Source organism: Marmota monax, unplaced genomic scaffold, assembly GCF_021218885.2.
Source record: "Marmota monax isolate L192 unplaced genomic scaffold, Marmota_monax_Labrador192_F-V1.1 WCK01_AAM20220418_F8-fsc00141, whole genome shotgun sequence".
NCBI lineage: Eukaryota > Metazoa > Chordata > Mammalia > Rodentia > Sciuridae > Marmota > Marmota monax.
Genome location: NW_026692981.1, coordinates 627914 through 772092, shown reverse-complemented (window position 1 = coordinate 772092; position 144179 = coordinate 627914). Strand labels below are relative to the sequence as shown.

The 144179-nt window shown below is 43.1% G+C and overlaps 4 protein-coding genes, 1 long non-coding RNA gene, 9 other non-coding genes and 1 pseudogene across 20 annotated transcripts; 8 read left to right on the top strand and 7 right to left on the bottom strand.

The window, feature by feature from the left end:
• Positions 1 to 188: 188 nt before the first annotated feature.
• Positions 189 to 262, top strand: Trnai-aau (transfer RNA isoleucine (anticodon AAU)). Its single transcript has one exon. It is a non-coding gene; the product is annotated as a tRNA-Ile (tRNA).
• Positions 263 to 1229: 967 nt separating this feature from the next.
• Positions 1230 to 1301, top strand: Trnap-agg (transfer RNA proline (anticodon AGG)). Its single transcript has one exon. It is a non-coding gene; the product is annotated as a tRNA-Pro (tRNA).
• Positions 1302 to 2520: 1219 nt separating this feature from the next.
• On the bottom strand, positions 2521 to 2593 carry Trnak-cuu (transfer RNA lysine (anticodon CUU)). The gene has a single exon. It is a non-coding gene; the product is annotated as a tRNA-Lys (tRNA).
• A 4272-nt stretch (positions 2594 to 6865) lies between these two features.
• On the top strand, positions 6866 to 6954 carry Trnay-gua (transfer RNA tyrosine (anticodon GUA)). The gene is given in 2 exon segments: positions 6866 to 6902; positions 6919 to 6954. It is a non-coding gene; the product is annotated as a tRNA-Tyr (tRNA).
• A 3431-nt stretch (positions 6955 to 10385) lies between these two features.
• Trnay-gua (transfer RNA tyrosine (anticodon GUA)) lies at positions 10386 to 10475 on the top strand. The gene is given in 2 exon segments: positions 10386 to 10422; positions 10440 to 10475. It is a non-coding gene; the product is annotated as a tRNA-Tyr (tRNA).
• Positions 10476 to 14280: 3805 nt separating this feature from the next.
• Trnay-gua (transfer RNA tyrosine (anticodon GUA)) lies at positions 14281 to 14369 on the top strand. The gene is given in 2 exon segments: positions 14281 to 14317; positions 14334 to 14369. It is a non-coding gene; the product is annotated as a tRNA-Tyr (tRNA).
• Positions 14370 to 15149: 780 nt separating this feature from the next.
• Positions 15150 to 17715, top strand: Abt1 (activator of basal transcription 1). The gene is made up of 3 exons (XM_046452430.2): positions 15150 to 15429; positions 15706 to 15905; positions 15990 to 17715. Exons 1-3 carry the CDS (start codon positions 15195 to 15197, stop codon positions 16368 to 16370), a joined length of 816 nt encoding a protein of 271 aa, XP_046308386.1. The 5' UTR covers positions 15150 to 15194; the 3' UTR covers positions 16371 to 17715.
• Positions 17716 to 24660: 6945 nt separating this feature from the next.
• On the bottom strand, positions 24661 to 24734 carry Trnan-guu (transfer RNA asparagine (anticodon GUU)). Its single transcript has one exon. It is a non-coding gene; the product is annotated as a tRNA-Asn (tRNA).
• A 16918-nt stretch (positions 24735 to 41652) lies between these two features.
• Positions 41653 to 69451, bottom strand: Znf322 (zinc finger protein 322). 6 transcript variants are annotated; one of them, XM_058581985.1, is made up of 6 exons: positions 69230 to 69451; positions 68320 to 68486; positions 68134 to 68219; positions 65405 to 65452; positions 58186 to 58259; positions 41653 to 45921 (listed from the first exon to the last, which is right to left on the bottom strand). In XM_058581985.1, the coding sequence occupies exon 6, from the start codon at positions 45737 to 45739 to the stop codon at positions 44540 to 44542; it is 1200 nt and encodes a 399-aa protein (XP_058437968.1). In that variant the 5' UTR covers positions 45740 to 45921; positions 58186 to 58259; positions 65405 to 65452; positions 68134 to 68219; positions 68320 to 68486; positions 69230 to 69451; the 3' UTR covers positions 41653 to 44539. The 6 variants fall into 6 exon arrangements, with proteins under 6 accessions (XP_058437968.1, XP_046308369.1, XP_046308370.1 ...); XM_046452413.2 differs by lacking the exon at positions 65405 to 65452; XM_046452414.2 differs by lacking the exons at positions 65405 to 65452; positions 69230 to 69451 and adding an exon at positions 68950 to 69139.
• A 27-nt stretch (positions 69452 to 69478) lies between these two features.
• LOC124097902 (uncharacterized) lies at positions 69479 to 80126 on the top strand. Of its 2 annotated transcripts, none has more exons than XR_006853393.2 (2): positions 69479 to 69991; positions 78436 to 80126. It is a non-coding gene; the product is annotated as an uncharacterized LOC124097902 (long non-coding RNA). The 2 variants fall into 2 exon arrangements; XR_006853394.2 differs by lacking the exon at positions 78436 to 80126 and adding an exon at positions 72127 to 73506.
• A 6362-nt stretch (positions 80127 to 86488) lies between these two features.
• Trnaa-agc (transfer RNA alanine (anticodon AGC)) lies at positions 86489 to 86561 on the bottom strand. Its single transcript has one exon. It is a non-coding gene; the product is annotated as a tRNA-Ala (tRNA).
• Positions 86562 to 97456: 10895 nt separating this feature from the next.
• Trnaa-agc (transfer RNA alanine (anticodon AGC)) lies at positions 97457 to 97529 on the bottom strand. Its single transcript has one exon. It is a non-coding gene; the product is annotated as a tRNA-Ala (tRNA).
• Positions 97530 to 108796: 11267 nt separating this feature from the next.
• On the bottom strand, positions 108797 to 109696 carry LOC124097894 (vomeronasal type-1 receptor 3-like). The gene has a single exon (XM_046452473.1). It carries the CDS (start codon positions 109688 to 109690, stop codon positions 108797 to 108799), a length of 894 nt encoding a protein of 297 aa, XP_046308429.1. The 5' UTR covers positions 109691 to 109696.
• Positions 109697 to 120269: 10573 nt separating this feature from the next.
• Positions 120270 to 123897, top strand: LOC124097827 (putative vomeronasal receptor-like protein 4; annotated as a pseudogene).
• Positions 123898 to 137548: 13651 nt separating this feature from the next.
• On the bottom strand, positions 137549 to 138460 carry LOC124097826 (putative vomeronasal receptor-like protein 4). The gene has a single exon (XM_046452393.1). The coding sequence runs from the start codon at positions 138458 to 138460 to the stop codon at positions 137549 to 137551; it is 912 nt and encodes a 303-aa protein (XP_046308349.1).
• Between the last annotated feature and the right edge of the window lie 5719 nt (positions 138461 to 144179).

The following is a 144179-nucleotide window of genomic DNA, read 5'->3' as shown; positions in this document are numbered from 1 at the left end:
CCCGCCGCGGGTGGTGTTGGCCGGAGAACAGGCCTGGGAGCGGCGCTGCAGCTCGTGCGGCGAGGGGCCGAGACTGCTGCGCCGAGGCCTGCCAGAGCCGGGAGCCCGGCCCCGACGCGCCACGCCTTCGGCGGCGGGAGAAAGGACGGACCTCGGCATTACCCGTCCGAGAGGGGCGCGCTCTCAGCGGCCGGTTAGCTCAGTTGGTTAGAGCGTGGTGCTAATAACGCCAAGGTCGCGGGTTCGATCCCCGTACGGGCCAGCTCCTTTCGTTTTCCTTTTCTTCCCTTTTGACATTTACATGTAAATTCTATCGCTTTTCTACGGAGAATTAAAGACCGGTTGTCCAGGGGCCACTGTTGGTTGACAGGCTGCCGCCGCCGCCGCCGCCAAGCCCTCGGTCCAGGAAAGTCCGGAACCCATATTCGAAGTCAGGTTCCGAGTCGGCCCCTCCTAAGGAAGCAGGGCGCCCCGGGTCGGCCATAGACTCACTGCCAGGAGAGGGTCCGAAGGCGCCGACGCAGCCCGAAGGAGAGACGCTCCCGCCACTCCGGTCGCCCTCGCGGGCACCACTGGCGAGGTGTCGCCCCCACCTGCGGGCGGGACTCCCAGGCGGAGGGAGCTGCGCAGCGCCCTGCTGCCGGGAGCCGAGGGCCTGACGCCTGCCCAGAGCCCGCTGCCCTCGCGGCCCGCCGCCTGCCGGGCGCAGCTGCAGGCCGGCCGCCCTCGGCTCGGTCCCCTGGGTTCCCTCGCAGCCGGCCTCGTCGTCCCCAGCCCCAGGCAGGGCCCGAGGTGGACACCCGCCGCGTCGCACATCCCCACTGCGGTGCCCCGAGTTTTCGTCGGTCTTGCGTTTTCCCGGGCAAGAGGCTCTCCTGTGGCCTCGCGGTCCCTGTGGGTCAGGTTGGCAGCGAGGCCACTGCGGCTCCTCGCACCTGGCGGACCCTGCTCTGTGGATCTGGGGCGGGCGACGACCCAAGCACGCCGGACTCCCGCGTTTTCAAGGAGCTCCGCTTCCTCCTACCAGGCTGGGTCAGCGCCCCCAGTTCTCAGAGCTGCGTGTTTCTGGGAGGCGCGAGGTTTCCTCGACACCGCGTCTCGGAGAGCTGCCCGGTCCTTCGCTGGCCTGGTTTTAATTAGAGAAGGAAGGAAGGAGGGACGGAGAATCGACGTTGCGGACAGTTGCCGAGGACTAGATTCATGGGCCGCTGAGGGTGCCCCAGGCGTGCGGCTCGTTGGTCTAGGGGTATGATTCTCGCTTAGGGTGCGAGAGGTCCCGGGTTCAAATCCCGGACGAGCCCAAGTTTTCATCCCTCCTCTGGCTGGGCGGGAGCAGTCCCTGGCCCCAAGCCCCACCCACCCTAAGTGGGGCCAAGCGAGGTTTTCTCTTGGCTTTTCTTTCCTTCCGCTCCAAAGTGACCATTGAAACACACACACACACACACACACACACTCACTTTTGTGTGTGCCTCTAGTGTGGCGAAGGCAGCCAATGAGCAAGCACCAAGGCGGCTGAACAGGAAAAGAAAACCGCAGGCATTGTGTTCAGGGCTCCAGGAAGGGATGGAAGACAGTTTATTAAGAGGTTGGGGGGGGGCGGCTGCAGAGAGGAAGATTGACAGGTCGGGGGTGCAGTTTGTTAGAACAACAATAGCTACGCACAGCAGGGTAACCATGGTTGACAGCCAGTGACGAGGATTTTGAACTTTCCCAGTTGGAAGGAAAGATAACTGTTCGATGTAATCGATTTGCCAATTGTCCTGATGGGATCATTTACGTATTGATTATGTATGTGTATTGAGATATCACTGTGCCTCCAAGCACAATTACTATTTGTCAAGTACATGTGTGCTTGTTTATATATATAAAAGATCCTGTCCATTTCTATTCTAGAAGAAATTTTAAAAAACCCATCAAACTTTAAAAAAGAAAAAAAAAAAGAAAGTCCATCGTGCCCTTGACACACGGTGGTAAGAAACTGAAAGCACGTCTGTGGTTGTGGTATCAGGAAACTTATCTCCCATTGGTCCATAATGACACCTGTTTGGGCTAGAAACTGGAGTCACCATTTTTCAAAACCGCAGGAAGCGCTATCACACTGTTCCTTGCTTGGACTGTTGGCCCCATCTGCATCCTTCCAACATTTCTGCATGCCTCTCCTATATCATAACCCTTTCTGGTGGTGCTTGTGCTTCAGAAATGCCCGAGGAACTCGTCCATTCAGAGCCCACGTCCTAGTGCAAACCTGCAGGACATGCACCGTGTGGAACTTGGACACTGGTGAGTTTAACAGGTGTCTGGTGTTACGATCGCCAACAGGCCGGACGCGCGTCTCCGACAGGGGGCGCTGAGACAAAAATTCTTCAAAACTTGCAGAGCTGGCGGGAAAAGTCAGTCTGCTGTTACCGTTTGCGGTGATTCCATCATTCCATGAGAATGAACAGCTCTAAAATTGGAACCTGCTTGATTGCAGCGACTTACACTCTTACGGTAGTAATGATAAGGTCACCAAAAGTCAGACGCCCAACGTGGGGCTCGAACCCACGACCCTGAGATTAAGAGTCTCATGCTCTACCGACTGAGCTAGCCGGGCACTGCAGTAGGACCTTTTTCCCCAATGTATTAGAAGAATACGTAGCTTTTTTGGGTGCGGGGGTCAAATTGAGAATATTGGATTTTATCTGGTTGTTTATTTGAGCTTCTTAGATAAGAGGAAATGAACCACAAAGAATGCAAGCACTACCTTTGGTTATTAGCATACTACATTTCCCTTTTTTCCTCCCAATCTCACCAATTTGTGTTAGACCACAAAACGCCCCCAGGATCTAAGAATCTGCTCTGGGTGCTGCGAGAGTGACCCTAACGATGGCATCCAGACAGGTGGCCAGCTTGGCTCTGAGCATAGTCTCCCGGAGCCCATTTCTTCAAGTGCTCACATGACCCAGGACCCTCTCTGACCCACTGAGGTTTTCTGTTCCAGTTCCCTCACCCATCCTCCCCTTCTGGCTCTTGAGTTAAGAACAGACTTTAAGGCGATAATAATACAAACTCTGAGAACCAGTTGTTAGGCGGCTCCTGGTGACAAAAAGGATCGAATCAGATCACAGTGGTAGCAAGAGAAGAGGTAAGAAATGCCTGAATTTCTAGGTCTATCTGGAAGGCTGAGTCCGTAGGATTTCTGGCAGATTCTGCCGCAGTCTGGCTGGGCACAAATCACGAGCCACTGAAGCAGGAACAAACTCCTGCTGTATCAATCTACACAAGTTGTTCGTCACCCCCCGGTTATTTTGCTGCAGCCAGACTCCAGCAGATTCGAATGGGAATGTGAAGGACAGTCAAAACTCTGAAGTCAAGATGCAGGCTTGAAAAATGCATACCAAGAGATAAAACTAAGTGGGCTAGTGCATTTTTCAACTGCCTTTAACTTTGGGAAGGCCAAATCCACCTAATATATGACCAAAGCAAAGGGAGTCAGATGAAAACAATAGTTATGTTGCTGTGAAAACCTGATTCTGCTGTCTCCACCCCATGGGATCTGCCAGAGCCCCAGAACATTAGTATTGCCTTGAAAGAGTGCCCATCCCTGACAATACAAATTACCTGCTCTCCATTCCCTTCCACACGAGCTTTACTTTTTTCTTTACACCAACACCGGAATATTATTAATATCTCACTTGCTCTGTGTGAGATGTTATATCCAGTTTAAAATCTATTTCATAAAATAAAGACAAAACAAAAACTATCTCATATTTTACCTATTTAGATATATGGCACCTATAGTTAGGCAAAGGAAATCGTGCATTTTAAATTGGATGGAGGGACTCCCTAGAATTTGGAGGTGTAGCTGGTATATATACCTTGAAATTGAGAATCATGTGCCCACCTAAAATGGATTAATTTGACCGCAGAAGTAACTTTCTTAGACTACATTGAGATTTGACTGTTTCCTAAGACTCCTTTAAAGAAGAGCAGGGGTCTTCCAAATCAATTGAACACGTTTTTATTAAGGGCCTTTTCTGTAGATATTTAAAATGAAAACATGAATCCAGCATGATCCCTTCCTTCAAGAAAGCTGCCTGCCATGTGCTGCTTAGAGAGGCCCACAGAGTGCTGAGAATCCATGTCTCCCTTTGCATCTCTTTTGAAAGTACACGTTTTAGAAGTTTCCCTCATAAGAGTCCATTCAAATAAATTTGAAAACATTTTCCTTCTAAAGAAAGCCACTCAATTTGGAAAGGCCAGATGGAAACACATGTAGGTTACAAGGCTCTCACCTATTTTCTGAGTCATTTGCCTTCCCCTACCTCCCCCCTTCCTTTTTTCTTCTTTCTTAGACCTCTATCACCACCCCACTTTGCTGCTTCCACCTCTGTGTAGAAGCCTTCTCACCCAGGACGATAGGACTCCTTGGATAGCAATTTCATTAGTTTTCCTGGCTGTGGCCATTATATGAGCCTCATTGGCACCTGCACCCATACAGTCCTTCTGAGTCACCCCATCTCCTCAAACCCTAGCAGAAGACCTGTGACTGAAATGAAACCAATATGTCCTTAACTTTGGAAAATTAGTCACTGTCTTGCTTATTATACCATGTCAAAATTAAAAGTAAATGGAGGTCTACCCTACTCCCAATAACAGGAAAAAATAAATAAAAGGAAAAGAAAATGAAAAAAGATAGAAAAAAGGTGTCATAAATGGGCTGATTTAACATAAATTAGCTCTTCAGCTTGATTTTAACTCTATGGGGTTAGGGAATAAAGTAGGAGTGACAGTTTGAAAAAATAATGATGGTGATAGAATTGGGTTATCTAAAAATCACCTGTGTTTTCCAGTAAAATCTAAGAAATAAAGACATTATATTTATTCCTTATGGATTTTCTATTTACTATTGAAAAGACAGACATGAAGGACTTGCAGACCCTGTGTATGGTTTTAATAAGCCTGGACTCCCTTTCCCCTCCGGTAACCTCTGCCTGATGCTTGTGACTTGTGCTTGAGCACTGTGAGAACAATACAGGGATATCCTACATAGAACAATATTGCCAGTTTTAATTTGCCCTCGTGTCAATTGATTTACTGGGTTTGTGGTTCACAAAGATCAGTCCCCTTGGCTGCACTGGCTTTTTTTTTTTTTTTTTTTTTTTTTTAAAGGACTGAAATACTTAAAAATGTAATTTCTTGCTGAATCCAAGACCCATGGCAACATCTCCAAAACCAAGGCCTGGACTTGCCAGCCAACCTGATTTGCACTATGACACTTTAAATTGCAGAGGAGTCCTTGATTAGAGGAGGTAAAAAGGCTTGGGGGTGTCTTAGAAGTCTTCTAAGACTGGGAGTCTTAAACAACAGAAATTAACTTACTCATAGATCTAGAGGTTGGGAAGTCCAAGATCAAAGTGCTGAGTGGTTTGTTTTCTGACAAGGGCTTTCTTCCTGGCTTGCAGACACCTGCCTTCTTGCTATGTTCTCTAGTGGAGCGACAAAAAAAGCCTTCATGAACTCTGGTGTCTTTTAAGAACACAATTCTATTGGATCAGGGCTCCAGAGTTTTTATCTTATTTAATCTTAATTACTTCCTTGCTTCACCTTATCAAAGCATTCAACTTAGGAACACTTGGTCTTGAGAGGTGCAAAGAGGAGACAAGAATTCAGGGACTTAATCCTGCTTCTAGGGCAGACTTGGAAACCTGTCCCAGGCTGGGCCACAGATCAAAGAAGTAGGAAGTGTTCTGCCCAAGAGCAGTTACCTGAGCTAGCTGTCCCAAAGGGTAGCAGTCTTATGCAGCTCAGAAACCCATAGCAGTATGCAACAAACGAACTCGGCCATCTTTAGAAAGTATTGTTCAAGAGATCTTCTGTACACACAACTAGATTCTGGGGTGTAACCTCTTGGAAAGTGACCTAAATTGAAGCAAAGAGAAATTAACCTAATCTATTAATATTAGAGTTTAAAGATAAAATTAATTTTCATTCAAGCCTATCACACAGGAGCCTCATGAAAGATAAAGTATTACTCCTTTGCTTCTGTAAGCAATTCTAGGATTTGAGTGGAAGAAGTAGTATCATTTTCTCATTAATTTTTACATTTGTACAAAACCCAATAGGGTTGGGGGTAGAGCTCAGTCATAGAAAACTTGCCAAGCATGAGCAAGAGAACAGAGACAGAATGTGAGCCTCAGACTGTTACAGAAACTGGAAATAAAATTAACTAGTTCCTATGTGTGTCAACCCATTGCTCTGTCATCCTAAATATCAGAAATCTATAAAACTAAAGAGGAGCAGTTTTATGGTTGTTGTATTAAATTTTGTATGTTTTTATAAGTGTCCTATATGTAGGACGATGGGACATGTGTTAAGATCGTTACATTAAAAGTGTTTGTTTTCGCTCCATATTGATGGGGTCTGTCCGAGTTAAAAGTGTAACGATCTGGTTTATCTACAGGGACAAACGCCAATGAAGGTACATTGTAGTATGCTATTAAGTTTCTTTTCTTCTTTTTTTTTTTCTATTGAGTTTTAACTTTTTTTTTTCTCTTGCTCCTCCTCCTCCTCCAACTAATCATCTCTCTGAAACTGCAGATGGAAGTATTTCAAATCCTGTTTATAAGTGGAATTCAAAATTGGCTATTTAAATTTATCACAATGAAATGCCAGTGCTAAATTCTTCTGAATTCCTGGGCCTCCTTATTTTCTTTCCTTTGCAAACTCGTGAGCGGCGGACCGGGCTGGTTTTCGGATCCCGGGTCCATAGCTTAGCTTTCCAAGGCTTTGGAAAAGGTGCAGGAGCCTCAGGACACCAGGGCGTGCGCAGTGAAGCCGCGCAGCACAGCGTTGGCACTCGCAGCGGCGGGGCTGTCTGCGTGGCCCTTCGATAGCTCAGTTGGTAGAGCGGAGGACTGTAGTGGGCGCTCCTCAGGCATCCTTAGGTCGCTGGTTCGAATCCGGCTCGAAGGAGCTCACGTTTTGCGATCGCCGCCATCCCCACTCTCGGAAGGCGGATTCCCTCGCGCCTGTGCTCGCTGAACCCGTACAAAACGTTCTCGGTGTCCGGGAGTCTCCCCGGATTTAAAAAATTATGCTTTGCAACAACTTTTAAACACCCCTAATCCGATATTGACCGTCGTTAATGTGATTCAGTCCCCGGAAAATCCTCCAGCCCTGATAAAGCTGGTCCGAGCGGCGGTGGGCGGATTCCCACGCGCGTCCGCCCCTCCGCCGGGCCACAGCCCGAACGCAGCAGCGAGACCCGCGGAGCGGCCGCACGGCGGGCACGCGCGCCCCCTGGTGGCAGTAGCCCGCATCGCTCAGGCTCCCGGGCACTCTGCGGACCCCTTCACCCCAGAGCCCCGTCCTGGCGATTTAGGGGCCTGTTTGTCCCTCTCAGCTAAAGGACATCAGGCTGGTTTTCAGTTGCGGCTGAGAAAAGTGTGGTGCACTTACGAATCTCCTGGAGAGATGTTTATGCCGCCTGCGACTCGGGTCCCATTGGAGTTGACAGTCACTGCTTGCAGAGAAACCAGAATCACAGGAAGGAAGAATCACCAGGGAGACGGGCGCAGTGTCCTCCCCCTCGGGGAATGAGCTCCAGAGCAGAGCTCTCACTTAACAGGACACACTTGATAATTTTGTGCCAATCTCATTAAAAGGTATTAATTCCTCTCTCAAAAATGTGATCTCAGAGACCCAGAGACCTCGACGACAGGAACGTTAGATCAACGCCGTAGCAAAGGAATCTTGGGTCGCAGTACAAGAGTCGCACGAGGATGCTGCGCCTGGCACCGTCTCCTCCGTCCTCTGCCGCCCAGCTCTAGGCTTTAAGTGAAGGACACCTGGACGCCGGTGTGTGCGGAACCGTCTGCGGGGCTCGTGAAGAAAGTGGAGGCCGGGCCTTCTCGGGACAGCGGTCCGAGGTCACCGCCTGAAGCGCTCTACAAACCGCTCCCATCAGGGCGACAGCGGCAGGGGTAACGGGCAGCTCGGGGTGAACTTGCTCATTTGAGAGCGAGTTGGGGTTGCTCTCTCTCTCTCTCTCTCTCTCTTCCTCTGCTCTCTGCTCTCTTTCTCTCTGCCCTCCTCCTCTCCTCTCTGCCTCTCCTTTTCTTCTTCTTGGGGCAGCCCCCCAATAAACCTCTCGGTTGAAAAAAAAGAAAGCGAGTTGGGGGGCTTAAAAAAGACTCCGATTTTCTTTCCAAAGGTGGCGCTCGGGCCTTGGGGGCCTTTAGTAGATAGCCCCGGTCGAAGATCCCCGCGAAGGCCGCGCGTTCCCCTGGGGCAGGCGCCCTCCGAAACCCTGTCCACACTGGGCAGCTTCGTGGTCCAGCACCTGCGGCAGCCCGAGGCCCCGGTGCTGGCTGACTCCAGGGCCGGGAGGGGTGGACGGTTGTGAGGACTCCGGCTGGTGCTCAGCGGGCCGGACGGGAGAGACACGTCGTGTGGGGAGAAACCTGCAACCCGCTGGGGGAACCCGAGTTCGGGTCGGCAAGACAAGGGGAAAGGGAGATCCCCGAGGACGGAGGGGAAAGGGGGATCCGGGAGGACGAAGGGGAAAGGAGATCCCCGAGGACGGAGGGGAAAGGGGGATCCGGGAGGACGGAGGGGAAAGGAGATCCCCGAGGACGGAGGGGAAAGGGGGATCCGGGAGGACGAAGGGGAGAGGAGATCCGGGAGGACGGAGGGGAAAGGGGGATCCCCGAGGACGGAGGGGAAAGGAGATCCCGGAGGATGGAGGGGAAAGGGGGATCCGGGAGGACGAAGGGGAGAGGGGGATCCCCGAGGACGGAGGGGAGAGGAGATCCGGGAGGACGGAGGGGAAAGGAGATCCCCGAGGACGGAGGGGAAAGGGGGATCCGGGAGGACGGAGGGGAGAGGAGATCCCCGAGGACGGAGGGGAAAGGAGATCCCCGAGGACGGAGGGGAGAGGAGATCCGGGAGGACGGAGGGGAGAGGAGATCCGGGAGGACGGAGGGGAAAGGGGGATCCCCGAGGACGGAGGGGAAAAGAGATCCCGGAGGACGGAGGGGAAAGGGAGCTTCCCGAGGACTGAGGGGAAAGGAGATCCCGGGGGACGGAGGGGTGCCACAGCCCCGCTGGCTGGGCGAAATAACCAGGGGGCGAGTGACGAGGAACTTGTGAAGGCTGATACGGTGGGACAGGAGGGGTATATATACATAACTAAGGACACACAGCTTATCTAATTAACATAAACTAGATACAGCAGTCAACCAATAAGGAATCAGCATCTCATGATTACACACAGCTTACCTTAATCGACAGGATCTAGACACAGCAGTCAGTCATTAAGGAATCTCCACACTTAATGGCTCGCTGGCCTTACTTCTCACACCACTCCCTCTGGCAAAATGCCAGGCGCCATCTTGACTTGTTTAGGACCCTAACAGAGGGGAAAGGAGATCCCCGAGGACGGAGGGGAAGGAGATCCCCCAGGACGGAGGGGAGAGGAGATCCCCCAGGACGGAGGGGAAAGGGAGATCCGGGAGGACGGAGGGGAGAGGGAGATCCCCGAGGACGGAGGGGAAGGAGATCCCTGCCTGTGGCAGAACTGTCGAAGACCGAAGCTGCGGTCGGTGTCCTCCACCGCGATGAGCGAACTCGGGGACGTGGCTCTAGGGGAGGGCCCGAGCCTCTGCGCGGGGCGAGGTAGGTAAGTCACCGCAGGATGCGGGCGTGGATCCCGCCGCCTCCCGCACGCCAAGCGCCAAGCGAGCGCCCTAGGGTCTGCGCCGCGCCCGCCCTGCCCCTGCCCTTCTCGGTGTTCGCAGCCACCTGGGGTCTCCGCCCTTCGGGGACACCCGACGGCCTCAGCAAGCCGGGCAGCATTGCGCAATGAGAGAAACAGGAGAGAAAACATACAACCCTTGACCTTCTGAGTTTGGCTTATTTCAAACTCGAGCTCCATCCATTTTCTTGTAATGATTTCGTTTTCTCTCTGCAGTGAGCTGACTTTAGCGCTTCGGGAGGACGGAGAGCAGTGTATAGCTGGCCACATGTGCTTTCATGCCGGTAAACCCAGACTCTCTGATAAAGAAAAGAGGTGCTCACTTAGGAGGGTAGGATATCAGCGAGAATCGGGGAGAATTCGCCCGATATTAATTATAAATAGAAGAGGAGGATATGGGGTCTTATTGGTGTTTTCGTTTTGAGATAAATATGTAGAGAGCTTGATGACTTTAGGTATACCGCCCAAAGAATTTTACATATTCGTAGACCCATGAAACCCCATATCAGGATCATTACATAGACTATAGGCTATTTTCAGTATCTGAGAACGTTGTTTTTAAACGTGTTCATACTTTTTATATAGGCAAAGCAGAAATCATCAGGGCACAAATTATTTTAAGTACCCTAAACAGTCACCCCCCGTGTATCCTTCGATAGCTCAGTTGGTAGAGCGGAGGACTGTAGGGGATCTGCAAACAGTCATCCTTAGGTCGCTGGTTCGAGTCCGGCTCGGAGGATTAGAGTTTTGATCTAGACAAAACACACCTAAACCTGTTTGTACGATTGTGAGTAGGTTCTCCTGCTTATGTGTCTAAGCCATGTCCAGAATGAACTAGGAACTCAGTCCCTTCTGGAAGCGGTAGATGAGTAGGCCTAAGTAGTCTTCCTACCAAGTCTGCTCTCACCTCGGGTCTGGAGGGTGCACCCCGCGGACTGGTGACCCCACGCAGGATCCTACGACGAGGGGGTTAGTTTTTATAAGGATTTATAATTCTTGTTAGGATTTATAAGCAGCGGCCTTTGGGTTCTCAGTCACCTTGGTACTTTCTCAAGAATTTTAAGGCGACATTTCGAACGGTCACTGGAGCAAAACTTCATCACCCAGACGCAGCCCCATCCGTCCAGTCCCTTTTGCACACACACCCACCGCCCCCACCGGATCCTTCCGCAAACCCGAGACGTGTCCCCAGTTCCCCGCGTTCTGTTTGGGAAAGGTCGGTGTGCAGGGCGAAAAGGGGCAGCACCCCTCAATCCACCCAGATGCCCACGCCCAGGAGTGGCGACAAGTGAGTGGCGCGTGGACAGGAGCTGAGTGTCTTGGGAGTGCGGCTGGCGCCTGTGCAGGGAGATGTCTCGCGAGCTCTGTAACCGCAGGCACTTGCTACCCGCCCGTCACTCGGGGCTTACGCCCGTCCAGGCTCCGGGTGACCAAAGGCATCTGCTCACAGCCCCTCGGGGACCCGCGGCGGTACAGGGCTGGCGCGCAGGGCGCCCCCTGGGGGACGGTCCGCGCCCGCCGGGCAGCAGGCTGGGTGTGCGGCCGGATTCGCCCGCGGGACTCTAGGGGACGCGGGCTGCCAGCCCCTGGTCCCTCTGCGCCGCGCGCCCTCGTCCCGGCGACGTGCATTTCTAGAAGACCCTCACCAGGCGGTGTGTTCTTGCCTCCCACGGAGAGGAGCCGGCTGAAAAACTCATGAAATATTAGTTGTGCGCTGCAGACTCACTGAACAGGATCTTTTGAAAATGTATTTTTCCAAGACGTTAGTTATGAAGAACTTTAATGAGTGAGGATCTTTTGTAGATAAGTTAAGAATACAGTGTTTCCACAAATTTCCTAACTCATGAACTGCCGCAGTCTGTCTGGCTGCAGCAAAATAACCGGGGGGTGACGAACAACTTGTGAACGTTGATACAGCAGGAGTAGGAGCCGTTTATTGCAGGACAGGAGCAGTATTTATACATTCCACAGAGCTTATCTAATTAGCATAAACTAGATACATCAGTCAACCAATAAGGAATCTCCACACTTAATGGCTTGTTTTTGTTACTTCTCAAACCACTCCCTCTGGCATTTTGCCAGGCACCATCCAGACTTGTTTACGAACTCTAACATTCCCCTGGCAAAATGCCAGGTGTTATTTTGACTTGTTTACAGACTCTAACATTTCCCCCTTTTGTTTAATTTAAATAACGACCATAGTGGTTTTTACAGAAACACCATAAATAACCTGCTACAAGCAGAAAGGGAGGATACAAAATGCCACAATACCAAGCCACTTGATGGCTCCATGCAAGAAGCCCTTGGAAAAATTATACCAGCAATGACACTGTTAGCAAAGATACCGAGTTACAATTTGTTGTAGATTACAGTTTGTTGTCTCAGTCCAGGTAAAGCAGTGTCTCAATAGATTAACTCACAGTCCCGGTAAATCACAGTCCAGGTAAGTTCTGCAGGCAGCTAGCTTAAATCACAGTCCAGGTAAGTTCTGCAGGCAGCTAGCCTAATCACAGTCCAGTAAGCAGCAGGCAGCAGCATGATCCGAAGTCTCGTCCGTTTCTCAGCCGAAGTCTCAGTCCGGTTCTCAGCAACACTGGAAATTCTTCCACCTCGTCCTCACCGGCACTGGGACGAAGGCAGGAACTCTGCAAGATGCTAAAGAAAATCCTGTAGCATTCCACTAAGAAAACAACCTTCTGAACAATTTAGTACATTATCTCAAGATTTTACATTTGAAATAAGCCTTAATAGTGCTCATTACTCATTAGCTTCCAGGTGTGGGAGAACCATTGTAGTTAATGGCATTGAAAATGACCAAACATCAGGGACACCGTAGGTCTGTGGCGTAGCCTGGGCAGCCCCAGATGGCCCTGGGGAGTGTCCCGGACTCAAACTGCTACTGGGCACAGGGAGCAAGAGCCTGCGAGACTGTGCCTCCAGGTCAGGTCTAGATTTGGGCTCACGGCAGTGGAAGAGCCAGCTCCCGGGCCAGGAGGCGGGGAAGGGCCAGTCGCTGCCACCTCTTGGAAAATCCTTGCTGCGCTGTGACCGGCTTGCACACTTGGCAGCCGCCTCTCCGCTTCACGCACCCTCCGGTAACGAAAAGTATTTAGTAATAGCCTTTTGCTGCAACTTTTTTTCTGATAATCCTTCTTCTGAACTTTCTTTTTCTTTCTGACTAGAGTTCTTGGGCTTTTATCAACACATGCCCTAACTATTCTTGGTTCCACTGGGGTGCCTTCTTCCCTTAGTAATTTACTTCTCACCCCTTCCATATTTTCATCACAAAGACAATACAATACACTGAGACAAAACAAGACACAAACATACTGTATCAATCTTCTCCATTTTCTCGAAATGGCCATTTTTCCTCTCGCCCTATCTGCCTAGGGACGAGCAGATTGCTCCCATCCTATCTATGGACGGGCAGCTTTTTTCGTCACTTACCCCCAAGTGTCCCGGGGCTCCCCGTAACGGGCCACCATCTGCCGCAGTCTGTCCGGCTGCAGCAGAATAACTGGGGGGGTGACGAAGAACTTGTGTACGTTGATACAGCAGGAGTAGGAGCCGTTTATTGCAGGACAGGAGCAGTATTTATACATTCCACAGAGCTTATCTAATTAGCATAAACTAGATACATCAGTCAACCAATATGGAATCTCCACACTTAATGGCTCGCTTTTGTTACTTCTCAAACCACTCCCTCTGGCATTTTGCCAGGCACCATCCAGACTTGTTTACGAACTCTAACATTCCCCTGGCAAAATGCCAGGTGTTATTTTGACTTGTTTACAGACTCTAACAATGAACTTCATAAAAGACAAGTCTGTTCATATGGCTTCCTGTTTTCCCCGTCAGCGTTCAGGAGCCAGGAAGCTAAACGTCACCACTGGTGCGTGTTAGCAAAGCAAAGCTGACAGTCGTCTTCTAAAGGGAATATTTACACTTCTCTTATAGGTGAAGAGCGTGCTGTGTTTGCTGGTTTTGCCCCATTATAACTGGGCAATATAGCATGAGATACCCAATTCCTAAACGACACAAAAAACACCTCTCATGTTTGGTGTCTATAACTTGTGTCGAACCCTAATTTTCCTTGTTTTTCAGAAAGCTGCATCAGTTTCCCAAATAAATTGGGAAGTACTGTGCTTCAAGATGGTGAGTCTTGAACCTAGCTGTCTATTTTTATGAAAACCTTACTATAACCATTCGGTTTCAGCAGCGGAAGGAGGCTGCTAAGCAGACGGAAGAGCAGGTGAAGTGCTAAGGGTGGTCCAATCTATTACACTCAAGGGAGCGACTTGGACAATTGGTGGCAATTTAAGAGTTACATGAAATACTTATGCAATAAAAAGCATAAATCTTGAAGTTCGTGGGAATAAGTTTTTCGTGTTCTTGTATAATCACTAGTGCAGATCATTTTTAGAACATCTCTAATACCTTCAACAACTTCCTCCTGTTCATGTGTTTTCAAGGTGGATTTGAATAGCCAAAAATTAAACCATGAATGCAATATTTAAACTATACTGCAGGAGGTCACAGCATGCCCTTCGATAGCTCAGTTGGTAGAGCGGAGGACTGTAGGTGTTTACTTGTGGTCATCCTTAGGTCGCTGGTTCGAATCCGGCTCGAAGGAGTTACCTTTTGGAAGGTTCCAATCTCTGGGTCCTGGTCTCTAGGATCCGTAGCTGTAGGACGCAAAAATCCAAAACCCAAACAAACAAAAACACACCCACACCGGGTTACCCCAGGTACTCCCAAAGGAGACTGCAAATGCTTGACTGACAGACTGAGTCCTTGGAGGGAGGGAAAGAGGAAAGATTCCTACGACCCTCTGTCACATTGGAACTTGTGAGAGAACATTTTAGATTCTTCTCCAAAGTACCAGTGCTTCAGAGATCACTCTTGCGACTGTGGCTGTGGCCATGTCTGACCACTGCGACCTCGGGGGAGTGTGGGTTTGCACTGATGGTCCCGAGGCACCCCAGAGGGCGAGGGCCAGGGTCGTGGGGGTGGAGGTTGCCAAGGCGCCGAGCAGGCAGTATTCAGGTGCGAGCCAGTCCCGAGCGCAGGCAGCGAGCGCTGAGGCCCAAGTCGTGTGTGCATCCCGCAGAAATTTGCAACATAAATAAATACGGATGGTATATGTGGAGGATATATCATTGCAAAATAGGAGTCAAGCAAGTTCTCTAATGGTCATACAAATTTTCAAAACATTCACAACGCCCCTGGCCCTGAATCTGCTCCTCACTTCCGCCCTCTAGGACCCAGCCCTCTGGGCTAACCCGTTGTCCCTCTTGTCGTCGCCGCCTCAGGCCGCAGGCCGTCGTGCACAATTCACGTCACGGCAGCGGTCGCTTTACGGCTGACTTGTTACGTAGCTTCCGGCTTGGAGCTCGGCTCTTGGTCGCGCCATCGGAAGCGACCGCTTTACGGCTGTCGTGCTTCACGTATCCTCGGCATGGAGGCTGAGGAGGCTGAGGCAACTTCGGAGGAAGGGCCGTTGGACGCGCCAAACCCGAAAACAGAGGCGGAGGAGGAGCCGGAGGAACGCGAAGAAGCAGCTTGCAGCCAGAAGCGGGTGGTGCCGGGCATCGTGTACTTGGGCCACGTTCCGCCGCGCTTCCGGCCCCTGCACGTCCGCAACCTGCTCAGCGCCTATGGCGAGGTCGGGCGCGTTTTCTTCCAGGCGGAGGGTGAGTGCCCAGGTCTTGGCGGCGGGGGTTCGGCTCCGAGTCCCGCCCCCGCGCCGACTCGCCCCTGACGGGCACGGACCAGAAGTCGCGGCGGGGACTTGAGCCCGGAGGGAAGGGGCTGTGAGTCGGGGAAGCGGGCGCGGGGCGCATGCGCCTCGGAGTCCTCGCTCCTGGCCGGGCAGGGAGGCGGGACCCCGGCCGGCGGCGGGGCGGGAGGGCGCGGCCCGGAGCCCTGCCCCAGAGCGGGCTGACCACTGCTCTGCCTTGGGTCCGCAGACCAGTTCGTGAGACGCAAGAAGAAGGCGGCGGCAGCCTCCGGAGGGAAGAAGCGGTCCAGGTACAGCAAGGACTACACCGAGGGCTGGGTGGAGTTCCGCGACAAGCGCGTGGCCAAGCGGGTGGCGGCCAGCCTGCACAACACTCCCATGGGCACCCGCCGGCGCAGCCCCTTCCGGTACGACCTGTGGAACCTCAAGGTGAGGAGAGCGGCCGGTCTCGGGCCCGCCCCGTCCCCTCCGGTCCGACCTGTCCCCGAGCTTTCCTTGTCTTGTCGCCTACAGTACCTGCACCGGTTCACCTGGTCCCACCTCAGTGAACACCTGGCCTTTGAGCGCCAGGTGCGACGCCAGCGCCTGAGAGCAGAGGTGGCCCAGGCCAAGCGCGAGACGGACTTCTATCTCCGCAGTGTGGAGCGGGGACAGCGCTTCCTTGCCGCCGACGGGGATCCTACCCGCCCCGACGGCTCCTGGGCGTTTGCCCAGCGACCCACGGAACAGGAGCTGAGGGCCCGCAAAGCCGCGCGGCCAGGGGGGCGTGAACGGGCCCGCCTGGCCACAGTCCAGGACCAGGCCCGCTCCAACCGAGGCCTCCTTGCCAGAATCTTTGGAGCCCCACCACCCTCGGACAGTACGGAGGAACCTTCCCGGGCCAGGGACTCGTGAGGCCGGGGAGGCCGGTCACCTCCCGTGGCCGCTCTGCTTCCTGTGCACCTCGTGCTGGAATGACACCGACACCCAGGCAAACGTTTTCAGCCCGTTTCTGAGACCAGGAGGCTCGGGTCAAGCCCAGACATGGAAGTTTTGAGGACCTCCCCTCCTCTTTTGCCCTGTAACTGCCTGCCTCAGACACCTTATTCGTGTTATTAGGATACTTTTGAATATTGCTGATGTCTGCTTGATTGGTAGCCTTCCTCTTGTTTAGTAGGGTCCCTTAAAAATGCCACTTTCTTGGCCCAGGAATGGTCTTTACATGTAGCTAGAGTGCAAATGGATAGTTCAGGCAGTCTTGTTCTGTTTACTGAGTACAGATAAGGGAGCAGCATCATTTTATTTAGGAAAACAGATATGAATTACTGGGTTATGTTTGGATTAGGAACCTCCTCCCTAATGTATTTATAGGAAAAAAAATGCTTTTATTTTTAAGGATGAGAGTCATTTGGCAGATTTCAATTTTCATCTTGTGTTGCGTTCACTGACCTTCACTCCACCTCCTTGTCTCAAAACCTTCATCCAACCTAGATCCTTTTTTCTTTCTCTGTTTAGTTCTTTAGCCTAGAACATTTATTAAACCACAGTGAGAGACAGTGACAATGGGAGATAATGACCTTGGTGGTAAGAGTCTGACAGATCACTGGAATAAGATAGATGAGCATCATGGTAGAAGCATATAAGGGATAGAGTGGGGGCTAGGGCAGGACATGGAGTGCTCTCAGTGTGGAGCTGATTTCTGATCACCGGCAGCAGGAGGGTCAGTCTTCATGTCTCCCCAAGGTCAAATTGAGAAAATGGCAGAGCAGAATTCTGAATGAGTCTTGTTTGCACCTACAGTTCAGACTGCTTCATAGATAGAGTGTTGGGGCAAACCATTGTAAAGGACAGAGCTTGGAGGGAAGTTGGGATCAAAGATCTCTCAAGTGCACTTACATGTGTGTTGAGGCTCTGAGGGATTCACAAATACATGCAGAGCAGCCCTGATTACTTCAGAGAATCAGGATGATTCATCAAAATGAACTGCAAACTTGGGTGTCACAGTACACTGAAGTCTATACTCAGTCTCAGATTAAAATATTATTATCCAGCAGGAAGTCCTTGTTAAGTGTGATTATAATTTGGTTTTGCTTGTGCTTTTTCTTTAGTTCTTGGAACCCCACCCCCACCCCCCATTAATGTAATTATCCTTGTTTTTTGGAGTGGAGTGGATTCATCCACTTCTTTGGTTGTAAAATGGACATTATGATCTTACTCGAAAGTGTGCTTTATTGGGAAAGTAAAAATGACCCTATGGTGAGCTTGGTATGACATTTCTCATAGCTCATGTTCTGTCCGTTCAGACTTAGTACACAAACATCTGTGTGGTGTTAGTACCATTATGTTGGGAACTTGGTGTCCTTGCTTCTGTGTTCATTCTTTGTGAGTTTGTTCCATGTGGATTGTTTCTTCAGATCATTGTGCCTTCCAAAGTACCAGAGAAATCCAGCTTCAGGATTTGATAAGCTGTTTTCCTCATTTCTTCAGAATTACCCGTCCCTGTAGGCACCTGGGCTAGGTAAATAGATGCTAAGACAAGGAAGAAACTTCTTTCCCTCAAGTTGCCCACAGCTGAGAAAGTTAAAGAAAAAAGGGTTTAGTGAGAGTTTCTTGAATGAGTGGATGTGTTCCCAGGCTGGTGGCATCAGTATACTCAAGGGCCAGCATCTCAAGCTGCACTCCGAATCTCCAGCAAGCACAGCCCACACCTATAGCCAGTCAAGCTGATAGTCAGATGGAGGAAAATGGGTTACCCAGGAACTTTCATCTTGATTCCCTCTAGACTTGAAGCCCTTAGAGGCCAGGAAATAATTTTTTAAAGTATCAAGGTGAGGGCTGGGATGTAGCTCAGTGGCAAAGCATCTACCTTGCATTTGTAAAACCCTGGGTTTGACCCCCAGTTCCAAAAAAAAAAAATGTGAGCCATCAAAAGGGTTTACCATTTCCTGGGGTTCACCAATCCCTTCAATGGCAAGCCATGTGACCTGAAGACCTTCCAGTAGACCCCACCTCCTAAAGTCCCCACCACCTCAATGGCACCTGGATGGCAATGCTTGAGATCCAGACGACAGCACCTTCATTAAGAGTCCAGGTGTGATGGCTTGCCACTTAATATTTATCTTTTATTCCCCATATTTTTCCACATGGTTCTCTAGTGTGCATGTGTTGGGAGCTTATTGCATGAATTCCATGATAAAAGATGAAGGACACCTGCAAGTGTGAGTGGATTTACCGTCTAAGAAGAACAAATTTTCTCAATCATGAACCCACCAGCTAAGAAGCTGGGACCCTACATTTCCTGGCATAAGAGTGGAGATCTTACTGAAGAGAGGGCTTACATAGGCTAGGCCTGGACACCGTGTGAACTTACTCCTGCACCCACTGTTCCTCAGTGTGCTTTCCCACGATTCCTCAAACATTCTTTGAAGTTCTTACTATTGCAGTGGAGTGGGTGGGGGGCTCCTAGTGTAAGCCTTGGACGTGCTCATTCCCCACTAGAGTCAGTGTGAGTTCCAGCAAATAGAGACCCAGAATAAGATTTCTTGCCCCTTATGAGGAAGGCAAGTGTTGGATTTCTGTGGATGCATAATTTTCTTCCGCTTTGGGGCTATTGTGTCTTTCACTTCCAGACTCGCTCTACTGAGTAACTGGAAGGAAAAGAAGCGGGCTCTTTGCAACACACACGGCCTGAGACAGGCCAGGAAAACCATGTGGGCACTCACCAGGACTAAGTCCTGGTGAGTGCCCACATGGTTTTCCTGGCCTGTCTCAGGCCGTGGGACAGCTTTCAGGCCAGCTGGGAGCAGGCATGGGACCCTGGTGCCGTCAGCCTCCCAAAAGAATCTTGGCGGCAGGGCTGACATCGGAAGAGAGACCAGCATTTCTGGAGCCAAGGGCTGTGGAGAGGAGTGGCTGGCAGGCCACGTAGGCTGGCCCTTTTGCTTGGCACAAGCAGGACTTCCCAGGCCATCCAAGCCACTCTTCAGCCCCTGCTTCCAGTCCAGAAGCAATGTGTGGTTCCTTCACCGTGAACCCCATCCATTTAGGAACAACTAATGTGGTCATAAGGCTCTCAGCTAGGGAAAACCAGATATCCACAATGAAACTAGACCCCTACGTCGCACCGCATTAAAAAATAATAATAAATTAGAATGGATCAAAGGCCTAGGTGTGAACCCTGAAACCATTAGAAAGCAGAGGACATCACAGTGGCACATGCCTGAAACCCCAGCTACTAAGAAGACTGAGGCAGAAGGATGCTAAGTTAGAAAATCATCTCAAAAATAAATTGGTCAGGGATATAATTCAGGCCAGGAGAAATACTTCACAATGTGTTTAGGCAATATTTTTTTTGTTTGTTTTTTGGGGGGGGATTAGATCCTCAAAACAGGCAAAAGTGGTATTATGTCAAACTAAGATGCTTCTGCAAAGCAAAGGAAATGAATGAAGAGACAACCTGCAAAATGTGAGAAACTATTTGCAAACTATTTGAGAATTTAGTATCCAGAGTATATAAAGAACTCAAAATCACAACAGCAAATAACCCAGCAAAAAGATGAGCAAATGACCCGAACAGACATTTCACAAAAGCAGATTTACATATGAAAAAAATGCTCAACATCACTAATCATCAGGGCAATGTAAATCAAAACCATAGTGAGAGATCTCCCTCCAGTTAGAATGGTGATAATAAAAAAGAAAAAAGTTAAATGTTTTCAAGGATGTTGAGAAAGGAAAACTTACACTCTGTTGGTGGGAATGTAAATTAATACAACCATTATAGAAAATGACATGGGAGTCCCTCAAAGAGCTGAAAATAGAACTTCCATAAAATCCAGCCATCCCACTACAGGTATCCATCCAGAAGAAATCAGTATGTCAAAGTTATAACACATCCTCATGTTTACTGCAGTACGACTCATGATAGCCAAGAAATGGAATCAGGAGTTGTCTAAGAACAGATGAATGCATAAGGAAAATGACATAAATACACAATTGTTATTCGGCCATAGAAAAGAATGAAATCTGTCCCAATGTGGATAGAACTGAAGGACATTACATTTGTGAAATAAGCCAGACACAGAAAGACAGAGACCTCATGTTCTCACTCATGTGGAAACTAGAAAAATTGGCTTCATGGAGCAGAGTAGAATAGTGTCCATACAGACTAGGGGGGGGGGGAGGGAGAAGGGGAGCCAGAGGGAGGTCTGATAATAGGACCAAAATGCAGTTAGATAGGTGGAATACATTCTAGTGCTCTACAATACAGTAGGTGACAATAGTTTACAACAGTTTATTAAATATTTTATAAAGAACTAGAAGAGAGGAGTTTGAGGATTCCCAATACAAATAAACAATAAATGTTTAGGGAGATAAAAATGCCAATTACTCTGATTTGATCATTGCAAATAGTATTTGTGTATGTATTTATCACATTCCATATGCCGCAGCCCGGCTGGCTGCAGCAAAATAACCAGGGGGTGACGAAGAACTTGTGTAGATTGATACAGCAGGAGTAGGAGCCCTTTATTGCAGGACAGGAGCAGTATTTATACATTCCACACAGCTTATCTAATTAGCATAAACTAGATACATCAGTCAACCAATCAGGAATCTCCACACTTAATGGCTCGCTTTTGTTACTTCTCAAACCACTCCCTCTGGCATTTTGCCAGGCACCATCCAGACTTGTTTACCAACTCTAACATTCCCCTGGCAAAATGCCAGGTGTTATTTTGACTTGTTTACAGACTCTAACATTTCCCCCTTTTGTTTAATTTAAATAACGACCATAGTGGTTTTTACAGAAACACCATAAATAACCTGCTACAAACAGAAAGGGAGGATACAAAATGCCACAATACCAAGCCATTTGATGGCTCCATGCAAGAAGCCCTTGGAAAAATTATACCAGCAATGACACCATTTGTAAAGATACCGAGTTACAATTTGTTGTAGATTACAGTTTGTTGTCTCAGTCCAGGTAAAGCAGTGTCTCAATAGATTAACTCACAGTCCCGGTAAATCACAGTCAAGGTAAGTTCTGCAGGCAGCTAGCTTCAATCACAGTCCAGGTAAGTTCTTCAGGCAACTAGCTTGATCCGAAATCTCATCTGTTTCTCGTCCGGTTTTCAGCAACACTGGAAATTCTTCTACATTTGTTTTCACCAGCACTGGGATGAAGGCAGGAACTCCGGATGGCTAAAGAAAATCCTGTAGCATTCTACTAAGAAAACAACCTTCTGAACAATTTAGTACATTATCTCAAGGTTTTTTTGCATTTGAAATAGCATTAATAGTGCTTATTACTCATCAGCTTCCAGGTGTGGGAGAACCATTGTAGCTTAGTTATTGGCATTGAAAATGACCAAACATCAGGGACACCAGTAGCGTCTTCTGCTGGCTGTAGTGCCTGGGCAGCCCCAGATGGCCCTGGGGAGTGTCCCGCACTCAAACTGCTACTGGGCACAGGGAGCAAGAGCCTGCGAGACTGTGCCTCCAGGTCAGGTCTAGATTTGGGCTCACGGCAGTGGAAGAGCCAGCTCCCCGGCCAGGAGGTGGGGAAGGGCCAGTCGCCGCCTCTTGGAAAATCCTTGCTGCGCTGTGACCGGCTTGCACACTCGGCAGCCGCCTCTCCGCTTCACGCACCCTCCGGTAACGAAAAGTATTTAGTAATAGCCTTTTGCTGCAACTTTTTTCCTGATAATCCTTCTTCTTCTGAACTTTCTTTTTCTTTCTGACTAGAGTTCCTGGGCTTCCATCAACACATGCCCTAACTATTCTTGGTTCCACTGGGGTGCCTCCTTCCCTTAGTAATTTACTTCTCACCCCTTCCATATTTTCATCACAAAGACAATACAACATTTCAAGACAAAACAAGACAGAAACATACTGTATCAATCTTTTCAAAATGGCCATTTTTCCTCTCGCCCTATCTGCCTAGGGACGAGCAGATTGCCCCCGTCCTATCTATGGACGGGCAGCTTTTTTTCGTCACTTACCCCCGAGTGTCCCGGGGCTCCCCGTAACGGGCCACCATCTGCCGCAGTCCGGCTGCTGCAGCAAAATAACCGGGGGGGGGGGGGTGACGAATAACTTGTGTACGTTGATACAGCAGGAGTGGGAGCCGTTTATTGCAGGACAGGAGCAGTATTTATACATTCCACACAGCTTATCTAATTAGCATAAACTAGATACATCAGTCAACCAATAAGGAATCTCCACACTTAATGGCTCGCTTTTGTTACTTCTCAAACCACTCCCTCTGGCATTTTGCCAGGCACCATCCAGACTTGTTTATGAACTCTAACATTCCCCTGGCAAAAGGCCAGGTGTTATTTTGACTTGTTTACAGACTCTAACACCATAAATATGCATGATTATTGTTTCAATTAAAAATTTAAAAGGGGGAAGATGTTCTTTGCTGATGAAACTATTTTAGAACAGTTTGCTAAAACACATTTCTTAGAATAAATGGAATAAATACTATATTATCTATATACATGTATATGTGGAAGTCCCGTTCCACATACAGGACTTTGCGATTGTATTTAATCTACAGATCAGTTTGGGGAGAATTGACATCTATGATACATTGAATTTTCCAATTACTGGCTTGATCTTTCATTTGTTTAGTCTTTCTTAAATTTCCCTCAATTACTATATCTATATACATGTATATAGATATAGTAATCTAGATAGCAATATTATAACATTTTGCAGGGGGGCATGCAGTAGTACAATTTGATGATCTCCAATCTTTTAACCACTGTGTGGAATTTCATTGTATGTATCATTAAAGTTCTAACCATTTGTTAACATAAATATTTAGGTTGTCTCTGATTATTTTCTATTTTAGAAATATTGTAATGAACATCCATGAGTATGTGTATAGAAGTATTTGGATTGAAATTGTTGACTCCAGTGTCATTTACATTGTAATTTTTTATAGGAAAATTTTAAATGGCTCTTCAAACTGATTGAGACAATAAATACTGTATGGCAAGGACCTTTCTCCAGTTTTGCCAACAGTGATAATCACTTTTCAATGAATGCTTTGGTGAATACAATGAATACAGTTTTACTTAACCTTTAAATGTTCTATTTAGCACAAAAACTGTGTGTGTGTGTGTGTGTGTGTGTGTGTGTATTTTGCTGGGGATTGGACCCAGGGCCTTGTGCATGTGAGGAAAGCCCTCTACCAACTGAACTATGTCCCCAGCCCACAAAAATGGCTTCTTTGAGAATCCAGCACCTCTAATTGTATCAGGCACCTTGTGACACTCAATGTATCTGTCATGGGGCTGAGGCTGTGGCTCAGCTAAGGTAGCACGCTTGTCTGGAATGCATGAGGCACTGGGTTTGATCCTCGGCACCACATATAAATAAATAAATGTCCATTGACAATTAAAAATATATATATTTTTAAAAAACACGCTTGTCAATGTATCTGTCATGAATGATCACTTAATGCTACATTGGTCTATTTATCTCTTTTTACCCCCAGACCTCAATGTGTCCTTACTGTAAATTAATGCAAAAGTCCTCCACTGTTGTTCTTTTTCCTTCATCTTGACTTGGCTGTTTGCATTTCCATAGAATCATTGTCGGTTTACACAGAAAATCTTGCTGTGGCTTTGCGATTGTATTTAATCTACACATCAGTTTGGGGAGAACTGACATCTATGATACATTGAATTTTCCAATTACTGGCTTGATCTTTCATTTGTTTAGACTTTCTTAAATTTCCCTCAAAAAGATATATTTTTCAGCATAGTGAAGTAAGCCTTTTCACAAGGTGGAACCCCTAGAACCTGTGGATGTTACTTTGTATAGGACTTTGCAGACAGACACGATAAAGTCGAGGATCTTGAGGTGGGGAGTTTGGATTATCCGGGTGGAACCAAATTTTAATCACAAATATTCCCTTCAGAGGGTTGACTTGAGTGTGGCAATCAGTGGAACTGGCTGGGTCGGTTGTAGTCGTAGGCGGACTGCAGTGGAAGGTAGCCCTGGCATTTTGATGTGTGTTGGAGACCCTATTTGGCACTTCTCTATAAGCAAAGGAGCCGAAGGAGCTGGTCACTCCGGGAAACCAGACTTCAGATAAGGCCCGCTGCAGCCTGGGTGGTCCCCGGGGTCCGAGGCCGGCCGGGACGCCTGGGAAGTAAGAAAATGATCCCGGGAGCCGGCGCCCGCCGCAGCACGTCCCTGGGTGGGCTCGAACCACCAACCTTTCGGTTAACAGCCGAACGCGCTAACCGATTGCGCCACAGAGACGCGGCTGCCGCCCGCCTTCCCCCGTTCCACATACAGGACTTGCCGCTCCACGGCGGGCGGGAACTGGGAGGGCGACGCCGGCTCCGCTCGGGTTTCCGCTGCTCACGTCCGCGGCGCCTCTTCACAGCAGACGAGCGAGGGCTACTCGGTGTGGTCTCGGCTGCCGCGCTGCCCGGAGCCGGCTGTGCTGTCACCTGGGAGCGCACGGCCCGACGCACGCAGGCGACGGGAAGCGCGGAGAGCAGTCGGGTGCCCGGAGGTAGCGGGCGCGGCCGGGGGGCTGAGGGGTGGCTCCCGGGGACTTTGGAGCGTGCCGTGGCTCTCCCTCTCGGGTGGTCCTGTGCGCTGCCGCCTCGGCCACACGCTCCGCCGGGGTCAGCCCACCTCGGCCCAGGAATGGGCCTGCTGCCCCCGGCCCGGACCCCTGATGAGCTGTCCCTGCCCCCCGCTGCGAGGGTCGGGGGCCCTTGGTCACCGCAGCGGAGAGCTGGCTGCAGCGCACCGCAGTCCAGGTGGGACTGAAAACTTTAAACTCATGGCACACTCACACTCACACACTCTCACACACACACACCCCACTTTGGAAGGAGTCAGCCTCCCCCATAAGTCCCAGGGACGCTGCTGCACCCCGGGTTCCTTTTGTCCTTTTACTAAGCAGAGTCCTCAGGCCTGGGTTTAGGGGGTGATTGCAGGGCGTCTCTGGGGGGAGGGGAGCCGGTGGAGACCCGGCACAGGCGCAGGGTCCCCCGAGGTGAGGTCGGTGGGTGGCCGGCAGCGTGGGGACAGCGGGGCCCAGGGGAGAGAGGAAGCAGAGAAAGGGTCGTGGAAAGAGTGAGAGACCGCTGCAAGGCGTGGAGAGAGCACAGGGAAACCCAGAGGCTTGCACATCCTATGGCTGGGCGACGCCCAAACAAGCACTACCCAACGCAACAAACCAGGCTTCCAACAAAGAGGATTGACCTTGTAGTTCACCCTGTTCTTCCCCGGGATCCACGAGTGAGAGCCCCGGAGCTGCGGGTGAAGAGCCCCATTCCCTCCGCACACCGGCTAAGGCTTTCTCAGGGGCTGGGCTGCGGCTGGGTAGTGAGTGCTTCCCTAGCCTGGGCGAGGCACTGGGCTCCATTCTCAGCACCACGTAAAAGTGAATAAAATAGAATATTTCATCAACAACCAATAAAGATCTTTTTTTTTTTTTTTTAAGCTTTTTCAGACAGGGTTTGTGAAGGATGATAGGGTGAGCTTCAATTCAGCAAGGATTCAAGGAGTCACATAAAGAAAAGGTGTGGGGAAGTGGTCATGAGATAGGAAGAAAGAAGAGAAAAGCTGAGATGGAGGCGTACAAGAGAGTGGGAATTAGAGATGGATAATAGACACAGGAGAAAGGACCCGTGTGGGGAGACGGGAAGTAGCTGTAGAAGAGAACAACACAAACGAGGAAAGGACAGAGAGGGGAGCTTAGGAGAAATGGCAAAGGAAACTGACAAAAAGGACGTTCGGGAGAAGAGCAGGAGAGCACGATGAAAGAAAGAAATCCAACCATCAAATCACAGGGGAAGGAGCAAAAGAAAGAAAGGGGCCAGTACCGGAGTCAGGATGAGGGCTTGCAATTCGCAGGAGCTTTCTGTTTCCCTCGGGATTCGCCTATGCAAGGATGTTTTCACTCCTTCCTGTGCACAAAGTTACTGGTAAAGGCCTAGAGATTTATGTAGGAAAAAAACAATACTGTTCTGTGAGTCAGTAAATTTAAGAACACTTACCCAGGGGTCTGCCATCATAGCAGCGATTACCCACTGCTGAGCCTCCTGTGACTTAATGAACCATGCACAGAAAGCTTGCCGATTTCAAATGTGCTTGGGTGTGTTGCTTTAGAGTGAGAAAGGAACATTGAACCAATGTATGTGTCAGCATAATTTCCCAGCTGTCTTAATTCACTCTTTAAAATCACATTGTTTAATATACACTATTCTGTGATCCATTATAACTCAGTATTTCAATAAGTAATTAAACATTACAAAATGTTGCTTTAGGGTTATTTTAAACTGTAAAAAAGAACCATATGAAAGGTCTATTCATGGTTAAAGCAACTGCTTTACATGAACTGTTTGCAAAGATATGAAGTCAAGACAGCATTTGAGGTAATAAATGCTGGGAATTCACAACCCTAAATGCATCTACAGAATTGTGTGTTTTAGCCCATTCTGCTCACATTTGTTACTTGCATTCACATATTTTCTTTGAGACGCCGAATCAGTGTCTTTGCAGGAGACTTTAATGTATTAGCATAGCAACAAAACCAAGATACATCTTTCCTTAAGGAGACAGTTTTGGTGTCTGTGTTTTAGGAAGCATGTTAAAATAGGCAACACAGAAACTATCTCAAGGTTGGTAGTTTCTCTAGATGTTACCCACACCCACTCTACCACACATGTCAGCTCTACATCATCATAAGTGAATGTGACTAGGCATGAAGACTTCAGGACAGGCCATTACTGTCTTAGAGAGATAAGGCAATGCCCACCAGACTTCATTTGTAAGCTGCCCCCTTGTTCCTTAAAGATTACCCTCCACCTATTTCAAAGGATTCTTGGTTACTTCAAGTATTAAATTTCATCGTTTTGTTCAAATATCTTTCTTAGAATAAATAGACTAAGGATATTGAGTCCATCCAAAATTTTGAAAATTCTCTTATTCAAGTGTGTCGAAGCTGTTTGAAACTGATTGAATGTAACTGAAATTATTTTACTTATGGCAGTTAGTAATTTTTTAGCTGTTGCACTTATATCTTATGGCCAACTTCTTGAGAAAAAATGGTTTTCTTTTTCTTTTTTCTTTTTTTTTTTTTTTTGAATATAGTCACTACAATGTGCTGAGTTTTTAGTACACAGGTGTAGATGCCTATCCAAGGTTCAATGCTTGTCAGACACTGCAGATACACTTGGTTCCTGTCTACCGGACTTGCCCTGAGCTCTAGAGTCTGTGACGTCTGCTCATCTGCCTCTTGAAACCCTGTTCATTTTCAAAGGCACCTACAAAGCAGCAGCAATCTGATGGGAGGTCTTGACCATGCTTCTGCTCCCTGAGGAGCTCGGCTCCTGAGCCAGGGCACGTTCCAGCGCTTCCTTCAGTCAAGCCCTGGATGACTGATTTCCCTCTGATTTTTATGAAATCCACCACCACTGTTGGGGATGCAAATCAAGTCAAGATGGCGCCTGGCAGTTTGCCAGGAGGAGTGGTTTGCGAAGCAATGCCAGCGAGCCATGAAGATGGTGAGGATTCCTTATTGGCTGACTGCTGTATCTAGATGGAGTCAAGCTGTGTGTAATTAGTTAGGTATATATACCTCTGCTGTCCCGCAGAGAAGCGGCTCCACTACCTTAGGAGCCCACTACTTTGAGTTCTCGCTCAGTTCCCCGTGAGTTCACTTGCAATTAACTAGTTCCCACTTCAACCTTCAAGTTGCTTGTCACCTCCGGTTATTTGCCCAGCCCGACTGCGGCAACCACCTTTCTTTTTCTTTTTCCTCTCTAGCTTCTTCATATGAGAGAAAACATACAAACTTTGGCCTTCTGAGTTGAACTTATTTTGATTAATATAATGGTCCTGAGTTCCATTCATTTTCCTACAAATGATATAATTTTATTTTTCTTTATGGACAAATAAAATATACTCCATTGTATATAAACACCACATTTTCTTTATCCATTCATCCATTGATGGACACCTCAGCTGGTTCTTGCCTATTGTGAATTATGCTGCCATACGCAGGCTGTCCTTTGAGAAAGTCGTTAACCTATGCCTAAATGCTAGAGTGTTGATCCTGCTTACCCCCCCCTCCCCCAGGAGTTGCATAGTTTCTGCTCTACTTCCTGTCTTTGATCAGTTTTGAGTTGATTTTTGTGCAGGGTAAGAGATAGGGTCTAGTTTCATTCTACATATGGATAATCAGTCTTCCTAGCACCATATGTTAAAAAGGCTTTTCCCCATATATATATATTTGGTATCTTTGCCAAGGATCAGATGACTGCATCTCTGTGTGTGTCTTTTATTCTGGACCGTTGGTCTATGTCTGTTTTTATGCCAGTACCACGTTTTGTTACTATAGCACTATAGTATATTTTGCATTCAGGGATTGTGATGGCTCTAGCATTGCTTTTTGTAGATTAGAATTGTTTTGACTATTCTGGGTCATTTATTAATTTTAGGACTTTAAAAAAACTAGTTCTGTGAAGAATATCAATGGTACTTTGATAGGGATTGCACTGAATCTGTATATTGCTTTTGGTAGTAAGGCTGTTTTAACAATATTAATTCTTACTATTCATGAACATGGGAGGTCTTTCCATTTTCTTGAGTTTTCTTCAATTTTTTTCTTTAATGTTCTACAGTTTTCATTGTAGAGATTTTTCACCTCCTTGATTAGATTTATTTCTAGGTTTTTTTTTTGAGGCTATTGTAAATGAGATTGTTTTCCTGATTTCCTTCTCAGCTGACTCATTATTGGTATATAGGAATGCTATTGATTTTTTTATCTTAATTTTTCTCACCTACTTTTCTGGGTTTGTAGCTCTAGCAATCTTCTAGTGGAGCTTTTCGGATCTTCTAAGTATAGTATCATATCATCTGCAAACAAGATCATTTGACTTCCCCGTTACTATTTTTATCCCTTTAATTTCCTTTTCTTGCTTAATTGCTCTGGTTACAATCTTTAGAGTAGTGAGAGTGGACATACTTGTTTTTTTTCAGATTTTTAAAGGAAATGTTTTCAGTTTTTCTCCATTCACTAAGATGTTAGTTTTGGGTTTGTCATATACAGCCTTTATGATGTTGAGGTAGGTTCCTTCTGTCCTTAGTTTCTTCCATGCTTTTATCACAAATGGGTACTGAATTCTGTCAAAGGTGTTCTCTGTATCTATTGAGATAGCTAAGTGCTTTTTGTTACAAATTCCATTTATGCTTTACATTATATGTATTGATTTGTTATGTAAAGCCATCCTTGCATCCCTGGGATAAAACCAAATTAGTCACCCTAGACTATCTTCTTCATATGTTGTTAAATATGATTTGCTAGTATTTTTGCTTTTTGCATCTAAGTTCATCAGGGATACTGATCTGTAGTTTTCTTTCCTTGATGTTTCCTTATCTAGTTTTGGTGTGTGTGTGTGTGTGTGTGTGTGTGTGAGAGAGAGAGAGAGAGAGAGAGAGAGAGAGAGAGAGAGAGAGAGAGAGAGAGAGAGAGAGAGATACTGGCTTCATGGAATAAAATTGGAAGTGTTCCATCACTTTATTTAATGGAATGATTTGAGGAGCATTAGCTTTAGTTTTTCTTTAAAGGTCTTTAAAATTCTCCTTTAAAAGTAGAATTCAGTCAAGAATTCATCTGGTCCTGGAATTTTCTTTGTTGGAGAACATTTTATTACTGCATCTATCTCATTGGTAGTTAATGGTCTGCTTAGGTTTTCCGTGTCTGCTTGCTCCAATTTTTGGCAGATCATGTGTGTCCAGAAATGTATCCATTTCTTCTAGGTTTTCCAATTTATTTGAGTATAAGTTTTCAAAATAGTCCCCAATGTTCCTCTGTGTTTTTGTGATGTCTGTAGTGATTTCTCCTTTTTCATCTCTGATTTTATTAATTGGCTTTTAAAAGAATCAACTCTTTGTTTCATTGACCCTTTACATATATTTATTTTAATTCTCAATTTCATTGTTTTCAGCTCTGATCTTATTTTCTTCCTTCTATTAGTTATGGAATTGGATTATTCTTCTTTTATCAAGAACCTGGTGATGCATCATTAGGTTTTTTATTTGGGATCTTTCTGCTTTTTTAATGTAGGTACTCATATCTATAAACTTTCCTCTTTAGAATTAGGTTCTAGGCCCAGAGATGCTGGCAAGTTGTATCACTATTCAAATTTATTTTCCCATGATTTCTTTTCTTTTCTTCTTTTTTTAAAAAACACAGTGCCTTTATTTTTATATGGTGCTGAGGATCGAATCTAGGTCCCGCACATGCTAGGCGAGCGCTCTGCCACTGAGTCACAATCCCAGCCCCCCATGATTTCTTTTATTACCCAATGATCATTTAAAAGTGTATCATTCAATTACGTGTTTATATATTTTCTATAGGATGTTTTTGTGTTGATTTCTAATTTCATTGCATTATGTTCAGATAAAATACAAGAAATTATATCTTTCTTTCTTTGATAAGAGTTGCTTTGTGATCTAAACTATGTTCTGCTTTTGAAAAGATTCCATAAGCCACTGAGAAGAATGTGTATTCAGTTCTTGTTGCATCAAATATTCTATTGATGTCTTTTAAGTCTACTTGATTTATAATAGGTCCAAAAGAGTCTTTGCTTAGCTCCAAAGAATCTTTACTGAGTGCATGTCTGGATGACCTATCTACTGGTGAGAGAAGAATGTTTAAATCACTCAGTATTATTGTACTAGGGTCTATCTGAGGCTTTAATTCTAGTAGTGTCTCTTTTATGTAATTAGGTGTACCAATGGTTGGGGCATAATTATTTACTATTGTTTTATCTTCTTGTTGGATTGTACTTTTTACCATATGAAGTGACCTTATTAGTCTCTTCTGATTAACTTTGGTCTGAAGTCTGCTTTGTTGGATATGAGAATAGCCTTCCTGCTTGTTTGGGGCTCTGTTTGCATATTATATCAATTTCCATTTTTTCACTTTCAATTTTATGCCTGTCTTTGCCTAAAATGTGAGTCTCTTGTAAGCAACATATAGTTGGCTTTTGTTTTTAATCCATTCTGCCAGTCTGTATTTTTCAATTGGAGAGTTGAGACCAGTTACAATCTGTTATTATAGAGAGATATTTATTAATTTCTGCCATTCTGATTTATTTTTAATTTGGCCCTGTATCTCATTTGCTTAGCTATTTTTCAAATGAATTTTTTTTTATTTGTGAGCTCTGGGACTTGTTTTTAATTTCTTCTGTGTGGAGTACTTCTTTAAGTGTTTTCTGTGGTACTGACTTAAGCAGAAATAAAAGAATTTTTGACTATTATCTGGAAGGTTTTATTCAATTTTGAAGGATAGGTTTGTTGGATATAGCAATATTGGTTGCCAGTTATTTTTAAAAATTATTATTATTATTTTCAAACAATACCTTTATTTTATTGTTTATTTATTTTTATGTGATGCTGAGGATAGAACCCAGGGCCTCGTACATGCTGGGCGAACATGCTACCACTGAGCCACAACCCCAGTCTGACAGTTATTTTCTTTTAAGACTTAGAACATATCATGACAAGCCCTCCTGGATTTTAGAGTTTGTGCTGAGAAATTTGAGGTATTTTGATTGCCTTTCCTCTAAATGTGACTTGATGTTTTTCCTTGAGGCTTTTATAATTCTATCCTTGTTTTGTATGTTAGTCACTTTAATTATGTATGATGTGTCATAGAGAGGTTGTCATAGAAAGGTTCTTTTTTGATCTTGTGTATTTGGGGTTCTGAATGCATCCTGTTTTTGGATGTCCATCTCAGTATCAGTGTCTTGAAATTTTCTGTTACTATTTCCCTAAAAACTTATCCATTCCATTAGCCTGCATCTCACTATCCTCCTCAATCTCAGTGATTCTTAAATTTGGTCTCTTAATGTTATCCTCGAGTTCTTATATACTCTGATCATGGTTATTTATTTTCTTTTCGTTAATGCTGTCTAAATATTTGAGACTGGTCATTTTGTCTTTTAGCTCTGAGATTCTGTCTTCAGAATTAGAGAGACTTTCAGTTGAACATTTTTTTTTTGATTTATTGTGTCTTTCATTTCTAAGATTTGTTTTGTTCTTTTTCAAAATCTCCATCTCCTTATTGAATTTCTTATTCACATACTGTACTCACTTCTGTAATTCATTCAGTTGTTTTTCTATTCTCTTGGAATTCATCGGTCATTTTTATAATCATTGTTTTGGATTCTTTATCTGATATTTCTATACTTCAGTATCTTTGCAGTCAATTGCTGGTGAACTTTAGGAGGCATCATGTTACCTTGTTTTTTCATATTCTTTGCATTGCTGTTTGAGTTGCATGCATGTGTTAGAATGAATTTCTCTTCCATTTTTATCTGTGAATTTTTTAGGGCATGGCCTTCTGTTGCCAAAATGTCCTAGAGTGGTTTAGATTGAGACCCCTTGTAGGGGGCTGGGGATGTGGCTCAAGTGGTAGCGTGCTCGCCTGGCATGCGTGCGGCCCGGTTTCGATCCTCAGCACCACATACAAACAAAGATGTTGTGTCCGCCGATAACTAAAAAAAAAAAAAAATATATATTAAAATTCTCTCTCTCTCTAAGAAAAAAAGAAAAAGAGACCCCTTGTAGGGTCCAGACTTAATAACTCTGTATATTAAGGACATGGGAGCAATCTAGATTAAGACCCTTTGTAGGTGTGGTATCCACAGCCTTTGTGTTAATTCTGTTTTTGCTGTAGTAGTGGATATCCCTGAATGGGGCCTGAGGGCCCATCCCTAGCCAGTCCTACTTGGTGCTTGTTCATTAGTTTGGGTTTTTATCTTTGAATTAATGTATAGCTGTAGATCAAGTGTCATTTGTGTGTGGAGTGAGGTGTGCTGTCTTTTTGCTGGGTTTAGTTCAGCAACAGAGTCTCTAACCTGTGACTTTGTAGTGTCCCTGTGAATTTCACACAGAAAGGGTAGGAAATAATATCTACAACTGACCCAGATGATACATAACGTTAAAATAAAAACTTGGTGCCTACTCTGACATGTGTAACACTACCACAAAACAGGAATGGTCATTTATACAGCAAAAATGTATAACTGTGAGCTAGATCTGCATGAAAGTAAACAGCAGGTGTTACCTGTGTCATCCAGAACAGCAATAATAGCAACACTATGAATGGTGGGGGGCAGGAGTTATATAAACCAAATAGTTGTAAAAGATGGTAAAATACAGTTCTGTTCAATAAAGAAAGTGTGCCAGGCAGGTGGCATGTCTGTAGTATCAGGGGCCTGGGAGGCAGAGGCAGGAGGATCACAAGTTTACAGCTGGCCTCAGCAACTCAGTGAGACCCAGTCGTATGTGGCTCGGTGGCTGTGCGCCCCTGGGTTCAATCCCTGATACAAAAGAAAGAAAGAAAAAAGAAAAAGTGACAGGAAGGTAGAAAATAGTTGAAAAGGTGAACAGAGAGAATGCAGAAGAGATGAAGCAAGTGATGCCTATAAAGGAGGAGGAGAAAAAATAGAATAAACAAAGTGAAGGGGGAAGGATCAAGAGAACAAGAGAATTTGGCTATTAGCAGGAGAGGAAAGCGGGGAAAAAGAGGGAAACAAACTAAACAAAATACCCTGATCCTCAAAGGGTGCGGCAGGAACAATAACTTGTGAAAATGCTAAAAGCGAGAAGAAGGGAGAAATGTGTGTACGGACACATGTCCGTGTCTGCACAGCCGGAACACCCAAGAGCTTTGGGGCTTTTCTGGGGGTGGCAGCGCTGGATTAAGTCAGCACACCCGGGGGCCTGGCAGGTACTGGTCGCTGCAGGGATATATCTGCCAAGACTCTTAGAAGCTTGTTTGTGTCACCCTTATGGGATTATTATATCAGAACATTATTAATTTTTGTAGTACTTCTCCTGAAACTATTTTTAGTCTTTTCACAATATCTTTATTTATTTATTTTTTGACAGAGAGAGAGAGCGAGAATTTTAATATTTATTTTTTTAGTTCTCGGCAGACACAACATGTTTGTTTGTGGTGCTGAGGATCGAACCTGGGCCGCATGCATGCCAGGCGAGAGCGCTACAGCTTGAGCCACATCTCCAGCCCAATATTTTTATTCTTTGAAATAGAAGTGATTACTACATTTTAAAAAATTTTACTCCTGTAAAGGATATTCATATCTTGGAAACACAAGTGACACTACATAGAACATTTGTACTCATTAAAAAGCAGGCACTGTTTCAGTGGGTATTTACCAGAATCTTTTTAAAAATGAGTTACAACTGTAATACTGAGCAATGAAGTTTGAACAGTAACCACCCAAAGTGACCTGTATTCTCCTAGTGAACACAACAAAACTTGGACAACAGTTTGCTTCTGGAATTAAAACAAAAGGACTTCTGTTCTGAAAAAAGGGTCAGGTATACCGTCCACAGAAAAAGGGGCAAATAATGTCATAAATGAAGACAAAGGACAAAATAACCCCAGAATCGTTCTGGTTGCTTGGATATCGTTTATGGGTCTGGAGGAAGACTGTTTCTGTGGACATCCAAGATGGTCACTGGCATATGGTCCAGAGGAAGGCTGTTTGTATTAACTTGCGTTATTGGCAGGTCGTTAACTAGCAGGGACACATAATAAAGAATTCAAGTTAAAGCAAAGACTAGTGTTGAGCAGGATTGGTGCCTGGGCATCCTGGATCTCGCTTCCCGCTGTTCCTGCTTACTGTCCCCTATAGCCTTGCCACATACGGCCTTCGTTGTGGCGCAGTACTTCCCTTATACTCCTGGTTTGTTGAAGGTTTTTTTTTTTTTTTTTTTTTTTTTATCAAGGAATATTGAATTTCATTACATTTTTCGGCATCTGTTGTAATGGTCATGCTTTTATCCTTGATTCTGTCGTGAAGTATCAATCACATTTACTAGAGGATGCCGAGCTGTCCTTGCGTTGCCAGGGTGAATCCCCATGTAATCAAGGTGAATGAATTGACTTAATGTGTTGTTGAATTCAATTCTGTTAGTAATTTGTTGAGAATTTTGGCATCTATATTCACCATAGGATGTTGGTCTAACTTTCCATTTGGACTAAAATCCAAGTGTTCAACAGAGACAGAGGACTTAGCTTAATACACAGTATAAATGTTTAGTTCAAATGTTTATTTTATAGAGTAGAAAATGGGAAGTCCAGAGATGTCATGGGACTTTCTTCAAGGTCTTCTTGCTTTACTGTGGTGCAGCTGGGTTCATAATTCCAATTTATTCACCTGCCTGTTTTTTATTTTTGCAAATGGTATGGAAAGAACCTAACATTTTTTTCTCTTGAGCTTTTACCTATTAATCTAATGCCATTTACTGAGTAACACTTTTCAAATATACCAAGTTCTCATATATAAATTGTGAATCTGTTTCTGAACTTTCTATTGTATTCTGTTTACTGTCTTTGGAGGAAAAAAAAACAACCCTTTGATTTCTTGATTGTGTAGCAGAGAACACTTTCCAGTGCTTTTTCATCTAACTGTATACTATTAGACCAAAAAAAAAAAAAAAGACTAGCACAAGATTTTAAAGGTACATGTATCATACATGAACATGTAATCATGTCAAAACATGGTACATACATTGGAGTGCATAAAGGCAGCTATAATCTGTGGAGCAGGGCATTAAAAAGGAGTGATCTTTCCAGTGAGAATGGCAATCATCAAGAATACAACCAACAATAAATGTTGGTGAGGATGTGGGGGAAAAGGTTCACTCAGACATTGCTGTGAAGTAAGCCAATCCCAAAGAACCAAAGGCTGAATGTTCTCTCTAAATGCGGATGCTAATGCACAATAAGAGAGGTGGGGGAGAATAGAGGTGATTTGGACTAGACAGAAGGGAGGGGAGGGGTCATGGGGGTAGGAATGACAGTAGAATGAATTTGGAGATTATTACCCTATGTGTATATATGATTACATGACCTGTGTAATTAATTCTATATCATGTACAACCAGATGAATGGGGAGTTATACTCCATTTATGTATGATGTGTCAAAATACATTCTACTGTCATGCATAAGTAATTATAACAAATAAAAAATAGAAATATGTATATACAAAGAAGTGATCTGCAGAGAGTATGCATGTTTGTATAAGTGTCCTCCATATAGCTCTGGCTGAGGGCTGGGGCCCTCAGGTATGAGGCTTACCGGAGTGGCTGATTTTGTGCTGCAAGAAGATCAGACATTCTAGAAGTCAAAAAACGCTGAGATTTTGGAGATCAGGTCAGAATAGAGAAAACTTTTTCTATCCTGGGTACTTAGTCAATACACAAAAAAAGTCCGACATTCGAAGTAATACAACTCAGAGTAAGCCCTTCTTGAGAACCAAGAAAGTCTCAAGCATGATCTACAGGGAACACAGATCATGACTATATCTCATCAAATAAGAGGGACTTGGCTTTCCTAAGATAGTAAAACTTGGCTTACACAATTCCAGGGGACAGAGAGTAACTGAACTGCTAAAATGAGAGGGAAATACAAGAACCTAGAGTCTTTATGACATATCATTCACACAGCTCAGTACAAAATCAACCATGATGAGACAGACATATGCATCCATGCACACATACACATGGACACTCACACAAAGGGATGTGATTCAGAGTCAGAGGGGGGGAAAAGTAATCAATAGAAACAGCCCCAAGATGCCACACAGGCTGGATCTAGAGGAGTAGGATGAATGTATACACGCACGCATCAAACTACACATATGTGTATGTATTTGCTCATTTTTGCAAGAAGAAACAAATGAAGGGTGGACAACCATTGAGGTGGTAGAAATAGAGTGGAAAGGATAAGGAGAGGGCCAAGATTCCTGATTGGAGGTTTTTATATTATTTTGGCTTTCAAATCATGGTAATGTTTTATATATGAAGAAAAAAAAGTGGAAAAAAGCAAATCTTTATGCTTAAAAAAAAAAAAACCCTAAAGAAAATTTAATTTTACCTAATAGAATGGTTGTTAGCTTTTACTTATTATTATTTTTTGGTATTGGGAATTGAATCCGGGGGTTCTCTTATCACTGGCCTACATCCCCATTTCTCTATTATTGAGATAGGGTCTTGCTAAATTGCTGAGGCTGGCCTTGAACTTGCAATCTTCCTGCCTCAATGTCTCAAACAGCTGGGATTACAGGTGTGCACTATAGCATCTGGCTAGTTGTTAGCTTTTTTGTTTAGTAATTCTGAAACTTTTCTGTATATATTGTAGATAACACAAATAAATATATGTTGAGAATCAGGTCCCTCAGGCATGGATCATCATGGATATCAAAAGGATGCAGACATTCTTAAAATACCCTAACATACACCACTTAATTACAAAGGGGGAAGGCACCTTTACCATGGAGATGTCTGATGTACACCCTTTAACCAAGGGCTTGAATTCAGCACTGTTAGTAACAGGCACACAGACCCACCATGCCTCCTGATTGGAGCCAGAGGGAAGTGCACACACCACCTTAGAGGTGGCGAGTAAGGAATACTCTTGTTCCTAGGAGACGCATGTCTGAGTATTCAAGGGTGACAGGCATGATGGCTGAAATCCACATTCAATTGGAAAAAATAATATGTACAGGTAAAGAAAAAGTGACAAAGCATTAAGTCGTGATCTGGCATGACCATTTTAAAGTAAGAAACTGGGACAGTAAGAACAGAGTGAGTGAGCCGACAATGAGGCTCTTCCCTCTGGGTCTTGTGCAGTGTTCTGGCACCCCACTCCCATGAGAGCAGCAAGAAGACAAAGGAACTGTTCGCCATTTACCAATGTACTATTCTCCATTTCTGTACAGCAAATTCCACACACTTAGCTACTTAATAAACCCAAATTCACTATCCCAGTTTCTGTGGGTCAGCTGGGTCCTCTGCTCCATATTCCTCCAGGTGGAACTCTCATCTGAGGCTGTGTCCCTTTTGCAACAGGGAAGCCTAGTTCCAGGCCAACAGAATACCTTGTCTGCTAGGGTAACATGCCCAGAAAGACTAAAGCATGCCTTGTGACATAAACTAAGGGAGCTCTCATATTCACTGGTCCCGCGTAGTTCAAGAGAACTGGATGGGTTATACAGGTGTGTAGACCCCTGCATCCACTCGAGTTCTAAGATGTAGCGTATGGCACACGTTAACTATCACAGTCATCTAGGCACAAATCTGGGTGCTGACATACAGGAGCTGTCCACTCAGACTTGCTCTGTTTTCACTGAGTGTGCACTGTAGAGGGGTGGGCAGGAAGTGAATTTATCAAAATTTTTTAAAACAAGAAACTTGATATTCTTAACTATGTTGAGACTCTTCTGTTTATTTCAATACAAAGGCCCTATGATTTCTAAAACTTCCTTAACACAGTAGACTTTTTCAGGTCACGAAACCCAGAAACATTGCTTTCCATTTCATACAATCTCTTCTGCTTTTGTTGGGTGGAATACTTCTATGCACATGTTTTCCTTTCTCAACTGTATGGATTCTCACTGTGGTTGTGCAGATAGCGTAAGCCAAATGCTAGACTCTTTTCCTAAATTATCCCTTCAAAGGATGTCTGGGTTCCCTAACGCCCCTTGCACGAGCCCAGTTGAGAAGCCATGGCAGGGTGGCACACTCCTGTCCTCCCAGCTGCTCCAGAGGAAGAGGCAGGAGGATTACTTGAAGCCACAAGTTCAACACCCGGCCTGGGAACACAGGAGACCCGTCTTACATAATAAAACAGGCCATGCTCCTTGTCTTCTCAGTGTGCACGCCCATTTGGGTGATTCAACCTACTCTATCATTGTCCTCACGGCTGCTTGACTGCTGGCTTGACTCCCAGGAGCAGTCTGAAGGCTGCGATGTCCTCCCTGCCAGATGGCATGACGAGACTTGTTGTTAGTCACCCTGGACACCTCCTACCCCAAATGTTATACTAGCTATTTCTCCTAAGATCCCTGATTCTGTGATTCAGACATTTCAGTATCACGTTAGTGCAAGAAGTCATTACTCTTCTTGGTCATTTCATGTTGTCCCCGTGGACTGACATATGAGAAACTGGAAGTCTGAAGGAGAACTTTGAGAGGACTGTAACGTGAGTTGGCTGCAGCAGCACATCCTGCCTTGGTGGGCCAACCCAGCTCTTCAGCAATCTGGTGAACCCCTAGCCTTTCCCCCTGAAAACCTGGCATATGATTTCAGCCAATTCACTGATCAACAAATGCCCATTTATGAGACTCACACACCTTCATATTTTACACTGGTATTTATACTCATATATTTATAGCTGAGTAGACAGAAAGCAGCACTTAGCAGTGTCCAGGTACAGAAAGCAGAACAGAGAGGGAATGAAGGAAAACTGCCTACCTGGATGAGAGTTTACGGAGTGCCAAGGCAATTTCAGTCAGAAATAACAAACCCAACATGAGGAGGCATAGTGAAAAGGGATTTCCTGTTTGTGTCACTGTAAGGCCATGTCTCTTCAGGCACACTCCTTGGCCATCTCTCGCAATTCTTGGCTGTCTTCTGCCACTGCCCAGTCTGTGCCTGTGAAGTGGGGGGTGGTGGGGAGGGGAAGGGTTTATGTAAGAGTCTTCCCGTAGTCTATCTAATTGGTTTAGCTTACGTGTCTACCCTAGACCAGAATCACCAATCATGACAATGCTATGTCCTAAATTAGTTTAAGACTAATCTTCCAATTAAACTTGAAAAGGAAATGGCATTTCACATCTGGTGTTGGGTTCAATTAACCAATCCACATTCTACTACATAATGCATGAGGGCAAAAATGTTCACTCTACACTAACTGTTCATGATAGAGTGTAAAGGAAAAGTTTCAGATGCCTAAAAAGTTAGGTTAGAAAAAAAAAAAAGGTTGGAAACAGAATCAGTACCCAACTGTACTGCTAAGTACAGAAGGGGAGTGGGGACTGGCAACTGAATGTTGGGCTTATTTTCCACTGTGACTCAATGGAGGCTGAGGCAGGAGGATTCCAAGTTTGAGGTCAGCCTTAGCCACTTAGTGAGACCTGTCTTAAAATAAAAAATGTTTATTTATTTAATTTTTTAAATCGGAATTGGACACCATATCTTTTTATTTTACTTATGTATTTTTACGTGGTGCTGAGGATCGAACCCAGGGCCTCGCATGTGCTAAGCAAGCGTTCTACTGCTGACCCATAACCCCAGCCCTAAAAAAAACATTTTTTTTTTTCAACAGAGAATGAAAGGACACCTGTGCATATGTGAAGACAGGAAAAACCATAGTGAAAGAAATCATCAATAGAGGAGACCAAGACAGGTTCCAGAGGTCACTAAAGACAATGTGACAGGAGAAGATGGAAGGCAGTGTGATGGTCAGAGATGACGCAGGTGCTTCATTGCAATGGGTTTCTTTTCTCAAATAGCAACGTGGAGAATCACCTGATGAGTGTGCGCACTGGGAGCCACCTCTCCCTCTCCACTTCCCAGGGGCTGGGACCCTTTCTTATTCAGCTATTCTAGGGACATGACTAGTATTTTTGCTAGAAACATTTCTCACCTCAATGCTGGGATGTAGCATCAGTTTAAAGCAAGGAAAAAAGCCTGAAGGCTGTAGGCCTGGTCTAGTAACACTGCTGTGTGAATGGCAAGAGGGAACACACTTGAAATTCACCATCCTGCCTTCCCCTTTGTTCAGCCAGTGTTACCTCACCTTCTTCTCACAATGAAAGCTGAGACCTATTCTGTTGACAGAGTCAACAGATACAACCTGGGAAAGCGTCACAAAAGGCGAAAACCTTGCATACCATTTTGGCACCAGCTCCTCTACCCCACTCCGACTCAACAAGTGATAAAATACAAGCAGCAGCAGTGGAGCAAAATGTGGATTCTGCCAGGAACTGCAAACTCAAAATGCTGCTTTAATTTTGAGGGTGACAATTACCCACACAAGTATTTTAGCAGAACCCCAAATATGGTCAGTTCAAGTTATTGCTCCTCCCTGTGCTATTTTCATGACACAGTGGGGGAGGTGCCAGAAGGATCCAATGCACAAAAGCAGAGCACACAGGATAGCTCTTCCAGGTGTCCACTCCTCTGTCTCAGCCTCAAACACTCCTGAAATCCCTGAGGCTGCCCAGTGGCTATCACCACCACCAAGCCTAAGTACCACTGAATATCTGCCTTACTCCAATGCAAGTGTAGGGTAAATGCTAATTTCTTATAGTATAGTGAAGACAAAAATGGAGTTTCTCACGACAAATGTTTATTTAAGAATTAAGGGAAAACAAAAACATTAAGCATAGGAATACATTGACTGAATACAATTTATCTCATTTGGTCTGAAATCTTGAAAAAGTCACTCTAACTACTTACCTGAGGTAGATTTAGGTTGGCACTGCTTCAAGGGAACCTCCATCCATCCCAAAAGTGACCTTCTGGTTTTGGTTACAGGCTCCCAAGTGGTCCTCTCCAACCTCAGGTTTTGCTCTATGAATAACACCAATGCCTTTCCCCCGTGGCTAAACCCTCAGACCTGTTCCACACCCCAAATTCTCCACTGGAAGGATGGCCCATGGTTCATTTAAGGACTAGAGAAATTACCAGTAAGATTAGTTGAGAGAAGGGGCAAGGTACTGCCCTGCTAATGACACCAACTCTGTCCCTTCTCCAAGGTCTAATAATTAATAAGCAGTCATAAGGACGAATTTTTTCACTGCCATGCCATACACCCCATACTACCAAGTATTACAATTGTCATACTAGTGACAGGCATGACTCTCATCAAAGAGAAAGAAAAAAATACATCTTGTATGTTTATCACACTGGGCAACTTTTCATGATATAAGAGCTACTGGTAAACATTGTTGAAACATGTAAAAACAAATAAAACTTACAGGATGTTTTCTAAAAGACAAAAGTCCTAGAATCAGATTCTTTGTTACCATTAGGAGTTAGAGCCACTGACCCTACGACTATGGTGATCATCGGCCCACCATCAGGAGCAAGGTTTACAGTTCCATACAAGGCAGCCACGGGCTTACTCAACGAATCCAATGCCAATACCCTCTGGAGTTCAGAGGTCCGCTAAGAAAACCCAAAACAAAGGACTCTAACCACCTGCCTGCAGAGTCCCAAATACTGTAGGAATTTGAAAGTATCTGTCTTAAATGTTTTTTTAATCTGATGGGAGGAAAAAAGCTGAGAAGTGACCATTTTTAGATCCTCAGATTATAGTATTTCTACAGAACGTTAAAGACAACTATTACCCTGTTAAATGGGAAACGGTATTTATTCTTAAACTTCCCGTGGATCCAACAACTACTTATTCCCTTATAGCATTTAGAATCCTGCATTCCAAGCCAATATATATATATATATATATATATATATACCTTATATTGTGATGACTGCAATCCTTTCCCTGGGATTAAAATGTATTTTTCTCTTCCCTTGGAAGAACTGAAATAAACGAAAAGATGTATCATTATGAGGCCTGATTTGCTATAAACAGCAGGACAGTGGAGAGAAAAGAAAACCAGCTGTGGAGTCAGGATACTCCAAGTGAAAACAGTCTTGGTCCTCCACTGACAAATATCACTAGGAGTTTTTTACTCTGTGCTCGCTCAGATGTCACCTTCCTTTCAGTCTTCCCCTGGCCATTTAGCCAGGAACCGAATGACGGGATCTATGCTCTATCAGTGAAAGGAACAATAAGTCAGGCCAAAAGATATGGACACTGACCACATCACAACCATTATCCTGGAATCCACATTTTGAGTTGCAAAGAAATGAATTTCTAAATTTGAAAATTTAAATACTAATGATAACCCAGAAGACATTTTAGGGAAAAGAGAAATTTGGAAGGTGTGCCTCAATATACACTACAGCTGAGTACTCTGCTTTTTTTATGAGGTTGATCCTGCAAAGGGGAAACTATTGGGAGACTTTTAATTTAGGATAACTACTTCCTAGCTTCTTGGTGCTTCTCACAGCCAGTTAAGGATTCCTATGTCACTATCAAAACACTAGTCCCATTCTAGCCAACGATGAAAAAAAAAAAAAGGAGTAAAAAAATCAACATTCTCCTTCCCCCCAAGAGTAACACATGCCACATCTTCTATTACAAGGTTACAGTCCTTTCCTTTATTGAATTTCTGAATTTTAAAAAGTGAAAATAAAGCAATCATTAAGTGGTTCAGATAAAAGAAAAAGCATCTTTTCCTGAGTTACCCAACAGGTCTACTCTGACCTGCCCCAGCTCTCCCCAGAACAAGCTTCTGGGTATCTAAAAAAATGATTTCCTTACTGACTCCACTTAAAGTTCTACCCCATGGGTCAACTAAATTTAAGACCAGTTCTTACATGTACTATATATACACAGATTCTCACCCACAATTCACAATCAGACCTCTTAAAGAGGCAAGCTTCTCTGCAGAATGGGTTCTTTGGGCCCAATAAAATAGGAGCTACTAGCAAGGCTTTTCCAGACTCAAGGTATTTATGTGAGCGCCCTGATATACCACAAGAGCTGATCACTGACAAGCTTTTCCTCATTCAGACACTTATAAGATCTTTCTTCAGATTTTTTCTTCTATTTTCTTTTTTTGCCATACTCAAGACAAATATACAATTTTTCACCAGTATGCCTTCTCTGATGGGTAAGAAAGTTAGAGTTCTGTTAGAAGCCTTTCCACACTTGCTGGGGCTTCTCCCCAGGTGGGTTTTCTGGTGTCCAACGAGATGTACATACTGTCTGAAGCTCTGCTGACACTGAAGGCATTTATTAAGAAGCTGTTCTCTGGTGTGAATTCCCTTGCAATGAGGAGGGCTGGGTACTGCAAGAAAGCTTGTATATGCAGTGCATGTTTCCTACCTGTGCAAATCCTGTAGGTGATCAAGCTCAGGCTAAGGGTTTTCCTAAACTCAGGGCACCTGTGGAGTTTCTCACTGGAGTGGCTGTTAGGGCAGCTCTTCTGGGTGAAGTATTCCTCATGCTTCCTACAATTGCAGGCTCTCTGGTCCCCACTGAAGTCTGCGCTCTGGGCCAAGTCTGAGATTCACCTAGATTCATCCTAATGAGCTCTGATCTGTAATTAAATTTTTCATGGTATCATAACTTCTTGCCTGGTCAGGACATCTGTGAGGCTTCTGATGCATGAGCGGGGCTGAGCTCAAGAGCTTTGTCACCCACATTACAGATATACGGTTTTTCACCAATATGATGTTGGAGAAGGGCTGAGCTCTGGTGAAAGCTTTTATCACACACACTGTACTTATAGTGTAGCTCCTCCGTCTGAGTTCTCATTTTCTGTTGGGCAACAAAGTCCATACCTAACAGGAAGCCACTTTCACATGTAGACCACTGATGCGGTTTCTCTTCCACATGAATTCTCTGATGCACAATAAGGTCTGAGCTACAGCTGAAGCCTTTCTCATACTCGAGACATTTAAAAGTGTGCGTGTGAGTCGCCTGGTGTCTAATGAGGTTGGCACTGCGAGTAAAACTCCTCATGCATTCCAAGCACTTATAGGGCTTCTCACCTGTGTGGACTCTCTGGTGCACAATAAGGTCTGATTTCTGGCCAAAGCATTTCTCACAGGCACCACACTTATAGGGCTTCTCCCCAGTGTGAACTCTTTTATGTACAATGAAGGCTGAACGGTGTCGGTAACTCTTCTCACACTTGTTACACTTGTAGGGCCTTTCACCAGTATGTGTTCTCTGGTGGCTAATAAGGTCTGATTTCCCACTGAAGGCTTTTTCACACTCCAGACACTTAAATGGCTTCTCACCTGTGTGGGTTCTTCGGTGCCTTATTAGGTTGGTACTTCGACTAAAGCACTTATCACACTCACTACAGAGATACGGTTTCTCGCCTGTATGACTTCGCTGGTGAACAAGCAGATCAGAGCTCTGACCAAAATTCTTGCCACAGATGTCACATGTATAGAATTTTTTACCTGCATGTGTTCTCTGGTGTCCTGAAAGGGCCAAGTGGTGCCAAAAGCTCTTCTCACATTTGCTGCATTTATAAGGTTTCTCATAATTGTGGATCCTCTGGTGGGAAATAAGATCTGAGCTCTGGATGAAGGTTTTCTCACACATATCACATCTGTAAGGTTTCTCCCCAGTGTGGGTTCTCTCACACATAATAAGAGCTAAGTTTTCACAGAAGTCTCGTTCACGTTCAAGGCACTCGTATATTTGATTATCTACTGGAGTAATCTGATGCACATGAATAAAAATCTTTTTACCCTTTTGAGGGTATACATGATATACTTTCCTTTTCTGAGTTCTCTGATCCCATCTTTCTTCTGAAGTGTACATTTTCTATGGCTCTCTCCTAGGGAGTCTTCCACTGGTCTTCTTGACCCATCATTGTCTTCTTAGTCATTCTGTTTTTAAGAACTTGGAAGGTTCATCTATGTTAAGCCTTTCAGTCATAAGCAATTTGCCTTTCCAAGTTTCCCGCATCATATACATGAATTTCTTACTTGGTATTTCTAAACCTGTAAGACAAGGTAGAAATAACATTTAAATTCCTACATTAAGAATCCTAAAGATTAAAATCACTACAGAAAAGACCGAAATCCTGCATCAGAATCTGTAAGTCTTTTATGTTTTGCATGGACTGAGTATCCTTTATCCAAAATGCTTGGAAACAGAGAGTTTTAGATTTTGGATATTTTCAGAATTTGGAATATCTGCATGCATAAAATGAGAAGTCTTGAGGGTGGCACCAAAGTCTTAACACAAAATTCATTTGTTTGGTATATATTTTATACACGTAGTCTGAAGGCAATTTTATACAATATTTTTAATAATTTTGTACATGGAACACAAAGTGACTGTGTGGAATTTTCATGGCATCATACTGGCACCCAAAAAGTTTCAGATTCTGGAGCATTTCAGATTTAGGAGCTTCTGATTAGGAATGCTCACTCTGTACTTGGTTTTCCTCTCTGCTAATAAAAATGAGACATACATATGAGAAACCACCAATAAAAGCTCTTTATATGAACCTGGGTGATCCCAAAACCAGGGTTTTTCTTTTCATTGCTTCAGAGGAAAGATTAAGATGACTCTAATAACATTAATAGGCAAGTTCAGGAGAGGAAGAAAGCAAAGCAGAGGGGAGAGTCTTCTGTGTCCTTCACATTTACTCCCTCAGGACCTCTGTGATGTCTGACCCCGCCTTACACACTGGGATGGCCATCCTTCATCTAAGCAGTGTAAGCTGAAGATTTTGTTTTTACTAAGAAAACGGAAGCAAAATGAAAACAGACACACACACACACACATAAACACAGAGGCAGACAACTTCGCAGGCTCCCAACACTTCAGCCAGCCTGTCACCTGTGGAGCACCCCACCATCCCTTAGCCACGCAATCCACGGTCAACCTTGCCCCTGGTGCTGGACTCCACCCGCTTTTCCACAAGGATGTTGCTCTACCCTCCTCCTGCATTCTCGTTTTCTTTCTCTCTACTGGATCATTCTAATTAGCAAACTGGCAGTTCTCTCTCTTCTGAAGAACAAAAGCACAACCAACAAGACAACTTGTTTCAATCCCCTCACCCTCAAGCTATTGTCCCATTTCTCTGTTACTCTTTACATAAAACTCCTCAAAAGAAATCAGTCTTTTGTCTCCATTTCTTGTCTTCCAAGGCTTCTGGAACATATCCTAACCAGACACCTTCACCACTCCCCTAGAACTGCCCATTAGAAACCTACAAGCCCCAGAGAAGTCTGCCTCCAGGTCACCACTGTGACTGGGTTCTCTGCTCTTCAGATACTCTGAGTCGGATCCTCTCTAGTTTCAGGGTCTGCGTACTTGCCGTCCCTCCCTGGATGAAGGGCTCTCCCTCTGGGTCTCGTCAATGTTTTCTCTTTAACCTCCCTCCCATCTTTGCACAACTGTCACATTCTCAGGCGGCCATTTCTGACCATCCTATTTTAAATTATAACACATCTCTACTGCAGCTGACCCATACGAACAACACCCCTTCTCTCCTTTTTGCTCTTCTCCACAGAAGGTTAAGTAAGCTTCTAAGGGACAGGAATTTTGTTTTGATGTCTGTTTTGTGCACTGCAGTTTCCCTGGCACCTATGACAGTGCCTGGCACATACAGATAGATAGTCCAGCTTGGAATGGAAGCTCTTATTTGGCATCCGTGGAGGGTCTTAGATAACCCATAAAACCTTTAACTGATGAGTAACAAGATGCTGTTCAGAATCTGTCCGTTATTTTGGGGAGAGAGTCCACAGTTAATCAGAAAGGGCCCTTAACTACAAAACTAATATTGGACTGGAGCTTAAACATTCATAGAAGATAGTAAGTCACAGGACCTAGAATCCTTGCACATTGTGTTACCTCTTGGTAATGTGATGATGGGTGGCTTTGTCCTTCACCAATCTGCTTAACTACTGTTTTCTAATCTTCACTCAGCAACCTATATGCTTTCCTCATGCAAAGCACAGAGACTACTCTTGCAATAAGAAAAGTTATTTACAGATATAAAAAGACATACCCAGCCTTCAAATGCCAATTCAGAATGTTCTAAAATTTAGTTATAGAGGATAGAAGTAAGAACTGAATGGGTTGAGAGTAGTGCAGTTTCTTCAGTTAAGACATACAGATTCATAAGAAATACAGAACTGTGACCAAAGAGGGACAGAGAGAAAAGTGTGCTAGAAGGCTAACAAGAACCAGGAAGTCCAACAGCTGAGAAAGAAAGTAGGCAAGCTAAACAACATAGCCATGCTAGTGCTAAACACAGTGGCTACATCTCACATTTCAAGTATTTAACATGTCTCTATACACTGCTGCACCGTACCATATATACCTTTTTTGGTCCAAATTACATCATTCAGGGATCCTCATGGTATTATAGAAGAACCCCTTAAACTACAAAACCATTTGTAGTACTCCACTCTCTCCTCATTTGGTAATGGGTATCCTAGGAAATCCATGTATACAACTTGACCCATCACATGAACCCATGAGCTTATAAAATATCATTAAAATTAGCATGTTTCTGCCCCTATCAGACAATGAATACTTTTCTGTGCATTTATTACCAAGATGCTGAGTCAGTTTGCCGTGTTTCATGCGCATGGGTCTGAGTCTCAGGGATTACCTATAATAGCAGGTATCTATGAAAAACACTGCATTGCTCATCTATGCACCAAGGACCTCTTAGTTTACGGTTAGTAGGAAAATTGCTAACAACAATATACAAAGTATTAAGCCCCAGAGCATACTTTGTCCCTGCCACAGTAAATCCTCAAAGTCAAAAGTATCAGAACATTATTCATTATTCCTATTATTAAATTAAGTTTACAGAGCTAAATGCCTAGAATCTATTCGTGCCTTACACAACCTGTTTTGGTTTGAATATGTGGTGTTCCCCAAAAGCTCATGATTGGGTGGTAACTGTTGGCATGTAGGGTATAGCTGGAGGAGGGAGGGAGGTTGGTCACTGGGGGTGCACCTTTGGTGTTTCATATTTTGTCCATGTACAGAGCTCTTTGCTTCCTTGGGAAGCCATGTCTCAAGGTGCTTACCTCTGCCATGCTCTTCTACTAGGATCTGCCTCACGCTGGACTCAGAGCTATGGAGTTGGCTGTCTACACACTGAGACCTCTGAAACTGTGAGAAAAATAAACTTTTCCTCCTCCAATTATTCTTGCAGGTCTCTGGATCACAGCAACAAAAAAAACTGACCGAAACAAGTCAAAGGAAGCCATTAAAGGGCCTACACTGATACTAAGGTCAGCTGCAACCATCACCTGTCTCATTTCAGTTCATAGAAAATCCATCCTTTATTTTCTCCAGTCAAAATCTTGAAGTCATCCTGCATTCTTTCCCTTCACACCCTATAATCAAGTCATCAACAAATCTTGTGGCTCCATTTCAAAACACTAGGAATTCAGTCACTCCTCATCACTTTTGCTACTATTAACCTGGCCCCACCACTCTCATTTCTCACATGGACTATCACAGTAACCTCCTAACTGGTTTTCATCTATTATGGCTGAACTGTGTGTTGCCTCTCAAATTCACATATTGAAGATTTAACCCCTACTATTTTAGAAAGTAACTATGTTTAAAGACAGGGTCTTCAGAGGGGTCTTAAAATGAGAACATCAGGTGGCCCTAGTCTTTTGTGACTAGTGTCCTTCTAAGAAGAGTTTAAGATACACAGCTACCAAGGATACACACCCAGAGAGTGCAGACAACACGAGGACACAGTGAGACAGAGGCCATCAGTGGGTCAAGGAGAGAGATCGCAGAGCCTCAAGAGGAGAGAAGGTGGTGTTAGAGGAAGGATGCACTTACCAGCAGTTCCTCAGAGCCAGACTTACTCAGTGAGGCGAGTAACTAAGGCCACATGGAGAAACTTTAACCACAGAGCACAGAAAGTCAGAGCAATATAAAAAAATGTGAGAGATGTGCCAGCTGCCTGCAGAGGTACAGTGCCACTGAGGGGAGGGGAAAGGACAAGGCAGAAAAAAAAAAAAAAGGTTGGGGAAACCTGTGGATCACAGAGGGAGGCTGATCTTTATGGACACAGTTGGTGGGGGAAGTGGCTCAGTGAAAAGCTACACAAAACGGCACGGCCCACAGTTAAGAGGGAATCAAGATCACTGGCCTGGAAATGACCTCAGGCGTGGCCTGGGAGCTATCTATAAATACTGTACCACTGTAAGCAGGGTCAGAAGTTTGGTAACAGGGATTCGCCTTTTGGGTCCCCTTCTTCCAAGTGTGGGGGGTGGGGTGGGAGGGTGTCTTTTCTGCTATCCTTTAATAAAGTCTTCCACTTTCCTCTTAAAAAGAAGATTGGGGTCAAAGGAAGTTGCCATGACCTCCAGAGCGTGCCTGAGCCAGAGTGACTGAAACAGGCACAAAGAAAACCGCCTCGCACAGGCTCCCCATACCAGATTAGAAAGCGTCTTGGTTGCTGGCGCACTGTAGGAGCTACTGGGAAGACACTGACAGTGGCCACACAGGAGCTCTGCACTCCAGGGCCGATTCCTAGTGATTCACTTCCACAGTGGTGACCTGGAAACCTGTGAGAATTTACCAGAGGCCCTAGAGACCCAGAGGTCCAGCAGAGACAGCACGTCCCCAGTAACAGGGGGCCTGGACCCCATCTCCAATACCGATTTCCACAGGTGAGCCAAGACTAAAACCCCAACTACTGGGACTTCCAATCAGAACTCGGCACCATCCCTGCTACAGCAAGCAGCCCATGGTCGCCAGTACTTCCCAGTCTACCCACCCCTGCTGGACGCAGGGAGCCACTACACTGGCTGGCAGTGAGGTGAAGAACACACAGACATCAGACTTGACCCCCAGCCCTTGACCCAAAGGTTGCTGAGACAAAAATGAGGACACAAGGAACAGAAGTCCATCTCTGCTGACAGTTCTAATCGCCACAGCAGAAAACAAGCCTTCTATTTCTAATTACATGTTTTCTTTTTCCTCTATATTCCATTTATTGTATTTATTTAAAAAATTTTTAACTTTCTAAAATTTTTTCAAACATCATACGATTTTTTACTTTTTTCCACTATGCAAGATTGTGTGTATGTCATGTGTGTGTTCTGTGTGGATATGTTCAGAAAATATATATCTGTATAATTTAACTTTCAAATTAGTTGTTTTCTTCTGCACCTATTTGCTGATCTGTTCATACCTTGGTTCTTGTCCCTCTTACTGCCCCTTCTTCACTAACAGCCACATTTTCCTGTTCCTTCCACTTCTACATCTGCAAACTATCTCCTTCCTCTCCTTTGTTCACTTTTGAAATATTTCAAATTTTCTTTTGCCTTCCTATCCTATTTTGTAATCCCACTAAAAAATAGAATTATATAGTTTATGTAATTCCTATCCCATTCACATTGCCGGATTATTAATTCAGTGGACAATGTAGTAGACACCTGCTGTGGAACACCTGATATAGTTCTGACTTTTATTGTTGGTAACATTGACCCCACCATTCCAATATAGGGGGTAATTAGTGTTACAGATGTCAAAGTAGACAGCAGACATTTATCTCAAGGTTATGCATTTGGTGCTGATGTTAGTGCTATTCCTGGCTCCCTCTTTCTTGTGGGGCAATTCAAGTTCACACAGAAGAGAGTCAAGCAATGTGAATCTCACCCCACACATAATCTAGCCCCACCTGAGCCTCAATATTACTTCAACTCATAGAAGTGGAGAGAGAAAAAAGGCAAACCAACAACCAGGCCCCAAGGAAGAACCACCAGGCATAAATTCATGTACCCCAAACAAAGAGAAGTCCCAGAACAAAAAAGATAACTACACACAAAGGACATGTGTGTAAAAGAAGAAGAGAACACATCTAAATCGATGTGCAAGTCCAGGACCTCTGACACACTAGGAAACAGGCAAACTAATCTCTCCCAATTTCCCAACAAAGGATCCCACAGACATGGAAGTGGATGAAATTCTAGAAGGATTATAAGAATCTGATTATTAAAATGTGCAACGAACTAAAAGAAGATCTGAGGAATAACTGAGAGCAAATATAAGGGATGAAAGACCATTTCCATAGAGAAATAGAAATATTAAAAGGAAACCAATCAGAACTCCTGGAAATTAAAGACCCAATAAATCATTAAAAATTCACTTGTACATGAACTTGAGGACTCAGTATGCAAAAAAGGGAGGAGGGAAAGAATATGATCAGAATATACAAGAATTCTGGGACATAATCAAGATACCAAACCCGAGTCATTGAGATAGAAGAGATCTTAGAGACAGAGGCTAAGGACATTAAGAACATTTTCAATGAGATAATAACAGAAAATTGTCCCTATATAAAAAATGAGATAGACATCTAAACACAGGAAGCATATGGAACCTCAAATATACCAGATCAAAATGCAAGCTCTCCAAGACACATCAATAAACAAAACTCTTAACATAGAAAACAAGGAAAGAATATTAAAGCTGCAATACTGAAAATTCAGAAGCAAACAAATAAGGCTCTCTTCTTTTTTTTAGTTTTAGGTGGACACAATATTTTTATATTATTTTTATGTGGTGCTGAGGATTGAACCCAGTGCCTCATACATGCTAGGTGAGCACTCCACCCTGAGCCACAACCTCAGCCCCAATAAGGCTCACTTCTGACTTCTCAACTCAGACCCTGAAGTCAGAGAGGGCTGAGGGCCTTGAATAAGATATTCCAAGCTCTGGGGGGAAAAAAATTACTAACTATGATTGATACACCCAGCAAAGCTATCTTTCAAACTCGATGGGAAAATAAAAACTTTCCATGACCAGGATAAACTAAAAGAATTACCACCAATCCAGCACTATAAAGAATACTCAAAGATATACTGCACACTGAGGAATCCACAAACAAATCCTGAAGCTCCCAAACAGATGAAGAGCAACAGAAGAATAACAACCTGAATGAGAATCAAGACAGAATTAAATACAGCAAACAAAACAAAATGGCAGGAAACCATCAGCACACATCTATAAACACAACTGAATGTAAATGGTCTCAACACCCCAATTCAAAGAGTTAGGGTAGATTAATGGATCAAAACACAACACTCAACTATGTGCGGTTTACAAGACTCATTTCATAGGCAGACACTTCTCACAGGCTGCAGGTAAGGAACAGAAAAACATTCTACACATAGTCCTGAAACAAGCGTAGTTACTTTATAGCTGACAAAGATTTCAAGCAAAGATCAAACAGAAGAAACAAAGAAGGCCCTGACATCCTGGTAAAGGGAACAATCCAACAAGAAGATATAACAGCAGTAAATACATATGTCCCAAATGTCACTGTTAGCATAACTGCAGCCACCTTCCTTTCCCCCACTCCCACTTTTTGAATACTGTTCTTATTCCCAAGAAATAGAAACTAGCCCGAGACACAACCTACCGGTCCGGAGACTAGCTGGTCTCTCCCTGTTCTCTCACTGAGACACAGGAGACAACTTACCAGCCCCTGAGATGGGAACATATTGGTTTCCCTGTTCTCTCCTTGAGAAGATAAAGGGACCTGCCAGTTTCCCTCTCCCCCCTGCTGAGAGATAGGAAAACTGCCTGTCTTTGTTCCCAAGAAACAAACTTGCCTTCCACAAGCTCAGGGGATGCTCACTTTGTCAGTCAAGGCTAAACCCACCACCCCTAGCCAGTGGCCATGATTCTAGCGTATAAAGGTAACATTCAAGGGGGAGTTGCTGCTGCTGTCCCTCTCTTTGGGCAGAGCAGCCTCGTCAGGCTCCTGAAAATAAACCCACTCCTTATCCCGGGTGTGTGTGTGATTACTCCTGAGCCACTTTTCTTTCAAGTGTGCCTAATTACATTAAAAAAACCTTGACATTAAATTTCTGACAGAACCCAATACAATAATACTGGTGACTTCAACATACCCTATCATCAATAGGTCGTCCAAACAAAATCGATAAAGATGTTTCCAACCTAAATAATTCTAAGTCAAATGGACTTAATAGACATTTATATACCACTTCACCCCCAAACAGCTAAATTTATCTTCTTAGTAGCTCATGAAACCTTTTCCAATAATCATATACATCATATTCTAGGTTACAATATAAGTCTTAACAAAAAACAAAACAAAACAAAAATCAATGTAATCCTATGTATCCTATCAGACCATAATGGAATTAAACTAGAAGCAATAGCAAGAAAAATTACAGAAATCACATAAACACATGGAGATTGAATAATAATATTTTTTAAAAAAAAAAAATCACAAGTGAGGTAAGTGCTCAACCTCTGAGCTAAAACCCAGTCCCTGAATATTTTTTAAATGAAGAATGAATTATAGGAAAAAAAAAAATCAAGAAATTCCTAAAAACAGATGAGAACAGATACAACATATCAAAACCTGTGGGACATTATGAAAACAATTCTGAGAGAGAAATACATAGTATTGAGTGCCCACATTTAAAAAGAGATTCCAAATAAATAAACTAATAAATAAACTATGCTCCACCTGAAGACCTTAGAAAAGTACAAACTAATTCCAAAATCAGTAGAAGATAAAACAATTAAGATCCGAGCCAAAATTAATGAAATTGAAATAACCACAACAAAAAATACACAGGATCAATATCACTAACAGCAGGTTCTTCAAAAAGATAAATAAGACTGATAAACTCTTAGCCACACTAAATGAAAGAGAAAGAAGACTCAAATCAACAAAATTAGAGATGAAAAAGGAGATATCACCACAGAAACTCCAGAAATTCAGATTATTACAGAAATTATTTTGAAAATGTATGCTCCAATAAACTGTAAAATCTAGAAGACACTGACAAATTTCTAGACACATACACCTGTCCAAATTGAACCTAGAAGATAGAGAAAACCCTAAATAGACCAATATCAAGTAATGAAATTGAGAAAGTAATTAAAAGCCTACCAACAAAGAGAAACCTGGGACTAGATGGATTTTCAGCTGAGTTAATTCAGGCCTTTAATGGAAAACACACACCAGTCTTTCTCAAATTCCATGAAATTGGAAGGGAGGGAACACTCCCAAATATAACCAAGTATAACGCTGATACCAAAACCAGACAAAGACACATCAAGAAAAGAAAACCACAGACCGATACCCCTGATGAACATAGATGAAAACATTCTTAATAAATATTAGCAAACTATATTAAAAGAAAATCAAGATAAGAAAATCAACCCACCATGATTAGGTGGGTTCATCCCAGGGATGCAAGATTGGTTCAACATATACCTATCAATACATGTATTCACCACTTAAATAGAACTAAAGACAAGAGTCATATAATATCAATAATGCAAACAAGGCCTTTGTTGTTCACTCTCACCACTCTGCTGAATACAGTACTTGAAATACTAGTCAAAGCAATCATGCAAGAGAAGAAAATTGAGGGATACACATGTGAAAAGAAAAGTCAAATCCTAATAAACTCTACCAGAGGGCTTCTGGTGATAAATGAATTCAGCAAAGTTGCAGGATACAAGATCAACATTCAAAAATTAGTAGCATTCATATATTCCAACAGTGATTCTGCTGAGAAAGAAATCAAGAAAACTGGGGCTGGGGATGTGGCTCAAGCGGCAGCGCGCTCCCTTGGCATGCATGCAGCCCGGGTTTGATCCTCAGCACCACATACAAAGATGTTGTGTCTGCCGAAAACTAGAAAATAAATATTAAAAAATTCTCTCTCTCTCATCTCTCTCTCTCTTAAAAAAAAAAAAAAAGGAAATCAAGAAAACTATCACATTCACAATAACCTCAAAAGAAATAAAATACTGGACAATCAATCTAATCAAGGAGGTGAAAGATCTCTACAGTGAAAAATTATAGAGCACTGAAGAAAAAACTAAAGATAATCTTAGAAAACAGAAAGACTACCCATGTTCTTTAGTAGACAGAATATTGTCAAAATGCCATAATACCAAAAGTTATATACACATTCAATGCAATTGCCATCAAAATACCAATGACATTCTTCACAGAAGAAGGAAAAAAAAAAATCCTTAAATTCATTTTGAAGAATCAGAGACCCAGAATAGCCAAAGCAATACTGAATAAGAGTGATAGAGAAGTCATCACAATACCTAATCTCAATTTATACTACAGACCTATTGTAACAAAAATAGCATGGTATTGGTATCAAAACAGACATGAAGAAATAGGAACAGAACAGAGGACACACAGATAAACTCTCAAACTTACAGTCATCTGATAATTGACAAAGGTGCCAGCTACACTAAGATTTCATCTCACTCCTCAGAATGGCAATTATCAGAATACAAATAAATGCTAGCAATGACGTGGTGAAAAGGCACACACATACATTGTTGGCGGGTTGCAAATTAACACAATCACTCTGGAAAGTAGTTTGGAGATTTCTCAAAAAACTACAAATGGAACCACCATACTATCTAGTTATCCCACTCCTCAGTGTTTGTCCCAAAGAACTAAAATCAGCATACCAAAATGATCCAGTCACATTAATGTTCAGAGCAGCACAATTCACAATACCCAAGTTATGGAACCAGCCCAGATGCCCATCAATAGATGAGTAGATTAAGAAAATGTGTCTTATGTACACAATGGAGTTTTAGTCAGCCATAAATAAGAATAAAATAATGGCATTTTCCTGGTGAATGGGTGGAAATTATTATTTCATGATAAATGAAATAAGCCAGTCTCAGAAAATCAAGGGTTTAATGCTTTTCCTATTAGATGCATATATAAACACACCACAGGCAATTTTACTTTTATGGATATGTAGAGAGAACCAACCAAAATTAAATAAATGAGTGAAAGGAATGTCAGTAGAGGAAGGAAAATTGGTGGGGCGGGGGGGGGGTAGAGAGAAAGGAGAAGGAGAATTGGGGATGGCGAAGAGAAAAGGGCACTAGTCCCCAGCACCTTGTCATTGCAGTCCCAGCAATCCAACACATCCTTGAACCCCTGCCCTCCCAATACTTTAATTCTCAACCCTGCAGCCAGTGTAACCCCACTGTCTTCAATGGTGTCCTCTCCCTCTGGGACCTCACAATGGCCCAAGAGGTCAGAGTTGAGTTGCCTTCCCAGTCCCTGTGACTGTCTCTCTTAGCTCCTTTCTTACTCTTCTCTTTGTGTGTTCTAATTCAGCCATGATTGTCGAGAGCCATCATGGGCTGTGTGTGGACTACACTGGCACCTTGGCCTAGTGAATAGGAAAATCTGGTGCCTGGGAACTTCCAGTGGACATTTCCTCTGGCTGACTGCCCAGACACATGGTGAGCCCTATTCAAGCTCTGCCCCACATCCCACACAGCACCAGAGATGGGGTGGCCTGCTGCAGCCACACAGCCTCAGAAAGGGGTGTGACCTGCCAAGATGCCAATCAACCTGCTGACTGCAAGACACCATGAAGCAAGACTCCACCCCTGAAATCTCACCCCTGACTTTGATGGACCCCATTAAATAAACCACGGGAATCATTTTCTAATTGTCCAGCTCCAGTTCCTGTGTGGGCTGGATCTTTCAGGCACTCCAAGCTCCCTTTGGTGGTGCATGCCTGTAATCCCAGTAGCTCGGGAGGCTGAGACAGGAGGATCATGAGTTCACAGCCAGCCTCAGCAATGGCAAGGTACTAAACAACTCAGAAAGACCCTGTCTCTAAATAAAAATATAAAATAGGGCTGGGGATGTGGCTCAGTGCCCGAGTTCAATCCCTGGTACCTCCCATTCCCCCCCCTCCAAACTATTCTTTTTGACTCTTTGTCTTTGGTTCCTAATTATTCTAGACTTTAATTTCTTAGGTGGCTTACATGCTCCTGAACAGGAAGAAGAACCCCCTAATGAGGCACTGGCCGCCTCCCCATGACTGCTTCCCAGTTGTTCCTCATCCAGACACACTCCACTTGGAGCTGTTGCCCTTCTGTTCTGTCTACAGCCTTCCTCCTCCAGCTACTTGCATGGCTCCTCTCAGTTCTTTAATGACCATGTCTTCACCCATATTTCAGCATTACCTATGTCCCTATACTGTTTTACTTTTCTCCATGGTCCTTATTGCCTCTTAACATACTATCTTTCCCCAGTATAGAGTGCTAGGCATAAAGTTAGTGCTTAACAATGTGCTGTGCATGAATGATTCTCATTGAAATTTGACTCACTCCTTACCTGATAAGGAGAAAGGACCAAAATGTTACAGGGATAGGCACTGGTCTGGGAGAGAGAAGGTACATTTCAAAAGACTGAAGAAACTTTAGCTTACCTAGAATCTAGACGAAGAAAAGCTGCATTTACTTCCTGGTCCTGAGAATTTGATTTCTCAAGGCAGATAGCATTCTGTAAAACACAAGGACATGAAAAGGACAAAAAGCCTTAAGTGGGAGGATTCATCATTAGCTCATTTATTCTCAAAGGATCTAACAATGGGGGGAAAAAAAGATAATTTTTTTTGTATGTAATCCCTCAAACTGAACTGTGTAGAGAATGACCATACTCCTAAACCATCCCATATAACTCTTAAAAAAAAAAAAAAGGACAAAAATAAAACTAGAGAAAAGAAAAACAACAAAACTAATTATAAATAAAAATACTGCTTATTTTGAAAATCTTAAAAGAAACAGATAAACCATTAGGTAACTTAAGAAAAAAAGAGAGAAAGCACATTTACAAAACAAAAAGGATAAGCAAGAATAACTACTGAAACAGAAACACGCAGTGTTCCAGATCTCTGCCTAAATAAATATGATTACTTATGAAATATACTGCTTTCTCAAGAAACATAATTTATCAAAAATCAACCCTACTAGATATAAAAAGTTTTAAAATACTGATTTGCACAGACTAATCGTAACAGATTATTTCACAAGGGAAATTTAACAAATCTAAAAACACCAAAAAAGCCCACTGATTCAAAAATGTTTTTGAAAGACTGAAAATGAATAAAAAAATCATAACATTTTTGTATGTGAAATAAAAATAACACTGACAACTAAATCCAATGAAGAGAGCACAAAAATATTTACAGCCCAATATCACTATTAATGAGAAATACTAACAAAGATCAACGTCACATTAATAAAATAATACCCCACAACCAAGTAGGATTTATTTAAGGAATGCAAGATTGGGTCAGTATCAGGAAATCCTTCAACATTTGGCAGCCTATTAACATAATACCCCATTATTAATAGATCTATGGAGAAAAACCATACAATTATCTCCACAGATGCTGCACAATTATTTACAACAGAAACAACATTCATTCTTGCTGAAAACACCCTGAATAGGAATTAACAAACATTGGTTTCTAACATGAAAAAATATAAATTGATTAATCTAAGCCCAGTAGCTTAAGTGAAAAAAATCTGGCATCATCTCCATTAACATCCAGAGCGACCAAGGGCTGGATGCAGTGACACATGCCTCTAATCTCAGCTCCCTGGGGGGGGGAGGCTGAGGCCAAAGGATCGATAAGTCCAAGATCAGTTTTAGCAAAGCAAAGAAAAGGGGGTAAAGGGAAAAAAAAGGACTGAGGATATATCACAGCGATAGAGCACTTGCCTGGATTGCAAGGCCCCAAACTGTTCAATACCCAGCACCACTAAAAAACCAAAACCAAAACCAAAACCAAAACAAAAAAACCAAAACAAAAACATGGTATTGGCACCAAAACAGAAATATAGATCAGTAGTAGAGAATAGAGGACAGAGACAAACCCACATCAATACAGTTATCTTATAATAGACAAGGTGTCGAAAAGCTGGCTTATTCAATAAATGGTTCTGGGAAAATTGGAAATCCACATGCAACAAAATGAAATTAAACCCCTCTCTCACCATGCACAAAATTCAACTCAAAGTGGATCAAGGACCTAGGAAACAGACCAGAGACACTGTGCCTAAAAGAAGAAAAAGTAGGCCTAAATCTTCATAATGTCAGCTTAGGAGGACCTGACTTTCTTTCTTTTAATATTTATTTTTTAGTTTTAGGTAGGCACAATATATTTTACATTTATGTGGTGCTGCGGATTGAATCCAGTGTCTCATGCATGCTAGGCAAGCACTCTACCACTGAGCCACTACCCCAGCCCCAGGATCTGACTTTCTTATAAGACTCCTAAAGCACAAGAAGTAAAATCAAGAATCAATAAATGAGATGGATTCAAATTAAAAAGCTGCTTCTCAGCAAAGGAAACAATAACGTGAAGAGAAAGCCTACAGAATGGGAGACAATCTTTACCACATGTACCTCAGATACAGCATTAATCTCCAGGATACATAAAGAACTCAAAAACTTAACACCAAAAAAACCAAATAACCCAATCAATAAATGGGCTAAGGAACTGAACAGACACTTCACAAAAGAAATGCAATCAATAAATAAATATATGAAAAAATGTTCAAAATCTTTAGCAATTAGAGAAATGCAAATAAAAACTATTCTAAGATTTTATCTCACCCCAGTCAGAATGGCAATTATCAAGAATACAAACAACAATAAATGTGGCAAGGTACACTCACACAGTGTTGGTTGGACTGCAAATTGGTGCAACCACCATGGAAAGCAGTGTGGAGATTCCTTAGAAAACTTGGAATGGAACCATCATTTGACCCAGCTATCCCACTCCTCAGTTTATACCCAAAGGACTTAAAATCAGCATACTACAGTGACGCAGCCACATCAATGTTTATAGCAGCTCAAGTCACAATAGCTAAACTATGGAACCAACCTAGGTGCCCTTCAACAGATGAATGGATAAAGAAAGTGTGGAACATATACACAATGAAATATTACTCAACTTAAAGAAGAATGAAATTATGACATTTGCTGGTAAATGGATGGAACTGGAGAATATCATGATAATTAAAAAAGCCAATCCCAAAAAAACAAAGGCTGAATGTTTTTTCTGATATGTGGATGCTAATTCACAATGGGGGGGGGGGGTGAGCTAGGTAAGAACAGAGTTACTTTAGATTAGATAAAGGGGAGTAAGAGGAAGGGGTACAGGGGTGGGAAGGATAGTAGAATGAATCAGATATTATTACATTATGTACATATGACTATATGACCAGTGTCATTCTACAACATTTATAATCAGAAGAATGAGAAATATGCTCCATTTATGCATGATATATCAAAGTGCTTAAATGTATTGTACTGTCATGTATAACTAATTAGAACAAATTTTAAAAAAACTAAAAAAAAAAAAAAAAAAAAAAAAAGACTTACTATAAAGCTACAGTAATCAAGACAGGGTACCAGTGACAGACAAATAGATCAACGGAACAGAACAGAGAAGCTAAAGAGATACACATTAAGTATAATTAGCCAATCTTTAATAAAGGAGTAAAGGAAATACAATAGAGAAAAGACAACTTTTCAAAAATGGCATTAGAATAACTGGACATGCAAAATATTAATCTGGTCACAAAATTTACACCTTTTATAGAAATTAACTTAAAAAGGCTCATACAATGAATAGATGGATACATAAAATGTCTTACATACAAATAGTGAAATATTATTCAGTTTACAGAAAAAGAAATGTTTTGATTTGAAACCACACAGATGAATCTGGAGGACAATATGTTAACTGAGTTAAAGCAGACACAGAAGGAAAGATTCCACCCAATGTCACTAATACAGAGTGTAAAAAAGCTAAAGCTAAATTCATTTTACTTCAGAAAGCAAAGTGGGTGTTTACTAGTGGCTCAGTGGAAGAGGGTGGGTTGATGTTAGTTGAAGATACAGAATTTCACTTAGGAATTAAGTTTAAGAGATCTATTACTATGTTCTGGTGACTATAGTTATTAATAGTCAATAAACTGATATTTAAAAATTTCTGAGTGGATGCTTGCCACAAGAAAATATGTGAATAATACATTAGTTAAACACCCCAACTTAGCCATTCCCTGATGTATGTGTGTATGTATATACATCTCAAACATCATCTTGTACATTAATAAACACACACAAATTTTAACTGTTAAATAAATTAGTTTTTAAAAATTGACTTAAATCTAAAGGTAAAACACAGAACTATAAAATTTCTAAGGTAACATAAAAGAAACACTAGATAACTATGGATAAGGATATAATACCAAAGGCACAATCCATGGAAGCAAACTGATAAGATGAATTTCATTAAAACGAAAACCCCTCCATTCTGCAAAAGACACTGTCAAGAAAATGAGAAGACAAACCACACTGGAAGAAAACACCTGAAGACGACAAATCTGATAAGAACTGATTTTATACACACACACACACACACACACACACTTGTATAATTCAATAAGAAGCCAGGTGCTGCACTGGTACAGAGCCTGTAATCCTAGCTATGGGGCAGGCTGACACAGCAGGATCACAAGTTCAAGGTCAGCCTGGTCAACCTAGTGAGACCTAGTTTCAAAATAAAATGGGCTAGGGATATAGCTCCATGGTAGAGTGCTTGCCTAATAGGCATAAGGCCCTGGGTTCAGCACCCAGTACTGCAAAAAAAAAAAAAAAACAAACCAAAAAACAAAAAAACCCTACAAGAAAAAAAGGCAGAAGACATAAAAGACATCTCATAAGAAGACACACAAGTCACCACTTGTAAGCATATGAACAGATGCTTAACACCCTACGTTATTAGGGAGCTACAAATTAAAGCAGCAACGAGGTACTACTACACATCCATTAGCATGGCTGAAAACCAAATGCTGGTGAGACTGTGGGAGAAACATACACTAGCCCAACAATCACAAACCCCGATTTTTACCTGAGTGAGCTGAAAAGCACTGTCCACACAAAAAGCTGCACACAAATGTTTATAGCAGTTTTATTCATAATCGTTAAAACATGAACATAACCAAGATATTTTTCAGTAAGTGAATGAATATAAAGAGTGGTACATCTAAATAACAGATTATTACTGAGTAGTAAAAAGAAGAGATTAAACCACAGAAAGACATGGAGGAATATTCCTAAATTAAAGAAGTCATCTAAAAAACTACATGCTATGCTATGTGATTCCAATTATATGACATTCTAGAAAAAGTGAAAGTAAGGAATCAGTAAAAAAGTTCAATGGTTACCCGGTGAGAAGGGAGGGATAAATAGGTGGAGCACAGCCATTTAGAACAAAGGGAAGACACGGACCTATATACGTCTGTCAAAATCCCAAAGCATACAACATGAAAGCGAACCTTAACGTAAACTATGCAGTCTGTGTGATGACAACGTGGCAACACAGGTACACTCCAGGCAGGGTTCACCAATGCACCACTCCAGGATGGGGCTTCAGCAGAGGGAGACCCTGTGCTACATGCATTTTGGAGGGGGCTCTCCATACTCATTGATTGGTATAACCAAACATAACAAAGTACTATGCAGATATAAGAAAGAATTGAGTGAAATCTTTATGAACAATGTAGAGTGACTTCTACCATATTTTAAAAAGTGCAAAAAAAATGCCATCTTTTACGTAAGAAAGCAGACATTTAAAACTATATGAATGTCTATTTGGCCAAAAAGAAATTAAGAAAAAATAAACAATTCAAAACCAAATGTGTTTGTATTTCAAATGAATAACAACCATCAAGAAAAGGGTAGAACAACGCTTAAACACAGTAATGCAGTGCTGGGACTACATAAATTCAAACTAAAGATAAATAGCCACAAGCATCTACAGAGAGCCCAGTGCAACCACAAACGTCTGTAATCCCTCAGCCCAGGAGGCTGAGGCAAGAGGATTTCGAGTTCAAAGCCAGCCTGATTTCAAAGCCAGTCTCCGAAACTCAGAGAGACTCTGTCTCTAAATAAAATATAAAAAAGGGTTGGGGGGAGGGACAGAAGGGGAAGGGAGATGGTAGGAAAGAAGGTGGAATGAGGCCAACATCATTACTCTAGGTACATATATGATTGCACGAATGGTGCAACTCTACTTTGTGTACAACCAGAAAAGTGAAAAATTGTGTACTATGAATCAAAATGCATTCTGCTGTCATGTATAACTAATTAGAGTAAATAAATAGATTCATTAAAAAATTACCAAACTAATTGGTATTTTTGTTTTCTTTCCTCATGGTGGTAAGATATACTAGTTAAACATTCATCCTGGGATTGAACAAATAAGTAAACGTGGATGTGCTGTAGGGTAAAAATGCCACCCAGATACCCCACTGTCAGGGAAATTACAGATACAGAAAATGTTAGAATGAACTCTACTGTTTAACTGGAATCAGAGACAGGTATCAGAACGAGGTCAGAACTTCAAGTACACAGAGAGAAGACAGGAAGGTACTGTATATGTGAAATGTCTGTGGTTTTTTTTCCTAGTAATGTCTGCTGAAAAGTCACAGAAATGAAATCCTGGTGGCAATGAATATACCAAGACCAAGATTTTGGTTTCTCCATGGAAAGGAAACAGAGGATTCCTTGGAAAATGGCTGATTATAGGGTTGGAAGCTATAAGATGAGGTTAGAATAGCCTGTTGGACCAGAAAGTAAGGAAGTACTCAAAAAGCAATAATGTACCACAACAACCCAGGAACTGAGATGAAGGAGCTGCCACCATGCAAATCTAAAAGACATAGTAGAACAAAACAAGTCATGACAGCAGTGAACTAACACAAGAATCCAGGCATCTGTACTCACAGAGGAATAAATAAGTGGAAAGATGGTCTCTTACATAGAAAAGCCAGCAATTACATGTAAAAGAAATGGTGGAATTTTAAAAAATCACCATGTCTAATCAAAGAAGAGTACTATCTCAGACAACAGTCTAGTTAGTGAAAAGTGACTACATGATCAAGTGACTATGATGATCAAGATATAACACTCTTGACATTTCCTAGTCACAAAGACCATAAAGAATAACTTCACAGTATAGAAACTGGAAAGATTGCACCTTAACCAAGATATCAAGGTCAACCTCATCAGTAACGAGATAAAGCAACTCCAGGTGCCTTCTAACATTGTGCAGAGAAGAACACAGAACCTTTGTGGCACCATGCCCCAAATAGGAACCTGAATCCACCCAAGGAAGCCTGAGACACTCCCAGACTAAGGGACACTCTATCAGCAAATGCCATGGTTATTAAAGTATGAGAATATGTCACACAATAAAGGAGACATCATAATTAAACAAAACGAATAATGCCAGATTGGATCTTGGACCACAGATACCCCTCCTTTGCTAAGAAGGACATTATTGGAACAACTGGCTAAATTTAAATACTGTCTAGAGATTAGATAATATCTCTTGATTTTAATATTATATTGGTAATTGAAGGAAATACTTTTGATATTTTGTCTTTTGAAATGTGATAAGCAATTGAGTATTTAGGTAGGTTTCCTCAATTAGGGTTCCAGGAGAGAATGAAGCACTACAGAAAATATATTTGAATAACTACTTTCTCAATTCTCCCAAGAATGGGAGGTAGCTAGTAGCACTGTGCATGTATACATAGGAGAGGAGTTAGGACTTCAGGACTTACTTCTTTCACAGTGTAAGAGGCATTAAGTCCTCAGATCACTTTCAAATGCTTAAAAAAAAAAAAAAAAAGTACATATCTGTGTGTATATACAGACATATAAAATCATAAAGCAAATGTGATACAATGTTAACATTTAGAGAATACTCGTGAAGGTTATACAAGCATTCTTTGTACTATTTTGCAATTTTTTAAAAAAAATCTGAAGTTGTGGCTCAGTGGTAGAACACCTAGCACGTGTGGGGTCCTGGGTTCCATCCTCAGTACTACATAAAAATAAATAAATTAAACAAAGGTATTATGTCCAACTACAACTCAAAAAAAAAAAAAAAAAAAAAAAAAAACCTGAAATTATTTCAATATTAAAAGGTTAATCTCTGAAATCACATTTTGGTTCAAACTCCCACTGTGCTCCTTTTTGGATGGAAGAACTTGGGTAAGTTACTTAAATTTCCCAACTTCTTTGATAAAATAGGTAATACACATGCTTCAAGGCGTTGCAATGAGAACCAAGATACTGTGGATAAGGGGCAATTAACCACTGAGTAACATCCCCAGTCCTCTTTTTTTTTTTTAGTTTTGAGGTAGGGTCTCACTAAGTTGCTGAGGCTGGCTTTGAACTTGCAATCCTTCTACCTTAGCCTCCCATATTGGTGGGATTATAGGCATGCGCTAACCACTAACATTTATTGAGCTCATCCTTTGTACCTGACTCTTGTGTCAAGTCTGGCTCAAAACCCACTAAGATAATAAACTAAATAAAAAGACTCAGCCAGTTAATGATTAATAGAAAGACATGGCAATATTAGGGGAAAATATATGCAGAAATGTTAGAAGGGAAGAATTTCAATTCAGAATCATAACTAAATAGATATGCAGGCATGCAGACAAATAGGTGGTACAAAATGATGGGTTTATGGTATTTTGTCTTTTGAAATGTGATAAAGTTCAAAAGGAGAGTTTAATATAAAGGATTCTGAGTTTGATCATAGGCTGGCAAATTAATCAGATTATTCCCTAAAGTAATGAATCTAAAGTATCGTATTTGGCATAAATAACCAAGAAAGTACGGGGCACCAAGAAGAAAAAAATTGAAAAAATAAAGATATTAATTTCCCATTCATGTATTAAGTTTGAAATATCAACACCTATACAATATACATGGGTTATCAAACCTCAAAGCAGACCATGACATTTTCCTAGTTTAAATGCTGTTTTCTATCACACTCAGAAAATGCAGGCAAGACAGAAGCCAAAGTTTTTACTGCCCTACAAAATGTGTCATCTCTGCCTCCCTTCAGTCTCACAAGATACCTCAGAGCTTTACCACTTTTTCCTTCTGCTTAATTGCTATTCCTACAAGTTGCTTGTTCCTTTGATTCAAGTTTCTGCCTGAAAATTACTTCCTCAAAAAGCAGCACTTCTTGACTACCTTTATCTAAAAATAGCTCAAGTTATTTGTCCTATTTTATTTCTCTTCATGCACTTTTCTCAATTCAACTTTGTAATACACATTTTATATTTGTTCATTTATTTGACTCTCCTATTAGAATGTAACATCTATTAAGGGTAGGATCTAGTCTTTTTTTCATTGCAATATCCCTACCATCTAAAATACATTTGCTAAATAAATAAAAAATATGAAGAAACAAATATCAGAACAAAAAAGGGCTATCACCCTTTCATCTCCAGTAGCAATACAACAGGCTATGCCAGTAGACCCAACTGGTCCATCAGGCAAACCCAAATACCCTCCTCCCTCTACAATGCTTCTCTTTCCCCATCCTAGGAAGAGACTGGTATTCTCATGTGCAGGGTCAAAGTGTACAAAATCATCAGACAGGCCAAATCACAAAGCTTAAGAGTTCAAGGTTATCTTTATAGTGAAAGTATGTATGAGACAATTAAAGTCATTAATTAAAGCATTACCTAAAAAATAAATAATGCTTACATTATAGGCCCTTGGTTAGGGATAAGCTCATTTATTTTGCATTGATTACAGGGGATTACCTCACTTAATCTTTCCAAGAACCCTATAAAAGAGATATTAATATCAATATTTGCATCTTCAATAGAAAATCTGATGGGGGTAGTTAGCTAATCACCTAAAAAAAGCTATAGATATAGAGATATATACTAGGAGTTAAGTATATATCTTCTGACACCAGAGCCCGCCTGGTGTTATTTGTTATTTGTGTGGCATATTAATCAAGAAGCAATTACTGTAAGTCTATCATGAAAATGCTGGCAAGACAGAAAGAATTAGAACACACTCTTGAATTGATAGGGCACTGCTCAGTCTTACAGCTTTACTGTGTTAAGGGCTAGGAACATTCTTTCTCCACTGGTTTTCTCCCATTCCTTTCTGTCCTACTCTCAAATCCATATTTACATATGAACGCAGGGCTTAGGGCAGGTGAGGCCCACATCTAAGCCCAACAACTCCGGAGGCTGAAGTAGGAGAATCACAAGTTTGAGCCAATCTGGGCAGGACCTGTCTCAAAATAAAAGGCCAGTACTACAAAAACAAAAACAAAACAAACCCCAGGCCGGTGGCTCAGACCTATAATTCTTGTAGCTTAACTTGGGAGGCTGATCACAAAATCAAACAGCCTCAGCAATTTAGCAAGACCCTGTCTCAAAATAAAAAACAAAAAAAGGGCTGTGGTTAAGCACCTGGTACCCACCCCCACCAAAAGAAGAAGAAGAAAATATACATAAAGTCCACTTACCATAAGAAAGATTCAAGACTGTATTCCTTTTGGCTCTAAAAGGTCTCTAGACCAGAACTACTCACAATACTCAAGTCCTCCCTCTCCTAAAAGAAAAAAATAGTGTTCAAGATAACTTCGTGAGGCTTATAATTTTTTTTAGTGCTATTTAAATATTGGTCCCAAACTAGGCGCCATGGCACACACCTTTGATTCCAGCTACTGGGCAAGCTAAGGCAGAAGGATCACAAGTTCCAGGGCAGCCAGGTCAACTTAGCCAGACCTCGTCTCAAAATTAAAAAGAGGACCTGAGGTGTAGCTCAGTGGTGGAGTACTTGCCTAGCACGTGCAGGCCCTCGGTTTCATCTCCAGCGCTGGGAAAAACAACAACAACAAAAATTAATAAATACTGGTCGCATTTACTCTCCAGTGTGGTGAGCATCCTTGCAGCGTAACTTACACCTCTTTCCACCACTGCCTACATGGTTTTCCTGTAAGCAAACCTGCTAGAAAGTTCCTTCCTGACCTGCTCCATACAAAATGTCAAGACTCGCTCTGCATTCAATCTCCTAACAAAGCCCGAGGCCTTGCTTTTCCGCTTTGAATCCCTCTCCTTCTGCCAACTGCTTTGGTCGTCATTCTCTCAACCTCCAGGTCAAGGACCCCTTCTTCTGATCCTACAGACGGCAACGCGCCGTGACCGGTGTCGGTAACCCAGCTACCTATGATGCCGGTGTCCACCAGGCAACGGTTAGGACGAACCACCCGGACTCGGCCCAGCGCGAGGCACCGCCGCACAGGAGGCAGGGGCCATCCACGTCCGCAAAAGCCGCGTACCGCCTGCAGCAGCGTCTCCCGCCCTCACCCCCGTCGACCGTGCCGACGGGCTGCGCTTTCAACCAGTTGAGGCCTTCCACGATCCCCGGTGAGTGCGGGCGCAGGACCCGCTACGCGCAGAGGCTGTCCGCTCCCGATCGGCCCCGCACGCCGCCGGCCGGGTCCGGCCTTCCCCGCACTGCGCCACCCCACACGCCGCGGGCCCGGCTCGGCCTTGCCTCACCAGCGCCGCCCCGCACAGACCCACACGCCGCCCGGCCCACCCGGGCCCGTAGCTCACCCGCCCGCGCCGCCCCTCGGCCTCAGAGGACACTTCCGGTGCGTCTCAGAGGCTCGCATCCGGTTCGCGGCGACAGCAGCTTCGGCATCGGGGAGCGACTACCCGGCTTCCGGAAGGAAGGCGAGCGGGCCTGGAAAGCCGACAACAGCCAGAGCCACTCCCGCCGCCCCGCTCGGCTGGGGCCGGCAGTCCGAGGGGTCTCGGGGCGGACCAGGCCGGCAGAGCGCGGAGCCCTCCGGGCCCAGCTGGAAAGCAGCCGCCTCAGCCCCGCCCTCAGTCACGTGACGCCCGCTCCAAGACGGGCCGCCCGGCTTCTCGGCCAATGGAGGCGGGCGTCGGGGGCGGGACCTACGCGGGGCCCGGCGCGCGTGCGCGGCTTGCGGCTGCGATGGGTTAGCTTCCTGAGGGGGGCGGCGCGGAGCGGAGCGTGAGGACCTTTAGGCCTGGACGCGAGCCCCGCAGGATGCTGCAGCGGTGGAGACGCAAGCCAAGGTGTGGACCGGACCAGATTCCGAGGCGCGCAGGCGCTCTCGATCCCTGACGGCGGCCAAGGTTACACTCGGCGCTCCTGCGGGAGCGGTGCGGAGGGCTGCGGAGGTCCGGGCCCTTCTGGCGGGACTTGTCGGCCGGCCGGAGCAGAGCCGAGACCTCCTGCGGCTTTCCGTAGAGCGTGCTCCTGGCCCGGTGTCCCGTGGAGGAAGCTGTGGACAGCCCTGAGACCTCGGAGGGCAAGGCTGAGTGCCAGGACTGTGGGAGACTGGGGTGAGGCTGGTCCTGGGGTCGGAGGCGGGACAGCAACCCCTGCACGCGCAGGATCAGTCACCTCCCGGCTGGCGCAGTCTTCTGCAGAGGACCGCAGCTTCCTCGCTTCCTCCCTCCCTTTCCCTCTCTCCCTTTCCCTCTCTCCCTTTCCCTCTCTCCCTTTCCCTCTCTCCCTTCCTTTCCCTCCCTTCCTTCCTCCCTCCCTCCCTTTCCCTCCCCCTCCCTCCCTTCCTTCCTTTCCCTCCCTCCCTCCCTCCCTCCCTTCCTTTCCCTCCCTCCCTCCCTCCCTCCCTTCCTTCCTTTCCCTCCCTCCCTTCCTACCTTATCATTTTGGTCATGCAGTCACGTATATAATACAGTAATAATGTCTGTTTCATTCTATTGTCCTTCCTATCCTCCACATCCCCTGCCCTGACCTCCCTTCACTTTCTCTACCTAATCTAAGGTAACCCTAGTCTTCTCTAGTGTCTCCCCCCCCCACCCACCCACGAATTAGTATCTGCATATTAGAGGAAACATTCGCCTTTGGTTTTGGGGATATTTGCAGCTTTCTTATTTTCATTTGTTTTATTTATTTATTTTTTTTTTTAGATTTTTTTCTTTAATTTTTTTTATTGGTTGTTCAAAACATTATAAAGCTCTTGACATATCATATTTCATACATTAGATTCAAGTTGGTTATGAACTCCCAATTTTACCCCAAATACAGATTGCAGAATCACATCGGTTACACATCCACATTTTTACATAATGCCCTATTAGTAACTGTTGTATTCTGCTACCTTTCCTATCCTCTACCATCCCCCCTCCCTCCCCTCCCATCTTCTCTCTCTACCCCATCCACTGTAATTTGTTTTAAATGGAAACTTATAAGTAAGGAGAAAATATTCCACCTAGGGTCATCTCAATATTTTAGTAATGTTGTTTAGTACCTTTTTTTTTTTTTTTTTGAGTGTATGTTGTGGTACCAAATACTATTTTCATGCATTATCATTCAGTCATAATAAAAAGAAATGTGTATTACATTCTTAGAAGTAAGATGGTACCCAGAGAGATTAACTTCCCAAGTTCACATATTTGGTTACTGGTGAAGCTGAAATTGAAACTGATGGTAGGTCCTGTGCTTGGGATCCTTAGTAATTATGATTACTTCAATAGTAGAGTGTATTGTAGAGAAGACCTGGAATAAAATTAAACTGGATTCTGAGCCTGCATTACACATAAGGTGGTCTGAATAATTGTTGAACTCTTCAACCTTTTCTTTAAAGAGACATTGGCTGAAGCAACACTCATTTTATTTGTTTTATTCATTTACCACTTATTAAGCACCTGATACTATGTTGGATATTAGGAATTTAAAAGCAAGTAAGACTCAGTTCCATTTCTTTAAGACTCACAACCTAGTATAGAGACCTTAGATGTCAAAAACAATATGAGGCAAAAATGGGAATTTATACTCCGTGTAGATATGAAATGTCAAAATACATACTACTGTCACGTTAACTAAAACGAACAGATAAAAAATAGCGTGAGGTAGAAGTTGCATAGGGCAGTCTGGGAACATAGGTCAGAAAAGACTGGAAGAGAAGGTAAGGTAAATGAATATAAACTAGGAGTTAACTGAACGTGAGACTGCATAGGAGACAGGAAATAAGTCCCAGAGATATTAGAATAAGATCCCAATTGGTGGGCTTTATAGGAAATGAAAACCTTTCCTGGAATTTCAAGTATGGAACTAGTTCAGCTATCCCTGAGGTTAAACATCTTTAAGAAGTGTTTTTGTTGTTGTTGTTGTTTGTTTTTCTGTAAGTGTGGAGCTAGGGATAGAGAATAAGGACAAATAGCCATGGAACTCAGTGGTAACAGGACACATCTTAACTGGGTTGCTGTAGGAACTGATCCTTAATCATCTCAGTGTGGCCTGTAGAGGAGACTAATTTTCTTAGTGGTATCCCTAAATTATCCAGAAATATCCAGATTTAAATTTTCATCATTGGAGGAGAGGGACCCAAGAGAATCATTTTGGAAGAAGTACAAGAAAGACACTAGCTACATGACAGAGTCTGTGTTTGGGAGCTTAGATGTTGGAAATGGCTGGGTCCAAGGAAATGTTTTTCTTTATATGTCCCCTATAGAAGCACTGCCTGGCGATTGTGGAAGCAACCAGTTTTGGCTTACAAGTTGGAATTCCAGAGGTGCTTCCAGAAAATCTTATTTACTAATATGAGCCTTCAGTAAAATCTTTGGGCAAAGGGTTGGAAAAAGCTGTTTGACAAGTTGGGGGCATTGCTGACTCCAGAAAATATGCAGCGAAGACTTTCTATACCTGAAGGAATGTTGCAGAAAGAACAGAAAAAGTGCACAAGCAGGAGATGGGAAGAAGTGTTGCTAATGGACAAATGACTAACCTTCTCACTGTGGCCCAGAAACAGGAAACATATTTCCTTTTTTTTTTTTTTTCTTTTTTTCTTTCTCACTTTCCAGGTGGATGACCTCAAATTCTATCATTTATGTTGCAATTGGTGCGAAAAAAGTGAAAAAAAGGAGTGAGAACCATGAGGTGTCTGAAACTAGGTAGAAAAAAGCCTGGGTTGTGAAAGTTGAAACATTTATTATAATTCTATTCAGACAATTGAAAATAATGTTGCTTTTATACTTTTAAAGATAATTTAGTAAGTTTTGCTGCCAGGGTATCATCAGTGTTTTATTATGAGGGAAGGTAAAACTGTATGCAATTCCTGAGTGAAGAAACTCAGGAATTATTTAAAATGCCCAGAGCCATGGGTTTTCTAACCCCAAAATATCCACATGATGTGTCTTATGAATTCTCAGTTTTTATGAGAAAAAGATGTGAAATCAAAACACACACTTATGGGTTCACTAGATGGATTCTATCACGATTTTAATTCTGTACTTTTAAGGACAACATTAACAGGATTTCTTGCCTTTGATAATACCACCAACATAAAAGAAATACATTTGTATTTTGTTTGTATGAAAATTCAAAGGCAATAATTTGGGTTTTAAAATCTATAATTTTAAATTAGAAGTAAGGGATTCCTTTGAAGAAAACTGGACTGATCAAACCATTTAATTTTATTAGGATTTTTAAGCTTTGAAACTGACATGCATATGAAATAAACAGTGCCAATATTCATGGTATAGTGAAAAATAGTTAATATTTGGTTTTATTTATCCTATTAGCAGTTTTTAAATGCATACTACTAGTTTTTTTATTTTTACTTATTTTTTCCCAAAATTGTTTAATTCTTCAGTGGTCATTTAAGATGAAAATAGGGATTAAAATTAGTTGTTTTTGTATGAAAAGTGTGTGATTTACAAGTTTAAATTATTCCCCCCTTTTTTTAAACAGATGGAATTAAGTTTGTCTTCCATAAATCTCAATTTTCAGCTTCTTGACTATGTTAACTGTAACTGTCAGTGTTGCACTGATCAATCAGCATGTGGAAACACATTGTTCTACTCTGCCAATTAAACATTTCTTTGAAAGTGAACTACATTAATGAGGAATTTATTAAAAATTTAGGGGCTGGGATTGTGGCTCAGCGGTAAAGTACTTGCCTAGCACCGGTGGGACCCGGGTTCAATCCTCAGCACCACATAAAAGTAAAGGCATTGTGTTGAGTCCATCTACATCTAAGAAATAAATATTTTTTAAAAAATTTATTCTGTTTCTTTAGATTTTACAGTTGCATATGTAAAACTGGTTTGTTTAATAAGCATGTGTCCAAAAAATAAAGACAATGATGACATTTTACATTTTGATTAAAAAAAAAAAAAAGAATAAGCAGCAAGCAAATAAGGAAAACACACAAAGATAGGTCATTATTAAGGGAGGAGCGTTTCATTTAAGAAGGTATTGTCAGCAGTGTCAACTATTGCAGAGATATTAGATGAGATTAAACATGAAAGACTTGGATAATGTTCACATGATATGAACTATGTTCCCAACACTGTTATAAGCGCTCTATTAAATCTTTAATTATCAAGCAGTTTATGAGATTTAATAAAATAGCCCCATTTTACAGTAAAGGAAAATGAGGTTCAGGGAGGTTTAGTGATTTAAGCAAGAACCATACAGCTGATAAGAGGCCTAGTGGGGACTTAAATCCAGATGGTCTGGCCTGAGTCTGTGCTTGTTACCACTGTTCTTGCCTCTCTGAAGAGTGGAATTTAGTAAGCAAGAGGTTGCTTTTGTCTTTAGTAGTGGCAGCTTCCATGGGGTACAGGGGGAAAGGGGGACCCAAGCAATATCTTCTGCTGAAGTGCGAACTCTTGACTATGAATGAGAATAGAGAGCCCTTAACTGCCATAGGACTCAGGACCCACACAGGGACAGGGCCTAGGGCTTGCGGCGGGGCGGGGCGGGGGGGGGGGGGGGATGTGAGTATGTTACAAACAGGAAAACATCAGTAGAGAAGAATGAAAACTCAGGAAAGGGGCAGAGTCTGGAATCTGCAGTAAGGGAAAGGAGTCAGCCTTAAATGGAAAGATAATCTTTATTGCTTTGGTCATTGTAACCCTATTTGTGAAATTTGGAGGGAGGAGCCCCAAATGGCCACATGTACCATATTCATCAAGCTCCCAGTCTGTTCTCATTTACCAGAACCTGGTTCAGAGGAGTTACATTTTTACAAAAAAACATCCTGTCTGATTTGATGTAAAGTTAATAACATTTCAAAAATGAATCACCATTCAAGGTTCAACTAGAATTTTGCTTTTCACCTGATTTTCTGGGGTATCAGATTTTCCCACTCAGGTATAATAAGAATGAGCAAGTTGGTGTAAAGTTAATTTAGAGAGCTCGTCTTTAAACCGTGCTATTTGCATCTACCATATAATCTAGCTGAGCACTGGAAACAAATTAAAAACTTGATTCTTACCTTTTAAAATCATAATTGAAAATGAAATAAAAATATGCTTAGTTTAGAGGTAGCAAGTCGATGGGTAAAAATACTAGTCTTGTAATCATGGATGTCAACACCCACCAGCAGTGACTTTCCTTTTTATTCAACAAAATCTTAAGCTCAGGTTCCTTTTCTATTCATTATCCACTGTCAACCAGGTTGAACTCTGGTTTTCTATCCTTGTGCCTGGTTTAATTCACTAGACTATATACCAGACAAGTAAGCACTTTGGGGAAATTGGGTTATTCTGCTGGGCAGTGGGCATCAGAGAAGACTACAGAAAAAGGACAGAATGGAGAAGGCAAAACTTCCTTTTAGAAATCTGGACGAAAGCAAGTGGAGATTTGGCCATATCTGAAGGCTCTATTCAAAAGTCCAGGAGGCTAGAAGTCCAAGGTCAAAGTGTCAGCAGGTTTGCCTTCTCTTAAGGTCTATCTCCTTAGCCTGCCAATGGCCACCTTCTTGGGTCTGCACAAGACCTTTTCTCTGTGAGGCCACATGTCTGGTATGTCAAAAGAGCTCAAATGGAAGGAACTCAAGTTTGGAGGGGAGAAATAGTAGAAGGATATTCCTGAATACATCTTATCCTATCTCATTAATGGCCCCACTCCTTCCTCACGAAACATCTCTCTCTCTCCCAAGGAGAACTCAAGGAACTAAATCAAGCTTCTGTCTTGGTTTTCAACCTCATGGCCAGCCTCTTGCTGGACATGTCTGCCTATACTGGGTATAAGATTTCTTTGACGGGTGACATTTAGCAGCATCTGGACATCTGTTTTGAAAGTGATCTTTGGGATTCCCTTGGTGCAAAGGGTAAACAGGACCCTGTGACAGCTATAGAGAATAATTACTCTATGATACAGGCCAGATCTCTTGTCAGGTAGTTGTTTCTGATCCAAGCCTGTGAGGTAGTAGAAGGAATACAGAAATATAGGCCTCTGTGTAGGCTTAAGCGGAAAAATCCTTGTTGTTTTAACCACTCTGCCAGGTTGTTATAGCAGCCCTAGTAAAGTTGTATGAGCTGAAGAGTTCTCTACATTATCAAAATGAAATATTTAGGAGAATTTATTTTGCTATAAGAACCAGGAACTGAAACTTTGCTTATCCTGTCACTTCCTAAGGTGAAGGGATGGCTCCATTCCCTCTGGACCCTCAAACTTCACATAGACCTGAGATAGGCCATATCCTCAATAAATTATGAGTAGAATGGATGATGGAATGAGAAGGAAGAGAGACATTCAAGAGAGATTGTAGAAGTATTCTCAGGCTTTCTGGTGTTAGGACCCTTGTACTTGTAAAAATTATTTTGATTATCAAAACAAGAAATACAGCTGGGCATGGAAGCACATACCTGTAATCCCAGTGGCTGGGGAGGCTGAGGTGGGAAGATCACAAGTTCAAAGCCAGCCTCAGCAAAAGCGAGGTGCTAAGCAACTCAGTGAAACCCTGTCTGAATAAAATACAAAATAGGGCTGGGGGTGGCTGGGGTGTGGCTCAAGGGGTAGCGGGCATGCACGAGGCACTGGGTTCCATCCTCAGCACCACATAAAAATAAATAAAGATATTGTGTTCGCCTAAAACAAAAAAATAAATATTAAAAAAACAGGATTATGTTCTTTAAATATATATATATATATATATATATATATATATATATATATATATTTAAAGGGGGATGTGGCTGAGTGCCCCTGAGTTCAATTCTGGGTACCAAAAAACAAAACAAAACAAACAACCAGAAGAAATACAAATGGCCAACAAATATATGAAAAAATATTCAACACCTAGCAATTAGGGAAAAGTAAATCAAAACTACTACATTGAAATTTCATCTCACTTCAGTCAGGATGACAGTTATCAAGAACACAACAGGATTTGGGGGATCAGATACTCTCATATATTATTGGTGGGACTATAGACTAGTACATCCACTCCAGAAAGCAGTATGGAGATTCCTCAAAAAACTAGGAATGGAATCACCATATGATCCAGTTATACCTCTTCTCAGAATAGATCCAAAAGCTCTACAATCAGCATACTGTAGGGAGGCATCCATATAAATGTTTTCAGCAGCACAATTTACAATAGCCCAGCTTCGGAACCCACCTAGGTGCTCTTCAACAAATGAATGAAAAAGTAAAATGTGGTATATATGCACAATGGAGTGTTACTCAGCCATAAAGAATGAAATAATGGCATTTGCTAGTAAATGAATGGAACTGGAGAATATTATGCTAAGTGAAATAAGACCCCCAAAAGTCAGTTTTGGAAGCTAGTCCAAAATAAAGGCGCGGGGTGGGGGAGGTCCACAAAAGGTGTGGAGGGGGTGAAATTCCATTAAAATAAGAGAAAGATTGGTAGACTAGATGAAGAGGATTCAGGGGGAGGGGGAAGGGATAGGAAGAACAGTGGAATGAATTTGACCTAAATTTCCTATGTGCATATATGAATATACCATAGTGAAGTTTGCCATTATGTATATTCACAAGGCATTAATTAAGAAAAAAATTATAATAGCAGAAAATAGAGAAAAGAGAATGGGGTTGGAGGAGGGGAGGAAAGTCATTCTGATTGTGTATTCAACAACCTTTGATCAGGGAACTATAAGTAATATTCTTTTGACACATTAAAAATATTATTGTGAACCCAAAGGTCTTTGTAGATGATCTCTATCAATACTTACTATGTTAAAAATAAAAACTGAAACTTTTTAAATGTTTGTTAGTTTTGTTTGAAATAATAATGATCAACCTATATTGTATTTTTGAAGCAAACATAAAAAGAACAACTTTTAACTTTTTAATGACTACTTTATTGGAAGACAGCTATATTTTTCTGTTTCCACATTTAAATTTTTGAGATATGTTTTTATGAATAGGAAAAAAGTGGCATTGCACAGTTCTGTGGTCAGATAAAAATCACATTTTAATTATATACAATTCACATTGTGTGATTTAAACACATTTTAAATCATATTTTCCAGGTAATTGTGGACATTCTTTGAATTTTTGATTTGACAGGTGGTAATTTCTTTAGGGTTGGGTTAATGACATAGAGTCTAAAGTGATATATCACTAACTTTGATGTGTGATTTTGTGATATCTTGGTAATATTGATTCACTGAGGTATTTAGCTCTTCCAAGTGTCAAAACACTTCAGTATATAATATCAAACAAGTATAAAAGAACATTCATTAATACAGTCTCATCAGGAAAAATGATTGGATGTTAAAAGCTTAAAGTTATCTAAATGAAGAATTTCACTTGAATGCTATTTTTTTAATTCTACATCATGTACAACCAGAAGGATGAGAAATTATACTCCAACTATGTAAGATGTATCAAAGTGCATTCTACTGTCATGTGTAACTGATTAGAATAAATAAAGGAAAGAAAAAATACTGCCAGTTATTTTCCCTGAAGTGACAGTCTCTCTTCCCCTCCCCCGCAGACAATGCCAATAACCAAAGTTTGCATCTATTATAGTTTTGACTGTTATTTGTTCTTTCAAATATAGATGGTGTGCAATGAAACAAAACAGCTCGGAGGATTCACAGCTCAGAAGCCACCAAGACAAGTGTCTTATTTAGGTACCTAGAAGAGGTGCTTTATCATCTTTCCACTGAATACTGGAAAGATGAGTGCTTCAAGGTGGAGACTTAATAAAAGGAACATGTTCTCCAGTCTCCAGCAGCTGTCCGGGTTGTGGGCCTGGTGACCACTGGCATCACAGAGTGTGGCTGCCGTGACCCACACGAAGCGCAGGACTGTCACCCATCAGCCTTTTTCATAGTAAATGATCTTGATGTTATGAAAATAGCGTTGGCCTCCTCGTTTCCTTTTATGATTTTGAAGGTCCTGAGGCTCAGGCCTGGCTTTGCACTTGAGATAGGGCAGACATTCCAGCGCTGCACTCTGTCTCTCTGCTGCGTAGACTTGTTTTCTACAGGGTCCACGGGTCAGACCCTCCTTTGGCTAACTGGTGCTTTGCGGTGAAGCCACTCTGCACCTCGGATCTGCCCAAGTCCGAAGTCCACGCTCTGGCTTCTACGGAACGCAATTGGCCGCCCTTGTTTGTCAGGTCAATCCTCACAGACACTGAAGGAGCAGAGATCTTGTCATTAGAGCTCTCCAGTAGCACGCAGCCAGCGCATCCCTGAGACCCAGACCATCAGCCCGGCACAGACCTGCATCTCCTGCTCCCTCCCCGGGCCTCCTGCGTAGCACATGTAGTCTGTGGGACTCCTCTAGAAGGGGCCAGCCGTGTCAGTGTCAGCGTGGAAACTGGGGGAAAGCAGAAAAAAACGATTTACACAGATGTTCCCTCTTTTGTGTGTGATAAAATCAAAAACAGGAAGATTAACAACAAAAAGTCTGTGATTTCTGCATCTGCATCCCGGTGTATGACTCCGAGGTGGCCACCCAGGTTCCAGCGGTTCGCCCATGAAAGGGAGGAGGTGCTGGCACCTATATGTTTTGGGCCTGGACATTTCGTGCTTTGCTGCACACGGGGCTGCACCCCAGCAGGCGCAGGTGCGACCATTACCAGTTGTAGGTGGAGAAGGTGGCTGGTGTAATGTTTTCAAAGATAACTATCTGCAAGGTGAAAAGCTGACCTTTGAGATTCAAATTCAGAACCTTTAGATTTGGAAACGGAAGCGCCACCCACTGCAATAAGACAGCAATGACTGCTGTCTCCTGGTCAGATTCTAGGAATCGTTTATTTTCGTTCCAAGAATGGACTGTTTTCTGGATTTCCAGCTTTTTTTGATGTAGGGTCACTAGTTCTCCAAAATATTCCCAAACAAGTTGCATGGATTCATTTTTAATCCTGTACTCAAAAGAGCCTCACGGTTATGGAAGGCTTGGGGCACCTACTGAGAAATGGTGCATGATCTCTGTCTGGTATGTCCCGTTTTTTAATATTGATCCTGGTCTTTAGTCATATAAATTAATAAATTGACCAAAAAAATTAATCATTCACTTTGAGCCAACTCTTATCCCTGCCCTCAGCATCTGGTGGATAAAAGTGAAAAGTGCCACCAGGATTGGAAAATAATTTGAAAATCTCTTTTATCAAGGTTTTAGGACTGTAACATACTCAATTCCTGGACTGGACATACAAATTGTCCTTATAGATGAAGACTGCTGTGGGGAGTCCAGAGACTGGTTGAGGTTGGGAATAAAGAATACAATGAATTCACTTTTTCTTTTTGGTTTTCTTTTGAAAAAATAGCATAGTGTGTAGGATAATTACTTTATTTAAAATTTTAGTGTATTTTTGGATAGATAACAAATTCACAGTTTGATATTTCCAAGTTTTTCCAAAAGGTGAGCCAAGTGTTCCCAGGCAGTTGATACCTAAACCAAAATGTGAGCAGTGTTCTGAAATGCTTGTGTGTGTTTCCAAAGCTACTTAAAGTTTGTACAAGGAATTATCTAAATGTAATTATCTAAATGTAATTACCTAAATGTAATTTTTGCAATTGACAGCTTTTTATACAGGGTAAATACTTGTTTTTATCAACGGGTTTTGAATTTCTGTTTCACCATACTTCACATCATTTGTGGGTTTCCAGTCTCTTGATGTAAGGAGTGCTGCAATTAGTAATTTCATATGTACATTTTCTGGCACATGTTTAAGGGTTTCTACAAGATGAATTCCTAGAAGTGGAGTGGCTGCGTCAAAGGATATGTGTAACTTCAATAGATTTGCCAAACTGCTCTCTGTAGGTGTGGTACAAAGTTTGGAATGCATTGACAGTGAAATAAACTGGTCCTCTGTGGTCATGAAGAAAATATACCACATATGCTAGTGTGGCTTTTTGCCTATAGTAAAGACAATTCTCAGAGAAAGTGTCAGTTGTTCAAATGACCCAGTGTTTTAATGCTCACATTTTGGGACAGGAATGACAGCTCCTTGAAAATGGCTGGAAGAAAGCCCGAGTCCCAGAAACATGCGTTTCTTTGGGGTTACAAACACTAAGAAGGACAGAAATGGGCAGCCTCTACCCATGGGTCTTCCCAACACCTACTTCCACTGGTGCCTGGAGGAGGCGAGTGCCTTTCTTTCTTCCTCCCAGGACTTAGACCACTTTTTCCTTTGGTAGCCTTATCTGGCCTTATCAGGTGTCTGCCGAAGTCTGCTACAGGCAGGAACTTGGAATGATTCTTTACACCCTGGCTAGGGCAGCTCAACTGGGGCAGACCCAATGTCAGGTCCTTCCAGGAGAGAGGCCCAGAGCTGGGCACATAGCAACTCCTGCCTGGGAGATCACAGACCTGTGTGGTCAGGGAGTAGGGATCAGGGGTGCACTGTGTGTAGGGAAAGGAACCCAGAATAATGATGGAAGGAAATGTTCCTAAGCCCTTAAGCCTCAAAATGAAAAATAAAGGTAAAATTAAATAATGTAACCAAGGAATAAGCAGCACTGTCCTTTGTGTTCTTAGTGGCATGTGTGAGCACACTTGTGGCTTTAGCAAATATTGACTGAGTCTGAGTCAGGCAGCTGGACACCTGACTTTTTCATATTTTTCTCCCAGAAGCCAAATCTTTGGCAGTAATTACTTGAGGTTGCACCTTGTTATAATCAGCAAATATAAAACGATGTTTGTCTCTCTTCACCCCATTCCTTTTGATCATTTTCAAGGCAACTATTGCAATTTCATTTTATGGGATGAGGAGCTAAACTGCTAACTTAGAAAAGAGGATTTAGGCAAGTTCAAGGTCCCAGAGAAATGAACCCATAGGGAGTGAACAGCCGGTGAATCACATTTTGGAAGCTGAGGGGCTCTGAGCATTCTCTTGTAAGCACAGTGTTGCCACTGAATGATGTTATACTGGATTTGCATTTTAAGAGACAATAGTGGTGGGGTTGGAGTTGTGGCTCAGTGGTAGAGCGCTTGCCTAGCATATGTGAGGCACTGGGTTTGATCCTCAGCACCATATAAAAATAAATAAAATAAAGGTATTGTGTCCATCTACAATTAAGGGGGGGGGGAAGACAACAGTGGTGCCTGTGCAAGAGATGATTAGAGATGAGTCAAGTTTAAAAGTCAAGGGAAGAGTTAGAGCATTATCACAAGCCTGGCAAAGATGCTGAACAAATTTACAGAGCAAATTAAACTCACTCATTCCTGCAACACATTTAATACAGGCTGGCTTTAGCTATATCACCTGCCATGCTGGACAATTCAGCCATGGTCAAGACAGACAGTAGCCTCACATTTCTGTGTAAGGAGACAACACTAAAAATAAAACAGCTAATAATTCCAGATATAATGGAAGTGAAACATTTGATATGATTTAAGGAAATCATCTTGAGAGAAATCTAAAAAATGTGAAAAATCAGGTACTCAGGTACGTACGTTGAAGACTCCTGAGCCTTCTAAGAAGAGGCAATAATTATGCAAAGGCCCTGGAACAAAATTGGCTTGGGTTATTGAAGGGGGGAAATATAAAGAAGCTAATGTTCCTAATTTAGATATGAGTAGAATCATTAGGCTTTGTTGTGGAAAAAAAACTACAGATGTTTTCTGACTTGGAGAATTTCATGGATACTGGTTGGTGCCTTTCTCCCAAGTGGATATTCTTCAACTACAGAGGTTTGGGAAGATAAATTATTAGGTTATTATCATGTTCTGTTAGTCCTGAAATACTCATGCAGTGTGCAAGTAAACATTATCAGTGAGGGATTCAGGGATGAAGGTTGGAACTCAGGAGAGGAGGTCCTCTAGAATTCAGGTAGTAGCTGTAGTCAAAATCAGGAGAAAAGAACTACACAAGGTGGTCCTACTCGACCTGGTAGCATGTGGCTCTAAAGTGCTTGGAATGTAGCTCAGATGAAATGAAGTGAGCCGTAAGTGTAAAATACACATTGTATTTTGAAAATAGTAAGAGAAAAAGAATACATCATTATTACTTTAATAGATTTTATTTTTAAATCAGTTTTAGGTTTAAAGAAAAATCAAGCAGAAAGTATAGAGTTCCCACAAGCCACATCACCCTTACTGTTTCCCAGTGCAATATTTGTTACATTTTAAATAATAAATGGACTCATGTTAATGCATGAAATAACATTAAGTTTCTCTCTGTGCTGTACATTCTATGGGTATTGACAAATGTTAGATATCATACAAAGTAGGAATTCATGCCAATTCTTTCATCCTATAGAAACTCTGTCATCTATAGGATATAGGTGTGTGCGTGCGCTCTGCGCTGGGGGTCAAACCTAGAGGCTGATGAATGCTGGACTCTCTACCTCCAGCGCGTTGCGTTCCCCGCTACCCCGGGAGGTAAAGGTGTGCGGAGGAAAAGGCCTGGAGGATGCAGGCGTCGATCCTGCCACCTCCCGCATGCTAAGCGAGCGCTCTACCGCTTGAGCTAATCCCCCGCTGCCCAGCCGCCGGCCGGAGCGCGCGGCACAAGCGGGCCACTTTCCCAGTTCCCGGCAGCGGGGATTCGCGTAGGTCCCCAGACAGGGTGAGGCTGAGCACAAAGTCACTGCCTGGGGCGGAGCCCCGCTAGCCCCGAGCGTCAAGTAAGAGGGATCCCCAAGGCAGATCAGGGGGTACAGTGTCACCTTCCTGACCTCCGTTCCACTGGTGGAGGCGCTGCCTGGGGCTGCTCCGGGGTGAGGCTGTCACTTAGAGTGTCTACGGGTTTTGACAAATGTTAATGTTCGGTGTCATTCGGAGTAGTTCATGCCATTCTCTCATCCCTCCCTTGCGGGAAGGGCCACCGGCGGCCGTGGGCAGTGGTGCAGCGGCCTCTTTCCTCAGACCCTCCTCAGCCGCCCGCGCCACCTCGCGGGCGGGACGCAGATCCCTCCCCTGCCTTCTCCAGAAGCCTGAGTTTCTGAAGTCAGGCGCCCCTCGACGTCCCAGAGACACAGACCCGCACCGGAGCCGGGAAGACCAGCGGCTGGGAGAGGGCTTGTTGTTGTTGTTGCTTGTTTTTGAACCCCGCCTTTCTTTTCCTGGTACATTGCATTATAGTTGGACATGATTATGGAGTTTGATGTCACATATTCATACAGGCGCTCAATGTAACAATGTAACCCGGCCACTACCATCCCGGCATTTCCCCACTCCCTCATTCCCTCCCACCCTTGGTCCTGTTCCTCTACTGATCTCCCTTCAATTTTCATGAGATCCACGCTCACCTTTTCCTTTCCAGCTTCTGCATATGAAAAAAAAATACGACTCTTTTTTTTAATTTTAATTTTTAAATTTGTTCTAATTAGTTATACTTGACAGTAGAACACTATTCTTGACCTTCTGAGTTTGCCTTATTTTGCTTAACATAATGTACACAAGTTCTTTAAATTTTTTTTTCTGCAAATGACATGATTTTATTTTTCTTTATGGCTGGATAAAACTCCATTACACAATATATACCTTATTTTCTTTATCCAGTCATATGTTGATGGACACCTAGGCTGTTTCCAAAGTTTGGTTATTGTGAATTATGCTGCTATAAACAGGGATATGCATGTATCACTATAGTGAGATGACTTTGATTCTCCAGGAAAAATACTGAGGAGTGGTATAGCTGATCATATGGTGGTTCCATGCTTAGTCTTTTGAGGAACCTCCATTCTGATTTCCATAGTGGTTGTACTAACTTATGATCCTACCAACAGTCTTAAAGGTTTCCTTTTTTTCCACATCCTCTCCAGCATTTATTACTATTTGTATTCTTGATGACTGCCATTCTGACTGATTGAGGTGAAATCTCAGTGTAGTTTTGATTTGCATTCCCGATTGCTAACGATGTTGAACATTTTTTCATGTATTTGTTGGCCATTGGTATTTCTTCTTTTGTGAAGTGTCTGTTTAATTCATTTGCCCATTTAGTAATTGCATAATTGATTTTTGGTTTGAAGTTAAAAAACTTAGTTCTTAGTATATTCTAGACATGAATCCTCTGTCAGAAGAGTAGCTAGAAGAGATACTTCCCATTCTGTAGATTCTCACTTCACATTCCTAATTGTTTCCTTTGCTGTGCAGAAACTTTTTTTTTTTTTATTTTACTCATCCCCTTTATGAACTCTTGGCATTATTTCCTGAGTTTCAAGTCCTGTTGAGAAAGGGGTTGCTTGTTTCTATGCTGTGCCTATTCTGGAGCGTTGACCCCACATTTTCTTCTAGGACTTGCATAGTTTCTGATCTAATTCCTAGGTCTGTGGTCTATTTTAAGTTGATTTTTGTGCAGCATGAAAGATAAGGATCCAGTTTTTCTTCTACAGAGAGATAACTACTTTGTGGCTGGGAAAATTTTAAAGGTTATTGGGTCTAAGTGAGAGTGCAGGCCTTGCCTAAGTTGGACTGAAGAATGACTGTAAGGAAAGTTCGAGAATGAGAACACTGCTGTCACTCTCATCCTAGCTCTGGGTAGGTGTGGGGACATTGAGTCTGAAATAGCAGTTTCCTTTACCTGAAAGAAAGGTTACCCTCTCTTCCCCTGCCCAAATTCAATAGGCAAAAACCCTTCCATATTTCTCTCTAATTGTGGACATGGAATCAACCCATTTGACCATAGAGTCGTGTGTATCACAGCCTTTAGCTCTGACCCAAGTATCTCATTTAAACATGTTGAACTCCTTGCCCCTATCTTTTTTGTTGTTGATCCAAGCCTCTGGGTGGCTGTCAGTGGTGGAGAACTCCTACATTTTCTAGAGCACACATTCTTGAGGCTAAACTCACTTTCCTGCTCTAGGACTCTGGGTATGATGGAGAAACTTGGAGGAGACCAGGAAGAGAACACTTGAGAATTTTAATCTCAGTCTGTAGATTTGTTCCTGAAGCATTTCTCAGCACCAGGCATGCATGAGGCCCATGATCTGTAGGGAGAACAACTACTGTGGTCCAGCCCCATTCTTCCTTTCAGAGTGGTTTATGGGTGCAGATATTAGCCACCGTGCTTCCTAAAACTGCAGATGGTTTGGGGCACCATCAGGAGGGCCTTCCTTCATGGTCCCAGTTTATGAGGAATGCATATCCTAAGAATATGGGATATGGGGCACATGTAATCGATAAAAATATTTTTCTATTGTAGTCAACATAGGCAGAGCTGAAAGGAATCAAAAGAATAGAAGTGACGAAAAGGAGAAAAGAATGGAAGAAAGGCAATCTTGACAGTAGGGTCAAGGACAGATGGCAAAGCCCCTGCAGCCAGTTGTGCAAAGATCAAACGCCCTCTTGAGCATTCTAAGCTGAACATGGTTTGTCAAAGTGAATAAAATCAAAAGGTGGGCACATCCAGACCCTTGTGCCCCCTCACACAACTCCCAGGCTGTTTCCTCACCCAAAGGCTTAACATTTGGTTTTCTCACAAAAATATATATTTTTTAACTTGTAGCTGATGCTTTCAAACATTACAAACCTGTGAGTGTAAGGCATGATTTACTAATCTTTTCCTATTTTGTTTTTGTATGTTACATATGATTTTCCTCTCTAATTTCTCAAAAAGAGTCCTGTTCAGGGCGGCACCGAGCTAGAGGCAAATCTGGTGAAGGTGTTTACCAAGCACCAAGGACAGAGGGACTGTGGAGTGAGGGGACAAAAGCTGGAGGATGCGGGCGTCGATCCCGCTGCCTCTCGCATGCTAAGCGAGCGCTCTACCGCTTGAGCTAATCCCCCTGGCGCCCGGCCTCCGCCGGCTGTTTCTGCAGCCAGGACACGATCTCCTTCCGAGCCCGGCTTCTCCTTCCCGGCTGCTGAGACCGTCCGAAAGCTTTCCCAGCAGGCGAGCCCGGACGGCGCCCCTGACAGCAGCAGAGCTAGGAGGTAATGACTGAAAGCGGCAAAGGGAGACCCAGGACAGACGTCGGGGAGCTTAGTTCTCACTCGGTTTCTTTCTCCCGCTGAGGTGAAGGAGAATAGGGCCCCTAGTTAGCACAGTGACTCCAAATGCTCTCTTGATGGCACCAGGAGCACTTTTCCCCAAGCCATACCCCATATATGGAAATAAGCTCAAATGTCTTTTGTATCTATTATTTTTTTCTGCGTCTAGGGGAACCGATATCATTTCTTACCCACTTCCTCCTGAATCTGGAATGTGGTGCCTATCTATTGAACATCAGATCCTTGAATTTAGAGGTATTTCCGTTCTGTCGGTTTCCTAGGGCTGGCATAGTAAAGATCCCAAGCCCAAGGGCTAAAAAGACACTTACTGTCCTGGTTCTGGAGGTTGGGAGCCGGAGACCAAGGTTTCTGCAGGGCTGGGCTCTCTCTGGCAACTCTAAGGGAGAATCCCGCCTCAGGTTTTCTGGTTCCTGGTGTTTCCCAAGGGTCTTGGGTTCCATTGCTTAGGTATGTCACCCCTGCCACCCTGTCTCCTTCCTGGGTCCTCACATCCCCTTCCTCTTTGCTTGATTTGTGTCTGTATCAGAGTTTCCCCTTTTTTATGAGGACACCAGCCATTTTACTTTGAGCCCACTCTAAGAGAGGCTTCATATTAAGTCTTTATGATGATCCTATTTCTGAGGTGCTGGGTTGGGAGTTAAACATGTCCTTTGGAAGGACACAATTCAACCCCCAAAAGTCATCATCTCAGAGTGTTTCCTCTGGGCTCTTGCTGTTCAACTCCCCACTCACTTTTGCCACACACCTACCTGCCTGTAGAATGTCTGTCAATGTCACTGAGTTTGGTTTGTTCTTGAATTTGATGCAGTTTGCACTATTTTGCGTCTGTTTTTGTCACTCAGTGTGTGACACATTTATTCATATTGTTGCATATACCAGTGTATGTTCTTCTTAAAACTGCCTACCATTCCCTTGTAGAGTATGACAGAAAATCAGTGTTCATCTACCTGCTGATAGACACTTAGCTACTGTGAAAGAAGCTGCCATGAAAATCCATGTAGAGGGCTTTTGTGGGCATATGATTTTGTTTCAATTGGGTGAAAAGGTCATTGTTGGATTGTATAAAAGGATATGCTAAACTTGATAATAAAGTATCAGGTATTTTCCCCAAACTGGTTGCTCCAATTTACATTACCACCATCAAAGTGTGAGATGTCCAATCTCTTCCCATGCTTGGAGCTCTTGATGTTATCAGTCATTTTAACTGTAACCATTCTAGTTCATGTGCAGTATTGTTTGTATTTGAATTTAATTTGCATTTCCCTACTGATTCATGTTGTTGAATATCTAATGTGCTTACTGGCCACACATCTTATTTTGTGTGCATCTCAAATGTATATGTCATGTATTCATTCATTCATTTTTTTCCTCCCCACTCCCAGTATAGAAGTAGTGAGAAAAAAACATGTTTTCTCCCTCCCACAATCTTAAAGAGCACAGTAGATGCCAAAAAAAAATGAATGAATGGTGGCCTGATATTCTGATGCATTAGGAATGATTGACTTTCCGATACTGAACTAATCTTTCATAGTTAGGACAACCTCCTCTATCCACAGTGTATCGATCATTCATAGGTGCTGTTGGATTCCCTGTCTTCCACGTGGTGTCTTTGTGGTGATTTTTTCATTAGGGACTGAGACCTCTTATGACCTATTACTTCCCTTAATTCCAGAACATGGAACAAATAGATCAGTTTCAGATAGTTGAATTTAGCAGTTATTTCAGAGGAAATCAGGTTGCTGAATTTAATACTTTTTAGACATAATCAGACTGAGAAACTCATTCTGTGCTAATTAATCACATGACCATGGAGTGGAAATGTCTGTAAATGCCCATAGGCATGGATCAGAATCAACATTTTGTAGGACCTTCCCACCTGCAAAAGAAAAGACCAGGGAAACAAATTGTTCCTACTAAGTTGAGTTCATTAAACTTGAGTCAAAAAGAGCCCACCTCTATGATCTCTGTAGTCCTCCTAAAAAAAAGGACATGCTCTAAAAGTTTTGGGGGTGGAGTTATTCATGGAATAGTTTTAGGGTGGAGTTTGTAAGACCCTTCTCAGCAGGACCTGGTGAGATTACCCGCGGGCTGAATTCCTGGCTCAATACCTGGACAGTAAGTCATCGAATGGGTACATCTGTTCAGAGATATTAGATCAGATTTGGGTTTGACCAGGCTGGTGTTTGAACGTGTCGTTGTAACAACGTACGTTGTAATGTATGGTTGGTGCGCTCTCTGTGTTGTGAGTCCTAGGGCTTTTGCAAGTTCACCCCTCAATTTGTCCTTTTTCTTCCCAACGGGATCAAGCTACTATGGCTAGGGAACTTCAGCTCTGAGAGGTTCATTAGCGAATCGGGAACAACAGTCTAGTTTTACAAATAAGAATGTTGAGGAGCACAACGATAAACTAAAGAGGTGGATCGCACGTCCTGCGCTTGCTCGTCAGTCGTGGAACCAGCAGGGACGCCCCCTTTTTACCGTGGTGCTGGGAGGCGCGCAGGGCTCGGCTGACTCCGTGTTCATTGCGTTAAGTTTGAGGTTCGCTTCTTGATCTTAGGCACTTGCAGAATCCTGGGGTTGCACCCACTTCTTTGCTCCGAATGGCAGAATAAGAAGGTCTCAGGGCGATTGTTAGTCACACAGAGGGGAAAAGCGAGGGACTCGGAGAGGGGTCCTTCACCGCCCCTCCCCGCCCAGCACCTCAGCGGGCGCCGGGTTGCGTCCAGAACAGGGCTCTGGCCTCTCCACCGGCCCTTAACGTCGCCAGCGCCCCCGTCCTTCTCCCGGAGGCCGAGGTCAGGGTTCTTTCGGGTCGCCGACTATGCAGGTCTGGCCGCACCCAAACCCGCGGTCGTGACTGCGGGGACCGGGCCTTGCAGCAGCCGCAGGGTCTTGGCGTTGGGGCTGGAGGTTCTTCTTTTCTTGACTTAAAACTACTTCAAAATTCTCACATTCTCGCCTTCTAGGGGACTTACTCGTGGAGAGGGATGATCGCTGGAGTGAGTCACCCAAGTCGGCAAGGGGGCTAGCAAGGAAGGATCCCTCTGACGGCGTTCTCCCGCGGAAGGTGTCACCGGGAGACCGAGAGGAGGAGAAGGAGTTAGCAAAGTGCAGGTTCCGCGGAGCTTCCGAAACAGCAGGCGCCCGCCTGGTCCCAAGGCAAGTTCGGCTCCCGCGCTGAGCTGGCGCGGAGTTCCAGGCTCGCGTTGCTGTCACCGAGGAGTGACTCACAGGTGGGTAGCGAGCGAGGTTCTCCGTGGCCACGATTGTAGGGTCTTTCGGCGCTTTGTGAGGGCGACAAGCTCAAGATTTCCCGGGGTTTTCTTTCCTGTCGCTCCCCCCCCCCCCACCTTTCGGGTGCGGGTTTTAAAACCACAAGGACGGCATGGGGAAGTTTGCTCCGCCATCATGTCGCTGTCGCTTTCCGTCGCTGCTCAGGGCTTCGTCCACAGTTCAACTCCGAGGCCTCCAGCTTCCCGTCCGAAGGGCACTTCCAGCCGGTGTTGGAGCGGAGCCGAGGGAGCACCGTGAGGGAAGATGAGAGAGAGGGTGAAACTTCAGACGTGGGGTGGAGAGGCAGGCCAGCTGAGAGAGGGACTGGCGAGGGGCGAGTCGTGCCCAAAGCCCGGGAACCGCAGCGTGTTGGCGAAGCGGCCTGGCGGAGGGCCTGGCCGTCGGTGATGAGCACGGCCGTGGGCTGGACTCCTCTAGGCAACGATTGCAAACGAATCTGCTGTGCGTTTCACTACCGAGTCCCTGGGACTGCGGACGTCGCGGGCTGCGGACCTGGTTACTCCCGGCCAACGCGATTCGTAAGGGAATCCGGAGGAACCGCCGTCTCTGCACCTCGGGCGATCAGCCTGGGGTAAGCTCCGCACGTGGTGAAGAGACTTTTTTCTGTGGACCAGAATGTGTCAACCTGGGTAGGAGCAGTAGGAGGAGCGCCGGGGACCCTCTCGCAACCCAAGACCATGAGCAAGGACTTTAAAGTTGAGGGGTTTTTGTGCGTGAGGTGTCAACAGACTCACTTATTTCTTAAGAAATGAAAAGTAAGCCCGAGGATTGTAATTGACCGTTCTTATCTAGTCCTTTTCAGTTAGAAATATGAGAGCGGCTTCCCTGTTTTGGTGAAAAAACGAGTGCATTTGGGGGGAATAAGATTCTTGCTATGGGGCAAAGGTGTCGAAGACACTAGAAGCCACCACAGAGAGGCCCGGGAGCGCGACTTCTGTCTACCTTGAGAGCAGGTGGAGAGAAAGGGGAGGTGATTTCGTTTTGCGTCAGTTTCTCTGAGGGGGTCATGGAAACCCTTCCTCAGGAACCGCTGAAGCAGATGATGGACTTGAACTCCCCCTTAGGATGAATCCAGGAATCATAACTTTTTCCAAAACGAATTTGAGAAAACTTCCCTGGGTGATTGAGATACTGACCTTTAACTACCTAAGGAGAGACCTCCTTAGCTCAGTTGCTTAGAGTCAGGTGCAAATAAAGGCAGGGCTTCCATCAGAACAGGCCACCTGAGATTTTATATTCCTTTAAGAGTAACAAGTGCTGAGATAACAGACAGTGCAAACAACAGAAAGGAGGAGCAAGCTCATGTTGCCCCCGTGTGCCTGAAACGTGCCAGCATACACTGTGTGGTTTGGTGTCCTGGGAGGAGTCTATGCTGAAGGAGCTGAGAGTCCAGAAGGAAATCCCCATCCGGGAGCCGCATGAGCCACAGGGATAAACACACAGGAGTAAAACCTGGGCTTTTCATCCTTCCGCATTTTGTGAGGTGTCTAACTCTTCCCCAGCCACACTTGCTCTTGAGGGGGGCTTCCTAAACTGTGTATCAGCTTGTTTCTTCAGAGCTGTCCTTGGATGGGCAGGCTACCTCGTGCCTCTCAGAGCAACCCAGGCCTGCCTCTGGCCCATTCTGCATTTCGATTTCCTCTTTTCACTTTCCATACTTGACTCTAGACATGCAGGTCTTCAGGGATCACCCCATGCAGAACACTGGTCCCCTCACCTATTGCTTGCTTGTCCAGTTGCTTTGATGGATCCAAAGCCAGCTTCTGGGAGACAGCATCCCTCTCCCAGTTTCCCTGGTTTCTGAGTTGTTTCCCTCCCAGCACTCCCAGACATCCAGGCACACCTCTGCTTTGTGTCGTTTACAGAGAATTCCCATTTCTTTGCAATCTTCCTCAATAAGCTCCTTGGGGGTAGGGTGCTTATTACTTAGTGCTACATATGTTTAAAAGTCTGCACAAGTGGATGAAGGCTGAGAAATACATTGTATGCAGGCATAAAGGAAAGAGAGCGTTTCATGCTCCAAGTGGACTTCTCAGGGCCGTGAGATCCATGCTGCCTCCATCCATGTGGCATATTTAGGTCAGATGGGCAGTAGACTACAATGTATGGTGATTGGTTTCATTTCTCTGAATGCAACCCTGAGACTTAGAGTGGCTCTGTGTGCATGCCCCATTCATTAAAAGTCAGGGGAAGGTTTGTAAGGGTTCTGTGTTTGGGATTGGGGTCTCTGATGACTTCATGGCTGTGGCATGCTTGTGGCTGGGAAAGTGTCTGTACAAAAGTACAGGATGCCTAGCTGCTGGGAAAGTTTCTGTGCAGACACAGGATGCCTAGCTGCTGTAGCAACGCTCTCCACAAGGAGGCTCTGTGCTGGAATCTTGTTAGCTGGACCTTGATCTCAGGCGCACAGCTCCTGGGAATAAAGGAACTTGCTTGCTCCATAACTACAATGTTTCACCAAGCTCTGCTGCTCCTGGACCTGCCCACCTAACAGTAACTTCAAACAGTAGATTTAATCTTGAGAACTACACAAAGCTCCTAACATTGCATATTATAACTGTAGACTTTAACTGCAGAATAAACAACCTTAATGATACAATAAACAGTAATGTATCAATAATGCCAGTGACCTAATGTAACCTATTGATATAAATAAAACTGGCAGGTTGGGCAAGGGGACATTCTGCCTCTGCACCTTGCTTCTGACACCTTTTGATTTCTTTACAAAGGTTGAAGTCACTGAGGCTGAGATGGAAGAGAGGCCTCTTAAGTGATGGGAATTTCTGCCTCGACGCTGGTCTATAGTAGAATGGTGCATCTCAAATCCATAATTTCTACAGCATCAAAATGACTGGTTTTGAAATTTTTCTAAATTCAAATTATGAGAACCACTTGGAATTAATATTTACAAAATTACTATTTATTAAATTGTTTGGTTTTTGCAGACACATACAGAATATAGACAGTTACCAGCCTTTTAACAGTAAGTGAGATTCATAGTTGCACTCAACAAATATTACCCAGGGAAGGAAAGCTATAGGAGTGGTGAATTCACTGATTCTATCCTCAACATACAGCCCTCAAACTCCAGCTGCTTTCTCTACAGTCTCACAATCTCAAGGCAAAGTCCATAGAAATAGCTCTGTTTCCCTTTGTGTGGCTTAATGTAATTGAAGAAAATCTTCCTTGAATTTTCTGAGATTTTCCCTGTCCTCTGGTTGGTCACATTTGTGTGCCCATGCCTAAATCAACCATTGACAAGTAAATCAGGATGACTAGGTTTATTTCTGACTCCGAGGTTATGGTTGTTGTGGTTTAGATAACAAACAAACCATGTTAGATAACAATAACATAAAAACTCATCTGTGAGACAATGCAAGGTTTAGAGGTGTAATGATTGGGTTATGGGAGCTGTAACGCAATCAGTGCATTAATCCCCTGATAGGGATTAACTGAGTGGTGACTGTAGGTAGGTGGGGTATAATTAATGGAGGTGGGTCATTGGGGGTGTGCCTTTGGTATCTATTTTGTGAGCTGAGCTTAGTGTCTCTCTCTGCTTCCTCCTGTGATGTCCCGAGTCACTCTGTTCCACCACACTCTTCCACCGTGATGCTCTGCCCCATTTCAGGCTCCCCAGGAATGGAGTCAGCCCTCTGTGGAATGAGAACTCTGAAACTGTGGGCCCCAAAGTAAACTTTTTCTTCTCTAATTGTTCTTGTCAGGTTCTTTTGGTCACAGCGAATAAGCTGACTAGCACAAAGTTAAAAAAGAAAAACAACAGCAAACATGACCAAACATTTGACTTCCCAGTAGACTTGGTCCTGTTTTCTTAAAGCTTTATAGTTTTAGCTCTTACCCTTGGGTCTATGATCAACTTTGAATTAATTTTTGAATATAGTATGAGGAGGGGGATCAGCTTCACTCTTTTGTGTGTGGATTTCTAATCACCTCTGTGCCATTTGTTGAAAACACCACTATTTCCTAATTGAATTGCCTTGGCACCCATTTCAAATCACGTGGCTGTAAGTCTGAGGGTTATGTCTGGATTCTCAATATTATCTATTCTGATGCTAGTACCATACACTCTTGATGACTGTTTCTTTACTATAAGTGTTAAGTCTGGAAATATTAGTTCACCAATTGTGTTTTGCCTCTTGAGGATGGTTTTGGCTACTCTGAGTTCTTGCAGTTATTCATAAATGCTGAGATCAGCTTGGCAATTTCTTTAAAAAAGAAAGCCATCTGAGGTTTTGATATGGCTTGCATTAATGAATAGATAAATTTGGAGAATACTGAACTTGGGCATATCTTTTCAAATTTTTAGGTCTTGTTCAATTTCTTTTAATGATTATAAGTAGTTGTAAGGACAAAACTTCTATGTGATTTTTTTCCTTAATGTTTCCAAAGTATGGCATTCTCTTGAATAAAGAATTAAAAAAACTATTTTAACTTTACTTCTGCATGGCTCATTGCTAGTGTATAGTAATGCAATCGATATTTTATATTGATTTTGTATCTCATCATCTTTTTGTGTGTGTGTTTCTGGGGATTGAACCCAGAACCTGGTGCATGTAAGGCAAACACTCTACCAACTGAGCTATACCCTCAGTCCTTTGTGTCTTGTAATCTTGATGGACTCCTTTGTTACGTCAAATCTTTTAAAGTAGATTCCTAAGTATTTTCTATATACACAGTCATATCAACAGCAAAAGAGATATACTGCTTCTTGCATTCCAACTTGGATGTTTTTAGTGTCAGCTTATCGCCCAGTTGTCCTGGCTGTAACCTTCAGTAAAATGTTGAGTAGAAGCACTCTTACTTGTGTGAATTGGTTCTAAAATAACGGGAAAGGCTGTTGCCATCCTGACGAGGACATATTTTCTTTCTTCTTTCCTAAGGTTGATATGGAAGTGCTCTGGTGCATTGGGATGGTGGATGTGAAAACAACACAGGTACAGTTTGTTCCTCTCCAGTGTAGACCGCAGAGTCTCTGCTTTCCCATCCTGATTTTCTGGGCACTCCTCCCTGGCCTGAGGCCCTGGCACACAGAGATGATGACATTCTTTGTTGGGGGTCCCTGGTTTTCCCAAAGAGCACTCTAGCCAACTGAGGGCTCTTTACTCACCCAGAGACAATATAAAACTTCAGAGGAAGGCTGTTCCTTCCAGGAAGAGAATTCTGGATTCTAAGCTCAATCTACAGATTCTCTTCCCCTAAATAAAAGTGACCTAGGATACAAGCTCAGATGAGAAGCCAGCTTTTCCAGGGAGAAGGACAGCAGAGCAGTGATCATGTTGTCCTGACTCTGCCCCAAGCTCCATTAGTCCAACCAAAGGTCTCACACCCCCAGTGGCCCTGGTAGGCAAAACTTACTCTTAATGACCGTGTCAGGAAACTGAAAACCACTGGAGAAGGAGGAGACTGAGTGCTCTCTTCAGGTGACAGCTTCCCTGATTCTCCTGACCCCTTGCTGGCTAATGACTCCCCCACAGCAGACAGGTCACCCAGGTTGCTATGCACTTAATTTGTTTCTCATCTGTTTCTTCCCAATTTAGGATGTAGATCTATGAGGGCACACGTGTTTGTATTTTATTTACTCTTGAGTCTTTGCACCCAGAACAGCAGCAAATATGTCCTCCTAACTGTGGTAGGGTGACCTTCAAAGCACTTAGTTGGAGGGGAATTTGCCTGCAGGTGGAGAAGTGAACCAACCAAACACTTGTGGGTTTTGGGTGTAAAGTAAGTGTCTTCACTACTCATTCTATCAAACCACTGGGAACTGACTTCTGCTTCACTTGAAATCCTTGGTCGTGGGCTTTTTTTTGGGGGGGGGAGGTGCTGCTTTTACTCCGCATTTTATAGTCTTTTTTTTATGGTGGGGAGGGGGTGTGGGAAGCACCCACCCTTTCTGAGGTTGGAACTCAGAACGTTCAAATGATGAGATGCTGCAGGCTGCACCAAGAAGGCAGGCCAGCGGGCAGTTCACAAAGTATCCCATTCTCCTATCTCCACTGCTTTACCAATCTCCAGCCTTTAAAGATAGTCACATCATGTCAGCCAATGCTGCAGCTGAAGGAGTCTCCACTGTCACGGAGTTCCTGCCTCCCCACAGGTCACCAGCCACCGGGGGCCAAAGCCAAGGGCACGCGACCTTTGCCATTCTTGTCCTGCTTGTGACACAAGTCACCTGTCCCTCGGGGTCTAATTCAATCTCAGACCTCCCAAAATTCCCTCTGCTTTTTTTTTCTTTTCTTTTCCTTTTTGTGCCAGGGATTGAACCCAGGGGACCTTAACCACTGAGCCTCAGTCCCAGTTCCAGCCCTTTTTATTTCTGTTCTTTTGAGACAGAGTTTGGCTAAGTTGTTTAGGGCCTGACTAAATTGCTGAGGCTGATTTTGAACTTGCTCCCTCAGCCTCCCCAGGGGCTCAGCAACATAGCACCTGGCTTCTCTGGTTTTTAATGGTCGCATTTAGATCATTTACATTTAACGCTACTACTAACAAATTCGTATGTAGACCTACTATGTAATAATTTATTAGTTTGTTCCTTTATTTTTATTCTTCTATGTTTCTCTTCCTGCTTTTTTTTTTAGGCTTATTTTAACGTTGTGAGGGGTCTCGGACCTGCCATATGTGGGTAAAACGTCTAAGTATTCTTAAAATAAACATCTTGCCATTTAGGTTGGATACAGAAACTTCATCACCATTTAACCCCTTTACCTGACCCCTGTGTTATCTATGTAGTACATCTAGATACAATTAATCTCCTTCAGACAATATTACAACTTCTGCTTTTAATCACCAAAAACACTTTAACCCACAGCAGAATAAAAAAAAAACAAAAAAACAAAAAAACAAAAAAAAAACACATTGCATTTCCCCAGGTATTTCTTATTTCTGCTGCTGTTCCTTCATTGGTGTGTTCTAAGCGTCCAAATGACCACTGCGTCCACCTTTTTGATGTTTCCTTGTTGTTTTCAGAAGATAGAGAACTCTGTCATCTGGGGAACCCAGGTACAAATAGAAAAGCTGCGGAATGCGGCCAGCGACCCCGCCGCCGCTCAGCACGGTCCCTTTTGTCCTCCCTGGAGGGTGGCTTAAGGACAGGGAACTCAGTGCCCCTAGCCAAGGTCCAGGGCAGGGCTGGGGCTCGTGTGGTCTTCTAGGAAAGGAGAAAGGGCGGTGGGAAACCCCTGGCGTTGACGGCAGAGAGCAGGTAAGTGCTGCACCCAGGTACCGCCCCGCGGTCCCAGGGTTCCCTGGTAACAGGTGGGTGGAGGGTCGCCTGTTTCGCAGTTAGAGCACGTTCGCGGGAACCCTGCTGGCATTATGCGAAGAATTGTCCAAAATTGACCAAAACTTTCCCCGGAGCCAAGTGGAGGATGCGGGCGTCGATCCCGCTACCTCTCGCATGCTAAGCGAGCGCTCTACCATTTGAGCTAATCCCCCGGCTCCCGGGATCCCGGGCGCCTCGGTTTATCTGGGAGAAGACGCGGTGGTCCACGCCCTGCTATCCCTGCTATCCCCCCGCGACCGTCAAGGCCGTCCCGCGAGCTCAGACTCCACCGAGACCGACTGGAGACGGCCCAAGCTGGAGCCGGCCGGCCCTCTGGGTCCCCAAGGAGGGAGACCTGGTACCTGCCACCCCGAGGATCGCGGGAAAGGCGCGCCCGCCCACCTGGGGTCCGAGGGCGGCGCACGGCTCCAGGGCGGGCGTGGGGACCGCAGCTCCACGCGACCCCTCCTCTCCTCTCCTCTCCTCTCGGGCTGAGGTTGGGTGCTGGACACGTGCGCTCACTATGTAACTGACGAGCGAGCCTGCGGGTTCAGGGTGCACCGCCTGCAGCTTTGCCCTACGCCTAACCGAGGGATGACCGGTCCCGCTGATGAGACGGCACTGCTCCAGCTTCCGTGGGTAGTGGACAAAGTCCGTCTCGCCCGTCTTCGGCCTCCGTGCTGCACCCGAGAGCTCCCGAGCTTATTCCCGAGGCTGGCTGAAGTTTGGGTCCTCTGACCACACCTCCCACTCCCTCCTCCACCCCACCCGCCCCCAGTTCTGGAAACCTCCATCCTACGCTCTGCTCCCTTGCGCCTTTCAGATCCCACCTTTGACTCTCTGTGACCTGGAGGTCCATCTGTGTCGTTGCAAATGACAGGGATTCCTCATTTTAAAGGCTGTATGAACTCCGTGCGTATCTCTACCACATTGTCCTGGTGCACCCATCCGTCGATGGACACGTGGGTTCATTCTGTGCCTTGGCTGTTGGGAATAACGCGCTGCGGTGAACCCGAGGGCGACATCTCCTGACCTGCCGGGGTCCCTCCTCCTAGGTACATGCCCAGCAGGGGGCGTGCTTGAGCATATGGTAATTCTATTTTTAACTTTGAAACAAATTGCTGGACTGTTTTCCATTTTGGTTGTGCCAATTTACATTTCCACCAAAAGTGTACAAGAATCCACTTTTCTCCATAGTGGGCAACATGTATTTTTAAAACAAATCTTTTTTTTTTATGATAACTTTTCAATCAGGTGTGAGGTGATATCTGGTGGCTTGGGTTTGCATTCCCCGATGATTAGTGATGTTGAACAGAGTTTCACATGCCTCTTGGCCACTTATCTTCTTTTGAGAAATGTCTGTCCAGATACTTTGTCCATTTTAAAACCATGTTATTTGTTTACTTGTTGTTGAGTTGTTTGAGTTTCTAATACATTTTGGATATTAACACCTTATCCAATGTATGGATCATAAATATTTTCCCCCGTTCAGTGGGTTATCTCCTCATTTGTTAATTATTTCCTTTGTTGTGCAGAAGCTTGGAGTTTGATGTAATCCTACTTATTTATTTTTGCTTTTGTTGCCTAAACTTTTGAAGTCCTATTAAAAAACTCTGCCCAGAGTAACGTCATGGAGTGTTTCTGCTGTGTTTTCTTCTAGAAGTTTAACAGTTTCCAGTTGCCGCAGTCTGGCTGGGCACAAATCACAAGCCACTGAAGCAGGAACAAACTTTATTTTTAAACTGCAGGAAAACACTTCACACAGCTCCCGGGGAATCCTCCCTAATGCCAGGAGGCTTGTCCAGGAACCCCCAGCCGGAAATATCTCTCCCGGAAATCCCTCCTCCTGCACTTCCCCAACCAATGGGAACTCTCGGGGAATCCCCGGAAATCCCCAGGAGAACTCCAAACTAGTGCGAGAACTCAAAAGTTGGGGCAGAGGCGGATAGTAATGCCTCGCCTGTCAATCAATACTGTTGGCAAAATGCCAGGGGCCATACAGACTCGGCGGTGGCTCTCAGCATCTCCCCCTTTTTGTTTAATTAAACAACAAGCATGTGGCTTAGGGACCGTGCCTGTTAGGCAGTCCAATTCAACATATGGTCCTTACCCGTCATCGGATGAACTGACCTCTAGGCGTCAGCCTCCTGTCTTAGGTTGGTACCACTGCAATTGGATCATACCCGTCACTGACTACCGGTCCAGCATACAGCCATACTTGTGGATAGGCCTTTGCACCCGTGGGGGGGTGAGGTTCTTTGCCTCACCTCTGTTGGCCCCCAAATTTTAGACCATCACTAGTAGAAGGGAGGAGGATGCAAAATGCCATGACACTAAGCCAATTGAGGGCTCCTTTGAAAAATTGTACCACCGGTGACACCATCAGCAAAAATACTCCAGCACTACCACAATTCGCTGTACCAACAGATAGTTCACAATGCATACAAGTGATACATAGTCCAGGCAAGGTCTGCAAGCAATTCAAAGCAGAGGAATCTGTCAATATGTCCATTTCCTCCCAAAGTAAATCGACTCCTTAATTGAGCATTACTTGTGGAGTTATTATTCAGTGATGCATCAGTTTTTACAGTTTGTTGTGATAACTATCGAAGAAGCTGTAGTTTGGTTTTATCTTTGTCTTCACCGGCACTGGGATGAAGATAGGAATTCTGGCAATGATGCTAAGAAAAAAATTATGTAACATTCCAACAGGCACTAAGAAAACAATTTTTTGAACAATTTACATTATCCTGAACAGAATTATTAAATATAATGAGAAGGAAAGGTGAAAGTAAACAAACAGATCTGTTAACCTCCTTATTTGTTCACATATTAAAACAATTTTCAACAGCTGTTTACCCAATCTAAATTAAACCATTAAAATCACGTGAATAAAAAAATTCGGATCCATTTATTCATGAGCGCTCCTCATATATGATATTACAACACTTAAGACAATAGTAAAGGCCTTGTAGCTTTACCTAGGTGAAATCTCCATTGCAATGCTTAAAAACTCCACAGTCAAAAAATAAAACTGATCAGAAAAACATTAACCTAGGTCTGTATGAGCTCAAAAATAAAATAGAACTTTATGATGTGGGAAAAGGCAAATAATAAAATAAATATTGAAAAAAGCATCCTGGTTAATCACTGTCGCAGATGTAAGAATAGCCAAACTGGAGTTCTGGATATCAGCTGTTATGGATTTGAGTCAAATCATCTTCCTTTTGGCCTGTAGAAATTGTTTTAGTTAATCTCTCTGGAATCCAAATCGGCTGCTGTTCTCCCTGTGGAAAAACACAAACAGAACCCCGACTCCAGACAATCACTGGGTCAGGACCTTTCCATTGTCCTGTTAGAATATCCTTCCAAAGTACCTTAGGCTTATGTACATTTTTTGGACACATATGCCTTTCCGCAGCACTAAGCCCTGAGGAATCCAAATTTAAAAAGTTTAGAGTAAAAAGGGTTATTTTAAGTTTATCTTTGGGTGACATATACCCCTTTCCAATTCCCTCTTTTTGCTTTAGTAAGTACATTTTAATAGTTTGATGAGCTCTTTCAACTATGCCTTGTCCCTGTGGATTGTATGGAATTCCTGTTATATGAGTAATGCCAAATGATGAGCAAAATTGTTTAAAAGAGGTAGAAATATAACCAGGACCATTATCTGTTTTTAACTGTTTTGGAACGCCCACAGTGGCAAAATTTTGTAAGCAATGAGCTATAACATCTTTAGTTTTTTCTCCGGAATGAAGGGAGCCCATCAAAAATCCGGAAGAAGTATCAACTGTAACATGCAAATATTTTAATTTTCCAAATTGTGGCAAGTGTGTGACGTCCATCTGCCAAATATGGTTAGGTATCAGTCCTCTAGGATTGACTCCAAGATTAACTTGTGGTAAAAAGGTCACACAATTTTGACATTGTTTTATTATTTGTCTAGCTTGTGCCTTAGTTATTTTAAAACGCTTTTGTAAAGTATTAGCATTGACATGGAACCTTTTATGAAAATGTGTAGCTTCTTCTAGTGTAGAGAAAATATGTATGTCATGTGTAGTTTTATCTGCTAAATCGTTGCCCAAACTAAGGGCTCCAGGCAATCCTGTATGTGCCCTAATGTGTCCTATAAAGAATGGATCTTTTCTGTCCCAGATTAGACTTTGTATAGCAGAAAACAAAGAGAAAACAGTAGAGGAAGGGGAAATCCTGCCAGCATCTTCAAGGGATACTATAGCATTAACTACATACTGACTATCAGAGAATAAATTAAATACAGAATCTTTAAACATCACAAAAGCTTGTAAAACTGCATTAAGCTCTACCTTTTGAGCTGATTGTTTGGGTACTAAAAATGTAAAAGTTTGATCAGGGGTAACTACTGCTGCTGTACCATTATTTGACCCATCAGTGAATACATTTGGAGCATTCATGATAGGGGTTTTTCTTGTCAGTTTTGGAAAAACTACAGGATGCGAAGACCAAAAAGACAACAAAGGATTAGATGGTAAGTGATTATCAAATGAAACATTAGATTTACACATGATTATTGCCCAAGTATTTAACTCATTAGCTAACTCATCAATTTGATCCATAGTATATGGAGTAATAATTTTATTGGGAGAAATTCCAAACACTCCCTTTGCTGCTTTTATTCCTTTGAGTATTAATTGTCCTACAGCCTCAGGATACCTAGTAAGAATAGTGTTAGGAGAATAAGATAAATGTATCCCCAATAATGGACCTTCTTGCCAAAATACTCCTGTAGGAATATTTTTTGTTGGTATTACAATAAATAATAAAGGCAAAGTTATATCAATTCTATCCAAATGCATATTTTCCATGTATGTTTCAATAATTTTTAATGCCTTTCTTGCTTCAGGCGTTAACATGCGGGGTGAATTTGGATCTGATGGACCTTTTAGGATATCAAATAAAGGTCCCAACTCTCCTGTTGGTATGCCTAGATAAGGCCTTATCCAATTTATGTCTCCTAATAACTTTTGAAAGTCGTTAAGTGATTTGAGTTGATCTACTCGTATTTGAATTTTTGGTGGACGGACCATGGTTGAGGATAATAGAACTCCTAAATAATTAATTGGAAAATGTAATTGTACTTTATCTAGTGCTATCTCTAAATTATAATTTTTTAATAAATTTGTAAGTGTGGCATAACATTCTAGCAATGTGTTTTTATCTTTGTGTGCTAACAATACATCATCCATATAGTGAAATATTTGTAGTTTAGGATTTTGATTTCTAAGTGGCTGGATTGCTTTGTTAACATAAATTTGACACATAGTTGGGCTGTTAGCCATCCCTTGAGGGAGTACTTTCCATTCATATCTCTGATCAGGACCTTCATGATTCAGTGCAGGGATAGTAAATGCAAAATGTGGACTATCCTCAGGATGAATTGGAATTGAAAAAAAACAATCTTTAATATCTATAGCTAAAACGTACCAGGTTTTTGGCAAAGCAGACAATTGAGGAATCCCTGATTGAGCAGGTCCCATAATAACCATCTCATTATTAATGGCTCTTAAATCTTGCAATAATCTCCATTTACCAGATTTCTTTTTAATGACAAAAATGGGAGTATTGTAAGGAGATACGGAAGGTTGTATATGTCCCTCCGCTAATTGTTGTTTGACCAGGTCATGGGCTGCTTGTATCTTTTCTTTAGTCAGGGGCCACTGAGGAACCCATACTGGTCTATCTGATTTCCAAGTAATTTTTATTGCCTCAGTGACCCCTTCTGAAAACCCAGTCCATGTCTATTTATTCCCTGATCTATTTGAATTGGTGCTGCTATGCCTTGTTCTCCTAATCTTTTTTCTTTCCTGAAACCTTGTCTAGCCCTAATAGTGGGCGCATTTGGATTGATGTTATTTGTTAATGTCAAACCTAATTGATCTAGGACATCTCGTCCCCATAAATTTATAGGAAGATGATCCAATACATATGGCTGTATAGTTCCTTCACATCCTTCAGGATCCTTCCAATCTAATACCATTGCACTTCTATGGGGATTAGTCGCCACTCCTAGGCCTCGAAGCGTTTGAGTGGCTTGTTGTAACGGCCAATGTTTTGGCCATTCTTGACGAGATATGATGCTAAGGTCTGCACCTGTATCCAGTAGTCCATTAAATTCATGTCCTTGAATATTTAGTTTTAGCATGGGACGAGAATCTAAATTTAAAGACAGCATAGCCCAATCTACACCTGTGGAGCCTAATCCCCTGGAACCTCTTTCTATAGTACTACTGGAAAATTTATCATGTAGGCTGGGTATTATTAATAACTGTGCTATTCTATCTCCTGGTGAAATTACTGATATACCCTTTGGAGAACTAGCTATAATTTTTATTTCACCTTCATAATCGGGATCAATTACCCCGGGACTTATCATAAGTCCTTTTAGCGTAGAAGAACTGCGTCCTAACAATAAGCCTACTGTTCCTTGGGGAAGAGGTCCTTTTACTCCTGTGGGAATGATTTGAACTCCCATCTCTGGAGTTAGTACTGCTCTGGCGGAGGCGCAGATGTCCAACCCTGCGCTTCCTCTGGTTCGTCTGATGAGAGATCTGATGGATAATGTGTCCTGGGCACTACCCTGATGGTGTTGCTGGGTTCCTCCATGGTGTTTCTGGGTTCCTCCAGTGCCCCGTACATTTGTGGTCGTGGGCCCCGGAGCATTGGGCCCCCCTGTCCGTTTTTTGGCAATGGAGCTCGATGCCTTTCTCCACGATATCGTGGGTAAACACTTGGTCCTTGTCTGTTTTTTGATAACGGAATACCCTCTATGGTGGTTTGAGAACGGCATTCATTAGCCCAATGTTTCCCTCTACGGCATCGTGGGCAAATACCCGGTATTCTATTCGTTTGATATCTAGCTTTGTTAAACCCTCCTCCTATGGGGCAACTCCTTTTAAAATGTCCTGTTTGATCACAATTATAGCATGTTTTTGGCCTGGCATCTAAAGCCTGTTGTACTGCTGCTAAGACTTGCCCTTGTTCATTAATGTCTCTACATAATTTAATATATGTGTTTAAATCTTCATGTCTCCATGGTCTAATGACCTCTCTGCAACAACGATTTGCTTGGTCATAAGCCAGTTGTTTTATAAATGGCATTGCCTGTTCTGTATCCCCAAAAATTCTGGAAGCTGCTTGAATAAGCCTATCTACAAATTCAGCGTAAGGTTCATTAGTTCCTTGTATTACCTTAGATAATTGACCTTGTAAACCTCCATGCCCCTGTAAAGTTTTCCATGCCCTAACCGCATCTACAGCAATTTGTGCGTATACGCCAGGATCATATTCAATTTGTTGCCGTTGACCCTCATAAGGTCCTTTTCCTAACAACATATCTAGATTTCTTTGAGGGTAACCGGCTGCTGCATTTCGTCTAGCTGTCTCCCTGCAAAATTCCTCATTGGCAACCTTCCATAACAAATATTGTCCTCCATTTAGCACAGATTTACACATACTAGCCCAATCTGCTGGCGTCATGTCCAAGTTGGTAATGGATTCGACCATGCTTACAGTGAACGGTGCTTGAGGACCATAGGTTGTTACAGCCTCCTTTAACTGCTTCACTGTTTTGAAATCTAAAGCACGGTGAATTCGCTGCCCTCCTGCCTGCTCAAGTACAGGGCATGCTAATCTTTGAGGTCCTGTCTCAGGATCCCATCTATCAACTACGGGGTTTGAGGGCCACTCAGCTATCTCCATAGGGGGAGCTGTTGGTTGAATTACGCCCTCTGGTGATAGAACGGTGTTAGTAGCAGCCTCCTGTTGTAGCTTTTTCCCTAATAGCTGTTTCTCCTCTAAGCTTTCTTCCTTTAAATTTTCTTCCTCTGTCTGACTAGCTTGAGAGACCTTCTCTTTTGCTTGATCTAAAATGTCTTTCTCCATGGTCTGAACCTCTAACAATTTACTTAACACTCTTTCAGTTTGTTTTTTACTAATTTCTAATCTGTTATAAAGATAACGCAACCCAGTAAGATAACACAAAACAAAACCGAAACAGAATGAAACAAAAACGGAACAAAAAATCGTTGTATCAATTTTCCTATTTTCTTGACATGTGCATTTGTGGTCTATTTCTATCTCTTCCTCAGGGGCGAACAACTTCAAACCTTGAGCCAACCATTTTTCCCAATCTGCCTGAGAAAATTCTAGGGATAGGCAGCTTGAAACAAACACAAAACAAATCAAAACAAGAACACATTGTTTTTTAAAATGGTCGCCCATTCTCTCGCCTTCCCTTAGGGGCAAGCAATTTCACTTACCCCGAAGCTTCAGACGTTCCCCGTACGGGCCACCAAATGCCGCAGTCTGGCTGGGCACAAATCACGAGCCACTGAAGCAGGAACAAACTTTATTTTTAAACTGCAGGAAAACACTTCACACAGCTCCCGGGGAATCCTCCCGAACGCGCCAGGAGGCTTGTCCAGGAACCCCCAGCCGGAAATATCTCTCCCGGAAATCCCTCCTCCTGCACTTCCCCAACCAATGGGAACTCTCTGGGAATCCCCGGAAATCCCCATGAGAACTCCAAAATAGTGCGAGAACTCAAAAGTTGCGGCAGAGGCGGATAGTAAAGCCTCGCCTGTCAATCAATACTGTTGGCAAAATGCCAGGGGCCATACAGACTCGGCCGTGGCTCTCAGCATAGACCCACTTGGTAATTGCTGCTATTTTTTTTTCTGATCTGGAAATCATATCCCAAAACTCACTGACATCACCAAAGTCAAGGAGTGTTTCACCATATTGCATTTGAGGAGTCCTAAATTTTCAATTATATGTCTGAATCTTTGCTCAACTTTGAGTAGAGTTTTGTGTGATTTCAGATTAGGACCCGATATCATATTTTGCAGGTGGGTATCTACTTTTACCAACAACATTTGCTGAAGAAATTCATGAGGATAGCTCAGCATCCTAGTTGAACTTTGTGGGTTCTTAGCAATGAATTCAACATCAAATTAGGAAGTACTGACATTGAACTATAATACCTTAACACAAGGGGGACCATCAGATTCCAAGGGCACATGTGCCATATGGTGTCACTGATTCACTAAGGAACAGTGGCCATGTTTATCATAATGGAAAATAATCAGAACTGTGGAACTCAGAGAGATCTTTGGCATTGATCAATTGATAAACAGGTGTGCAGAAATAAAACATATGACAGTTCTGCCTAATCCTTTCTGGATTTATAGAAGGAGAGAAACCCCATCTGTTCTGAGGGTAAATCTGACGCAAATCTCTAGAACAGGTTTCAGGGCTCCTCCATTAACTCCCATCCTGGAGCCAGTCTGCAGACCAGGGCTCCTATGTGGAGGGGGAGGGAGCTGCCCGTGAGGGACCTTGCTGCCCTGCCAGAGCACACTGACCCCTTCCTCCTACTCTTCCCCAGTGAGACGGACGTTCACCTAATAGAATGACTGGGCATGGGAACAGGGAACCACCAGACATTTCAGCGATTAACTGACACTGGGTATGGACTGACGATAACTGATGGAGACCCAAATGTTCCTACATCCACCAATAAGAGAAGGGACTTATTAGGCTTGTGATCAATGGAGTTTTCTGGGACTCAAGGTGTCTTGTATGATATCCACTATCAGTTAGGAATGATTGATGACTTTTACTTCATGTATTCCTATGGTTACTTTGAAGATATTTCTTTGTTTGAATTTTTAGCAACTACAGGTTTGTAATTGACATTGATGTGTCAATTGGTGTAATAATTTCTCTCAATTTCTGAATGTGGTGTTTTATCTCACAAACTTAGGGAAATACTCAGTCATCTCATCTATAACCATTGTGTAAGCATTCTCAGGCACAACTCAGGCAGAGTTCAAATTACTATTTATATTTTGCTGCTTTAAAAGACACACAGGTATTTGTGCAATCAAGGAAAAGTGATGTGCTACCAGTCATGCCTGAGAGTTCCAATGGCCACTGTTCCCATTTCTCTCTTTTATCTCCCACTTGACAGGTGTGTAACAATGTAATCATGTGCTTCATTAGTTTCAATTATTTTCCGATTATGGTTTCTGATGCACTTTTATTTTCTCCACTCAATTCCCACATTTTAGAGTAAAGAAAATCATACTTACATAAGGAATATAAATTCCAGGCAAAACTTGATACATTGTGTCCAAAAGTCAGGAACCATTTTCTTTTTCACCTAGGTATTGTCTGTTGTTGGTGCTTGGTCACCTCATCCTCATGTTTCTACATTTACGTGTCATTCATTCCCATCTGCACTTCCGGGATTTGTACTCCCTGCTCTGGAGTCCACACCAGTGATGGGTCTGGGGAGGGCTCACTTGGTCTTGTTTTCTAGGCTACATTTTGGGAGACAGCTATCACAGGAGAACTGTGAATCTAAGGCACTCGTAAAACCTCTGTCTTCAAAGACACCACCATTATATGAAGCAAATAAACTCTAATTATGGAGTATGACATAATAACAATAAATCATTTTAAATCTGTGTTATCGTGGAATAAACAAACCACAAGAAAAGGCCTTCACCATTTCTTCCTAGAGACATAAAACATCCCAAAATAAACATGGTCATAAGAAAGACAAAGAGGACACATAGCTATGAAGGAAGGGCCCCTAGGCCAACTCTGAAGTCCTAGAGGGAAGATGATCAACACATCAACATCATCAATAATATTTCAAAAGGTTCTCAAATACTTGATGGCTAGATCTGTGCACTCTACAGGAATATGTGTTTTGACTCATATCAGAAACAGGAAGATTAAGTTCACTACATTTCACATCAGTATGTGTTGTGGATAACTGAAGACAGAAGGACAATATCAAGTATCACAGAGGCAACTAGTACCCTCTTGAAACAAGCCATGATTTGTGATCAATACCAACTCCTCATATATTGGAGAAAAATGCATTCAAATTGTGAGTCAGAAATCAGAAAACACAAAAGAAAACTAAATTATTTTCATTATGTATCCATGTATCATTCTATCAATGAGACAAGTATAAGTCTCTATTTTTGCACATTTCATAATGTACATAATACATTCTATTATCATTCCATTCTAATATCATTCAATTCTATTTTTAAATACTATGAACCTCAAAATGTATTCTATTAATCATAAATAAATATACCTTAATCTTAATATGTGTCAATAGAGTTTGAGGTTTACAAGGGAAATGAAACCTGCAAATATCTTGAGGGCCTTAGATATGTAGAAGAAGCACCCGTAACCATCTTCCTATGAAATCTGTCATAGGACTGTCACCAGCTTTGTGGTTTGGAAATGTGCCTCTATGCGTATCATCTACGCTAACTTGATTTTTCCCTAAAATACAGCAACAGAAATCTAAGAATTATTTAAAACTTATTTACTGAAAAGATTAATGAAATAGACATTTTCTCAAAGTCTTTCCTTCTCACTGAGCACGACAACACTCAGCCAGGTGTCCATCCCTGTGCATCAGCACAAATGGGCTGAGGACTGCGTAGCCAAGGTTCACAAGTTCTAGAGCACTTACTTCTAGGAAATGCTTCTCTAAGGAGAAAGTGACATATAAAGTCATGAAACAGTCTGCCCAATAGAAGAAGAGAAAGCAGAGCATCAGAAGGAGGACACTCTTCGCAGCCTTCACCTCAGGGGGGGTTCTGTAGAGGAGCTTGGAGGTCTGAAGGTAGAGCACCTGCTGGTGGTGCTTGTGGAGGAGGAAGACCATGTGGCCACTGGCCCTGCCCATGGCACCCTGGAACACAGCATCTCGAAGGACCATGAGAACAACAAAAATCCATCTAATTATCCCGGTTTGTGGTTGTAAATAACAATAGTTGTAACCACTAGTAAATTGTGATGTGTTCATGCTGCTGATATTTTTGGAGTAAAATGTTAAATTCATGCTTATCAAGGAATTGAGTATCCAAAGGAAGAGCAACAAGGGAAGCAGGTGCCATGCAGACCTGGGCTGCAGCCTCCCCCACCTGGAGGCTCTGGGACTGATGGTGATGGCCTGGACCACTGTGAGGAGACTGGTGGTGCAGATGGACAGGCCCCGGGCCACCCTACCAAGATAAACTATGATCTTACAGGCTGTATCACCTATGAGGTCTCTCAACCCAAAACTGGTAATTGTCCTTGGCATTACTTTTGAAAAAAGTGTTATCATATTTGTAAAAGCCAAATGAATGAGAATGAGGTGTGTAGATTTCATAGTGCTTCTAAACAAGCCCATATAGTTTACAAGAACAAAGATGTTCCCCACAACTCCAAGTCCTATTAGAAACATGAAGATTATCCCCTTGACAAGATGCAAAATCATTTCTTCCCACCTACCCAAACTTCAGAGCTCTGTATCAAATTTGGGAGGCATTTCTGAATTACACAACTCACTTCTCTTTCACTCTGTCTGAATGAAAAGAAGAATTTCAGAAGAGAAAGTGGCATTATCCCAGACTGGATTTACAATTATACAGTGAACGGCTCTAAAAGAAGGTCTTGCATTGAAAGACATGTATGACTCCCAGCTGGGAATAAAATCCAACAGGTGGCAGGTACATGCATCCATCCTGGGGAAAATTTGCAAAGATAAATATGAGAAGTGTTCCTTGCTTCACGGTATTAAACTAATCTTAAATAAATTTTGTGAAAGTTTAATATGAAGCAAAATAATGAAATCATACTGGATAAGAGACACTAAGATTTTGAATGTTAATTGTTTCAATAGGCACTTTGCCAAGCAGACATATAAGGAATGAATTTGACACTCATGTATGGTCTAATGCTACATGTGAGGACCAACAGTTTTAGGTTAGTTGCAGACAGAATTCTTTCTCATTAAACACAAACGCACTTAGGAACATAGATATATAATGCAAGGGGAAATTTGTATCTTGGAAATCAAACAATATTCCAAAAAATAGGTGCAAAAATATTATATAAGCTAAGCATGCAGAGAGAGTCACAGCAGGACAACATGGAGTTTGAAGAAACTGAACTTTCCTAAAAGCAGAAAAAGCTTCTAACTTTCTATCCTCAGGACCCACCACAGAGCTCTCTGCCGAACTCAGATCTTGCACACAGGGTCACAGTGGCTCCGGCATAGCTGAGGGACACCTGCTGTAAAAGACCCCTTCATCTTCCTGGCCCTGGTGCCCACCTTTAGATATGAGAAGAAGAGGGAAGGTCCTAAGGCTCAGACCCTGTCAGCCTCCCCCTTGCTCAGTCACAGAGTAAGACCTTGACTGCTGAGGGAATGTCCCCTGGGCCTGTGAGCAAGTCAGATCCTAGGGTCCACTCACCTTGGTGGCTGTGCTGCAGACAAGCTCTGGGCTGTCTTTTAGACAAGATGCATCTTTCAAGGTCGCACTTGTACCTTCTGGTTTGTGAAGTTTTTCCATTCAGTTAACTACCACAGAGGCTCCAGTGTTCAGAGCTGACACCTGTCAGGGAGAAGCTAACCCTGTGGACACCAGTCCCTGAAGCACGGCTCTCCCTCTCCCTCCACAATTACTAAGTTTGTGAGGCTCAGACCTCATCTCAGTTTTAATTGGAGCTTAATTATTTTACAGGAAGTTTTCATAATAAGAAAGTGAATCATCACCAATAGATTGGTGCCCACTTCTGGGACACAGATGTCACTTCCCCTCATGTTCAAGGCCTACTCCATGCACAGGGAGGTGGTACTTGAGGACCAGCACTGGGGACTCTGCCTTCAAAGCAAGTCTCAACCAGGCACCTGGGAAGGACAGGAGACACTTTTCTCCACCTGTGCACATTGCACTTCAAGATCGGTGCTGTAAGTGGTTTCTGTATTTCTTGTACATTGACCAAAAACTTGAACCCAATGGCTAGATGCACCCACAGTACCACTCTCAAAACATCAAATGTGCCATCACAGAAATGCAAATCAAAATTACAGTGAGATCTCACCTCACTGCTAGAAAAATGGCATTCACTAGAATACAGATAGAAGTAGATTCTCTCAAAGATGTGATCAAAACAGGTGAATTCATGCCCTTGGGGGTGGGACAGCACATTAGAACAACCAAGTTGGTAAGCAATATGGACATTCCTTAAAAATTTAAAAAAGGAACCACCATATGATTCAGCTATCCCACTACATGGTATTTATATTTAAAAATCTAATTAACACGATAGAGTGATACAAGTGTATCAATATTTATAGTAATATAATTCACAAGGGCCAAGTTATGGAATGAGCCCAGGTGATTACTAACACATGAATGGATCAAGAAAATATGGAAGATGGAGAAACTGGAGTTCTACTCAGCCATGAAGAAGAGTAAAACTATCACATTGTCTGGGAAATGGATGGGTTAATAGAGAATGTTGGGTTACATCAGGGGTAAAACATTTCACTTCATAGGTGGAAACTGGAGAAAAATTAAGGGGAACAGACTGTGCAGATTCAATTAAAAAATAAAAAAATAATAAAAAAACCATGTCCATGGAGCAGAGAAGGGATTTGGGGAAGTGGGAGAAGTGGAACAAGAGAGGAGCTGTGGAATGAACTGGAGGTGATTAAGCTGTGGGCACAGGTGAAGGTGCCAGGATGAACCTCACTTTGTGTATGTCTATGAAGCATGACCTGATAAAACAATGAATAAATACAAGGAACACGAGTTAGAAGAGGAATGGGAACGGGGGGGGGGGGGAAGAAGGGGATGAAAAGTGGGAGCAGTGGGGACTCCGAAGGAGCCGATGACGTTCCCTGCATGTGTGTTACGTCAGAGGAGGCACACTTGAGTGTGACTATAATGCCCTAAGAAAAGTATTGAAAAACTCAAATCTCCTGTGCTCTTCCTGAAGGGCATTTCTATAATTCATCTGCACCCCAGGAAGGTCCTCATATCCATTTTCATCCTGCCACCTGGAGGAGTGTTTGTGTCCCTGTTGCAAAAGAATGTCAATGAATGTGGCCAAGGGCTGAGGGGAGGTGACAGCAGCTTCCTTTCTGCAGAGACAGAGCAGCCCAGGGCTGGCCGGGGCGGCAGGCTCCTGGCCACTGGGCCTCCTCTGTGCCCTGAGGGACTCATGACCTGGGGATGCGCCCTGCACACATTAGGGATAGAACCCTGGGCCACACATGGAAGCCACCTGAGTTATGGTCCCTGGTGTGGAAGGGAGACCCAGGCCTGCATGGTGGAGTGGCCACTCAGGGCACTTGTGAGCCCAGACACAGAGGGAAACAGCCATGAGCAGTGTTCCCTGGTACACAAGCAGCACTGAACTCTGCGATACTTGTAATGATTTTATTACTATGAACTGGCAACTTTTGCATGAGTTTGAGATGTATATCAATCTTTGAAAGGCCATATACAATCTCAGTAACTTGAAAAACCAGGATTATTTTCCTTAAGGCATTTCTAAGAGGAACGTGTACAGCACTGTGATCAACATAAAAATATGAATAAGTAAATACCAAATAAGTTAACATTGTATTTCAACACTGTACTAAAACAGCAGACCAATGCCAAAATCACTAGAAAACAGAAAATAATTAAAATCAAAGCCAAAATCTGTGAAATGAATAATAAAAAAACACAATATGACAGATAATTTAAATGAAGAGTAGGCTTTTTGAAAGGATGAACAGTACTGACAAAAACCTTCACCAAACTAACCAAAGGAAAGAAGGGGAAAAAACTCAAATTAACAAAATCCAAGATGAAAAAGAATACATCACTGCAGACACTACTGAGATCCAGAGGATCATCAGAAACTATTTCAAAAATTTATCCTCCAGAAAGCTAGAAAGTCTTGAAGATACTGACAAATTCCTAGAGACATGTGACCTCCCCACACTGAACCACGAGGGTACACAACCCTTAAACAGATCAATACCAAGTAATGAACTTGAAGCAGCTGTGAAAAGTCTCCCAACAAACACAAGCCCAGGACTGGATGGACTCTCAGCCAAGTTCCACCAGACCTTCAAAGAACAACTGTGACCAGTCCTCCTCAGGTTATTCCATGAAACAGAAAAGGAAGAAACTGCTAAACCCATACTGTGGGCCAGCATCACCACACCAAACCTGACCAAGACTCATCAAGGAAAAAAAATAAAGTCCATTATCCTCGACGAACTACAGTGAAAATATACTTAATAAAATACCGGCCAATCACATACAAAAACATGTTACAAAGGCAGTGCACCGTAAAAAAAAATGGGTTCATTCTACAGATGCAAGGTTGATCCATCATATGCAAACCTAGGAATGTCGTTCATCACAAAATAGACTTAACGACATGAATCACATAATTATTCCAACACAGTAAAGTGCTCACTCATATCTAAAACACTAGAGAAACTAGGAACGGAAAGAACATGTTAGTAGTGTAAAGGTCATATATGACAAACCCAAGGTCAACATTATGCTGAAGGGAGAAAACCCAAAACATTTCCACTGAAAACTGGAACAAGTGTCACAGGTCCACTTTCACCCACCCTATTTGACAAAGTCCTTGAAATCCTACCCAAGCAATCAGGCAAGAGAAGGAAATTAAAGGGATACAAATAGGAAAAGCAAATTATCTATTTGCTGATGACATGATCTTATATTTAGAAGACCCAGAAAAACTGCACCAGAAGACTTCTAGAGTTCATAAACAAATTTCATAAGAGCAGGAGATAATATCAAACACTAAAATTAATGATTTTCTATACTCCAATAAGGAATCTGTCACAAAGGAAATGAGGAAATACATTCCATTCCCAATGATCTCCCAAAAACCCCTTAGGAATTAACTTAATAAAGGACGGGAAGGTCGTCTGCAGTGAAAGGCAGAGAACAGTGAAAAAGAAACTGAAGACCATGGAAGATGGAAAGACCTGTCATCTTCTGGGAATGGCAGATTCATGTTCTAAAAATGGCCACACAATCAGAAGCGTTATGCAGATTCATGCAATGCTTACAAAAGTATCAATGGCATTCTTCAAAGATTGAGCCACAACACTCCTAAAGTTCATTTGGATAAATAAGAGACCCACAGAGAAAAGTCAGTCCCGAGCAGGAAGAGCGATCCTGCAATCCTGATGGTTCCTGATGTCAGCTACACTGGAGAGCCAGGTGACAAAGGCAGCAAGGTGCTGGCACCCAGACAGGCCTGGAGACCTGGGAGGGAGCAGAGGACACGAGGCAGGCCCCTGGGGACAGGGTCCGACACCAGGCAGCCGTGATGAGGCAGCCTTTCTAACAGTGGGGCAGGGTCCTGAAACCCCTGCAGAGAAGACCCCCGCCGCTCCCCTGCACGAGTCACCTCCACGTGAGCAAGGACCTGGGGACTGCACCCAGATCTCCACAACTGCTGGAAGAACATGCAGGCCTAACACTCCAACATGTCACTGAGGAACTAACTTTCTCACAAGACCCCTAAAGCCCATGAAGTAAGACCAAAAATCAATAAATGGGCTGGTGTCAAATTTTAAAGTTTACGCACAGCAAAGGAAACAAGAGTGTGAAGAGAGCCCACAGAATGTGAGATGATCTCAGGCTCCTGCTCCTTAAATAATAGTGTGACAGCCAGAGTGTACAAAGGACTGAAAAACCTTAACACTAAAATAAAATAAAATGATGATGATGATGATGATGATAATAATAATAACATAGCCCAATTAATCACTAGGTAAAAGAAATAAAAAGACAGTTCTCAAAAGAAGAAATACAAGACGTGAACAAATATATGGAAAAATATTCAGCATCTCTAAAAATTAGGGAAATTAAAATTAAGAATAAAATGAAGTTTCACCTCACTCCAGTCAGAATGTCAATTGTCAAGTATACAAAGAACTGGGGCTGGGGCTGGGGCTCAGCGGTAGAGCACTCGCCTAGCACGTGTGAGGCCCTGGGTTCAATCCTCAGCATTACAGAACAATAAATAAATAAAATAAAGGTATTTTGCCCAACTAGAACTAAAAAATAAAATATTTTTTAAAAAACAGAATACCGAGAACAATATGGGAGGAAACGTACACTTATACATTGCTGATGGAACAGCAAATAGGCATAAGAGAGTATCTTAAATTAAGATAAGAGAGTATCTTAAATTTCATTTTCTGGGCAGTTTATACACCTATATGGAGTCCCAGAACAAAATTGAGTTACCAGTGTCTAGGGACCTAACATCTTGGCCTCGTGTCTTACAGTGATAAGGGGCATTGTTCATTCTGCCTTCTTCAAGCTGAACAGGGACAAAGAAGGGTCAGGCCAGAACTTCAGGGAGGGGCTATCCTGGCTCTTAAGACCTGGCTGACAGTCTGATTACTGAGTGCTTTTCCTAGATCTTGTAAAAAGAATTTTCAGGCATTTTATTAGATAAGGGCCTAGTAAGATGAATTTAAGGGGAAGGCCCATCAATGGGGGCAGCCAGGGGACAGTTTGTCTCAAAGGTTTAGGGAGATGACTGCTGCCACTCCCAGCAGCACTTCTGGATGCCCTCCTAGAGCTCAGCAATGTTTCCTTGGACTATTCCGATTTGTTGGTGAAATAGCCGCATTCCTCTCCTAAATTCACACAAGTGCCCCCTTCTCTCCCATGAGGAAGTCAATGGCTCTCCTATTTTTGAGAACTACATTGGCTAAGGAGGTGACTTGGATTTGAAGAGACTCTAGGGACTCTGCCACCTGCTAAAGTCCTCATTCAATTCTTGGGAGAGTGTAGAGTAAACACGGGTGGCTCTGCCTATTCCTGCTACCCCCGTGCCACCTGCTGCCAACATGCCTGACACAGGGAGGACGGGGGCTAGGACTGCCCTTCTGCATCTGGGACTTGAAGTGGAGTCCAGGAGCGGGAGGAGAAGGTCAGTTCAACCTCCTCCACGGAGTATATGGTTACATCCAGTGTGAGGAGGACGGGGGGAGAGGGTGGGAACAGGGGGTGTCAGGCAGTGAAGAATGGAGTTTCCTCAGAGGAAGAGGATGCCAGGTTGGCTCTGGAGTGGCTGGGTGACATGGTAAGTTGTGTTGAATAGGGAACCATTAGGTAGCATGGTGGAACAGAGACATGGGGAGGGAGAGGGTGCACCAAAGAGGAGACATTGGAATGAAGAGGTCCCAAGAGATTTCCTAAGGAAGTGGTGAACAGACATTAGAAGGGAGTCCATGGAGAGGGACAGGGTCTGTATCAATGAGCTGTGGGTAAGAGGGACACAGAGACAGCAGTCAGAAGTGTAGGAGGGATCAGAACTGTGGAGGAGGTGTGAGGTTGTGTGGAGCTATGTGAGCAGAGGGGTCCAGGTGTGGGCTAGTAGTGTTGTGGTCATTGGGCTATGCTGCTCATGGCGTGCTGACTGGTTGGATGCTGGCCTTAATAATCTGGCTATTCCTGCTGGATCTTTACCTGCCCCTCTATACGGACCCCAGCCTTGATGGTGGAGTCCCAGAGTGGGTTCTGAGGGTCAGGGATGGTGTATGTAAGGGTTACATTGGCTACTTCCTCAGTGGAGGGGGACACAGTTTCAGAAAGGAACTTCCTGGGTAGTGACATGAATGTGATGGCAAGACAGTGGGGACAATAAGCCTCATCAGAGCTCCTTTTACAAGCTGCCATTGGTTTGTGCTTGAAGCATACATATCTGTGTTGGAAGAACATTCTCAGTCCGAACGAGGGAGTAGCTCCCTGTGATGAGACTTTGTGGCATGGTGGTTGTGCAGGCATCAAATTGGAGAATGACAGGCATGTTGGGGTGCCCTCCAGCAGGTGGAGTTAAGAAGAGTTGGTGTGCCCCAGATTTTGTGAACCTGGAATTCCAGATAGCTTGTTATTCTGGAGTGCATAGGAAAGAAATAGAGAATAGAATTCAGGAAGAGAAATTGGAGATTCCTTCCAGAAAGAAGCTGGAAAGGGTGCCTGGTAGGTGGAGGGATGAGATCTATGCCTGAAATTGGGCCAGGAAAAATATGGCATAAGGGAAAGCCTGTTGTTCTGCCCACAGGTTGTGAACACAAGACCAGTAATGGCACCAAGAGGGCACGGACTTAAGGTTCCTCTGATATCCATGTTAACCTGATTTAAGGTGTTAAGCTGCAGGAGTACTTGGGCCTGGAAGGAGGGGCCGGTTTTACCTTGCTGAGATGAATCCATGAGGGTCTCCCAACACACTAGTAGTCAGGAGAACTTGGAATGGTCCTGTCCATTTGGGGGATAAAACAGAAGGATGAAGGTTCCTGAGATACACCCAGGCCCTGGGACAAGGGTGACAGGCAGGCAGTAGAGAGGAGGTTTGTGGTTGGGTTGTCTACATGTTCAAGAAGCAGATGCCTCGTTAGAGAAAGAGTGGGAAAGTGGTCGCTGAGGGGACTCAGGAAACAGGGTGGACCCCAGAAGGAAAGGGCGGACATACATAAGTTTAACGGGGCTGATGAAGGAAGGGGAATGAGGTGGCTCTTGAACTCATTAGGGCCAAAGGTTAAAGGATGGCCCAGGGTTGTTCTAACTCTAGGGATGTTTAGGGAGCTAGGATTTGAGAAGAGAACTTGCTCTTTCTAGTTTTCCTGAGGACTGAGAATGATGGGGAATGTGCAGCTTCCAGGCGAGGTTGAGGGCGATGCCACCTGTTGGGACACATGAGACATGAAGGAGGGACTAGTGTCAGAAGTAAGCCGGGGGGGGGGGCGAGGGCAAATCTGGGAATAATTTCTTCCAGAAGGACATCAGTGACGGTAGAGGAATTTTCAGTACTTGTAGGGAAAACCTCTGTTCATCCTGATAAAGCCACATGGTGGTGCCCTAAGAGCACGTGTGGGGAGAGAGAAAGAAGGAGGAGAGGTGGGAGTGGGAGATGGTGTTGAGGTCCAGAGAAGGGTGATGAGTCTGTTGCCCATTTTTAACCTGCTTATTCTTGGGTTTTCTGTTTATCCACCTCTGTGAGAGACTCACATGATTTGGACAGTAAAACTCTACAAGTCACAGATATTCCAATGTGGATCTCATGCCATTTCTGGCTTATCAAGGTGTCGACTGTCTCCTTCATGTGCAGAACATATTTAGTTTGACGTAATCGTGCTGGGTAATCTCTTATATATATATCTATCTCTATCTATCTATCTATCTATCTATCTATCTATATATATATATATATATATATATTCTGCTTTGGAAGTCATATCCAAAAACTCAGTGAGGACACCGAAGTCAAGGAGTGTTCCCATATCCTGCGTTTGAGGCATTCTGAAATTTCAGTTTGATATCTGAATCTTTGCTGAATTTTGAGTTTGTGTATGGCTTGAAATTAATGCCCATGTCATATTTTGCATGTGGTTATGCAGTTTTTTAAAGGGTTCACTTCTCATTCTTAGGCAGTAGGAATACAGTATATGTTTCACAATGATGTATTACAGTCATTCCCAGGAGTGCTCAGTGTCCATTTTCTTACTACTTTGGGTGTCTTCATTCGTGCCTCCAGACATACTCACAAATTAGTATGATATTTACAAAATTGCAAATAGCAACTGAAGGATATATACTTAACTTGTATTATTCTTAAAGTTGTATACAAGCAGGTCTGTACATACAGCATGTTATACTGGTCACTATATGAACATTGATCACTAAAATTGTAAACCATTTTATTTTTATAAAATGTTTAATTAGATTTAATTAAGTTTTAAAAAATTATGTAAATACCTAGTCTACATGTAAATTTCGATTTAAATCTTTAATATTCCAAAGTTATAATCTGTACTGTCTTTGTCTTTTAACTCATAATTTTGAACTATTACTATTATTATTATTAGGCACTGGGGATTGAACTCACACTTTATCAATGAACTTCATTCCAGTTCTTTTTATCTTATATTTTCAGACAAAGTCTGGCTAAGTTGCTGAGGATCTCAGTAAGTTGCTAAGGTTTGCTTTGAACTTGGGATCCTCTTGCTTCAACCTCCCAAGTGGCTGGGATTACAGGCATGTTCCACGTTGCCTGTAATATGTGAATTTACAAATTTGCATTTCAGTGCTCAGAAATAAAGTTGTATTGGAACTCGGGGAAGGTCATTCTTTTATGTATTATCTGGGTGTTTACACATTATAAGACCAGAGTTGAGTAGTTGTGATAGAGACCACATGACCTGCAAAACTGAATATTCTCTATCTAGTTCTTTGCATGCGAAGTTATTGATCCTTGTTTAAATCATCACTGTCACTTGAGCACATATCATATGAAAATTTTGATTACAACAAAATAAATACTTATTTTTAAAATGAGAACAAAAACAATAATATCTATGAAATAAATGCATAGCAACCTTTGAACTATAGATGTCTTTCTTTTATTAATTATCTGAATACTGCTAGTCTATGAACAGAACAACTAGATATGTTCAATAATAACATTTGACAGTTTGCTAATTTTCAGTTACTAAAAACCATTATTTGTATATGCATATTTCCAATTTTGCTTGTATGAAAGTATTATCTGTTAATTCAGGAAGACAAAACATTTTATTTAATAGTTTGTTGATTAATAACTTTAAACTAGGTCAGCAAATTTATGTGTCTTCTAGTTGTGTACTTAAATTGGGCCCCACAAACTTTTGAGGTGAGTCTCTTTTATAACAGAATGCCCTTCAAAGAATTTTGCCTCCAAATAGCCACACCTGGCTATGTAGTTTTAACAACACCATTTGCTGAAGAAATTCAAGAGTATAATTCAGCATCCAGGGTAAACTCTGTTGGTTCATGGCCATCACTTCAACATCATATTTGGAAGTGCTAGCATTGAACTAGAATCTCTAAACACAAAGGGATCATCAGATCCCAAGGGCACATGTGCAATGTAATGACACTGATTCACCAAGTGACAGTGGCCATGGTTAACAAAATGGAAAATAATCAGAACTGTGGGACTCCAGCGAGATCTTTGGCATTAATCAATTGATCATGGGGTCAGTGGAAATGAAACTTATGGGAGTTCTGTCCAATTCTTTCTGAATCTCTAGAAGGACTAAAACTCCACCTCTTCTCAGTGGAAATCTGACTCAAATCTCTAGAACAGGTTTCATGACTCCTCCATTAACTCCCATCCTGGAGCCAGTCTGCAGACAAGGGCTCCTGTGTGGAGGGGAGGGAGCTGCCCGTGAGGGACCTTGCTGCCCTGCCAGAGCACACTGACCCCTTCCTCCTACTCTTCCCCAGTGAGACGGACGTTCACCTAATAGAATGACTGGGCATGGGAACGAGGGAACCACTGGGTATGAACTGACCATAATTGCTGGAGACCGAAAACGTTCCTGAATCCACCAATAAGAGGAAGGATTTACTAAATTAGTGATCAATCCCAAGATCTCTTGAATGAAATCCACTATCAATTAAGAATCATTGATAAATTTTGCTTGATGTATCATCACATTTTCTTGCGTCATTGATCTGTTGGTGATCACCTGGGCTGGTTCCAGAACTTGGCCCTTGTGAATTGTGCTGCTATAAATATGATGCACTTGTGTCATTATATTATGCTAATTTTAGTTTTCTTTGAATATAAATACCATATCGTGGTGCAGCTGACTCATATGGTGGTTCCAATTACAATTTTTAAGAAATGCTCAAACTGCTTACCAACTTGGTTGTACTAATGTGCCATCCCACCCCCAAGGGCATGAAATCACCTGTTTTGGTCACATCTTTGAGAAAATCTACTACTATTTGTATTCTTGATGAATGCCATTCTAACAGTGAGGTGAGATCTCACTGTAAGTTTGATTTGCATTTCTGTGTTAGCACATTTGATGTTTTGAGAGTGGTACTGTGTATGCGTCTAGCCATTGGGATCAAGTTTTTGGTCAATGTACAAGTAATAAAATAACCATTTACAGCAACATCCTTGAACTACCAATGTACATAAGTGAAGAAAAGTGTCTCCTGTCCTTCCCAGGTGCCTGGTTGAGACTTGCTTTGAAGGCAGAGTCCCCAGTGCTGGTCCTCAAGTACCACATCCCTGTGCATGGAGCAGGCCTTGAACATGAGGGAAAGTGACATCTGTGTCCCGGAAGTGGGCACCAATCTATTTCAGCTGTGAGACTTTGGAAAAGTGCAGGGAGGGCCAAGAAATGGGAAACTCAGATACAGAGACTTGGCTGGCGATTCACTTTCTTATTATGAAAACTTCTTGTAAAATAATTAAGCTCCAATTAAAACTGAGATGAGGTCTGAGCCTCACAAACTTAGTAATTGTGGAGGGAGAGGGAGAGCTGTGCTTCAGGGACTGGTGTCCCAGGGTTAGCTTCTCCCTGACAGGTGTCAGCTCTGAACGCTGGAGCCTCTGTGGTAGTTAACTGAATGGAAAAACTTCACAAACCAGAAGGTACAAGTGCGACCTTGAAAGATGCATCTTGTCTAAAAGACAGCCCAGAGCTTGTCTGGAGCACAGCCACCCAGGTGAGTGGACCCTAGGATCTGACTTGCTCACAGGCCCAGGGGACATTCCCTCAGCAGTCAAGGTCTTACTCTGTGACTGAGCAAGGGGGAGGCTGACAGGGTCTGAGCCTTAGGACCTTCCCTCTTCTTCTGGTATGTAAAGGTATGACCTTGGCCAGGAAGATGAAGGGGTCTTTTAGAGCAGGTGCCCCTCAGCTATGCCGGAGCCACTGTGACCCTGTGTGCAAGATCTGAGTTCAGCAGAGAGCTCTGTGGTGGGTCCTGAGGATAGAAAGTTAGAAGCTTTTTCTGCTTTTAGAAATGTTCAGTTTCTTCAAACTCCATGTTGTCCTGCAGTGACTCTCTCTGCATTCTTAGGTTATATAGTATTCTGTGCCTAGTTTCTGGTGTATTATTTGATTTCCAAGATACAATGTTTCACTTGCATTTTGTTTCTCCTAAGTGCAGTGTGTTTAATGAGAAGGCATTTTGTCTCCAATCAACCTGAAACTGTCCTCACATGTAACATTAGACCATACATGACAGTCACATTCATTCTTTATATGTCTGCTTGTCAGAGTGCCTTCGAAAACAATTAGCACTTAATCAGACCATAGTGTCTCTTATTAAATTCCAGTATGATCTTCTCAGTTTGTTTGATATTAAACTTTCAAAAATTTCTTTGAGTTTAGTTTAATACCATGAAGCAAGGAACACCTCTCTCTTATTTATCTTGGCAAATTTTCCCCAGGATGGATGCATGTACCTACCACCTGTTGGATTTTATTCCCAGCTGGGAGTCATACATGTCTTTCAATGCAAGACCTTCTTTTAGAGCCGTTCACTGTATAGTTGTAAATCCAGTCTGGGATAATGCCACTTTCTCTTCTGACATTCTTCTTTTCCTTCAGTCAGAGTGAAAGAGAAATGAGTTGTATAACTCAGAAGTGCCTCCCAAATTTGATACAGAGCTCTGAAGTTTGGGTAGGTGGGAAGAAATGATTTTGCATCTTGTCAAGGGGATAATCTTCGTGTTTCTAATAGGAGTTGGAGTTGTGGGGAACTGCGGGAGTATGGCTGCAAAATAACCGGGGGGTGATGAGCAACTTGTGTATGTTGATACAGCAGGAGTGGGAGCCGTTTATTGCAGGACAGGAGCAGTATTTATACATTCCACACAGCTTATCTAATTAGCATAAACTAGATACATCAGTCAACCAATCAGGAATCTCCACACTTAATGGCTCGCTTTTGTTACTTCACAAACCACTCCCTCTGGCATTTTGCCAGGCGCCATCCAGACTTGTTTACAGACCCTAACAGGGAACATCTTGGTTCTTGTGAACTATATGGGCTTGTTTAGAAGCACTAGAAAATCTATACACCTCATTCTCATCCATTTGGCTTTTACAAATATGATAACACTTTTTTCAAAAGTAATGCCAAGGACAATTACCAGTTTTGGGTTGAGAGACTTCGTAGGTGACATAGCCTGTAAGATTGTGGTTTATTTTGGTAGGGTGGCCCGGGGCCTGTCCATCTGCACCACCAGTCTCTTCACAGTGGTCCAGGCCATCAGCATCAGTCCCAGAGCCTCCAGGTGGGGGAGGCTGCAGCCCAAATCTGCATGGCACATCCTTCCCTTGTTCCTTTTCTTTTGGTTACTGAATTCCGTGATAAGCATGAACTTATTATATTACATAAAAAATATCAACAGCATGAACACATCACAAATTATTAGCGGTTACAACTATTGTTATTTACACTCACAAACCTTGATAATTAGATGGATTTTTGTTGTTCTCATGGTCCTTCGAGATGCTGTGTTCCAGGGTGTCATGGCTGGGCCAGTGGCTACATGGTCTTCCTCCTCCACAAGCACCACCAGCAGGTGCTCCACCTTCAGACCTCCAAGCTCCTCCACAGAACTCCCCCTGAGGTGAAGGCTGCGAAGAGTGTCCTCCTTCTGATGCTCTGCTTTCTCTTCTTCTATTGGGCAGACTGTTTCATGACTTTATATGTCACTTTCTCTGTAGAGAAGCGTTTCCTAGAAGTAAGTGCTCTAGAACTGGTGGACCTTGGCTATGCAGTCCTCAGCCCATTTGTGCTGATTTACAGGGATGGACACCTGGGTGAATGTTGTCGTGCTCAGTGAAGGTGAAGGAGAAACAGATTGAGAAAACATCTATTCATTGATCTTTTCAATAAGTAAGTTTGAAGTAATTCTTATATTTATGTTGCTCTATGTGATGGAAAAATCAAGTTAGGGTAGGTGAATCACATAGAGGCAGATTTCCAAACCACAAAGCTAGTGACAGTCCTATGACAGATTTCATAGGAAGCTTGTTATGGGTGCTTTATATATATATGGAACTATAGATATTTGCAGATTTACATCCATTGTAAACCTCAAACTTTATTGATATGTATTAATATTTGAGGTATATTTTTATGATTAATAGAAAAATTTTTCAGAGTCATAATATTTAAAAATAGATTGGCGGGCTGGGGCTGTGGCTCAGTGGTAGAACGCTCACCTGGCACGTGTGAGGTCCTGGGTTTGATCCTAAGCACCACATATAAATAAAGTTATTGTGTGCAACTACAACTAAAAAAAATAAATAAACGTCTTTAAAAAATAAAAATAGATTGGAATAATATACTTACCTGTATATCATCTACATTATGAAATCTGTAAGAATAAAGAGACTTAAAATGTAGTAGTCTCATTTGATAGAACAATGAATAGATACATAATGGAAATAACTCAGTTTTATTTCTGTGATTTTTGAGTTCTATCTCAGAATTTGAATGTATTTTTCCCTAATAAATGAGGAGTTGGTGTTGACCACAAATCATGGCTTGTTTCAAGACAGTACTAATTAGTATCTCTATGGTGCTTAATATGGTCCCCCTGTGTTTAGAAACCCACATTATATTCTGATTCAAAATGAATCGAACTTGATTTTCTGTTTCTGAAACGTGTATTCATGTAGAATGCACAGGTATGGCCATAGGTATTTGATTAAACCATGTAACCATTATTGTTGCTGTTGACGTATTGATCGTGGTCCCTCCAAGCCACCAGAGCTGCTGTGCCAGCCTTCTCCTTCACATCTCGGTCGTCCTCTACCTCTTTCTTACGGCACTGTTTATCTTGGATGTTTAATTCTCTAGGAAGATATGCTGAAGGTCTTTTCTTGTCCTTTGTTTGTCCCACAATGACACAGATTTAAAATGATCTTTTAATGTCATGTCATACTCCAAAGTTAGGAGTCTGTCTGCTTGGTGTAACGTTGGCATCCTTGAAAATGAAGGGTGCACGACTGTGTCAGCTCTACAGTTCCCCTGCGACAGCTGTCGCTTCAATCTCGCACAGGGAACAAATTGCTCCGACTCTGATCAGGTCGTTTTGTAAGGGCTCAAGGGCAAACAGTGCAAATCCTGGAATTACAGCTAGGAAAATGACACGTGAACGTGGAATCACGGGATTAGATGACTGAGCATTAACAACTGACAAATAGCTAGGTGAATAATCTCTCTGAGCCTCACAATTCTGATTATTTTCTGTTATGGTAAACATGGCCATTGTCCCCTGGTGAATCAGTGCCTCCACATGACACATGTGACCTTGGGATCCGATGGTCCCCTTTGTGTTTAGGGATTCTAGTTGAATGCTAGCACTTCCCAATTTGATGTTGAGTTGATGGCAATGAACCAACAGTGTTTGTCTCATATGCTGAGAGGTGCTCATGGCTCATGACTATTGGAAACAACTTATCAAGGTTTGCCTGGATTTTATTTTTCCTACATAAATATGTTTCTTCTTCACTTTCAAATGTGGGCATTGAGTTGAGAAAATACAACTATGTCTGAAATCATAATTAGAAAATAATTGAAAAGAATGAAGCACATGACTGACATTGTTACACTCAGGTGGAGGGGGAATGGGAACACTGGCAGTTGGGACACTCTGACATGACTGGTAGTGCACTGAATTTCTTTGATTTTGCAAATGTCAGTAGGATTTTCAAGTAGTAAAATATGAACAGTGAGATGAACTCTTCATCAGTTGTGCCTTAGAAAACATACATGGGGTCTATTGTAGAGATGACTGAATATTTTCCTAATTTTGTGCGACAAACTTTCACATTCAGAAACCCAAAGACTTTATCATAAGGAATTGACACAGTAATGTTTATATGCAAACCTGTGATTGCTAAAGAATTAAAACAAAGAAATATTTTGAAAGCATCCAGAAGAATATATCAAGCAAAATTTATCAACGATTCCTAATTGAAAGTGGATTTCATACAAAGATATGGGTCAGAGAAAACTTCATTGATCACAAACAGTAAATTCCTCCTCCTATTGGTGGATTTAGAAATATTTTGGGTCTCCTACAATTATGGTCAGTCCATACCCAGTGTCAGTTAATCACTGAAATGTCTGGTGGTTCCCTGTTCCCATGCCCAGTCATTCTATTAGGTGAACGTCCGTCTCACTGGGGAAGAGTAGGAGGAAGGGGTCAGTGTGCTCTGGCAGGGCAGCAAGGTCCCTCACGGGCAGCTCCCTCCCCTCCACACAGGAGCCCTGGTCTGCAGACTGGCTCCAGGATGGGAGTTAATGGAGGAGCCATGAAACCTGTTCGAGATGCAAGTCAGATGTACCCTCAGAACAGATGGGGTTTCTCTCATCTACTGCTCCAGGAAGAACTGAGAACTCCCACATGTTTTATTTCTGCAGATTTCATGATCAATAGATCAATGCCACAGATCTCTCTGAGTCTCACAGTTCTGATTATTTTCCATTTTGGTGAACATGGCCACTGTCACTTGCTGAGTCAGTGCCATCATATTGCACATGTGCCCTTGGGAGCTGATGATCCCTTTGTGTTTAGAGATTCTAGTTCAATGCTAGCACTTACCAACTTGATGTTGAATTCAGGGCAATGAGCCCACATTGTTTACCTAGGATGCTGAGCTATCCTCATAAATTTCTTAAGCAAATGTTGTTAAAACTAGATAATCACACGCAAATATGACATTGGGCCAGAATTTGAAACCATACACAAAACTGAAAATTCAGCAAAGATTCAGCTATCAAGCTGAAATTTTAGAACTCCTCAAATGCAATATATGGAAACACTCCTTGAGTTTGGTGTCTTCACTGAGTTTTTGGATACGACTTCCAAAGCAGAAAAAAAAATATATATATATGAAATTACCCAGCACCATTATGTCAAAGTAAATTCATTCTGCACAAAAAGGCACACTCAAAACATTGATAAGCCTGCCATGGCATGATATCCACATTTGATAACCTTGTAGAGTCTTACTGTCCAAATTATGTGAATCACTCACACAGGTGGATAATCAAATACCCCAAGAATAAACAGATTAAAAGTGGGCAAGAAACTTCAATAATATTTTCCCAAAGAAGACCTGCAAATGTCCCAAAAGTGAATGAGCAGGTGCTCAACATCACTAACCATGAGGAAACTGCAAATCCAATTTAGAAGACACAACCTCACACCTGTTATATTAGGTTCTGTGTGTGTGTGTGTGTGTGTGTGTGTGTGGGTGGGTGTACCGGGGATTTAAGTCACTGGCAGTCAGTGATTGAGCAACATCCAAAGTCCTATGTTTTTGTATTCTGTTTTTAGAGACAGGGGTTCAGTGTGTTGCTTAGTGCCTCACGATTGCTGAGGCTGGCTTTGAACTCTTGATCCTTGTGCTGTTGCCTCCTGAGCCACTGGGATTCCAGTCATGGACAACCATGCCCAGCTAGCTTGCTTCTTAACTAGGATGGAAGAAATAATCATTGTTAGTAAGAAGCTGGAGAAAAACAATTTTGGATATGGAAAAGTGACTCTGGATATTGTGTCTGCACTGTTGTTGAGATCAGTGTTCCTTTCCCATTCTGAAGAGTGTGTGGATATTCCTCAAAAATTAAACACACAACCTAATCCATCTTAGGCAAAAAGAATGAAGTAGGAGGCACTACAGTACTTCAGAGCTCAAAACATACTACAAAGTGATAGGAATTGGGGCAGCATGGTTTTGGCATAAAAACAGACACTTGTAATGGAAAGGAATAGGGAGGCTAGAAGTAGGTCATGCATCTACAGTTAACTGAGTTTCAACAGAGGTGCTCTGAGATTTATTAGAGAAAAATCAGTCTTCTCAATGGAGTTCTCCTGGAAAAATTGCCTATTCACATGGAAAAATATGTCTGTAGACACTTTCTTTTATAAGCTACAACATCTATTACAATGGATTAAAAAAATTAAATATAAGGTATGAATCCACTAAAGTAGTAGAATAAAACCAGGGGAAAGACTATGACATTATAATACACAAGGATTTTTTGCACAAGTCAGCAAAATGAGAAGAAACCCAAGAAAATACTAGAATACTAAAAATACTTCTGCACAGGAAAAGAAAAGAATAAAACATAGGGAAGAGACTAACTACATAACAGTTGAACATATTTGGAAAGTATGAATCTCACAGGGGGTTTATATTCAACGTATGCAGAAGAAACTTGAAGAGTCAATAGGAAGAGCTGTTGGTGTAGATCAGTGGGAGACCATTTGTCAGTATAGGCAATGCTTTGGGTTGGATCCTAATATATGCAAACAAACATGAAAAGCAAAAATCAATAACAAAATACACAAACAAATTCAAGAGCTACAACAAAAGGCGCTGATTAAAAAGGGGCACTTAGCCTGTAGACACCTTTCCTGGAAGACAATTTACAAATGTTCAATCTTAGTAGTTATCAGGGTAATGCTCGTACAAGCCTCAATGCCATAGAATGGCAAGAATATCAAAGAGACAGAGGTTCTGGTAGTGATGTGGTAAGAATGGAGCCCTCGCCCACTGTAGGTGGGAAGTGAAAAAGTACAGATATTATGAAATCTGTGGGAGAATCCAAAAGATAGTAACAATAAAACTACCACATGATCCAGAGATCCTACATTTGGTTTAAATCTAAAGAATATAAAATCATCATTTTAGAGAGACACCTGCAATTCTACATTCACTGCAGCAGAAAGTAGTACAAAGAGGCAAGCACCACAAGGTGTCAATCAAAGGTGGAATGGGAAAATATTGACCTCCTAGGAGTGGAGAGCAGAACAGTTAGCATCAGAGTACTGGTAAGGGAAGGATGGGGAAAGAGGATAAATGGTTCAAAGTCACCAGGTTTATAGGAGCAGGGAGTTCAGGTGGGATATGATTCTGCAGTATTAGTGGATAATGGTTTTCTGTGTATATTTCAGAAAGCTGAGAAGATAGTTTCCTTGTTTTCAGCATTAAAATATGTGTGTGTGTATAAATATAAATATTTGAGGTTGTGTGTGTGTGTGCATGTGTGTTTGTGTGCCTTGATTTGGATATTATTAAATGTATATATGTACACATGGTACTCAATAAATGTGTGTAAATTAGTGTCATTTAAATAACCAATAAACTCTGAGAAATTCATCTGTCAAAATAATTAATGTAATGCATATCGTTAATTATATCACCAATATACTATGAGATTCTGGTATGTGCTCCTTTATTTGGAAGGGATTAGAAGGACTACAGTCAGACCACCTGTACATGCCAGATCTCACTGAAATGGATTAATGGGTGTACAGAGAGAACTCGTGAACCGTGGTCACATAACTGACAGGAGGAAGGATGGCACATCATCACCTTAATGTGAGAATCTACCATAAAGTTTCAGAGCATATAAGTGTTGCCACGCAAACACACTCAACTCGATGAGCGTCCAGAACAGTGCGCCCTGCTTTGATCAGTGTCTGACACTGTGAAGAGAGAAGTTTCCTTCCAACTTCCATTTACTTGGTAACACATTTGCTTCTGGGACGCCATAAATGCTCTCACTACCAGGTGCTCTGGATGTCTGACCCGGGGCTGTAGGACTTGGTGTTTGTCCTGCTGGGTCTTGGTCTTGCTTTTGGGGCCAGCCCCTTTTTTCTATGTTCCTATTCTTTCTTTTTGAATCGAGAACTTTCCCTCAGTGGTATTGTCTGAGGATGCATGGAACTTGCTTTTGATTTTTCCAGTGGCTCACAGCCAAGAGTTTGTCTTCAGTGCTAGAGATGCTGGACACTGGAGCAGTGCTCCATGGGAAAGACATGGGGCTCTTGGAGATGGACTGAATTCTGCTCTGTGAGCTTGGCACGACAACAGAGGCCCGGGACTGGAGTGCTCTGCTTTGTGCTTAGAGCTCATGTCAGGCAATGCAGGACTGTTCAGAGTTGTGCCTGTTAAGACTCAGTCAGATCGTGATTGGGTCATGAGGGCTGGAATCTTCTCATTGTATTAGCCCATTTGATAGATGAACAATTTGAATGTACTACTGGCTGCTCACTATAGCCTGGTGTAGTGTGGCAAGTAGAATCATGTCACCTGGGGTGTGGCATTGGGGACTGTATCTGACCCTGGTGTCTTCCTGTTTTTCTTTGTCACCTTCTCTGATTCCAAGGGTTGAACGGTTTTCTCTGCCTCCCTGGTGTTTCTGCCTTGCAGTCAGGAGACCATGGAGTACATCTCTGAAACCATGGGCCAAAATAAGCCTTTCCTCCTCCGAGTGCCCAGGTAATCCAGCACCCAGGGAGCTAAAACAGGAGGACTATTAGTTTACAGAAGCCTGGGCCATTTAGTGAGACCTACACTCAAAATCAAAACCAGACCAAACCAACTAAACCAACCAAAGAGGACTAGGAATGTGGCTCAGTGGTATAACAACCCTGGCTTCAATTCTCAGTAATGCAATAAATAAATAGAAATAAAAAGATAACACAAATATAAACACAAAGCTTCCCTACTCTAACCCGTTCTCGTCAGTTAAGTTGGTCATAGTGATAAAAGGTGTGCAACTTCAGAGCTCTATGTTTATAGAAATGATGACATCAGAGTTTTGTGGTTAGTTTTCATCACAGCAAATGAGAAAGAATTCATCAGCTATCTCTGAGAGAGACAGAGAGTAAACTTACATAATTATTCTCTGTGGAGGAAAGATCAGTCACATGGAATCTCAGATGTGACTACTGACAGTGGACAGGCATTATCGTTACATCCGCTCCCAGGAAAAGGGCTGGCACGTGCTCAAGAGGTGCAGCATAGTCACAGGGACATTCTGCAGGGCTCATGAGATGAGGAAGACCTGCCCAAATCTAGGCCTCCCACCTGAGCTGTTTCAATGTGTCCCTGCAAAAAAAAATCATGACAGTGACAGGTAGAGATAATAAATATCCCAAGACTGGATAGTGAAGACATGCTGCTGTGCTGGCCACTCTAAGCTACCTAGTTTTCACATGTCTTGTGGACAAAGATGGAAAAAACACATTTACATGATTGACAGCTGCATTAACACCAGATAAAAGAAGATGTTCATTTGCAGTAAATAAATAAGTAAATATCAATGAACTCTCGGGAAAAATGCATTCAATTGTGGTTCCCACCTGAAAAACTTGTGACCATTCACTGTCATTTTTCAAGATCCATCTGACTTTACATTGGCCAGATAGGAGGGTCAAATGGAGACGTGGGATCTCCAGGCTTACCTCTTTCAAGACCTCCATGGGGCCAGTAGTCTCTGTGTTCCTCCAGGGATGGGATGAGCAATTGCTTTTGCTCGTAATTTTCCTAGATAGAGGCAGTTCTTGACCAAATATCTCTGCTGTCATCAATATTGTAGAAGAGTGAAGGCAGCACGATGATGGAAAGGCATGAAGGTGTCTCTTTTTCTTGACATAACCTAGTCATGTCAGCTCTGAGTATTCTTTTTTCAGGGAATTTAGGACTGTTGTATCATTTTATTTGTTCTTTTTGATGACCATCACTGACGGTCCACTTCTACATGGGAAATCAGGGGTGTTGTGGGGACGTCCTTCCCTCCTCTCTTTCCCTTCTCTGGGCTCCTGAGTACCATTAGCCATGGGGTCTGCCCACTCTAAAATTCCCTCAACTCCCCCATTGGCTGGCTCCTCAAAAGCCTTTGGCATCTCTCTTTGTCTCCAGAGCTCAAACCTTGCAGGCTCATTTTCTGTTTTAACTCAGCCTGGCCCCAATATAAATTTAAAAAAAGATTCCTCCTGGCCAGAGAATGGACTTTCAATCCCACCACTGTACAGGACTTACAGAACTTCTGTCATTGCTGTGGCGAATGGGCAGACATTCCTTATATGCAAACCTTCCTCTTCTTGCTCTCACCCCCCTCTGTCAGTCCTGCTCCTCTGCACAGGTCCTCTTTGCTTGCTGTCCCTTGACCCTGTCATCTCCCAATCTTAGTGAGTTCCCTCTTCTGACCCCCAGGATCCCTCTCCACTTTTCTGACCTCCACCTGTGCTTTTCCTTCTCCTCTCCCAGCCGCAGCTTCATCCCTCGCAGGTGCACCTTCACTCAATAGGAGGACGTCTTCCCTGCCTGGCCCCGTCCTTGGTCACCCTTCTCCTGACCCCACATCACATCACTCCCACCTCTCCTTCTCCTTCTTTCCCCCTCCTCACACGCGCTCTTTGGACCCTACCCAGTAGACTTCTCAGCATGAGTAGAGGCTTCTCCTACAACTACAGAGAGTTTGTCCATCGCCACTAAAGTTGTTCTGGAGGAAATCATTCTCAGATTTAGCCTGCCCCCCTCACACTCCTCCTTCATTTCCCATATGTCCCATCAAGTCCACCCGTGAACTTTTCCTATCATCCACAGTCCTCAGGAAAAGTTGAAAAGCCCGTTCTCTCCTCAAATCCTAGCTCATTAACCTGTCCCTAGAGTTAAAAAAACAATAACAACAACAACAACAACAAAAAACCAACCAAACAACAACAAAAAAAAAACCTGGACTATAACCTTTGGCCCTAATGGGTTCAAGAGCCACCTCATTCCCCTTCCTTCATCAGCCCCGTTAAACTTATGTATGTCCGCCCTTTCCTCCTGGGGTCCACCCTGTTTCCTGAGTCCCCTCAGCGACCACTTTCCCACTCTTTCTCTAACGAGGCATCTGCTTCTTGAACATGTAGACAACCCAACCACAACCCTCCTCTCTACTGCCTGCCTGTCACCCTTGTCCCAGGGCCTGGGTGTATCTCAGGAACCTTCATCCTTCTCTTTTATCCCCCAAATGGACAGGACCATTCCAAGTTCTCCTGACTACTAGTGTGTTGGGAGACCCTCATGGATTCATCTCAGCAAGGTGAAACCGGCCCCTCCTTCCAGGCCCAAGTACTCCTGCAGCTTAACACCTTAAATCAGGTTAACATGGATGTCAGAGGAACCTTAAGTCCGTGCCCTCTTGGTGCCATTACTGGTCTTGTGTTCACAACCTGTGGGCAGAACAACAGGCTTTCCCTTGTGCCATATTTTTCCTGGCCCAATTTCAGGCATAGATCTCATCCCTCCACCTACCAGGCACCCTTTCCAGCTTCTTTCTGGAAGGAATCTCCAATTTCTCTTCCTGAATTCTATTCTCTATTTCTTTCCTATGCACTCCAGAATAACAGGCTATCTGGAATTCCAGGTTCACAAAATCTGGGGCACACCAACTCTTCTTAACTCCACCTGCTGGAGGGCACCCCCACATGCCTGTCATTCTCCAATTTGATGCCGGCACAACCACCATGTTGACTGATGTATCTAGTTTATGCTAATTAGATAAGCTGTGTGGAATGTATAAATACTGCTCCTGTCCTGCAATAAACGGCTCCCACTCCTGCTGTATCAACGTACACAAATTGTTCGTCACCCCCCGGTTATTTTGCTGCAGCCGGACTGCGGCAGATGGTGGCCCGTTACGGGGAGCTCCGGGACACTCGGGGGTAAGTGATGAAAAAAAGCTGCCTGTCCATAGATAGGACGGGAGCAATCTGCTCATCCCTAGGCAGATAGGGCGAGAGGAAAAATGGCCTTTTCTGTTAGAATCTGTAAACAAGTCAAAATAACACCTGGCATTTTGCCAGGGGAATGATAGAGTTCGTAAACAAGTCTGGATGGTGCCTGGCAAAATGCCAGAGGGAGTGGTTTGAGAAGTAACAAAAACAAGCCATTAAGTGTGGAGATTCCTTATTGGTTGACTGATGTATCTGTGTGGAATGTATAAATACTGCTCCTGTCCTGCAATAAACGGCTCCTACTCCTGCTGTATCAACGTACACAAGTTATTCGTCACCCCCCGGTTATTTTGCTGCAGCCAGACAGACTGCGGCATTTTCGAGAAAATGGAGAAGATTGATGCAGTATGTTTGTGTCTTGTTTTGTCTCAGTGTATTGTATTGTCTTTGTGATGAAAATATGGAAGGGGTGAGAAGTAAATTGATAAGGGAAGGAGGCACCCCAGTGGAACCAAGAATAGTTAGGGCATGTGTTGATGGAAGCCCAGGAACTCTAGTCAGAAAGAAACAGAAAGTTCAGAAGAAGAAGGATTATCAGGAAAAAAGTTGCAGCAAAAGGCTATTACTAAATACTTTTCGTTACCGGAGGGTGCGTGAAGCGGAAAGGCGGCTGCCGAGTGTGCAAGCCGGTCACAGCGCAGCAAGGACTCCCCAGGGCCATCTGGGGCTGCCCAGGACGCTACAGCCAGCAAAACACGCTACCGGCGTCCCTGATATTTGGTCATTACCAAGGCCAGTAACTACAATGGTTCTCCCACACCTGGAAGCTGATGAGTAATGAGCACTATTAATGCTTATTTCAAATGTAAAAAACCTTGAGATAATGTACTAAATTGTTCAGAAGGTTGTTTTCTTAGTGGAATGCTACAGGATTTTCTTTAGCCATCCGGAGTTCCTGCCTTCGTCCCAGTGCCAGTGAAGACCAAGGTGGAAGAATTTCCAGTGTTGCTGAAAATCAGAGGAGACTTCAGCTGAGAAACGGACAAGACTTCGGATCAAGCTAGCTGCCTGCAGAACTTACCTGGACTGTGATTTACCTGGACTGTGAGTTAATCTATTGAGACACTGCTTTACCTGGACTGAGACAACAAACTGTAATCTACAACAAATTGTAACTCGGTTATCTTTGCTAACGGTGTCATTGCTGGTATAATTTTTCCAAGGGCTTCTTGTATGGAGCCATCAAGTGGCTTGGTATTGTGGCATTTTGTATCCTCCCCTTCTGCTTGTAGCAGATTATTTATGGTGTTTATGTAAAAACCACTATGGTCGTTATTTAAATTAAACAAAAAGGGGAATGTTAGAGTCTGTAAACAAGTCTGGATGGCGCCTGGCTGCTGAGAGCCACGGCCGAGTCTGTATGGCCCCTGGCATTTTGCCAACAGTATTGATTGACAGGCGAGGCATTACTATCCGCCTCTGCCGCAACTTTTGAGTTCTCGCACTATTTTGGAGTTCTCATGGGGATTTCCGGGGATTCCCCGAGAGTTCCCATTGGTTGGGGAAGTGCAGGAGGAGGGATTTCCGGGAGAGATATTTCCGGCTGGGGGTTCCTGGACAAGCCTCCTGGCGCATTCGGGAGGATTCCCCGGGAGCTGTGTGAAGTGTTTTCCTGCAGTTTAAAAATAAAGTTTGTTCCTGCTTCAGTGGCTCGTGATTTGTGCCCAGCCAGACTGCGGCACCTGGCAAAATGCCAGAGGGAGTGGTTTGAGAAGTAACAAAAGCGAGCCATTAAGTGTGGAGATTCTTTATTGGTTGACTGATGTATCTAGTTTATGCTAATTAGGTAAGCTGTGTGGAATGTATAAATACTGCTCCTGTCCTGCAATAAAGGGCTCCCACTCCTGCTGTATCAATCTACACAAGTTATTCGTCGCCCCCCCAGTTATTTTGCTACAGCCCGACTCCGGCACATGGGAACAAGGGAACCACCAGACATTTCAGTGATTAACTGACACTGGGTATGAACTGACGATAATGGCTAAAGAACCAAAATGTTCATGCATCCACCAATAAGAGGAGGGATTTTCTAGGTTTGTGATCAATGCAGTTTTCTGGGGCCCAAGATCCTGTGTATGAAATCCACTATCAATTAGGAATCTTTGATGGCTTTTACCTGATGTATTCATTGTTGCTTTCAAGATATTTCTTTGTTTTCCTTTTTAGCAGCTACAGGTCTATGTATAAACATCGCTGTTTCAATTCCATATAACAAGATCTTCAGGGTTTCTGAATCTGGAGGTCTGACTCAGAAAATTGGGGGAATATTCTGTCATCTCTACTATAAACATCATTTTAGCTTTCTAAGGCACAACTGATGCAGAGTTCATGTCACTGTTTATATTTTCCTGCTTTAAAAACCTACGGACATTTGAGAAATCAAAGAGACTGATGTCCTGCCAGTCATGTCAGAGTGCTCCAGGCCAAGGTTTCCCATCCTCTCTCCTCTCTCCACTCCACATGTAGAAACACTCTTAATCACATGCTCCATTCTTTTCAATTATTTACTAATTATGATTTCAGATGAAATTTTATTTTCTCAACTCAATCCCCACACTTTAGAGTGAAGAAGAATCATACTTATGTAGGGAAAATAAAATCCAGGCAAGCCTTGACAACTTGTTTCCAACTGTCATGGGCCACCTTCTAGGTGTCTGTCTGTTGCAAATGCTCAGTCGTCTAACCCCCTGATTGCATTTTACCTGCCACTCATTCCTAACTGCACTTATGGGATTCGCACTCCTTGCCCTTGAGCCCATAAGTGACCACCTGTTCAGGGGTGGCTCACCTTGTCTTGTTCTCTTACTAGATTTCAGGACCCAGCTGTCACAGGAGAAACGTGGGCTAAGACACTATGACACACTTTATCTTCAAGGACGCCACCATGTTATCAAGCAGATAAACTCCTAATTTTTGAGTATGACATGATGATATTAAAAATTACTTTAAATATGTTAACATTATTAATGGAAAGGCCTTCACCATTTCTTCCTAGAGAATTAAAACATCCAAAAATAAACAGCATCATAAGAAAAACGTAGAGGACATCTTGCAATGAAGGGGAAGGACCTCTATGTCAAATCTGATATCTTTAAGATATAATCAATATGTTGACAGTATAAATAATATTTCAAAATGTTTAATCAGACGCATTCATGCCAGATCTGTGCTTTCTACACAAATATATGTTTTGTCCATTTAAGAAAAAGGAAAAGTAAGTTCATTTCACTATGAATCAGAATATGATGTGTATTTCTAAAAACAGGAAAAGAACATCAAGCAGCGTAAAGACTTTAACTAACACTCTGGAAACAAGTCATGATTTGCGATCAATACCAACTTATCATTGATTGGAGATAAAATGCATTCAAATAGGGATTTACCAATCAGAAAACATGAAAAGAACAACTAAGTTATTTTCATTGTGCCTCCATTGACATTTCTATCAAACAAGACAACTACACTTTCAATCCCTTTAGTCTTGCAGATTTTATACTATAGATGACATCCAATGAAGTATGTTATTCTATTTTATATGTAAATATTATAATTCTGAAGATAGATTCTACTAATTATATATACACCTTACATGTCAATATATATATATATATATATATATATATATCAACAGAGTCTGAGATTTATAAAAGAAGTAAAACAAGCAAATATACAGGGTCCTAGGAGAGATAGAAGATCATCCTTAACCAGATTCAGATGACATCTCTCACAGGACTCCACAGAGAGATAGAAGAAACACACTGCACCACCTGCCTATGGCAGATGTCATAGGACTGTCACCAGATCTGGGGTACGGAAATGAGCCTCTCTGTGATTCAGCTACCCTTACTTGATTTTTCCATTACATACAGCAACACAAAACTAAGAATGGTTTCAAACTTACTTATTGAAAAATCATTGAAACAGACACATGCCGACACTCAGCCAGGTGTCCATCCCTGTGCATCAGCACAAGTGGACTGAGGACTGCGTACCCCAGGTCCACAAATTCTACAGCACTTCCTTCTATGAAATTATTCTCTACAGAGAAAGTTACATATAAAGACAAAAAACAATTTGTCCAATAGAAGAAGAGAAAGCAGAGCATCAGAAGGAGGACACTCTTCACAGCCTTCACCTCAGGGGGGGTTCTGTGAAGGAGCTTGGAGGTCTGAAGGTGGAGCACCTGCTGGTGGTGCTTGTGGAGGAGGAAGACCATGTAGCCACTGGCCCCGCCCATGGCACCCTGGAACACAGCATCTCGAAGGACCATGAGAACAATAAAAATCCATCCAATTGTCCAGTTTTGTGATTGAAAATAACAGAAATTATCACTTCTAGTAACTTCTGATGTGTTCATACTTCTGATGTGTTTGATATAAAACGGTAAGTTCATGCTTATCACGGAATTGAGAATCCAACAGAAGAGCAACAAGGGAAGCAGGTGCCATGCAGACCTGGGCTGCAGCCTCCCCCACCTGGAGGCTCTGGGGCTGATGGTGATGGCCTGGACCACCGTGAGGAGACTGGTGGTGCAGATGGACAGGCCCCGGGCCACCCTGCTGAGGTAAACCACCACCTTACAGGCCATATCATCTATGAGGCTTCTCAACCCCAAACTGGATACTGTCCTTGGCATGCCTCTAGTAAGAAGTGTCATCATGTTTGTAAAAGCCAAGTGGATGAGAACGAGGTGGATAGATTTCATGGTGCTTCTAAACAAGCCCATATAGTTCACAAGAACAAGGACGTTCCCCACAATGCCAAGTCCTATTAGAAACACAAAGATACTCCCCTTGACAACATTCAACACCATTTCTCAATTACAGGCAGATATGCTTGGACGTAGGAACACCTTTTGAAGAAAGAAACATTAATGATAATACATATCTGCAAAGAAATTTTTCACAGCTGAAATTCCCAGAGTGTAAAAACAATCAGTTTAAATGTAATGGTGCAGATTTCGTTCAAAATAATATTTCATTTTCTGTAATAGTTTGAGGAACATTCTACATCATTTAAAACACCATCTTGAGGACTATTATTCAAAACAATAAATTGTTAACCCTGAATTTTTTATAAGCTCCACATCATCAACACCAAACTGCTTGTTTAAATCCTTGTTTTCTCGTCTATGTTCAACCTCAGCATGGATACATTAAACCTGTACTCCCCCAATCAGAGTTCTCCCTGTTCTTTATAAATTTCATTCGATATATTCTTATATTGCAATGCAAAAGTTCAAGATCATGCTTGGTCTTTCATCCCCCCAATAGCCCATGCACAAGAATTCTTAAAGTCCAGTTGCTTCAACGTCTTTAACAAATGTAAATATGGCCACATTTCAATTTCGCACGGTCTGCTGCTTTGTTCAACGTCCCCTTCTGTCTCTTAGTTGGATCAGCACCACAACTCTAGGTTTGCTTTTGCATCGCGGTTTTCCATCTTTGATGAGGAGAGCTTCCCCCTGTGTTCTCCTACACACAATAGGACTCTGTGGTTTCCCTGTTACTAATTCTCAGAGAGTCTCTGTAGGTCTCTGTTGGAACCAAACTCCAAAACCTTTACAGAAGGAATCAACAGGTAAAGTCGAACCTGTCAAAGACATGAAGGAATGAAATCAGATTATGGACGGCATGCAGCTAGCAAGGGTGCTCACATGAGCCGTGGAATACTGCCCTGCCAGGCTCTGCAGCCAAGGGCTGAGTTCCTCTGATGACCTCAAGGACCTCTAAGAAAAGCCTGGGTCTGTTCTGCATGTGATGGTGTTCATCAAAGGGTCAGCTGTGGGACCACGTGCTGCACGCTGCCAGGAGATGAGTCAGTGTGTGAATTAGGAATCCCCAGGAAAGCCTCCTGGTGGAGAAGTGGGTTGGGAGACACTGGCACACATCACTAAAGCAGTGTCCTGGGGGCATTTTCCAGCCCTCCCAGAACCTCGCTGGGAACAAGACTTCAGTCAGTTCTGCAGCCTGCTCTAGCTGGGCTTGGTTTCGGTTTGGTTTTTGTTTTGCTTTGTTTTGTTTCTGTTTATTGGGTTTTTTCCCCACCTAGTCAACAATTGGGCTGCTGGATGTCCGTGCAATCCTGGACAGGATGTTACATTTTCCTGTTAGATTTCCAATCTCAAGTCTCACGTAAGAACTTATGGTAAATATGGTCAATATCTCCAGAAAAAAAGAACCCAGGAAACTAAAAACCACCTAGGGTCTGCATGTGCTGTGTGTGCATGGAAGGCGGTTCTAGATGCTTCCCCAGCTCCTGCTGTTCATTAAAAGATTGCTTTAGATTCCTCTGCTGAGCCTCCCTGGCAGCTTGAAGGGCAGGAATACTGGTTGTGCCCAGTTTTAACACCACAGAGCCCTTGAATTCAGAGAGATTCAAGATTCCCTTTCCAACTCTGTTTCCTCCACTAACAAATGGGGAGAATAAAGCCTGCACCCATGCCTTAACGTAAACAGCACAGAATCCTGAATATGTGCTGTGCAACGCCTTATGACACAAGCTTTAATGATCCAGGAAAAGCAGCTTCAACTAGTAGGTCAAGGATGGAAATAACTGCGCTCAGTGTACATCATGGCCCAGAGGACATATCAAATATTTTCATATTGCTTGTGCATTTCTAATTTTTCTCATATTTTCAGCCCACTCCCATCTTTCCAAACCACACAGCCCTGCATCAAACTTGGGAGGCACTTCTGAGACATACAACTCCCTTCTCTTTCACTGTGACAAAATGAAATGAAAAATGTTAGAGAAGAGCTTTGCATTATTCCAGATTGACTGCACAGGTACAGAATAAATGGTTCTAAAAGGTAGGTCGTGCATTCAGAGAAATATATCATCCCCACCTGGCAGTAACACCTAGTGACCTAGGTGGGTACTTGCATCCACCCTAGGAGTAACTTCCCAAGATAAATAAGTGATTGGTGGTCCTCAGTGCATGATACGAACTAAACTTGAAGAAATAGTTCTGGAATTTTAATATCAAACAAACTAATGAAAACACACTGAAATTCAATAAGAGACACTGTGATTTTAAGTACTAATTGTGTTTAGTAGGCACTCTAACAGACATCTAAAGCATAAATATGACTCACATGTATGATCTAATGTTATGTTTGAGGACAGTTTTAGGTTGGATGCCCCAAAATGCCTTCACATTAAACACAATGCACTTACAGACACAGAAACATGATACAAGAGAAACAACTGCATCTTGGAAACTGAATAATACACCGTAATCTAGTTGCAGTAATCCCATGTAAGTTAAGAATGTTTTCAGAATCATCAGGTCGACATCAAGGCTAAAGACACAGCTTTTCTAAAGGCAGACAGAGAGTCTAACTTCTGTCTTCAGGACCCACCACGGGGCTCTCTGATGGATCCAGATCCCCAACACAGGGTCCAAGCTGCTCCCGTGTAGCTGAGGGACATCTGATATAAAGGCCCTTCATGTTTCGGCCCAGGTGCGAACCTTCAGATACCAGATGAAGAGGGACGGTCCTAAGGATCACACGCTCTCAGCAACCCCCTGCTCAGTCTCAGAGAGTAAGATCTGTGCCGCTGAGGAGACGTCACAGGTGCCTGGGAGCAAGTCAGACCCTGGGCCCACTCACCTTGGTGGCTGTGCAGCTGACAACTCTGTGTTGGCCCTTCTGACAGGGTGCAGCTTCCCAGGCTGTACTTGTACCTCCGGGATCTGTGGGGCTCTTGCCTACCGTAAGCCACCACCAGGACCCCAGCTGTCACAGTCGACAGCTCTCAGGGAGACGCAAACCCTCTGCAGAACCTCAGTCCCTGAAGGACGGCTTTCCCTCTCCCTCCACAATTACTCTCTATGTTGGGCTCAGAAGTTGTCTCAGTCTTAATTGGGGCTTAATTATCTTAATGAAAGTTGTTACAGTTTGAAAGTGAACAACCAGCCAAGTTTCCACATCTGAGGTCCCATTTATTTCCTTCCCTTCCCCTTCCCCAAAGTGCACAGGTGCATCCAAATGGGGCCAGCGTCTCAGACCCAGAGGATCAAGGTTCCTCATTTTCAAGACCTTCTCCATGCACAGGGATGTGGTACCTGATGACAAGTTTTAGGGACTCTGAAAACACAAGGTGAACCCAGTGGTTAGATACACCCACCGTCTCCCTCTCCAAAAACCAAACCTGCCATCACAGAAATGCAAATCAAAATCACAGGGAGATTTCACCCCAAACCAGTTAAAATGGCATTTTTCAAGAATACAAATCATAGTAGATTCTTTCAAATATGTGACAAAAACAGGCAAATTCATATGTTTTTTGTAGAAGTAAAAATTAGCATGACCATGCTGGTAAGCAGTATGAAGATTGTTTAAATATATAAAAATGAACCACCATATGATCCAGCTACAATACTCATTGGTATTTATGCAAAAAAAAACTAAAATTTAAATAGTATAGTGATAAGAATGCATCAATATTCACAGCAGCACGATGCACAAGACCATGTTAAGGAAACATCTGGTGATCACCAGCAGATGAATGCATCAAGACCATGAGGTGCGCAGACACAGTGGAGTGCTACTCAGCCATGAAGAGGAGTGAAACCGGGCACTGTCTGGGAGATGGACAGAACTACAGAACGCCAGGCTGCGTGACGTAAGCCACACTCGGAAAGGCAGGGGGTGAACACTGCACTTTATATGTGGAAACTGGAGCAAAATCAGGGGGATGGGCTGGGGAGACCCATGAAATTAGAAAACATGTCTGTGGAGCAGAGGAAAGGACTGGGGGACGAGGGGTGGGTGGGGAAGGGCAGGCGCCGCGGGATGAGCTGCGTGACCATGCCGTGTGCCCTGGGGATGTGCAGTGAGTTTCATGTTGTGAGTCTCTAGGGCACCAGGTGGTAGGACATGAATAAGAAGGAGGCAGTGAGCAGAGGACAGAGAGGGGAAGAGGGGGGTGGGAGGAGGGAGCAGGAGGCCACGGGGGAAAGGCACCAGGCAGGTGGCTGGGTAGGGTCCCTGTGAGGGTGACCATGACGCCCTAAAAAAATGCTTTCAAACTCCACGTCTGCGCTGTTCCTGGGGGGCATTTGTGTGATCCGTCTACACCAGGAAGCTCCCCATGTCACTGAGGCTCCTACTGCCTGGGGACTTTTCAGTCCCTGTAGCAAGGAATAAAAATAAAGGTGGCCAAGGGCTGAGGGGAGGTGACAGCAGCTTCCTTTCTTCAGAGACAGAGCAGCCCGGGGCTGGCCGGGGCGGCAGGCTCCTGGCCACTGGGCCTCCTCTGTGCCCTGAGGGACTCATGACCTGGGGATGCGCCCTGCACACATTAGGGATAGAACCCTGGGCCACACATGGAAGCCACCTGAGTTACGGTCCCTGGTGTGGAAGGGAGACCCAGGCCTGCATGGTGGAGTGGCCACTCAGGGCACTTGTGAGCCTAGACACAGAGGGAAACAGCCATGAGCAGTGTTCCCTGGTACACAAGGAGCACCGAACTCTGCGACATTTGATAGGGGATTTTGTGTGTGAACTTGCAATTTAGCCTGATTTTAAGATGTATGTAAATTATTGTAAAAGCCATGACGTGAGCTCAGTATTTTGGCATCCAGGCCTGTTTCTACTAAGGCGGGTGTCAGAGGGACATTCACAGCACTGTGACCAACCTCAAAAAAGAAATGCAGAAGAATACCAAATAAATTAACATAACATCTCACACCACAACCAGTAGAAAACAGAAAATAGTTAATATCAGAGCCAAAAAATAGTGAAATTGGGAATAAAAGCAATGCAACAGGGCCTGGGGCTGGGCTCTGAGTGGAGCACTTGCCTGGCATGTGTGAGGCACTGGGTTCGATTCTCAGCACACATATAAACAAACAAACAAATAAAGTTCCTTCAATAACTAACAAAAACATTTAAAGAAAAAAATGCAACAGAGTAGGATTTCTGAAATTATAAATAAGATTGACAAAACCTTCACCTAACTAACCAAAAAGGGGGGGACTCTAACAAAATCCAAGATGAAAAAGAAAATATCACCAAAGACACTACTGAAATCCAGAGGATCATCAGAAACTATCTTGGAAACTTATACTCCAAAAATCTAGAAAATCTTGGGATACTGACAAATTTCTAGAAACGACTGACCTCCCCAAGCTGAACCATGAGGATACCAAACATTTAAGCAGACCAACACCAAGTAATGAAACTGAAGCAGCTATCAAAAGCCTCCAACAAAGGAAACCCCAGGACTGGACGGATTCTCAGCCAAATTGTGCCAGACCTTTAGTGAAGAACTAACACCAACGCTCCTCAAATTATTCCATGAAACAGAAACGAAAGAAACATTGCTAAACTCATTCTGTGAAGCCCACATCACGATACCAAAACCAGACAAAGACACATCAACGAAACAAAACTTCAGTCCATCATCCTTGATGAACTTAAATGCAAATATTCTTAATAAAATACTGGCAAATCACATACAAAAAAACACATTAAACCACAGCACACTGTTTTCAAGTGGGTTTCATCGCACAGATGCAAGGC

Coding starts and splice junctions, on each gene's coding strand:
- LOC124097894 (XM_046452473.1), bottom strand. CDS start 109,690: ATGATTTTGCATCTTGTCAAGGGGATAATCTTCATGTTTCTAATAGGA.
- LOC124097826 (XM_046452393.1), bottom strand. CDS start 138,460: ATGGTGTTGAATGTTGTCAAGGGGAGTATCTTTGTGTTTCTAATAGGA.
- Abt1 (XM_046452430.2), top strand. CDS start 15,195: ATGGAGGCTGAGGAGGCTGAGGCAACTTCGGAGGAAGGGCCGTTGGAC. Junction 15,430..15,705: donor CGTTTTCTTCCAGGCGGAGG/GTGAGTGCCCAG, acceptor TTGGGTCCGCAG/ACCAGTTCGTGAGACGCAAG. Junction 15,906..15,989: donor ACGACCTGTGGAACCTCAAG/GTGAGGAGAGCG, acceptor TGTCGCCTACAG/TACCTGCACCGGTTCACCTG.
- Znf322 (XM_058581985.1), bottom strand. CDS start 45,739: ATGTACACTTCAGAAGAAAGATGGGATCAGAGAACTCAGAAAAGGAAA.